This window comes from Petromyzon marinus, unplaced genomic scaffold (assembly GCF_048934315.1).
Source record: "Petromyzon marinus isolate PM22_M1 ecotype Great Lakes invasive population unplaced genomic scaffold, UKy_Petmar_22M1.pri1.0 PM_Scaffold_77, whole genome shotgun sequence".
Taxonomy (NCBI): Eukaryota; Metazoa; Chordata; class Hyperoartia; order Petromyzontiformes; family Petromyzontidae; genus Petromyzon; species Petromyzon marinus.
Window position 1 is genome coordinate 221,917 of NW_027423685.1, and position 136,826 is coordinate 358,742.

At 50.6% G+C, this 136,826-nt stretch overlaps 1 protein-coding gene and 3 long non-coding RNA genes across 8 annotated transcripts; 3 read left to right on the forward strand and 1 right to left on the reverse strand.

Annotated features, from left to right (window-relative positions):
- Positions 1-25,062: 25,062 nt before the first annotated feature.
- LOC116937171 (uncharacterized) lies at positions 25,063-58,168 on the forward strand. 4 transcript variants are annotated; one of them, XR_012940881.1, is made up of 11 exons: positions 25,065-25,233; positions 37,004-37,095; positions 40,139-40,262; positions 41,131-41,287; positions 42,035-42,223; positions 44,868-44,993; positions 48,730-48,832; positions 54,676-54,762; positions 55,209-55,300; positions 56,181-56,399; positions 57,512-58,168. It is a non-coding gene; the product is annotated as an uncharacterized LOC116937171 (long non-coding RNA). The 4 variants fall into 4 exon arrangements; XR_012940879.1 differs by having other exon boundaries at positions 56,184-56,399; XR_012940880.1 differs by having other exon boundaries at positions 56,184-56,399; positions 57,515-58,168.
- Positions 58,169-83,567: 25,399 nt separating this feature from the next.
- On the forward strand, positions 83,568-87,922 carry LOC142923837 (uncharacterized). Its single transcript, XR_012940884.1, has 3 exons — positions 83,568-83,818; positions 86,505-86,638; positions 87,860-87,922. It is a non-coding gene; the product is annotated as an uncharacterized LOC142923837 (long non-coding RNA).
- LOC142923836 (uncharacterized) lies at positions 87,200-90,399 on the reverse strand. The gene is made up of 2 exons (XR_012940883.1): positions 90,313-90,399; positions 87,200-88,045 (listed from the first exon to the last, which is right to left on the reverse strand). It is a non-coding gene; the product is annotated as an uncharacterized LOC142923836 (long non-coding RNA).
- A 164-nt stretch (positions 90,400-90,563) lies between these two features.
- Positions 90,564-118,134, forward strand: LOC116957733 (uncharacterized). Of its 2 annotated transcripts, XM_076064821.1 has the most exons (7): positions 90,564-91,681; positions 103,465-103,560; positions 104,832-105,221; positions 106,539-106,701; positions 107,931-108,017; positions 110,745-110,886; positions 117,678-118,134. In XM_076064821.1, the coding sequence occupies exons 1-7, from the start codon at positions 90,564-90,566 to the stop codon at positions 117,728-117,730; spliced, it is 2,049 nt and encodes a 682-aa protein (XP_075920936.1). In that variant the 3' UTR covers positions 117,731-118,134. The 2 variants fall into 2 exon arrangements, with proteins under 2 accessions (XP_075920936.1, XP_075920935.1); XM_076064820.1 differs by lacking the exon at positions 117,678-118,134 and having other exon boundaries at positions 110,745-111,665.
- The last annotated feature ends 18,692 nt before the right edge of the window (positions 118,135-136,826 follow it).

Here is a 136,826-nt window from a genome sequence, read left to right on the forward strand (position 1 = left end):
TGCATGCGTGCGCACATGGCCAACCCCCATGTCGGTGGGTGAAGTCAGCAGTTTTGTCTGGTTCATGTCGTATTATCGCCAGTTCATCCCCAAGTTCGCAATGATCTCTAAGCCGCTCCATGCGCTCACCGCTAAGGGCCAGAGATTTCGATAGGGGGAGGAGGAGGCCGCGTTTGTCGTGCTGTGCGATGGCTTTGCCAATGCGCCTTCCCTTGGATACCCTGGTTTCTCTATGCCCTTTTATGTTGGATACGGATGCCAGCGACACCGGAATCATCACTGTACTGTCTCAGGTCATGAATGATGTGGAGAGGGTTGTGGCCAACGGGAGCCGTGTGCTGTCCCCCCGCAGAGCAGCGTTATTGCATGATGCGCAGAGAGTTGTTGGCCATAGTGCACTTTGTGCAACAGTACAGGCCGTACCTTTACGGAAAAAAATTGTCATGCGCACGGACCACACGGCTCTTCAATATGCCTTGCTATTTGACCAGCCTTCTGGCCAACTTTCCTACTGGTTAGAAATTTTGCAGGACTACTCCTTCAGTCACCTACAAGAAGGGCGTACATCACTGCAACACGGATGCATTGTCCCGGTTACCAGCGAGGGACCCGTGTGCGTGTTTAATGGGTGCTGGACGATGTAAACCATCGGCTGTGGATTTGCCATACACTGTTTAAGCATTTGTCGATGTTCCACCACCTGGAAAAAATGCTCCCTGTGACAACACGATTGGTCTCAGGCACGCTGAATGGGGACACCTCCAGGTAGAGGACGCCTCCTTGTTAAAATTGTGGCGTCGCGTTGGAACAAGGGGTAGTAAAAAGGTACCAGCGGGAATGTCTCTTATAGCCCTTCATGACGGGCTGCTGATGAGGTGGGATGAGGAGTGTCGTGGTGCCGACTGCTCTGCAGGGTTAAGTTACACGGGCTGTCCACCTTGGGGTGCATAAAACCTTGCTGACATTGAAGCGTGACTTCTTTTGGCCCGGGATGTTGGATGACGTATACCACATGTGCAGGGGTTGTGCTGATTGCACACCCCACAAGCCCCCACTGAGGCAGGCACAGCCGCCGTTACAATCCATCGTGGTGTCTCGTGTTAACGAGCTGGTTTCCCTCAACATCCTCATGCTGTATCCCGCCTCACAGAGGGGAAATAAATTCCTAATTGTCGGGATGAAATACTTGTCCCAGTGGCCGGTGGCGTGGCCTCTTCCAGATCAGTCGGCCGTGTCCATTGCGGACACATTTTGACGCGGGTACATTTTGAACAAGGGGGCCCCGGAACATCTTCTTACAGTCCAGTGGCGAAATTTTTCCTCGAAATTGTTGAAGGAGATGTGCGATTCCCTGGGTACGAAAATAATCCGGACGTCGCTCTCCCCAGACCATCCCAGACGGACGAGATAGTAGAGCGCTTACACAGGATTCTTACGTCCAAGTTGTGCCAACAGGTTAATGAGGCACAGTCAGACTGGGACTTGCACGTTCCGGGCGTCCTAGCTGCATATAGAATGGCCCCTCATGCCTCAAAAGGATTCTCCCCTTTTTACCTCATGTATGGGAGAGAAAGTGACCCTCCCATGGAGGCTCAGTTAGGCATGGACCTGGGCAAAAGGAAGGCGGTTGCGCCCATGCCCATGCAGCTCACAATCAGGTGGCTGACAGAGGCGCTGGAGGCGTCTCGAGGGAATTCGGCTAAACGGCAGGCCGCAAATGAAAAGCTTGTGGGGCAACGGGAGTCTGAGACCTCCATGGCCCACTGTGGACGGGGCATAGCTACATTGTCGCCAGGTGCCACTGGGCACATCCCCCAAATTGCACCGGCCAGGGCCCTGTTGAGGTGATTTAGTTTAGGAGGCCACAGTGCGTACGTATACAAGTCGGTCGCAGGCGCTGGTTTGTGCACCCGTCACAGTTAAAACCCTATATTCCACCCTGTAGTGACAGTTCATCTCCACGTGCTGAGTGCCGGGTGTCTGATATGTCCGATGAGCCATGGCGAGCAGGCTTGGAGGTTACGCCTGTTGTACATTGAGGGAAAAAAGTATTTGATCCCCTGCTGATTTGTACGTTTGCCCACTGACAAAGAACTGATCAGTCTAGAATTGTAATGGTTGGTTTATTTGAAGTGAGAGACAGAATAACAACAAAAAATCCAGAAAAACGCATGTCAAAAATGTTAGAAATTGATTTGCATTTTAATGAGGGAAATAAGTATTTAACCCCTCTGCAAAACATGACTTAGTACTTGGTGGCAAACCCCTTGTTGGCAATCACAGAGGTCAGACGTTTCTTGTAGTTGGCCACCAGGTTTGCACACATCTCAGGAAGGATTTTGTCCCACTCCTCTTTGCAGATCTTCTCCAAGTCATTAAGGTTTCGAGGCTGACGTTTGGCAACTCGAACCTTCAGCTCCATCCACAGATTTCCTATGGGATTAAGGTCTGGAGACTGGCTAGGCCACTCCAGAACCTGCTTTAGCAAATACTTATCAATTGGCTGAGGCTTCAATTAATTCGCAGGCAAGATTCTGTGAATCCACGTAAATATTTCAACACAATATTCTCCCTGCGAGTGTGTAGATTCGTAACGTAGGTTTCTAAACGTTTAGTTTCATCAATGAATTCATTGGTAATAGTTATACAATAAAAAATAAAAATAACGACTATAATACTTCTAAATGACCGTATCCACGTAACTCAATGGGCAGCAATGTTCTTCGTTATCAGCTAATAGTTGACGCACTTATCATTAGTCTTCTTATTATTAGTCCGGATCTGTGTTATGTGTGTTTGTGGTTTGTCTTCTTGATCAATTCTTTGCGTTAAGCAGACGCCGAGGTTGGGCCCTTGTATCATAAATTTGTTTGTTCCCTGCGGAGCGGTGAGGGTGTGAGGGTGGGCGTGTCATACAAACGGCTTCGTTGCTCTCGCTTGCTCTGGGCGTCGGCTTAGCTGCTCGTCCGCTGGCAGCTACAGGCTCTTTACACTGCTGGAGGAGCTGCGTCGGCACGTTGCTTGTCCTTGAAGATGCTCGATCGCGCTCGCCGCTCATCCGCTGGCAGCAGCAGGAGGAGCTGCGTTGCACGCGCTCTCTTCTGCCCCGTGCTTCTGGCGATGAACGATGCGCTCGCAGTTCGTTCGCTAGTGGCAGACACCCTTGCTCAGTCGAGCTGGTTCTCTGCGATGCTGGTTTGGTCGATACTTGGGCTTTCTACCCTTTCTCCCGGATGCTTGCTCGTCGTTGCTCGTTATTCGATCGCTCGGCTGTAGCTGCTTGTGGGAGCTGGCACTCAGGGTAGAATGACTTTGAGCGATACTTCTTCTGTCAGCGCTAAACTCGTACTCAGTGACCCGTCACTACTCGGCAAGTCTCCCCATCCTTGGTTGATTGCAGAGTCCCACCCCGGAGCTTGCCGCTCGCCGCCCTCTTCTGTCGCTCGCTGAACTGTCCCTTGCCGAGCTCAACTCTTTGCGTTGACGTCGTAGACTCGTGGCTTCTGCTGGTGCTACTTGTTGACGATATGCCAGTCACGGGGGCAGGTCCCCGGAGCCTGCCGATCGCAGCTGCTCGTGGGAGCTGACACTCACTCTCAAAACTTGTAAATTGTATTCGCACACCTCTTACACAACTTATCGCAATCCTTGACTTTGCAAGTGACTCACACCATCAGGATAAGTGTAGAATTAAACTTTCAGCGATACTCTGTCGGTCCATGCCGAACTCAGCACCTAACATAATCTCGCCCCTCTTCTCTGCGAGATACAGCATCCATTGCTAATGTCGAGGCCATGCCTCAGAGCCTGCCCATCGCAGTACTCTCTGTCGTTCGCAGCACTCCCCTTGCATGATCTGTGTCCGTGCTTAAATGTGAATTTCTCTCTCCTCACCCCGCGTCTCTTGCGAGAGAGAAAAAAACAGATGCCCTCTGTCACCGTCCTCCCGTGGCAGCCGCCTTGTTGCCCCCCTTTTTGACCTTTGACTGGCTGTTTTCGATCACCATGTTTATGTTTTTGTTTGCATCCCCCCTTCGTGGTGTCTGCTAAATTGAGGGGAGGCACTCCCCCTTCATACGTATTTATTACTATCATGTGTTGTGTCACATTGTTGGAAGACAAAGGCGGCCGGAGAGGCTCTGATTCCATGGAATACATATTATCTGGTCTTGTGTGTTTGTACATGCTCACCCCGAGCCCTCAATACTCTGATAGTGTGCTGTTTTTGAGTTGTACGCCTTTTGGCGTCTTCTGGTCCAACACCAATGGAGACTAGGCTCTAAGAAAAGCTGTCTCGGGTGTGGACCAATCAAATTCAAGGACAGTGCATATTATTATCAGAGTTGTCTTTTTTGTTTGCATTTTGACTGCTTGTGTTGTGGTTATTGCAAACATGATGCCTTGAATAAAGGTGTCAGTTTTTGTGCCAGTTAAAAGGGTAAAACCTATTCCTATGGTCTTGTGTGTTTGACCTATTTTTTTGTATCTCTTATGAGTTACCCCCGGTCAAATATCTCGTGATTATTATTTGGTTCATGTTTAACCAAGATTCGTAATGCCCCTCGTTGTTACCACCGGTATTTCAAGGGTTTTATTAACTTTTGCTCCCTGTCTATATCCAGGGATCCGTGCTTTTATTCTCGAGGTCAGAGATATAGCTTAGTTTGGACTTAAGCTTGCGTGATTGCAGGAACTCATGTACTTTGGTTCTCTTGGTAATGCCACGTAGATAGAAAGATACAATAAGAAATAAAATAAGGAATACTGCAGTCTATAATGTCGACTTATTCTAATAGCCAAGCTTCAACTTTTTCCGTATATATATAAAAATAAAATATCAGTTATAATGTCCATTTGCCCTGTGCTCTGTGTCCGTGCCAGTGATTCTGGATATTTGTTTGTGAGGAGGTCATGACATGTGGTCCTTTGACAATCTGGAGATTTTTCAGATCGTCGTTAACCTCCCTTTGCCCCGGAGTTTATTATTTAATGGCTCTTTATGGCCTCCTCCCTCGAGTTGCTTTTAATGCGATAAGGCAGCTGGGTGTGAGGGGTGGGGTGTGCCTCACCCTTTCATGCCCCATTATAAAACAAAATTGGCAGAATTATTCTTAATATTAATTGTTGGAAAAAGGCCTATATATACAACACGCCTCAGCAGGATTTTATTGTATCACCTGCACGATTTCCAGTGCCTGAAGCCCGCAGACTTACTGGCAGCGCCTTCGGAGGATGGACCGGGGGTGACGGAATGGTTGCCGTCTTCTTCTTCCCGGGAGGGGCCGCACCTATTAGACCATTTACGCATTGTAAATTCTAGTCCCAGCTGGGGGCCCGGCGGCGAGGACCCACTTGAAAAGTGTTTCATTTTGATAACCCGCCCATTTTTCTGTTGTCCAAGTTAGTTCCGACACTGTCTGGCGGGTGGCCACAGACGCGAGTCGGGCGGTGACAACTGGTTGACCTGGGGTCTTTCCCGATGCTTGTGTGCTGCACCATGCCAGTGGTCGTCGGACATTGCTCAATTGCCTGGGGTCCGGTTTCGTTATTGTTGGTTTTCGCCTGAAATTTGTTAATTTTCCATGTTGGCTTGTTTTGTTGTGCGTTGTGAAGCTCCCCGCTATGTAGGTGACTGATCTCAGCCGGCTGTTTTTTTTCACGGGGAGGGGGGGGGGTGATGTAGTGACATAGAATTAGCATTGTACCAGCATAGAGCTGGCTGCTGGCGGGGAAGGGGATCTGCAGCTTACAGCAACCATGATGGCAGCAGGCCAGGTGATACACTTGAGAGGGATCTAGGATAAAAGGTCACGGAAGGGGCACACCAGGAACCCGCTGGTAGGTTCAAGAAAGGAGGCGTGGCCAGGGGCGGAGCCATGCCATGCTGACAGTATAAGAGTGGCCTCTGAATGGCACCTCGGGGCTGTCCTTTGGCGTGGGATCCCCGTTGTGCTGCTGGAGTCTTCATCTTTCTTCTCGTTGTCTCCATCTTCACCATCTCGGGCGTCATCAGTCAGCCAACCTATCAACTGTCCTGATTGGGAAACGTAGTCGACTACAGGTGGATTTGTATTAGTGTTAACCCCGTTGGTGTGTGTTAATAAAAGAGTGCCACCAACTCTTAGTGTCTTCGAGTTAGTCACTACACTATTTCTACCGTCAAGAATCCAAACATCACAATATCCACGACATTGGAGTTTCTGATAAAATATGCCAAAGTTTTGCTTTTAAAATTATTTATGACACATTATCATAACCTGAGCTTACCCCTGTTGTATATATTGGGTCTTGAAAAATTAATTTAAAGAAATAAAAAGGAAATGAAATTGTTTTTTACGTGTTATTATCCAAAATTATACTAATTTATGGCATTATGCAAAGGGCGTTATGCTAATTAGGAATGTATAATTGTATTAAGTTATACAAGTGTATGTGATTATGCTAATGTGTGCAATTATGATGATTAGGCTCTGCCTCGTTGTCTAGGATTGTATCATCAATCGGGATAATACAATTAATTGTATGAAGTTATGCAAGTGTGATGTAAGTATGCTGATTAAGCTCGGCTTCGTTGTATAGTCAATCAGGATAATATAATGATTCTCGCTTTAATTTTACTGATTATGTTTTAGTGTTTATATCAGGTCTCAAAATTCAGATGTCTCCGCAGGATACAGTTCTTATAATTAAGATTATTATGCATAAACTTAGGAAGGCAACACTCAGACTCGTCTGTGTTAAGCAACTTTAATATGTAAAAAAAAACACTCTAATATGCGAACTCTTATGCTAGGAATGTCAACACAGTACTCCTGGAGATGTCCTCCTCATTGATCCATACATTTAACCCTCAATTATAACGTTTGTTAAACTGGGTAACAGTACAATCGGTTAATTCCTCAGAGTAAGGTGAGCATATACGGCGATAGGAAAAAGTCCTTACAAATGAATGTGACACTATTCATACGAACAGTAATAAAGAAACATGTCCCGAAAGCAAAAGTAGACCTAAATTAATTAATTGGTAAGATTATGCAATTAACGAAATGTCTTGGAACAATGGTGTGCGGCAGTGTGCCTGCTTGTCTAGCGAATGCTTATCAATTGGCTAAGGCTTCAATAAATTCGCGGGCAAGATTCTGTGATCAAAATAAATATTTTAACACAATAGTCTCCCTGTGAATGTGTAGATTCATAACATAGATGTTTATAAATGTTTAGTTTCATCAATTAATTCATTGGTACAGATTATGCAATTAACAACAAGAATGACTAAAATACTTATAAACGACCATATCTACGTAACTCAATGGGCAGCAATGCTTTTCACGATCAGCTAATAGTTGACGCACCACCTCAGGATGGCCCTGTTCAAAACACAAGGATAACTTTTAGAGTACTCTTATTAGTCCCGATGTGTGTGAAATGTGTCTGTGGGTGTATTGTCTTCTTGCTCAACTCTTTGCGTTAAGTAGACGCCGAGGTGGCGTTCCTTGTACCGATTATGCCTTGGTTCCCTGCTGGGCGATGAGTTGTGAGTGTGGGCGTGTCATACACACGGCTCTGTCTCTCTCGAGGCAGCAGCTGCAGGCCCCTCCACTGCTGGATGAGCTGAGTCGGCACGATGCTTGTCTTCGAAGGTGCTCGATCACGCTTGCAGCTCGTCCGCTGGCCGCTGACACCCCCGCCCGGTGGCGCTGGTTGCACGTTCTCTCCTGCTTGTGCTCTCTAGTGATGCACGATGCGCTCGCAGCTCGTTCGCTGGTGGCAGACACCCTTGCTCGGTGGCGCTGGTTGCGCGCTCTATCCTGCCCCCCGCTCTCTGGTGATGCACGATTGCTCTTGCATCTCGTTCGCCGGTTGCCGATACTGTGCGATGCTCGCTTGGTCGATGCTTGGCGCTTTCCGCCCTTCCTCGAGGTTTATTGCTTGACGTTGCTCGTCACGCTTTGGTGGGAGCTGGTACTCAATGTAGAATAAAACTTTTTGCGATACTTCGTCTTTCAGCTCTGAACTCACACTCGGTGACACATCGCTACTCAGCAAGCCTCGCCATCCTTGGTCGATTGCGGGGCCCACCCCCGGAGCTTGCCGCAGCAAGACTCAATTTCCGTTGACTTTGTAGACTCGTGGCTTCTGTCGATGCAGCTCCTTATCGATGAGACTGTCACGGGGGCAGATTCCAGGAGCCTGCCACTTGCAAAACTAGGTTGCATGATCTGTGTCTCTCCCCTCTGCGAGTCTCTTGCGGGAAAAAAAACAGATGCCCTCTGTCTCGTTCTCCTCCCGTGGCCGCAGCCGCCTGGTTGCCCCCCCCCCCTCCCCCCTTTGACCTTTGGCTGCTTTCGATCACCATAATTATGTTTTTGGTTTGCATTCCCCCCCCCCCCCTCTGCCTTCGTGGTGTTTGCTATCTCAAGGGGAGGCACCCTCCCTTCATACGTATTTTATTGCTACCTTTTATTGCTACCATGTGTTGTGTCAAATTGTGGGAGACAAAGGCGGTTATCGCGGTCGTGTGTGTTTGACCTATTTTGCCTTGTATCTCGTTTGACTTACCCTAGGTCTAATACCTCATGATTATTATTTGGTTTATGTTTAACCACGATTCGTGATGTATCATAGTTGTTACCACAGGTATTCTGAGGGTTTTATTAACCTTTGTTCTCCATCTGTGTCGCCAGGGATCTGTGCTTTTTATTCTCGAGTTATATTTTGATATCCTGAGGTTGTAGATATAGCTAAGTTCTGACTTAAGCCTTCGTGATTGCCGGAACTCATGTACTTTGGGTCTTTCGGTAAAATCACGCAGATAGAAAGATACAATAAAAAATTCTATATAAGGTGTAAGTAATAATAAAAGCCACTAATATAGACTGCAATCTATAATGTCGATGTATTATTGTGGCTAAGTTTCGAACTTTTACCGTCCGTACCAGTGAGTCTGGAGATTTGTTTGTGAACTGTCCAAAACGTTCATGGAGGTCGTTTAATATGACATTCTGGAGAGTTCCCAGATCGTCGTTAACCTCCCTTTACCCCGGAGTTTATTATTTAATGGCTCTTTATGACCGCCTCCCTCCAATTGCTTTAATGTGGCAAGGCAGCTGGGTGTGAGGGGTGGGGTGTGCCTCACCCTTTCATGCCCCATGCTTACCCCGATAAATTATTATTTCTAAAAATATTGGCAGAATTATATTTTTTTAATTTAAAGCTTTCGTGAATGCAGGGATTCATATTATTGGTTCTTTCGGTAAAGTCACGTAGAAGGGAAACAATAAAATAATAAAAACATAAAACAATAAAATTCTCACGACGCTTCGACTGCAACACAAGCAATCATCATCAAGTGTGAAAACCACAGCAAGAACATTTGAAAAAAGTGGCGGTTTTTTAATGTTAGCACCATGGAGAGCGATTTGGCAGTTATTCAGATGGACGAGTCCATCTATATTCGGAAAAGAGGGGGGGGGGAGACGAAAATAATAGATGTGGTCTGAAAGCCACCGTAAGCGTGAACAATCAATTAAGACCCGAAATGGTTTATCAAATCCTTCCAATGATTGCTAAGCCAGAATCCATCTTCTTGGTTGAAATTGTCTCTGTGTTTGTATATGTGGATAGCCTCATGAACGAATCTCTCATGATAGCCAGATGGCTTGCAGAGAACCTCTGTCATACAAACCAACAAAATCATTTCTGATTCAACCGCATCAATTGATCAAACCAAACAGTTCTCGTTGAAACCTTCTGCTGCCAGGCCACCAAGATTATACGGCTTACCAAAAATATATAAAGTACATACACCCCTTCATCCCATCGTCTCTACTATCAACTCCCCCACCTACAAACTGGCTCGTTTTCTGTCTGAAATCCTGCAGCCTTTCACTGGAAAAACCACCTCTGCGGTACAAAATTATACTCACCTGGTATCGACAATCACAGGTATTTCCCTGTCCCCAGACGACCTGCTTGTCAGTTTTGATGTAGTTTCCTTATTTACCAAAGTTCCTGTACCTGACACCATCGCAATCATTGAAGACTTGGTTCATCAAGGACTAAACACTGAGGTACCCCCCCTGGTGAGACACTGCTTAACCAATACATACTTCACTTGGAATGGAACTTTCTACAAACAAACTAAGGGCAACCCAATGGGCTCCCCCCTATCTCCGGTTGTTGCCAACATTGTCATGGAGAAATTTGAGACTGACGCCATCCAGACTGCCACTCTATGCCCAACCTTATAGAAGAGGTACGTGGATGACACTTTTGACATCTGGCCACATGGCCGGCCTGCTCTGGACCAATTCCTCGACCACATGAATTCCATACACCCAGCCATCAGATTTACCATGGAAGTCGAAAAAGATGGCAAGCTACCTTTTTTGGATGTCCTAATAAAAAAGAGACCTGATGGTTCAATGAGCCACTGTCTACAGGAACGCTACCCATATGGATGCTTACCTGAAACCGGATTCCCACCACCATCCATCCCAGAAGAATTTCCTCATCAAGACTCTGCACCATAGAGCCCAATGCATTTCCGACCAGGAACAAATAGCCAGTGAACTCAAGCAGGTACACCAAGCTCTTAAGGCTAATGGTTATTCCGACTATACAATCCGCAAAGCTATCACTCCAACCATGAAGAAGGACCCTTTTGAGGAGCCATTAAAAACCATCACTTTACCCTACATTGCGGGGATCACAAAAAAGATCTCCAGAATCTTGAATAAACAGGTCCGATTCAACACATTACATGCAATCCGTGATCTGGTTCCGTCTGTAAAAGATGTGATTCCGGACATACAGTACCCTGGTGTCTACAAACTAAGTTGCCTCTGTGGTAGTAGTTACATTGGGGAAACCAAACGACATATCTCGGACCACATCCATGAACACAAAGCAGACCTAAACCACGGTAGGACCAACACCTCCGCCGTGGCAGATCACTGTTATAATTCAGTAGGCTCACATGACATTGACTTCTCCAAGACAGAGGTTCTCTGCGAGCCATCTGGCTACCATGAGAGATTCGTTCATGAGGCTATCTCCACATATACAAACACAGACAATTATAACCGAGAAGATGGATTCTGGCTTAGCAATCATTAAAAGGATTTGATAAACCATTTCGGGTCTTAATTGATTGTTCACGCTTACGGTGGCTTTCAGACCGCATCACTTATTTTCGTCCCCCCCTCCTCTTTTCCGAACATAGATGGACGCGTCCATCTGAATAACTGCCAAATCGCTCTCCGTGGTGCTAACGTTAAAAAAACAGCACTTTTTTCAAATTTTCTTGCTGTGGTTTTCATACCTGATGATGATTGCTTGTGTTTCAGTCGAAACGTCGTGATAATTTAATTGTTTTATATTTTTATTATTTTATTGTTTCCCTTCTACGTGACTTTACCGAAAGAACCATGAATAAGAATTATTATTAAGATACATTTTGTAAAAAGGCCCGTATATTCAACACCTCTCAAAGCCCTCTAAAATAGACCCCAAAACCATCCTTGAATCACATCTCTCAAGCTCACTGCTTAAAGCTGATGATGAGCAGGCTTACAACTGCTGAGATGGATTTTAGTTTAATCAACACTCGTGAGCGCCACACACTGCAGCATGCTCGGGGTTGACGTGGGCCGCCTGCAGGCCCCGGATCGCGCGCTGCATTCTGCAAGCAGCGCTGGGATGGGACTACTGGGAAGGGTCACCCTTGAGGTCCGTCTCAGACACCAGGTGTGTACCCAAGAGTTCTATGTCTCGAGTGTGTTGTGCCATGAGTGTATCGCAGGTACTGACCTGGAAATGTTGGGGCTCAACGTGCAGCCTCCCCAGCGATGTGCCACCGTGGAAGGCAGCGGGGAGCGGATTCCGTTCTTGGGACAGGAACCGGAGCGCCCCTGCTTCGAGCCCATGGCCGCTATCCTGGCGTCAGCCGTCACCATCGGTCCGCTCGCCGAGATGCTGGTGCCAGTGGCAACACCCTCCACTGACCCCGCACACCGACCATCGGGTGGTACGGAGTTGTGGGGTCAGCCACGCTGGTAAACGCAGATGGGGGGCCGACTGTTTATGCGGGTATTTTACCCCCACAGTACCTCGGCAATGTTACAATGACGCACCACGGTAGCCACCATACACCCCCTGCACGCACGCCACTCTAATGATTTGGTGTTTGCCCTCTGGGCAAACACCACGGCGTACCACCCCCAGGTAAACGGTATGGTGGAGCGTATGAACCAGACCTTAGCTGGGAAGCTCAAATGCTGGTGGCCGCAACTCAGCAGGACTGGGACGAACACCTCCCCTATGCCCTGTTCGCCTACGCCACCACAGTACACACGTTTACGGGACAGACCCTGTTCCTAATGATGTGTGGCCGTGAGTCTCGTCTACCTGCAGATCTGCTGTTCGGCGTTCCCCCACTGCAACGGGATGAGGGGAGCCGCCCCGTGGAGCACCTGATGGAGACTCTGCGAGGGGCCCGGGGCCGGGCCTACCCACAAGGAGAGGCCGCGCATCGGCACCAAGAGCAGGGCGCCCGACCCCTTATGGAGCCCCCCTTCTACTCGGCGGGCTCTAAGGTGTGGCTATACACCCCTCGTGTCGGGGCTGGACAGCTGGGGAAACTGACCACCTACTGGCGCGGACCCTGGACCGTGGGGCGGCAGATCTCCCCCTGGACGGTGCTGATTCAGGGCGGAGAGAGGGGCCGAGAGATGGTGGTCAACGTCCGCCAATTAAAACTATGGAGGGCAGCCCCAGCGAGGGAGAACCCCGCAGTTTGGGTACCCCGAAATCCCGGGGTCCCAACACCCCCCATGCTCGGCCCCGAGGGGTCACGGCCCAGGCCGGGGGGGGCGGGGACGATGGCACCTAAACCCTGCTGCCTCTGAGTTTGTTCCCCAGCCCGCAGGTGCCGAGGGACGAGAGGAGCCATTGGAATGGAGGAAGAGACCGCCGCTAAAAGCCCAAAAGACGGAGCCACCGCCCCCGAGGCCAGCCACGAGGGCCGGGCGAGTCCCGCGGACCCCGCGGCGCTACCTCGTGGGGGCAACCCAGGCGAGATGCTCCAGTCAACCCGGGACGGAGACAGGCACCTCGGCGGGCTATTTGGTGCCATAGCAGCGAAGCCGCTCTGTCGGAGCCATGCCTGCAACGCCACCACGGGAGAGCGTGCAGGCCGAAGCTGCTTCTCCCTCACCACCCCCAAAATGAGCACAGACAACACACACACCCCCCACGTAGGACCTCGTGGGGAAGTTACCTGGCCTCCAGGTTTTCACCCAGGGGCCTTCTTCGTAGGGACATCCCCCACGGTTTCCTGGGCCAGGGAATTGGTCGACTTCCCCCAGGTTGAATTACACCACAGAGCCGTGAATTGACGTGCAATTGCATGCTCACGACAAGGCTACTCAGTCACCGCGGTTAGGTCCACACGAGTACCAGGGGAAGCATCCGATTGGCCGGAAAAGTAAGCTTGCACGCCGTGGCCAATGGCAACGGCCCAACGGCGGCCCCTGTTGATGGGTAGAGAGGGAAGCGGACGTCTGTGAAGGCACCGAGGTGGGCGCACCAATGGCGGTGGGGTATCGCGGGTTAGCCGGGCAGACCTTTGATGTAGAGAGGGATAAAATGGGAGAGGAGAGCGATGATGGGGGTTCGCGTTCTCCTCAAATGAGCGATCGGAGCAGTCAGCTTGCCGGCCACTGGGTCGTCCGTGGGACGAGTCTCAGCGAAGCCAGGCCCCGCTCCCCGCAAGAACCTCGTGCAGCCTCGTCTCTCCGCGACGGCCCACGCATTGGAGGCGAAGCGTGAGTACGAAAGCGAGAGTGGGGAGTTTCACTCCAAGGGGACAGGGTAGATCAGGTTTAGACCATCGGGAGATAGGTTAAACGTGCCTTGCTGACTCGGACTGACTCGGGTAATAGTAGCCCACAGACACGCCAGGAATAAATCGTCAGTGATCAACAAACCTTGTTGTGTGGTTTCTGCGAGTGTGGAACGGGCACATGGTGGTGTGAGTCCGCTCGTCGTGGTACGGGGATTTGCACGTGGGTAACTCTGTTGAGGCAGCCATTGTGTGCGGGCCCGACCGGGGTTCCTGCGTCGTACCCTGTGTTTGTGCGCGAGTGTGTATTTACCCACGTGTTTGCGCTCGCCCCTGCGCGTAGCTCGTGATTAGCGTGTGTGTGTGGCGAGCGGCAGCGGACTTGTACAGGGTCACGTGAGGTTACTCATCTGCCCTTGTGTTTAACGTGTGCGTCAGGTAGACAGGCGGCGTACACGCAAAATTATCCATACTGCCTTTGTTTAGCGTGTGCCCGCGGTGAGCGACGGTGGACTCGCCTGGGTACACGTGGGATTATCCCTACAGCCCTTTAAACAATCTCCATTGCCCGCCCTCGGTGGCAACGCGTGTGCGAAGGACGTCACTGCCCTCTGACCCCCGGTTCAGCGCGTGTGAGTGGTGCGTGGGGTTGTGTGAACGGATACGTCGCGTTTGAGTGGCTGAGAAGCGACAGATTGATTCCAGGCAGCCATGCGCCAGCCCCGAGCTATGCCCCCCAAACAGAACCTGCGGACCCGAGGGGCTCCGGCGCGAGGAGAGGAGCTGGGGAGCGGCAGCCCTCTCCCCACGAGTGAGCAGTTGGATAGCGGCGACTCTCACATGAGCGAGGAGTCCGGAACCTGCAGCTCTCCCGAGATCAACCCTCCCCCGGAGGGGGAGCCAGGGGCCCACGTCCCTCACAATATCGCGTCCCTCCTGTGTTCTCTACGGCTGTGCCGATCTGATTATAGAGTGCTTTGGGAAGGGTAATTGCCCGAAACGTGTTTTGATGTTGCGTGCCAGTTCCTCGTGAGAGTGGACCGGGCTCTTCTTCTCGTTGAATCGCAGCCACGCGCTCTGCTCGGGAGTCACAAGCGACGCGCGGTTGCGTGTGGCGCCGTCTGCTGCTACTGCAGCAGCTGCAGTAGTCGAGGAGGGCTCTGTCTCAACCGAGAAAACGGTGATATAGAGGATGTGTCACCCATCCTCACACACTCGCACAACACAAACAGCACGCATACCTTCCGCACTCGACATCACGCATGCCTAACGCATCAAGGGTCGGAGGTCAGGGATCACCACGTCACGCACGCGGCACGCTCGGGCGGGGAAGAGAGATCGGGGTGTGAGCACGACGTGCACGAAACGCAATCCGATGAGTGAGTGGTTGACACTCGGATCGGATTGGTGCGGAGAGCGGATCGGGAAAGAGCGAGAAGTGGGAGAAAGGTAATTGGTGGAGAAGAGGTTTAAAAGTGACTGAAAAACGTGGAACTGGGTTGGTTTGATGATGAGTGTTGCTGTAATGTACGAGTGGTGACAACGAAATAAATCAGTTGAAGTACACCAGCCCGAGTCTCCTTTTCAATGTGTCCTCGTCGTCCTCACCATGTCTGGACATGGCAAGACCGGTGGTTAATCTCGAGCCAAGGCAAAGTCCCGTGCAGCACACTCGCACGAATATTTTCATAACCAAACGCTCTCAGCATTGAGCGTTTGGTTACAAAAACATGTTTTCTGTCGGTAGGTTTTCGCAGTGCATAGTTGTGTACCAAAACGATTTCAGAGTTATGGTTTCGAACAACCATGCAGTAAAATCTATTTCATTCGTGGTGGTCTCAACAAAGAGCATATTCTGTACACGATATTTGAATGTTGCGATAATTTTCACCCGAATTATGGGGAAGTGAAATCCAAACAATGGAAAGAGGTTTTACATCTGACACTTGTTATGACCTCGTTATTACATCTTAAAAAATGTGCAGTTTCAAAGATTAACATCTTATTTAGATGATGTATGCTGAATGGTGCCAAAACAACCACTGCACGGTCTCTCGTGGTTTTAATCGAGTATCTTTTTTTGGAAGGGTATTTTCTTGAGAAAGGAGCAGCGCTTAAGGACACCAAAGCAGCTCATAGCCACTTGACTTTGATGCGGCATTCTGCAATGATACAAACCACGAGCGTCGAGTTTGTTATGAACACGGCTCCAGCATCGAGCCCTTTGCAAGCTGACGACCAATCAACACGCTCCCTTAGCATCACGTCACGACTCCACTGACCAATGAGAGCGCGATCTGCGCCAGAGATCTCTGATCTCCAGGTTCGCAGCGCGCTAACCGTTGCACCACCGCTCCCCACACTTTCACAAACAAAGAAAAAAATCCCCAGTGTAGCCTTAACAGAATGTTGGGGCAGGTACTGTTAGCGACTACCTATGAAGAACGGCACGGTACACGAGCGCATAAGTGACCAACACCATCCCCGGTCGCATTTGTCTCCCTATTCGTGATGTTTACACAACGTGTTGATTTCAGGCTGAATTAGCGAGGCCAATAACCGATTCAGACAATCGTCACTTGTCTTTGCCGTGAGCGGGAATCGAACTGATTGGCCGGCTTCGTGGCGAAGTGCGTTAATCACGACACTACCGTTCCCCACATTCACCAGCTCACACAAAGACACAGATCCCGCAGCACCTGCCCCCCAACAGCCCTAACAGATTATTAGGGCAGGTGCTGTGAGCAAGCACCTGTGAAGGCCAGCACGGCTTGGTGAATGGGTTATTGTGTGCTTGAGAACTTGAGAGGGTGGGTGGTTTTGTGAGTTTTGATTGGATTTCTCCGGTATAAATACATATTCTAATTAATTTGTACGTCGGTATCTGAAATAAATATTCGGACAATGGAACATCTATTTACATTCGTATTCACGCGTGTTATACGAAGTGTATTTGTTGGTGTGTGTGTGTGTGCAACTTCTACCAACAGTCTGTTCAGAAGGGTGCGCGAGGCGCGTGTGAGTGGTTCGTGTGCTGGGTTCCTCTCTGATTCGTGTACCAAGGAGCACGTGACTCGCCGTGACGTCACCCAAATCGCCAGTTGCCTCGCAACGAGTTGTCCGACGCGCCGTCACGAGGCCTTAACCGATGTCACGTGGTCCTAACTGCCATATTGAGCAGAGGCGTTGAGCAGAGAGCTGCGTTCTTGCGATGCTCAAGATTTCCAAATAATGACCTCATGACATGGTGAGTGGAGCGAGTGTTGCTGTGTGTGTGTAGATTCCTGTGTGGGGAGTAGGCAGGGCTGTTGTGTCGCTAGAGGAGTAGCACGAATTTATATTCCACGGTGGTTGGTATTTAGTTAAAAAGTCATGGGCCTCCTCTTTGTCTACTCAGACTCAAAACGATTACAGTATCTGATTCAACGTGTTAAAACATCACCTATGTGCAGACCCCCCGTTGAAAACATCAGCATAGGGGAGACAAAGGTGGCCAGGCGTGGTGTGCCGTGCTGCTCTTTAGCACAGCACTGGTCCAAGGCTGCCAGGGGGATCTTCGTCTCTGTAGCTGTATATGAGGAGCATGCTTAGCGGCACGCTTCACGATTTTCTTCCTCCGCCCCCCCCCCCCCCCCCGTTCCCTCCCTTTCGACTCCGGATTCTGAGAAGCCTGCGAAGTCCCCCTCCACAGCCGCTTGGGCCGAAGTGGTCGCGGACTACGAGGCGAACCAAGGTACTGAACATCTTTGAAAACGAGCTCTATAGTTCATCGTATTCCTCCAGTATGAATATAGATTGAGATTCTGATTCTGACCAGAGACAAGGACAGAAACCCCCCGTGTAGCCGTAACAGACTAGGGGCAGGTGCTCATAGCGAGTACCAATCAACACCACCACTCACTTTCCTCAAATAACTTTGACGTGCCCGTCCTTGATCGATAGTAAACAATAATTTAAAACCGACGACGAGTACATCAATGTGCGTGTCTCTTTGGCCTGTGGCCACATCTGCCAGAAGCACTTATGTGTAAATTGGCTTCTTTGGTTTTCCTTCTAAAGAACGTGACGAGTTGCTATCTATTTAACAAGTAATTAAGTCATAAGGATAGTCTCGGTAACGATAAATAAGTAAATCAATGATAAACGAGCGCTAAGTAAACAAGTAAAGTCTTTATTATAGCGATGTGGGTGGGCAACAACAAACACGGGTAGCCATGGCAACTGCTTCCCCGCTCCAACTGTCGCCAACGGTCCAGGCCTCGAGCCCCGCCCGCTGGTGACGTCACTGCCACGGCCTATGTGGCCCCGCCCCCGTCTTCTGCAGGCTCCGCCCCCATCGTAGAACACTACAATTATATATTCTTAGCTCTTTCGGTAAAGTCACGTTGAAGAGAAACAACAAAATAATAAAATATATATAAAACAATAAAAATTCTCACGACGTTTCGACCATAACACAAATGGTCATCAGGTGTGAAAAACCAACGGCAAGAAACATTTGAAAGAAGTGGCGGTTTGCATTTATGTATTTATTTTTAAACGGTGTATTTATTGATAAAAAAAACGTTAGCACCACGGACAGCGATTTGGCTGTTTATTTAGAAGGACGAGTCCATCTATGTTCTGAAAAGAGGAGGGGGGAGACGAAAAATTAATGTATGCTGTCTGAAAGCCACTGTAAGCGTGAAAAATCAATTAAGACCTGAAATGGTTAATCAAATCTTTCCAATGATTGCTAAGCTAGAATCCATCTTCACGGTTGAAATTGTCTCTGTGCTTGTATATGTGGATAGCCTCATGAACGAATCTCTCATGGTAGCCAGATGGCTTACAAAGAACCTCTGTCTTGGAAAAGTCAATGTCATGTGAGCCTACTGAATTATAACAATGATCTGCCACGGCCGAGGTGTTGGTCCTACCGTGTTTAAGGTCTGCTTTGTGTTCACAAATGCGGTCCGAGACATGGCGTTTGGTTTCTCCAATGTAACTACTACCACAGAGGCAACTTAGTTTGTAGACACCAGGGTACTGTATGTCCGGAATCACATCTTTTACAGATGGAACCAGATCACGGATTTTATGTAATGTGTTGTAACGGACCTGGAACGTGTGTTTATTCAAAATTTTGGAGATCTTTTTTGTGATCCCCGCAATGTAGGGTAAAGTGATGGTTTTGAAAGGCTCCTCAAGAGGGTCCTTCTTCATGGTTTGAGTGATAGCTTTGCGGATTGTATAGCCAGAGTAACCATTAGCCTTAAGAGCTTGGTGTACGTGCTTGAGTTCACTGCCTATGTGTTCCTGGTCGGATATGCATTGGGCTCTGTGGTACAGAGTCTTGATGAGAGAATTCTTCTGTGATGGATGGTGGTGGGAATCCGGTTTCAGATAAGCATCCGTATGGGTAGCTTTCCTGTAGACAGAGTGGCTCATTGAACCATCAGGTCTCTTTTTTATTAGGACATCCAAAAAGGTAGCTTGCCATCTTTTTCGACTTCCATGGTAAATCTGATGGCTGGGTGTATGGAATTGATGTGGTCGAAGAATTCGTCTAGAGCAGGCCGGCCATGTGGCCAGATGAGAAAAACCAAACGCCATGTCTCGGACCGCATTCGTGAACATAAAGCAGACCTTAAACACGGTAGGACCAACACCTCGGCCGTAGCAGATCATTGTTATTATTCAGTAGGCTCACATGACATTGACTTCTCCAAGACAGAGGTTCTTTGTAAGCCATCTGGCTACCATGAGAGATTCGTTCATGAGGCTAACCACATATACAAGCACAGAGACAATTTCAACCGAGAAGATGTATTCTGGCTTAGCAATCATTGGAAGAATTTGATAAACCATTTCAGGTCTTAATTGATTGTTCACGCTTATGGTGGCTTTCAGACAGCATTCATTAAATTTTCGTCTCCCACCTCCTCTTTTCAGAACATAGATGGACTAAATTTTGATTTAAAGCTTTCGTGACTGCAGTAATTCATATTCTTAGTTTTTTTCGGTAAAGTCACGTTGAAGAGAAACAACAAAATAACAAAATATATATAAAACAATAAAAAATTCTCACGACGTTTCGACCATAACTCAAACGGTCATCATCAGGTGTGTCGGTTTGCATAAATTTATTTTGAAAACGGCATATTTATTTATTTATATATATAAAAATAACGTTTGCGTCACGCGCAACGATTGGCAGTTTGCCCAGGACTAGTACATCTATTTTTTGAAAAGAGGAGGGGGGAGACGAAATTTGTTTTTATGTATGCTGTCTGAAAGCCACTGTAAGCGTGAACAATCAATCAAGAACTGAAATGATTTATCAAATCTTTCCAATGATTGCTAAGATATAATCCATCTTCTCGGTTGAAATTGTCTCTGTGCTTGTATATGTGGATAGCCTCATGAACGAATCTCTCATGGAAGCCAGATGGCTTACAAAGAACCTCCGTCTTGGAAAAGTCAATGGCATGTGAGCCTACTGAATTAGAACAATGATCTGCTACGGCCGAGGTGTTGGTCCTACTGTGTTTAAGGTCTGCTTTATGTTCACGAATGCGGTCCGAGATATGGCGTTTGGTTTCTCCAATGTAACTACTACCACAGAGGCAACTTAGTTTGTAGACACCAGGGTATTGTATGTCCGGAATCACATCTTTTACAGACGGAACCAGATCACGGATTTTATGTAATGTGTTGAAACGGACCTGGATCTTGTGTTTATTCAAGATTTTGGAGATATTTTTTGTGATCCCAGCAATGTAGGGTAAAGTGATGGTTTTGAAAGGCTCCTCAAGAGGGTTTTTCTTCATGGTTTGAGTGATAGCTTTGCGGATTGTATAGTCGGAGTAACCATTAGCTTGAAAGCACGTACACCAAGCTCTTAGGGCTAATGGTTACTCCGACTATACAATCCGCAAAGCTATCACTCAAACCATGAAGAAGAACCCTCTTGAGGAGCCTTTCAAAACCATCACTTTACCCTACATTGCTGGGATCACAAAAAATATCTCCAAAATCTTGAATAAACACAAGATCCAGGTCCGTTTCAACACATTACATAAAATCCGTGATCTGGTTCCGTCTGTAAAAGATGTGATTCCGGACATACAATACCCTGGTGTCTACAAACTAAGTTGCCTCTGTGGTAGTAGTTACATTGGAGAAACCAAACGCCATATCTCGGACCGCATTCGTGAACATAAAGCAGACCTTAAACACGGTAGGACCAACACCTCGGCCGTAGCAGATCATTGTTCTAATTCAGTAGGCTCACATGCCATTGACTTTTCCAAGACGGAGGTTCTTTGTAAGCCATCTGGCTTCCATGAGAGATTCGTTCATGAGGCTATCCACATATACAAGCACAGAGACAATTTCAACCAAGAAGATGGATTATATCTTAGCAATCATTGGAAAGATTTGATAAATCATTTCAGTTCTTGATTGATTGTTCACGCTTACAGTGGCTTTCAGACAGCATACATAAAAACAAATTTCGTCTCCCCCCTCCTCTTTTCAAAAAAGTAGATGGACTAGTCCTGGGCAAACTGCCAATCGTTGCGCGTGACGCAAACGTTATTTTTTTAAATATATATAAATAAATAAATATGCCGTTTTCAAAATAAATTTATGCAAACCGACACACCTGATGATGACCGTTTGAGTTATGGTCGAAACGTCGTGAGAATTTTTTATTGTTTTATATATATTTTGTTATTTTGTTGTTTCTCTTCAACGTGACTTTACCGAAAAAACTAAGAATATAGATGGACTAGTCCTAAATAAACTGCCAAATCGCTGCCCGTGGTGCTAACGTGTTTTTTAAAATAAATAAATACACCGTTTAAAATAAATACATAAATGCAAACCGCCACTTCTTTCCAATGTTTCTTGCCGTTGGTTTTTCACACCTGATGATGACCATTTGTGTTATGGTCGAAACGTCATGAAATTTTTTATTGTTTTATATATATATTTTATTATTTTATTGTTTCCCTTCAATGTGACTTTACCGAAAGTGCTAAGAATATGAATGACTGCAGTCACGAAAGCTTTAAATCAAAATTTACACTACAATTACTTTGATATAAAATATAATTAGTATATAATTACAATAAAAACATTGATGACATGGCCGTCTAGATGCGTTGCCTAGCCAAGGTCACCCTCGTAATGATGTCTTTGGGTCGTACATATTCCAAGGTCCGTGTGCTCCTCTCACAAGCTTTCCATGCAATTCTGAGGGTGCAGCCGACGTTTAAGTACAATGATCATAGAATGTTGACGTGGATGACTGAATGACGAATGTGAGTGCTTGCATGATGATGATTAAGGGTACGGTCCAGGTACTGCCCAGTGCTGATGACATCCCCCCACTGTGCCCTAGGTCTCACTCATCCCCCAGAATCCTGTGAAGGAGCGGAGTCAACAGAGTACCACCACCTCCTCCACGACGCCTGCCTCCTGACAGCCGAGAATCCCCTGCTGGGATATGAACAGCTGTGCAGCTGCTGTTGCTGCCTGGGCCTGTGCGGGCCTCAGTTATCTCAGGTCGACCCTGCGCCAGTTCCTACAGTTGGGTTCTGGGAGGCGGCGGCTGCCAAGGACATCTGGCTCGAGATGGAAGCAGCCATGAAACCACCTCAACGACGCCGGCGGAAAAGAGCAGCTGGACCCAACAGCAGCAGCCGCTTGGCTCGTCCCACAAAGCGTCCCCGAGCTCCGGTGGGGGTGATGACGCGGGCCCAGAGGACTTGCCCCTCCTTCGTGGCCGAGGAGCAGGGCTACGAAGTGGGAGGCCACCTGAGAGTCAACCTCTCATATTATAATGACTTTTGTGGGAGGCCTTCACTCAGCAAGAAGAGGCGCTGCCACGGGGAGAAGATTTTCGTCTGAAAATCTTCTCCCCGCCTCCCCTCCATCCTGCCTGACCATCTCACCCCCCACCATCACTCTCCAAACCACCCTCCACCATCACCATCCACTCACCCCCCACCTTCACAGTAAGCCCCAACCCCCATCATCACTATTCGGTGTGCCCTCCACCATCACTATCCGCCCAAACCCCACAATCACCATCCAACCAGCCCCGCAACATCACTATCCACCCAACCCCCCACCATCACAATCTGCCCCATCCACCACCATCAACGACCGCCTCATCCCCACTATCCCCCCCCACCACCATTACTATACGCCCATCCCCCCACCATCACGATCTGCCCGACGCACTACAATCACTATTAGCCCCACCCCTTACCAATACAATCCGCCTCACCCTTCCCCATCACGATCCGCCTCACCCCTCACCATCACTATCCGCCCCCCCCCCCCTAACATCACTATTCACCACCCCTCACCATCACTATCCAACCCAGCCACTACCATCACAATCCGCCCGACCCCCTACCATTACTCTCCGCCCCAAACCCCACAATCACCATCCAACAAACGCCGCAACATCACGATCCACCCAACCCCCCACCATCACAATCTGCCCCACCCACCGTCATTACTATACGCCCATCCCACCACCATCACGATCTGCCCCACCCACCACAATCACTATTAGCCCCACCCCTTACCATTCCTATCCGCCTCACCCTTCACCATCACTACCCTCCTCAATCTCCCCCATCACAATCCACCCACCCCTCACCATCACTATCCACCTGAACCTGCACCATCACGATCCCCCACCATCACTATCTTCCCCACCCACAACAATCGCTTTTCGCCACACCCCTTACCATCACTATCCAACCCATCCTCGACAAAGACCAAGAAGACGAATCCAAGATGGCCACCTGAGGCGCGCGTGCGCTCCCGGGGCGTTCCCGGGCCGCGCTCCGAGCAGCGGCTGGCGGGGCCGTTTGTAAGGGGGCCGAGGGAGCCGACAGAAGGAGCCGATGGAGCCGAGGGGGCCGGGCCGACGGGGGCGGGCCGACAGAGCCGGGGGGCGGGGGGGGCCGACGGAGCCGGGGGGGGGCGACGGAGCCGGGGGGGGGGGCGACGGAGCCGGGGGGGGGGCGACGGAGCCGGGGGGGGGGCGACGGAGCTGGGGGGGGGGGCGATGGAGCCAAGGGAGGGCCGACGGAGCTGGGGGAGGGGGGCGTCGGAGCCGGGGGGGGGGGCGACGGAGCCAAGGGAGGGCCGATGGAGCCGGGGGGGGGGGCGACGGAGCCAAGGGAGGGCCGACGGAGCTGGGGGGGGCGACGGAGCCGGGGGGGGGGGCGACGGAGCCGGGGGGGGGGGCCGACGGAGCCAAGGGAGGGCTGATGGAGCCGGGGGGGGGGGGGCGACGGAGCCAAGGGAGGGCCGACGGAGCTGGGGGAGGGGGGCGACGGAGCCGGAGGGGGGGGAGGGGGGCGACGCGCGAGCAGAGGGAGCCGACACTGACTTTCTCACACATCATACACTGACTCACTCACACATCATGCACTGACTCACACTGCCGCTGACTCACTCACACATCATACACTGACTCACTCATCATACACTGACTCGCACATCATACACCGACTCACTCATCATGTGCTGACTAACACATCGTACGCTGACTCACACATCATACACTCACTCAACCTAATACGGACTCCATCATACAGTGACTCGCACATCATACACTCACTCACGCTGCTGCTGACTCACTCACACATCATACACTGGGAGTGTCGTGCTGTCAGCTATGGCTGCAGGTTTTTGTCGTAAATGTTATGTATATCGTTTATTGTTAAATTAAAAATTACAGTTCCTATGATTACTGTTGTTACATTGTTTTTTATAGCTTTATTTTGGTGATTCAAAAACATATGGTTAATCCAAATTGTCTTATAGTTGTTGTTGTTGGCTTGCACCACATTGTGATTTTTGCAGGATGTTTCTGTTGCGCGTCGTCGCTTTGGGATGTTCTGTGTTCATATTTTGTTGGTTGCGGTTGCACCCGACTTAAGAGCCGCATGGCTCACAGGGCTATACCTAAATAAATGAAACTTGAAAACTTGAAACTTGAAACCACGCCCCCCTTGACGTCAAAAGCCATGAGCTCCTCCCCCTCACACCTGAGCTCCTCCCCCCATGCCCCCCCTCGCGACCACGCCCCATGGTCCGCCATTTCCCTCCCCCTCGCTACCCCCCTGCACCCCCTGCCCCTCCTCGTGACCCCCCTTCCCCCCCCCGCCCCTCCACATTCGCAACCCCCCATGCCCCGCTCCCCTCCCCCGCTGCTATTTCCGCTTAGGCCGGGGCCGAGTGGAGGTGGCGCGCGCTGTGGATTGTGGGTGGCGAGCGGCTGCTTTGGATTCCCGCTCACGGCCACCGTCAGTGGCTCGCGAAAGCTTCTGAAGCGGCGGCTCGCTGGGCCTCCTCTACGTCGACTCAGCCTGAAGGCGAGAACCTCGCGCGGTGTGTCCACATCAGCAGTGGCGGCGGCGGCGGGGGGAGACAGAGGAGGCGCCTGGCCCACAGCCGTCACGTTCTGCTGAGTTCACGGCGCTGCTTCAAGCAGAGCTCGGCCCTGCTGCTGCTGCTGTTGAGAGGCACTCCCAGAGGGCCGTGTGGCTGATGGGAATTATAGTTGTGGTTAAATTATAGTTGTGGTTACAGTTGTTGGTCGTGGTTATTGTTGTGTGGTTATTGTGGTGGTTGAGCAGGTGGTGGCACACGAGTTAACCCATAGCACCAGGGTCTAGCCCTCTTGTACCTAGCCAGGCAGAGCAGTCAACCCATGGCACCTGAGTCTGGCCCGTGACCTCTTCCTGCACTTAGCCTGGCACAGCCGTCAAACCTTGGCACCTGAGTTATTGTGGGGACATCACCGCCACGTAGTGGTGAATGGCAACTGTTGATGTGTGTGGGCTTGTGTGTGAGTATGATGGTGAATGCGTGAGTATGATGGTGAGTATCATGGTGAGTGTATCATGGTTAGTTCGTAATACTGAGTGTGAGTTTGACTAATTCTCCTCCCTCTCGCTGTCTCTGCTTTCCCCCCTAACTACCTCGCCTGGTGTACAGGAGGTTGTGGGTTCGACCCCGACCCTGATGCCTGCTGTATATTTGGAGTTTGCGTGTCTCTGTCTCTCCCCGTGGTCGTGTGGACTTTTTATCCGGGTCCTCCGGTTTTTCCCCTCCACATTTAGAAACATTCGTTTAAAGTTTTGACTTAAAACTTTAGTGACTGTGATGATGAGCCACTTCGTAGAGCTATCATTGGTGCCAAGTCGCTTCTGAAGAAGAGATGTTTAGCTCAGTGGACCTTAGTCTAGTTCTCTCTACTTCCCGAGCACAAGAATAAGCAGGAGCAGGGGTAGGAGCATTCTCCACTTAGTGGTGGTGACGACACCACGGCGCTTGTGCCAGGATATGTGCACCACAGATATCCATCACATAGAGACCCATAGAGTCATCACACAGACCTATACACTCACCACGCACACATACCCTCAGACTTGCACAGAGAACCATAGACTCACCACAGAGACACATCAGACAGAGACGCATAGACTCACCCCACAGAGCCGCATAGACTCACCCCACAGAGACCCATAGACTCAGAGAGAGACCCATAGAATCAACACATAGAGACCCATAGAGTCATACAAAAACGCATAGACTCACACAGAGAACCACCGAATCAAACACTCGCACAGAGCCCTATAGACTCATAAAACAGACACAAACTCACCACAGAGACCCACGGACTCTCACAGAGACCCATAGACTCACCACACAGATCCATTGACTCACAGAGAGACCCAAGGGCTCGCGTGTGTGGTTATTTAGTTGAAGGTGGAGGGGGGTTACCAGCCCCTTGCACCCATCCAGAACTCCCTGTTGCCACTGTGGCTGCGAGGCGACGTGAGGTTTACAGCTGGTCAGGTTTGGCGCCCCCCCCCCCCCCCCCAAAATGGCATTTCTCACAACCACCACTGCGTTATCGACCGTCGCCATTCGCCAATAAGTGACAGTGACGTCACCACGGCGCCTGTGCCAGGCCCGGTGCACTTTGAAGCCACGTGAAGTGTCGAAGGCTCGCTGACCGGAGGTCCTGGAACAGACCCAGGTGCCATGGGTTGGCTGACCGAGATGACTGGCAGATGCACCACCTGTTCCCTGTACTGTGCCAAATTGCTGCATATTTATCATCCGGTGTTCCGCTCGTTGTTGTGAGCGTCACTCCTCCGTTGTTGGTGGAGGGCGACTGTCTCCAACTGCCCAGTAGAAGCGTCCTTCACGAGCCTCCCTCGCAGAGGCCGATCCCGACACCGCTGGTACCAGTCGTCGGCAAAGCCCACTCAGCTCCACATCCTCCCGTACCGCATCAGTCCACCTCCACTCCAGCCCATGGCGTGCCCGCCCATCTACTCTCAACCACTTACACCACATTCGTTAACGATTCGCACCCTAATCTGCCACTACGGTTGTGTGCAGGGTGTTGTGATGTCACGTAGTACGACGTTTCTCCTGGTCCCCCCCCCCCCCTCCGTTATAACACGCCGTCTATCTATGGCCTCGTCGCATTGGCCTTAATGGACGAGTGGTGATGGTGAAAGATGATCAGCGGTGGACACTAAATTACCGGGGCCCCATTTAACGTTCAGATGACACGGGGCACGGTACGTGAAGAACCTCTTATCTGTCCTGTAAGCAGACTCTTCTGCGTGGGATATTTAACACCTCTTAATGCACAGACAACAGCCAACTCAGCCTCGCCTGCCGGAGGAGCTCGCTGATGATCGGACAGTGTCCAGATCTCTCAAGGATCTGTGAGCTACTCGCACACAAAGATCCCCCGTGTAGCCTTTAACAGACTGTTGGGGCAAGTGCTTTATAACATCATCAAAGGGGCACTGCAATATGATGCAATCAAAATCACCGATCAGAGATTTTCCTATATATGGTCTTTGTTGATCGTGAATCGAGACTAATTGTATTGATTCCACTCAATCGATCCGGCAGCAAGCTCAAAATGTCCGATTTTATCTGCAATATTCTGCGTTTCACAGATCATACAAAGCAACGGTATTGATGCCCGATTTGTATGAGTGGGTGGGTGGCAGGGTGAGTGGGTGAGTGAGTGTGTGGGTGGCTTTAGTAGTTGAGCAGGTGGGTGAGTCAGATAATGAGGCGCCGCAGTGGCGAGATGTTAACTCCCTCGCCCAGAATACAGGATGTAATAAATTCGATCCCGACCCTGAAGCCTGTATATTTGGAGTTCATCTTTTTCCGTGGTCGCGTCGATTTTTTTGATTCCTTGGGGTTTGTTTTCCACGTAGGCTTTCGCGACCAATATTATCCAGAGGTTTTTTTTTGGGTTAGATCGCGTAAATATATAAATGTGTCGTTAAAACCCACCACCACTCGACACAGCCAACTAGTAAGGGTTGTCACGTAATCAGAACATGCCAATTTATCACTAGTACAACACACCGGTGTGTTGGAGAGTCAAGCCACAACATTTACAATCTGAGTACAACGTTTCACCAGTAATTACAACTAGCTTCATCAGGCGACAGCCAGATTTGTGGAGAAGTTAGTCTGTTTCGTTCCTTATATAGAGGCATAGATGTGGTGACCACACTTTGGCGCTCTTGATGCAAAGTGGGGGGGGGGGAGATTAATGAGTCAACGTACATTATGCATGCGCATTATGCGAACCCTTTGCGCTTGTCCTTCCGGTCCGTTGTGTGCATTAAAATAGCGGGGTTTTCCCTCCGCATTTCAAATCAACATGCGTTTAAAGGATTTGACTGCAATAAATGTTTACGTGATAAGCCACTTCGTCGACCTATTATTTGTAATCAGGTCACTTGATATACCTCTGTGGGCCTTACCTGGTAAAATAAAAAAAATTGTTTAGTTTCAGTTTGTTTAACACGTAGGCTTTCGCGACCAATATTATTTATAATAAAGGTTTTTGGGTTAGATCGCGTTTATTTATAAATGTGTCGTAACCCTCCACCACCCGACACGGCCAATCAGCAAAAAAAGTGTCACGTTGACAAAAGACAAATAATTCACTACTTCAGCCCACCGGTGTGTTGAAGAGTTAATCCACATTTACAGTTTGAGTACGACGTTTCGCTGGTAAATACTTCCAGCATCATCGGGCAATTCGCCAGAATGGTAAAGCCCTCACTTGCTCCCCGTTTTATATAGAGCAGCAGGGTGACGTCATCACTTAACTCATCAGGTGCAGTGATTAGAGGCGGAGGGGGGGGTAATGTAATTATATAATCGATTAGTAATCAGTCATTGGTTATGATTAGTAATGAGTTGTAGATTAGTAATTCTTTAAATCAAAATGTAATGTGTATTATTTAATAATACGCTTCCAGGCCGCACTAAGCCGGTAGCTGTCAGAGCTATTAAAGTTATTCTTGTTCCTCTCAATTTCAATGGATTCTCTAATTAGTCTTTGCCAGTAATAATTAGTTTTACACACCACTGCAACATTGTCAAAATCAATTGAGTGTCCTTGTTGACAAGCATGTTCTGCCACTGCCGACAGTTGTGTTTGAGATAATTTAATATTTCTCTGATGTTCTTTTAGTCTTACGCTGATGTTACGTCCCGTCTGCCCAATGTAGCAGCTGCCACATGAACAATTAATCCGATATACACCTTCTGTTGATAGTTTAGGTAATGCGTCTTTAGTGCAAGATACTAGTTTGAGTTGTGTACTGTACCAAATCTTACTGTAATGTTTTGCTTTTGCAAAACACGGGCTAATTTGTCAGTTACTCCTGAGATATGGAATTTTTATTGTTTTAACAATCTGGTCGCTTTCAGTAGTAGCGTCTTGATAAGAGACGCTCGTACATCGGGCGAAAACAGTGTCACATTAGTAATTCTTTAAATCAAAATGTAATCTACAACTCATTACTAATCATAACCAATGACTGATTACTAATCGATTATATAATTACATTACCCCCCCCCCCTCCGCCTCTAATCACTGCACCTGATGAGTTAAGTGATGACGTCACCCTGCTGCTCTATATAAAACGGGGAGCAAGTGAGGGCTTTACCATTCTGGCGAATTGCCCGATGATGCTGGAAGTATTTACCAGCGAAACGTCGTACTCAAACTGTAAATGTGGATTAACTCTTCAACACACCGGTGGGCTGAAGTAGTGAATTATTTGTCTTTTGTCAACGTGACACTTTTTTTGCTGATTGGCCGTGTCGGGTGGTGGAGGGTTACGACACATTTATAAATAAACGCGATCTAACCCAAAAACCTTTATTATGAATAGTTTCAGTTTATTGGATAGTTGAGTGGGTAGGTGGGATTTTGAGTGCGTGGGTGGGTCAGTTGGAGATTGAGTGGGTGTCAGGGTGAGTGGGTGGGTAAATTGGTGAGTGAGTGAGTGTGTTTGAGATCCAGTGGGTGGGTTTGTGAGTGGGTGGGTGAGTAGGTGGCTGAGTCGGAGAGTGGAGTGCCATGGTGGCGAGATGTTAACTGCCTCGTCTTTTATAAACGAGGTCATGGGTTCAATCCCGACCCTGACGTCTGTATATTTAGAGTGAGTGGTTGTGTAGGTGGGTGCATAGGTAAGTTCTTGAGTGGCTTGGTGTGTTGATGAGTCAGTGGGTTAGTGAGTGGGTTTGTGAGTGGGTGAGTGTGTGGGTGGCTTTAGTAGTTGAGTTGGTGGGCGAGTCAGATAATGAGGCGCCACAGTGGCGAGATGTTAACTCCCTCGCCTGGTATATTGGAGTTCGTAGGTTCCCCCCAACCCTAAAGCCTGTATACATTTGGAGTTTGCATCTTCTCCCCATGGTCGGGTGGAATTGAGTAGTTGTCAGGGTTGAGTGGGTTTGTTGTGAGTGGGTGGGTGAGTGGGTGGCTACGTCAGATAGTGGAGTGCCATTGTGGCGAGATGTTAACTTCCTCGTATTTTATGCAGGAGGTTGTGAGTTCAATCCCGACGCTGACGCCTGGAAATTTGGATAGTGCATGTTGTTCCTGTGGTCGCGTGACATTTAATCAGAGTTCTCCGGGTTGTCCTGCTGCATTTAGACACATGCATTTATAGAATTTAGCTTCTACGTGAAAAGCCACTTCATTGAACTGTTATTTGTGGTCACGTGGCTTCTGAAAAATATCTATTTTGCTGTGGGCCTGACCTAGTAAAATAAAAATAAAAATTTAAAGTTTAGTTTAGTGTGTGGATAATTGGGTGGGTGGGTGAGTGGGCAAGTGCATGGGTGAGTGCCTGGGTGGTTTTATGGGTACTGAGTGGCTGGGTGAGTCAGTGCCTGGATGCATGTGTGGGTTCGAGATTGAGTGGATGGCTTGGTGAGTGGGTGAGTGGCTCGGTGGTTGAGTTAGTGTGTGCTTCAATTCGTGGGTGGTTGAGTGGGTGGGTGTTTAAGTGAGTGGGTGACTGTGGGTTACTGGGTGGGAGAGTCATATAGTGGGGGGGGCACAGTGGCGATATGTTAACTACCTCGCCTCGTATACAGAAGGTTGTGGGTTCGATCCTGACCCTGATGCCTGTATATATCCCTCCACATTTAGAAACATGTATTTAGAGGAGTTGGTTGCTATAAATGTATACATGATAAGCCACTTTTTTGACCTATAATTTGTGGCGATGGTGCTTCTGAAAACAATATTTATAGCTCAGTGGGCCTTACCTGGTAAAATAAACCTGGTTGAGTTAGTGGGTGGTTGAGTTAATGGGTGGTTTAATTATTGGGTGGCTTTATTATTGTTTGGTTGAGTGATGGGTGGGTGGATGATTAGTTATTTGAGTAGTGGGTGATTTGGTGACTCGGTGAGTGACTGAGATAGTGGGAGGTGGTTGGGCGAGTGTGTGGGTTAGAAATTGAGTGGGTGGCAGGGTGAGTAGATGTGTAAGTGGGTGAGTGAGTAGGCGAGTGGCTGGGTAATTAGGCGAGTGGCTCGGTAAATAATTGAGCAGCTGGGCGAGTAGGTGAGTGTATGGGTGAGTGTGGGTGGGTATGTGGTTGGGTGAATGAGTGTGTGGGAAGGAGGTTAGGTGGGTAGTGGGTGGGTTATACATTGAGATACATTGAGTGAGTGCGTTAGTGACTGGGTGAGTGAGTGGGCAGGTGGGTGGGTGAGTGGGTGGGTTAGTGATTGAGTGGCTCGGTGAGTGAGTGCTGGGTCGGTGAGTGGGTGTGTAGGCGAGTGTGGGGTTGTTAGTGGGTGGGTGATTGATGGGGTGGGTGTGTAAGTGAGGAGATGGGTGGGTTGGTGAGTGCATGAGGGAGTAAGTGGGTGGTTGAGCGAGTGCATAAGTGAGTGCATAAGTGAGTGGGTGTGTGTAGATTAGTTTGGTATGAGATTGAGTGGAATGCTGGGTGAGTGGTTGAGAAGATAGGTGGGCAAGTTAATGAGTGAGTGGGTGGGTGAGCGGAGGGGTGAGTGACGGGTTGGGTGAGTGAGTGAATGGGTGAGTGACGGCTGGGTGGGTAATTTAACATGGGAAATTGAGTGGGTAAGTTAGCGTGTAAGTGAGTGGATGGTTGAGTCAGAGAGTGAGGCGCCAAGGTGGTGAGATGTTCACTATTTTGCCTAGTATACAGGAGGTGGTGTATTCGATCCCGACCCTGTCGCCTGTATATTTGGAGTTTGCAAGTTCTCACCCGTGGTCGCCTGGATTTTGTTCTAGATCCTCGGTTTTCCCTCTGCATTTAGAAGCAACATGCGTTTAGAGGATTTGGCTGCAATAAATGTATCTGTGATAAGCCACTCGTTTATCTATCATTTGTAGATAGGTCTATTCTGAAAAGGATCTATATAGCTCAATGGGCCTTGCCTGGTGAAATAAAAAGTACATTTCGGTTTAAAGCTTTCGTGACTGCAAGGATTCATCTTCTTGGTTCTTTCGGTAAAGTCACGTAGAATGGGAATAAAATAATAATAAAATAAGACAATAAAATTCTCACGACGTTTTGGCCACGACACAAGTGGCCTTCAAGTGAAGAGACAGGTCTGTCCGGAAGACAGAGCTTGAATGAACGCTGACATGCAAGGACCGCGTCTATTAAGCTGTGTGGGCGGAGTTAAAATATGAATTTGCATGTTACCAGCATCACCTCCAGAGAGGAGGAGGGAGGGGGCTGGGAACACAGGCAGAGAGGAAACAAGAAAAGGGGCAAGTGCAACAGCCAAGGTGCGCTGTTGTGTCCTGAGTTGCCTTATGACTATGCTGTAAACAGGACTACTATATAATACAATATTATACCTTCCAATCTAAACTACATGGTATAACATCATATCATTAGACAAATTCCACTTTTGAATTATACAATACGTTACTTTACACTACCCTATACTTTAGATTATAAACTATTAGACTTGTGATATTACACCGTCTTATTCTATGAACCCAACTATATACCACACTGATGTATATTCATTATGCAATTACGATGCTATATATTGCCTTATGAGTTATGTTAAACATTAATGTTATACTATTAATTATTATACTACATGTTGTAAACCATACCATTGACCGTGGTGTGAGAAGTATTAAGAGGCAGTGCCAGCGAAAGGGCTGCAGTCTGAAAATCACCATAAAATACAATCAATTAAGAACCGAAATGGTTTAAAACATCTTTCCAATGGTTACTAAGCCAGAATCCATCTTCTCGGTTGAAATTGTCTCTGTGCTTGTATATGTGGATGGCCTCATAAACGAATCTCTCATGGTAGCCGGTTGGCTTGCAAAGAACCTCTGTCTTGGAGAAGTCAATGTCATGTGAGCCCATTGAATTATAACAGTGATCTGCCATGGCAGAGGAGTTCGTCCTACCTTGTTTCAAGTCTGCTTTATGTTCGCGGATGGGGTCCGATATATGTCGTATGGTTTCTCCAATGTAGCTGCTACCACAGAGGCACTTTAGTTTGTAAACGCCCGGGTACTGTATGTCTGGAACCACATCCTTTACAGATGGAACCAGATCACGGATTTTTTGTACTGTGTTGAATCGGACCTGGATCTTGTGTTTATTCAGGATTTTGTAGATATTTTTGTGACCCCCCCAATGTACAGTGAGGGAAAAAAAGTATTTGATCCTCTGCTGATTTTGTACGTTTGCCCACTGACAAAGAAATGATCAGTCTATAATTTTAATGGTCGGTTTATTTGTGGTGAAGGTTGTTTTGAAAACGAGCTATGTAGCTCATTGGGCCTCACCTGGTAAAATAAACATAATTTAGTGTGTAGGTGAGTGAGCGGTGTGGGAGTGAGTGCATACGTGTGTAGGTGAGTGGGCGGTGGGTGAGTGAGATATTGGGTTAGAGATATAGTAGTGGGTGGCTTGCTGAGTGGGTGAGTGGCTCGGTGGTTAAGTTAGTGGGTGGTTGAGGTAGTGGGTGGTTTAATAAATAGGTGATTTATTTTGTGAGTGGTTGAATTGTTGGGTGGTTGACTGATGGGTGGGTGAATAATTCCGTGGTAATGGGTGAGTAGATGAGTGGGCGGGTGGTTGGGTGAGTGGGGGATTAGAAATTGAGTGGATTGCAGGGTAAGTGGATGTGTAAGTGGGGTGGGTAAGTAGGTGAGTGGCTGAGGGAGTGAGCAGCTGGTTGGGCGAGTGTGTGGGTTAGAAATTGAGTGGGTGGCAGGGTCAGTTGATGTGTAAGTACTGGGTGAGAAGGTGAGTGGCTCATTGAGTAAGTGAGTGGATGTGCGAGTAGGTGAGTGGATGGATGAGGGAGTGAGTGGGTGGGTGAATTAGTGGGTGGGTGAGTGGATGTTTGGGTGGGTGGATGAGTGAGTGAGTGTGGGTAGGTGGTTAGTGTGTGGGTTAGAAGTTGAGTGGGTTAGTACCTGAGTGAGTGAGTCGGCGGGTGGGTTGGTGAGTTCGTTGTTGGATGAGTGGGTGAGTATTAGTGGGTAGGTATGTAGGTGAGTGAAGAGATGGGTAGGTGGGTTGGTGGGTGCGTGAGTGAGTAAGTGGGTGCGTGAGTGTATAAATGGGTAGGTGAGTTAGTGGGTATGAGATTGCGTGGGTGGTTGGGTGAGTGGTTGAGAATTAATTTTGATGAGTTAGTGGGTGGGTGAGTCGGTGAGTGAGTGGTTGGGTTAGCGTATGGGTAAGTGAGCAAGTGGTTGGGCGAGTGTGTGGGGTAGTGAGTGATTGAATAATTGGGTGAATGAGGGGCTGGGTGGTTGGCTTGGGTAGTGAGATTGTGGGTGGGTAAGTGAGTGGGTGAATGGGTGTATTGGTCGGTGAGTGTGTGAGTAAGTTAGTCGGCACGTGATTGAGCGGGTGGCTGGCTGAGTGCGGGAGAAGATGGGTGGGTGAGTTAGTGGGTAGGTGAGTTGGTGCGTGGTTGGGTGAGTGAGGGGGTGGTTGGGTGAATGGGGGAGTGACTGGTGGGTGGGTAAGTTAATGTGGGAGGTTGAGTGGGTGAGTTAGTGTGTAATTGGGTGAGTGGGTCAGAGAGAGGGGCGCCACTATGGTGAGATATTAACAACCTCACCGAGTATACAGGAAATCGTGTATTCGATTCTGACCCTGCTGCCTGTATATTATGAGTTTTAATGTTTTGCCTGTGGCCTCGTGGATTTTTCTCCGGGTCCTCCAGATTTATCCCTCCGCATTTAGAGTCAAGATTTGTTTAGAAGATTTGGCTGCAATGAATGTCAGCGTGATCAGCCACTTCGTTCACGTATCATTTGTAACCAGATCACTTCTAAAATGTTTTATATAGCTCTGTAGGGCTTACCTGGTAAATTACAAAATAGTTTAGTTGTAGTTTATTGGATGGGTGATTGGGTAGGTGGGTAGTTCGGTGCGTGGGTGGGTTAGAGGTTGAGTAGGTGGCAGGATGAGTGGGTGGGTGAGTAGATAAGTGGCTGGTGAGCAGGTGGGTGGGTGAGTGCGTGAGTTATAGATTAAGTGGGTGGATGGGTCAGTGTGTGATTTGGGGCGTGAATAGGTGAGTGGGTGGGTTGGTGGAGTGTTGAGTGAAGTGGGTCGTTGAGTTAGTGAGTGGGTGGTATGCAGGGGGTTCGTAGGTAAGTGCTTAAGTTAGTGGCTGGGTGTGTTGATGAGTGAGTGGGTTTCGCGATTGAGTGGGTGCCATGGTGATTGGGTTCATGAGTGCTTTGCTGGGTGTTTGAGTGGGTGGGTGGGAGGCTGAGTCAGAGTGGAGCGCCAGGGTAGCAGAATGTTAACTCCCTCGCCATTTGTATAGGACATCGTGGGTTCGATCCCGATCGTGACGCCTGTATATTTGGAGTTTGCATGTTCTCCCTGTGGTTGCATGGATTTTTCTCTGGGACCTGCGAGTTTTTCATGCATATTTAGAAATATACATTTAGAGGCTTTGGCTGCTATAAATGTCCACGTGATAAGCCACTTCTTTGAGCTATCATTTGTTTGCCACGTCGTTTCCGACAAGGATCTGTATAGCTCAGTGGGCCTTACCTGGTGAATTTAAAATAATTCAATTGTAGTTGAAATATTTAAAGTGAATAGGTGGATGAGTGGGTCGGTGGGTGGCTGGTTTAGTAAGTGAGAGGTTGGATGAGTGGGTGGGTGGTTGAGTTGTTGGTTTAGAGATTCAGTACGTGGCAGGGTGAGTGAGTGGGTGGCTTTACGAGTGGGTGGGTGGATAAGTCAGAGAATGGGGCGCCATGGTGGCTAGGAGATGTTAACTACCTCGCCTGGTATATTGAACTTCGTAGGTTCGATCCCGACCTTGATGCCTGCTGTATATTTGAAGTTTGCATGTTTTCCCCGTGGTCGTGCAGGTTTTTCTCCAGTTTCTCCAGTTTTTCCCTGCACATTTAGAAACATGAGTATTTTGAGCATTTGGCTGCTATAAATTTCCATGTGATAAGCCACTTCGTTAGGCTATCATTTATGGCCAGGTCGGTTCTGAAAAATAGCTCTGGTAAAATAAAAAATGGTTTCATTTAGAGTCTACATAGGATTGACTTCCCAGGAAGTAACACACATTGTATAAACCCCAGAAGAATATTGTTTTGAGTCACCCAAACCAGAATGTAAACTGATGTATTCGTATTTTCAAGCGAGGTTCTCGGCCACAGACCACCTGGACAAATATGATGTAGTTTAGTTTGCATATGAATTATTACTTAGGGTTTGTTGACATGATAAAGTTAATGTTTTCTTTGACAGGTCTATTGTGTTGTACACTGACAGGGGCTCAGGCTTGTTGGGGCAGCATCTGGCTGAAATGCACCTTCACAACAGGAAGATTGGAGAGAGGCTTCACAAGGAAGAGAAAACTATCGGTATTGAATCATGAAAATGTAAAACATGTGGAAAACTAGGCCCACCGATCCAAACCTAGCATCATGTCAACTATGTATTATGTTGACATTCCTTCGCACTGAGAGTAGGCATGCTAATCGGATCTAATGAATATGTGTAAACAAACACACATTTCATACAGCTGTTTATTAATCGTAAAAATCAAGCGATTGAGCTAGTGAATGAGATAGACACATGCTGTCATTATTTCATACATGAACACAACACACCTAATCACATTCATCTCTTTGTTTTAGCCATCTTTGTGATGAAGGGAACTGTATTGTTCATGTGTGTGCAATGTACTTTTCAGAATATGAATTATGTTGGGTAATATGAATTATGGCTATGAAAAGTGTCTGTATTTAAGTCCATCAGGGCAAACTCTTCTGCAAAGGAGACTTAGAGCATTCAACATTGTGTCTCTTTATATTTTTGATAATCGCAATATTTTGATTTAAAGCTTTCGTGACTGCAGGGATTCATATTCTTGGTTCTTTCGGTAAAGTCACGTGGAAGGGAAAATATAAAATAATATAAGTAAAACATTATATAATACAATTTTCACGAAGTTTCAGCCACAACGCAAGCCGACGTCCTCAGATGAAGAAACAGAGCTGTCGGAAAGACAGCGTCTTAATGAACACTGCCCAGTGTTCACTGTCCAGTGTTTCTTCATCTGAGGATGGCTGCTTGCGTTGTGGCCGAAATGTCGTGAGAATTTTATTATATTATGTTTTATTTGTATTATTTCCCTTCTACGTGACTTTGCCGAAAGAACCAAGAATATAATCGCAATATGTTCAGGAGATAAATGTCAAGGTCTGCTAGCCAAAAGAAGGCTTTAGGAGAGAGTTCATGTAGTTTTGCTATTCATTCATTAAAGGGCAATAGAGTAAATGCTAAAATAAATGTTTTCAGCTAATGTTTTATATACACTAGATTTACAAGTCTATAATGTACAGAAAATACCATGGTTGGCCAGACCATCGCTCGGCATTTGCATGTGGCTCCTGGGCAGTTCAAGTGTGGCTCTGCAGAGGCGCTGCTAATTTTTAACTCTTCAATTTAACTTTATATTAAGTGAGAACAATCTGATATCGGAGGCAGGCCATGAGTACTCCCAGGGCACTCAGATTTCTAAACTCAAAATTCCACAGCCAGTCGACACGAGTCAACTTCTGTATGGCTAATCTTTATCTCTTGTGGCTCCCGTGGCCATCTGAAGATTATGGTATGCTGCTGGTAGGGTCAGGAAAGTTGGTCACCCTTGGTATATAACTGTATATGCGTTGATGATTTTGTGCAATGTTCAGCTGCTCCGTCACGACAGGGGTCCCAGTCAGTTTGAGACTGCTAAATTAAGGTTCTCATGTGCTTTACAGATTGATAAAAATTTCAGTCTTGAATTTCTCCCAACAGGTATGGACCCTGGGCAGGAGGATGTAGAGTATGTGGGTTTCATACGGCTATATGCTGTGGTTACATCCCACATGTGATCTCTGCTTTAAAGTCATGAAACTGGTTGTAGCCCATTTAAATTTTAATATACCCATTTAACACGTAGGCTTTCGGCCAATATCATCCGTAATATCGTTTTTTTTTGGGTTAGATCGTTGAAATATAAATGTCGTTAAACCCGCCACCACCGACACAGCCAATTCGTGAGGTTTGTCACATAAACAGAACATTCCAATTCGTGAAGGGCTCACAAGTGACGTCATCACATCCATCCCTCCAAGGAATGAAACAGGAGGATTTCTCTACGAATTTGGCTGTCCACCTAATGATGATAGTTGTAATTACTGGCGAAACGTCACTCAGATTGTAAATGTTGTGGATTTTCTCTCCAACACTTCGGTTTGCTGTACAAGTAGCGGATTGGCATGTTCCATTTACGTGACAACCTTACTAATTGGCTGTTAGGTGGTGGTAGCTTTAACGGTTCATATATTTTTATGCGATCTAACCCAGAAAAACCTATATTATAGATTTAATATACCCTTTTGTTGAAGGACAGCCTGGGTGACCAAAGTTTTATAGGAACGGCAATAATGTTTACTTGATTAAATTAGGTTTATCATGGAGCGGTGAAATCGGCTGTTGTTCAGATGTCAGTCTAATTAGTATTACATCGTAGAAATATGAGAGTCCTTTGTGTAATAGTCTATTATCCACTGATGATGGTAACGTTGGTTTAAGGTTACATTTTAAGAAGAACTAGATTGGCGTACATTTTATCTTGTGTAAGTACACAAATTTATAAAACAATATATTTGATTAAAAAATGCATATATTTTCTTTCATTGCACACAGTTGTACCATTGATAACAGGGCACACAGTAACAACTGACATGACCAGATGTCACTCAAGTTACCTCAGAGATCGATCTTGCATAACCAGTGTTCACATAATCAGTTATGTTTTCGCTAATTACCAATTACACTCAGCCGGGTTTGACAGACTTGTATGAATGTATGTTGAACTTCCTTTCCACCGTACAGAGCCAACCGTGCTAAACGGAGGTGCGGGAATTAAGCGCAGAACCTATCGTTAGGATCAATGCTGTTGTAATTTTTTATGAGGATATCAATTGGTGGCTAAAATGAGATGTTCAAAGACTACAGCATGATAATCGGTACATGACATGAGTGTCGAATTATGTCTTAAGAATTACCCAGCCATTTGTACATGAAATTCAACATTTCTGGGTGACATCTTAAGTCCGTGTTCTTCATTGCAAGGCCCGCGGGCTGGTGGCAGTCCCTGGTGTCCTTTTTACTGCGGCCCCTGACGTGCAGTCCGACAATACACACAAGTGAAAACACCCCATCATGCTGTCAAACCCCCCAATGGTTTCAAATGTGAGGTGGCTCTTTCACTGATAGTCTTATTCGCGAAAGTGGCCCCCCTCCGAAAATGAGTGAATATCACTGTTTTAGGTCAAGGATTGGCCAAATAAAGTAGGTATTATTTGCTTATGTTTTTAAATGTCTGTAATAAAACTATATTTATGCCACCAGCTGAATGAGTGGCAGGAGGACTGGGTGACGTTCGTCTCACGGCAGCGACTGCAGCTTCAGCTGGACATGATAGAGAAGGACTACGGTGAACGGGGAAACCCGCGAGCTCTGGTCTCGGCTTCAGGTTCGTAAGCTGTTTCACTCTTGCCCTTAACCCTTTCCTGTTCCGAGACGACTGCTCATTTCAGGATGGGTCTCATTCACCACCGAATCTCGGAACACGCAAGCGGTTCAGCGGTAATTTTATTTAGAGAGGCATAGCGCTGTTGTTTTTAAAGACATTGTACTCGCCGCAGAGCACCATAGCGACAGGACAGCACTTTATTATAGCTGGTACAAAACTGTGCTACACACCTTCCCGCACGGCCTTGTGGGATCCTCGGTACTAATAAAGTTATTTAATATTTACTTCCTATTACGTTCCGATTACGTTCCGATGACGTACACGAGATTCAGCGGTGAACGGGACCCACCACGCAACTTGCAGTCATCTCAGAGCAGGAAAGAGTTAATACATGCAGCAGTGTAGCTCATCATGTGCACAGCCATATGGGAAACCCATTTGATCGCAGTGGGTTTTTGAGGTGACTTTAAAGGTAAAGTGGTGTTTCACACGCAGGCTTTCGCAACCAATATTATTCATGATAAAGTTTTTTTTGGCTTAGATCGTGTAAGTGTAAATGCGTCGTACACCCACATCCACCCAACACAGCCCATTAGTAATGTTTCTGACATGAACAGAACGTGCCATTTATGTTATTGCTCGGCACTCTGGTGTGTTAGAGAGGAAACGCAGAAAATTTTCAAACGAGTACGACCTTTCGCTGGTGATTACACCCAGCATCATCAAGCAATTGCCAGAAGCGTTCTGGCTTCTGGCAATTGCCTGATTGCAATTGGAGTGGGTGTACGACGCATGTAAATTTATGCGATCTAACTCTAAAACAACGTTATCATGAATAAAGTGGTGTTGTTTTTTGCGTGGTGTGCAGCTTCGGTTGGGGGAATTTTCCGGGACGTAGAGGTGGTTCCGGCACTGCTCCACGGTGACCTATGGACTGGGAACGCTGCAGAGATAAATGAAGGGCCCGTCATCTTTGACCCAGCCTCCTTCTATAGGCACTCGGAGTACGAGCTTGCCATCGCTGGGTAAAAAAAAGCTACAAACCAAAACAATAGCAGCAACTGCCGTTCACTGCCCTGTCTGTGGCATGCAAGGTTCATTCGTATAACCTCAGTGTGGCAAGGGCTGGCTCATTAAATAAATAACAGAGACCAGGTAGAGTTGTGGTTGAGATCTCTACATGCCGAGGTCTCCACCCTCTCTATTTGCTAACTTACAAAGACTCATCCTTCCTTGCTAAGGCTTTTTGGGCAAATCCTGTTAAAGCTGATACGGTGCACAAAACAATAGTGGAACGATAAAACTCGTATTTATCCACGGCGCTCGAGGATGCTTGAATGTTCCAGAAACTCAGTTTGTCGAACAAGGAACCCCTGGTTCAGAGACAAGTTGCCACTGATGTGCTTTACCAGGAATCCAAGCTGAAGATAATTCATTACACGTCAAATGGAATTCAAACCCTCAGAGCTGGGATATGCTTCAGTGAACAAAAACACATTTGACATGTTTACTGAGCAGCCATTGGTGACCAAGTTGAGACCACAGCATTCCTGCCCTCAATTCGCAGGAACGTTTGTTGATAGATGGCTCACTGAATTTTGAACGGAGGACCTCAATGGCATTGGCTCGGTGCTCTGACATTGAAATTAACCTCGAGCCACTCAATTACCTGCATTACGTTGAATTTGTTAAAATGTTGTTCATTGTTATGTTGTTCGTGCTGGAACAGCAGCATTGTAAGATTTTGAATGTTTGGTGTTGTTTGGGTACAGGATGTTCCAGGAGCTTTAGCTGCATGCTTCACTCATCCTACCACGCTCTCATCCCAAAGTCACAAGGCTTCGGCAAGAACCAGAAGCTCTAGCAACTCTTCCACTACCTGAACCACTGGAATCACTTTGGGACAGGATACCGAGGGTCATCCATCTCCACCATGCGCAGTCTCCTCAAGTGAATGAACGGTGCAGGAAATCGTGGGCTATGGTGTATGACTAAAAATTCTTATCGGCCATGATATACATTGTTGAATAAAGGCCTTCCCTAAGCCACCACTCAATCTCACAAAACTAGTCAATTTAAATGCTGTGCAATGTCCTAGGCATTCCACGCGAGTGTGACCGGGGGTCCCTTTGTTCCACATCCTGGCCGTGATCTCCACTCGAAAACTGGGTCAGTTAATGTCCGAATCAGAATTTTTAATTAGGCTGGACGAATCTGATGAGCTATCCAGTCGGGGCGAGTCAGAAAGTTACAACAACAATACAAACAGATAGGAGGGCAAAGTAAAGGAACGAAGCAAATTTTGACTTAACTTTCGTGACTGCAGGTATTCATATTCTTGGTTCTTTCGGTAAAGTCACGTAAACAACAAACAAAAACAATCAAATAAAGACCGCTTGTGTTGCGATTGAAACGTCCTGGGTTTTTTGCTTTTATTATTTTCAATTTATTTTTTATTTGTTTTTTTATTTAATTTGAATTTTATTTCTTGTTTTCTATTTACGTGACTTTACCAAGAATATGAACGCTAAGCAAGTCATGAAATAAAAATATATAAGAGTTCAAATTGCATTAGTGCATTAATTCCTGCCAATTTTTTTTTTATCACCAAATGCTATTTTGGGCAATGCAGCATAACAAAAACAATCCCAGATGTTTGACTAGTACCAGTTACAGTGTATGTTTTTGTTGTTGTTTTGCTATGGGAGTAAACCCATGCAGAGAAAGGGACCAGAATTAGGAAAGCGGAGCCAGGCACTCCTTCAGAAGATGCCATGCACGGGCGTGACCACTGCACCACCCTGACGCCCAAACAAATGTAATTCAAATAATCTACAATACTGGCAAATAAACCCTATTAGTATCAACCGAATGTCTGGACAATCTGACCCCCTCTACACAAGCAACAGCTGAGAGTCAACGCTGTGATGTTGTGCGATTGGTGCAAGCGACCCATCGTTGTGTTTTAATGTTGAGCGGTTAAACTTGCACTGTTGTGGGGTGATGTCAAGGCCGATGGCTGCTTCCAGTGGTGTCAAGATGAGCGTTTTGAAGAGGCTCGCGAAGGATGATACTTGGCAGTTGGGTGCAGTCTCCCTCCATTAACAACAGAGGGCAGAGGAGCGACGCTCACAACAATTGGCTGAGCACTGGGCGGATACAACGCATAAAGTCGGCAGCAAGTTTATCTCGGGGAGTTGACCCGCACACGACAACTGGGTCTGTCCCGCGTGTTCACGCTATAACGCGGTTGCCTTCATTTAGGGAACGCGCACCGCCATAAGGCGACTTGTGAGCGGTCGACGCCGAACTACTTTCTTGAGCTGCGCGGTTGAGCGAGACGGTAACGCGGCAGCGTCCCCTCAAGTTATTTGTAACCCAATTCTGACTGCGCGTGGACATTCATTACGGGGGAAATAGTTTGCTTAGCGCGGCACTTTTCAGGAATGCATCTACTGCGTTAAACGAGGACCCGCCATACAGGTGCTGTGCACACTACTCGGAATCAAAATCCGAAGCGCTATCAAGCTTTCACTCACAGGTGTCCAGTAAGAGGCGGTGGGGGGGGTCACCAAGTGACACGCAGCTTGACCGTGGAGTAGACCGCGAGGACGCCAACGTCGCCTAGGCAACGTCGCCCCCCCCCCTCTGACTCTGCCTGCCTCGCTCTGTGCACGTGAGGTGCCAACCACGTGACGCGGGACACTGCGCGTGTTGCGTCACCGCTCACCGTGGGGGGCCTCTCCGCTACGTCCACATCGTACAGTCGCACATTTATTAATAGTCACACTCTTAATCATGTTTATGGTCATCGTCATTAAAGGTGAGTTTAATAGTAATACTACACAATGCGTGCATTAATATATACGGCATGAATAAAACGCACCTGTAAATATCGTAAGTAAGTTTGACCTGACATTATTGCACAACAATTGCCCAGCCACCGTGGGATGTTTATCCTCCAATGTGTATCTGGCTCTGACCTGACTTATATAAAAGTGCAGCTCTGCAATTGCTTGGTCACACCACCGCTGGTGATTAGACCTTCATGAGAGCGAACTCTTTATGAGTATTTGGTCTACTTTTCCATATAACAATAGGTTTTACCCTTTCTGGCAATACAACAGGTGTCAAGATGTTAAAACACCAAACAGAATCCTTATAAGGAATCCTGTCTGCATTAACCACACGTACTTGTGGTGAACATTCTTTGAAACTGATTAGTCCACACCAGGAAGGTCCCATATTCTACTTTTCCACGTTGACCAGGCGTGTTGGAAGAGCCGACACACCTGGTCAACGACTTGCCGATCAGCTGTGGTGTACCCATTTAGCGACCTCTGGTCTGTGAGTTCAGTTTACTAACCATTAACAGCATGGCAGCTTTCTAATTGGCTTGTGTGACAATTAACCCATGTCATTATCTCTTGCACAGCCTGAAATAAGTTTTGGCGTAAGGGAAGGAAATTATGACTCACCCACCTGCACCTGCCTTGTGCTCCCAGACACCTAAGGACCTTACTACCGCTGTGAGACATTGACGGGCGTAGACCTCTGCATGGCGATGATGTATTCACGTCGTTCCTGCTGTTTCTCTTTTGCTAGGTGATGCAATTGGTGTGCCAACACCTCCAGATGCAGTTCCTGCAGGACATGGGCATTCGGGACATGTTCGTTTTGCCTGTGATGAATGAGTTTGTCCGAACACACAGGGAAGTCAGCCTGTTCGAGGTGCGTTTCCCATGTTTATTTCACTCGATTGGTCGTCTGTTTGCAAGGTCATGCTGTGCCCAGAGGTCACCCACTGAGTTTTTTTACGGTAACATTACCGTCACTTGGGTTTGGTGATCGATTAAACAGGGCAAAAATATTTGTAAGAAGCGTAAACATGGCAACGTGATCATTGTCAGACCACGGAGGACCTTCAGAATGCCGAGTATGATCTTTAAATTGATCCTGGACTCGTTCGGTGGATATTTGAACAATTTGAATATTGGGGCGATATTGTCTTGCTACGGGTCTGAGTGAGAAGTCTCCCAGCGGTTTTTTGAGTCCATAATCGAGATTTTTGGGTTAGAGCACGTAAACATGCACTCAATGATACACTAAATATGCACTATTTATATATACAGTGAGGGAAAAAAGTATTTGATACCCTGCTGATTTTGTACGTTTGCCCACTGACAAAGAAATTATCAGTCTAGAATTTTAATGGTAGGTTTATTTGAACAGTGAGAGACAATAACAACAAAACCCAGAAAAACGCATGTCAAAAATGTTATAAATTGATTTGCATTTTAATGAGGGGAACAAAGTATTTGACCCCTCTGCAAAACATGACTTAGTATTTGGTGGCAAAAACATTTGTTGGTAATCAGAGGTCAGACGTTTCTTGTAGTTGGCCACCAGGTTTGCACACATCTCAGGTGGGATTTTGTCCCACTTCTCTTTGCAGATCTTCTTCAAGTCATTAAGGTTTCGAGGCTGACGTTTGGCAACTCGAACCTTCAGCTCCCTCCACAGATTTTCTATGGGATTAAGGTCTGGAGACTGGCTAGGCCACGCCAGGACCATAATGGGCTTCTTCTTGAGCCACCCCTTTGTTGCCTTGGCCGTGTGTTTTGGGTCATTGTCATGCTGGAATACCCATCCATGACCGACCCATTTTCAATGCCCTGGCTGAGAGAAGGAGGTTCTCACCCAAGATTTGACGGTACATGGCTCTGTCCATCGTCCCTTTGATGCGGTGAAGTTGTCCTGTCCCCTTAGCAGAAAAACACCCCCAAAGCATTATGTTTCCACCTCCATGTTTGACGGTGGGGATGGTGTTCTTGGGGTCATAGGCAGCATTCCTCCTCCAAACACAGCGAGTTGAATCATTCAGATGTTCATTGGCAAACTTCAGACGGGCATGTATATGTGCTTTCTTGAGCAGGGGGGCCTTGCGGGCGTTGCAGGATTTCAGTCCTTCACGGCGTAGTGTGTTACCAATTGTTTTCTTGGTGACTGTGGTCCCAGCTGCCTTGAGCTCATTGACAAGATCCTCTCGTGTAGTTCTGGGCTGATTCCTCACCGTTCTCATGATCATTGCAACTCCGAGGTGAGATCTTGCATGGAGCCCCAGGCCGAGGGAGATTTACAGTTCTTTTGTGTTTCTTCCATTTGTGAATAATCAAACCAACTGTTGTCACCTTCTCACCAAGCTGCTTGGCAATGGTATTGTAGCCCATTCCAGCCTTGTGTAGGTCTACAATCTGGTTCCTGACTTCCTTGGAGAGCTCTTTGGTCTTGGCCATGGTGGAGAGTTTGGAATCTGATTGATTGCTTCTGTGGACAGGTGTCTTTTATACAGGTAACAAGCTGATATTAGGAGCACTCCCTTTAAGAGTGTGCTCCTAATCTCAGCTCGTTACCTGTATAAAAGACACCTGGGAGCCAGAAATCTCTGATTGAGAGGGGGTCAAATATATAACATTTTTGACATGCGTTTTTCTGGATTTTTGTTGTTTGTCTCACTGTTCAAAAAAACCTACCATTAAAATTATAGACTGATCATTTCTTTGTCAGTGGGCAAACGTACAAAATCAGCATGGGATCAAATACTTTTTTCCCCTCAATGTATGCTAAATTCTTCTGTTGATATGTAAATTCTGACTTTAACATAGCCACTTCAGTGACCAGTTACATGCCAATTCGTCACATTAACATTATGCTAATCTCCCAGTTACATGCTAATTTCTGACTTTAACATCATGCTAATCTCTCACATTAACATAGCTACTTCAATGCTAAATCTTTCTGTTGATATGTAAACTCCTTTGTCAAGGCGCTCTGCTCCTCCCACCCAGCTTAAAATACGCTGCCAAACTTAGCAGTGTTCATTGGAGCGCTGTCTTTCCGACAGCTCTGTTTCTTCACCCGAGGACGGCTGCTTGTGTTGTGGCCAAAACGTCGTGATAATTTTATTTTATTATGTTTTATTGTTATTTTACTATTTCCCTTTTACGTGACTTTACCGAAAAAACCAAGAATATGAATCCCTGCAGTCACGAAAGCTTTAAATCGAAATCAACACACGTGGTACGAAACAAGTATCGTATGTTATAAGAATAATATAAACAAGTAATATTCACGGCAATGGCAGTGTTGTTCAGCGTGCCCTGCTGTGGAAGCCAGCCACATGAGTTTGATAACCAGTCATGCCTAGTATCAGTGGAAAGCGAAATCTGAACTGGTTCAATGCTTCACTGATACTGAGCAGTATGGAGTACTAATAAGTTAACCCGATGATACATTATTATTTGGCAATGCTGTTGCTGCGTTGGCAGTGGTGCCCAAGAACAATTAACTAAAAAACTCACATTAGTCAGTAATGTTGTGGCCTCAATAGACACAACATTATATGCAACGTTTCGGGCCATGGTCCGTCTCCCATTTGTACTATGAAAAAGGGCCATTGCCCAAAAGTCTACATTTTTCCATATTTATTTAATTTTAAGGTCATTGTTATTGACGAACGTGTTGAGTTCCCATGATAATTAAGAACAGATTTTGGTAAGAAAGGTCCTGTTACTATGATGAATGTATCCTATAGACAAACATACAAATTCATCACAGGGTTGCCTAAAGCTTGCCAATAGAAAATAATGCCGATTAAGTTGTGGGCACCCGACATTCACTTGCCCTGCGGCCACTCCCTCAATGACACGAGTCGCATCGACTCAGGGTCCCGCGGGTAGTTCCACGACTCGGTGGTCCAGGAGAGTGGCACGAGCGATGCGGGCATCAGCTGGGCGCCACAGGGGCAGCCACGCTTCGAGTCACTCGCACAACTCCCTGTTCAGCACGACGTGAACGCATTGCCAGCCTTCTGATCTATGTGGCTTTTCCGAATGAAGCAAATTGTCACTGATAATTTAGCACATTTGCTATGCTATTTAAAAAAGATATAGCGATTCATTTTATATAGCGTCGTTCATGATAGTTGCATCTCAATTGCTGAGGAGCCAAAGACCAAGCTGGAATATTGCAAGGGAGGTGAGCCTGCGCCAACAATTGCCCTGCATTTCTATATATGTTCAGATGTTGCCAGCCAATTAGTGAGTGTGTATATATGTGGAAGGAAACTGGAGCACACAGATAAGTCACTGCTGAGTGCATTAAATCACCCTTTGTGAAATTTGTTTGTTTTTAAGAGGAGAGCGGAGTCTTAATGCCATGTCCTGAATGCGCCTTCCACAACAAAGTCCTCATTCAGGATCCCAGTCCCACAACATTTCAAGCCTGCCTCTCAGTTCTACTGCTCTTTGCACTGCACATTTAAACCTACTTATTGGGCCTTCTGATATGCCTTCTTTGGTATCATGACATGCCATTTCCTATACCAGCTCATTGTAATCATCGCTCCATCATGCCTCCTTGTCAGTCAGTAAACTTCTAACATTGGTGTCGTGTGTGTCTGTTGCAGGGATACTCTGGGGGGCCCTTTGTTTGCCAGGACTCAAACGGCCGCTGGTTCCTTTCTGGAATCACCAGCTGGGGCGTTGGCTGTGCACGGGCTTACCAGCCAGGTGTCTAGTGCACAGTCGCCAAGTTCATGGACTGGATTCACCAGAACATGCAGTTGTCTCTTACACATTTCTGCATAAGCAGAATACTATAGATCAGGGATATAAATATTATGGGAACTATACATCAAAATAATTAATTAAGGCAATAAATATATATTTTTCAAAAACTGATTTAAAGTTAATGTTAAAAGGTTTATTTAATGAGCTGAATACTATATTTTAACTGCACCATAATGCAAAAAAGATTTCCAAGTGAACACGGATTTTGGGTCAAATCAGAAAAGTATTTTTTTTACATGCGTTGTCAATAGCGTTTTTATCTTTTGGGTTTGCCACACATGTCAACGGGCCTGGCAAAGCAAACATGAGCGTGATGTTGGCATTGGCAGGAGATGAAGACAGCTTGCTATTTTTCAATGTTGCTTAATTCTTTCAAAACTGACACAATGGACAATGAATGCACTGTCTAAATATTTGGCCCAACCTGGTTATACATGATAGCAAAGTGAGTGTTGTCCAAACTATGTATGATACATTTATATTCTTGTTATATTTTGACCTAGGTCATCAACTCGCATCTCCCATACATTAATTGCCATGGATGTTGAGCAGTAGGGGTACTCAGAGGGGGTCTATTGGCCTTCTAGGAGACCACTGCAATGATCGGTGCATGTAGAAGGGATGATGGGTTCCACAGGGAGAACGTCCTTCACAGAGGTTGTCTTAGAGTGTCCATGGCAAGGTTATTGGTGATTATCTTCACCTCCCCCGGTCACAGTCCATGAGTTTGTGAGTTTTGCTTTACTAACGACATGAAAACAAGACTGGTTTGCACAAGGAGCCTGCAAAAAATTTAATTTAGAAAATCTCATGAAATGTGATGCATGGCACTTATCTGAGACGCCCCTTATCTGAGAAGCCCCTGTGCAAATGGCGTGATATCAAAACCATTATAGTGAACTACATGACGTGTGTAAGAAAACTATATAAACATCTATTGGAAACATTTCATGAAAATATGTACAAAAATGAACACGTTAATAGTGTTTCATGGTATTCCAAAAATCTAGGCATATTTGATTGGTTAAGATGGTTTACTCGTTGGGATGATAAATGGCAATGATCCTTCATCATGTAAAAGATTGTAAGCTGCTTTCAAAAATATATATTTTTTGAAGATCGTATTCACATTCTGCAACAGTCTATTTTCGACATCAAACCATAATGTGTCTGTCGACTGCTACTAAGCATGCATCAATTTCCAATTGCAATCGGGTGAACAAACATTGAAATGTGTCACATGTTCGTGTCTGGGTGACTTTTGCTTGAGATTAGGGATCTTGTGAAAAAAGTTATAAGACTTTATATGAAAACCTCCTCCACAGAGGCCGATTTTGACACTGTTGGTACAAGTCATCAGAAAGTCCAATTAGCTCCATCCACATCCTTCTGAACCACATAATTCCATCTCTTCTAGCCTATAACACATCCATTTAGCCCCATCCAGCCAAACAAGCTGTATCATGGGACCTTATCCAGAATCAAAGTGTGAAAAATAATAAAAGGTTTCATCCTTTCTGGCAGTAAAGCAGGAAGTGGTGTTAAAATGTTCAAACAACCAATTAGAAACCTGTTGCAAGGAATCAAGTTACTGCATTAACCACACGGTACCTGTGGTGAATATGCAAACAAACATGCTCTGATAATATTTGCATTGTCTTTGAAACTGATTGGCCTACAGAGACAGCCTTCTTTATGAACTAGTCTCACCACCAGTGTCAGACCAGAGATCGCCAAAAGGCGAACAGTACAAAGGCAATGCCACACGTATCGGAGCATTTATAGCTAACCACTGTGCCCACCGCTCCCCACTCACTCGGTGTGCTAACCGCGGTGCCACCACTCCCCCCTCATACAATGTGCAAACCACTACGCCACCAATCTCCACATTCTCACACAGTGCGCTCACCGCTGCGCCACCGGTCCCCACTCACATCTAGAATATGAATTAAATATCCACAGTCATCGTTTTCTGATTTCCGAAATAATTGTTCCCGAAATAATACGAGTTGCATTTCATTCAACATTGGGAAGGGGTCTGCCCTTCGTTTAAGGCCCTGGCTGCTTACAGAATTGTCCAGACTGTTTTGCCTCAGCAGCTTTCCTCTTTTCTCCCCCTGATGACGATCGCTTGTGTTGTGATCGAAACGTCGTAGTTTTTTTGTTATTTTTTTAAATTATTTTCTTTCAACCTATCTACGTGACTTTACCGAAAGACCCAAAGAATATGATTGCATGGATGTTTATGAGGTCTGTTGCCGAGGGTTTCAAAGTGGAGGCCTCTCTCAGTACATAAGAGTGAGGGGTTGTAGGTTTCGGCTTGGGTCATGGGTACGGGTTATTTTTTTGGCATATTTTAAACAAAAATCGAATTCCAATGTGGATATTGTGATGTTTGGATTATTGACGGTAGAATTAATATTATTGCGAATATTTCTTATATTCTCGTTTTATGGCACTGATTATTGATGTAAAAAATAGGTTCAAATTTAAAAACGGCATGCAAAGAAGGTTACAGTTAATTATGAAACAATTCGCAACTGTTGATGTATGTGTTGTAGTGTATGATTGTCTGCGCGACTCAATTTCTGAGGATCTCACATTTATTTCTATATTATTGTACATTTTACAGTAGTACTATAAAAATAAAATGAAAAAAATGTTAGATTTTCACCACAAACTAGGCTACAATGGTTATGATGTGATAATTAGATTTTCACCACAAACTAGGCTACAATGGTTATGATATTGTGATTAGATTTTCTGCCACCAAATTACAATTAGATTCGTTGCTTCGCATATTCCCTGATATTTTGTTTAGACCGCAAGCATGTATCCATTTAAACTTTTGCTAACTAGCTTGTTTATGTCATCTAGAATATGAATACAATTTTCACCATCGTTTTTTTTTTATTTCTGGGACAATTGTGCCCTAAATAATAGGAGTTGCATTACATTCAGATCCTGGCTGATGACTTAGTTGCCTCCAGTCTGTGATGTCAGTCATGTGGGTGGTACCTTTGACATCATGATGTCTATGACGTCATGCACCACGTGTCATTCATATTGGAAGAGCTGCGTTATTGGTGGCTGTGTTTCTTGCCTCAGCTAAAATAAGCGTGATATTATTTAGCCTCGTGGTTATTAAAGCCTCCACTACTGTTGATGAAACTGAAATTAATCTCAGGAGTTGTCAGCCTGCACATCATTTAACCGGTGAGCCTGAAAGGGGTGGTTTAAGGATTATTTGCGTGTTAATCGGGTTTATTATTGAAGCTTTCAAGGGTGTGGGGGTCTCACTCACTACATGAGCATGAGGGGTTTGGGGGTTTAGCTTAGCTTAAGGTAACGTGTTGTAACAAATACTTTTGAATATACAATTTTAGCATATGTTATCAGAAAATCAAACTGCAATGTCGTGGCTATTATGATTCTTGACGGTAGAATTAATATTGATGTGGATATTTCTGACAGTCGTTTTATGCGACTGATTATTGATGTAAAAATTAGTTTCAAATAGAAACGGCATGCAAAAAAGGTGAACATTAATCATTAAACAATTCCCAATTGTTTATTTGTGTTGCAGTGTATGATCATCTGCTTGACACAATTTATGATTTTCTTTTATTTCTATAATATTGTAAAGGTTACAATCGTTTTTTCATAAGATGCCATTTTAAAAATATAATTTTACATTGTCACCACAAAGTAGACTCAAATATTCATAATATTGTGGTAATTGGATTGTCTGCCATCAAATTAAGACAATTAGATTCGTTACTTGGAATATCGCTTCATATATTGCCGTTTCTAACATTGTTTAGACCGTAACCGTGTAACCATTCAAAACGTTGATAACGAGCCTGTTTAAGTCATCTAGATTACGAATAAAATGTACACAATCATCATTTTCTTATTACTGGGACAATTGTGCCCGAAATAATCTGAGTTACATTATATTTAACATTAGGAAGGGGTCTGCTGTTCAGGTCAGATCCTGGCTGATGACGTAGTTGTCTCCAGTCTGTGATGACAGTCATGTGGGTGGTACCTTTGACATCATGATGTCTATGACGTCATGCACCACGTGTCATTCATATTGGAAGAGTTGTGTTTATTGGTGGCTGTTTCTTGTCTCAGCTAAAATAAGCGTGATATTATTTAGCCTCGTCGTTATTAAAGCCTCCACTATTGTTGATGAAACTGAAATTAATCTCCGCAGTTGTCAGCCTGCACATCATTTAACCGGTGAGCCTGAAAGGGGTGGTTTAAGGATTGTTTGCGTGTTAATGGGGTTTATTATTGAGGCTCTCAAGGGTGTGGGGGTCTCACTCACTACATGGAGCATGAGGGGTTTGGGGGTTTCGCTCAGCTTATGGTAACGTGTTGTAACAAATACGTTTAAATATAATTTTAGCAAATGTTATTATGAAATCAAACTACAATGTCGTGGATAGTGATTTTTGGATTCTTGACGGTAGAATTAAAATTGATGTAGATATTTCTTACATTGTAAAAATTAGTTTCAAATAGAAACGGCATGCAAAAAAGGTGAACATTAATCATTAAACAATTCTTAATTGTTAATTTACGTGTTGCAGTTTATGATCGTCTGCTTGACACAATTTATTATTTTCTCTTTTATTTCTATAATATTGTAAATGTTACAATAGTTTTCATAATAATGCAAATACTCCTGCATTTTGTCTTGTTATTCAACAATTATTTAATTGATGGAAAACATTGTTTGTAAAGCAAAATTATGTAAATGCATTTACAATTAAATAATGTGCAACTGGACGCGATTATTTCGCATTCTAGTTTTTAAAAGATGCACAACCGGTGATAAAAGTAAAGTTAATCTCGTCAGTTGTGAGCCTGGTCTTCACATCTGAAAAGTGAGCCCGATACGGGCGTTTTAAAAATGATCAGGGATTGTTGTTAATGATTAGGGGTGAAAAGTTGTGGTTATGGGCTACAGGCTGAGTTTTAGTGTTTGGGGATAGAGTGAAGGGTTAGAGTTCAGTTATAATTAGAGGTTGGAGTTTGCCATAGGGGCAAGTGTGATACAGTTACGGTTTAGGAGTTAGAGGTACGGTTGTGTGTTAGGGTTTGTGTATTAAGGGTTAGTGTTCGGTATGAGGGGTTAGGGTTGCCTATCAGGTGTTCGGGTTATGCTTGAGTAATAGTATTGTTGTTTGGGCGAGGGATATTGCTCAGGTTATTCGATTGGTTGACCTCTGAATAGATTACCCGTTATGTTCCCGATTTCATCAGGTCTCAGAAGCCAAGCAGGGTCTAGCTTGGGGAGTGATTGGATGTCCTAGCATTGGGTGGCCACCACGTGCTATAGATGGTGTAATAGCCATTGTGAGCATTCCTAGGGCAGTGCAGAAATATATTTTCTTTTGTAGTCTCCCCGACCTTCACCAACCCACACTGACCAGCGTTTTAAAGTATGGTTACATAACCCTCATCATCCATGAGGTATTGAGAGGCCTCTATCAACCAGTGGATTAATACAAATGGGTTCTACATGAACATGGTTAAGTCTGACGATTATGTTCAATGGAATAGTGGATTGGAATAAACATGTGTGAGTGGGTGAGTGAATTAGTGAGTGAGCGGGTGCACAAGTGAGTGAGTTGGAAGTAAGCAAGTAAATGAAGGGGCTTGTAAATCAATATGCACAAGAGTGAATGAACTGGTACTGTGAGTGGGAAATGGTAATAATTGAGAGGATGAGTGATTCGTTGAGTTGATAAATTTGATCCTTGTTCCAGCCCCTCCAGGCCACCACCATCAAACAGACACAACACCGACACCATGGACAGACAACTTAAGTGGACTGATATCTTGGAGCACTGAGAGTAAGTTACATATACCTACATAAAATAGTTTGTTAGAATCAGAATATTTATATATTCTGAAGGATTCTGATGAGTTAAACTTACTTTTCACAAATTACTAGGAAATGCAGAGGAGAACTCCCTAATAATGACATTCAGTAGAACTGTCTTGGTGGGTAAGGGATTAGACACTGATCCAGCATGGCAGAGAACGTTGGTTAAGCTCTGGGTTTCAGCAACCTATAATTAAACTAGGGTCTCAAGTTTATGGAATGAATGATCTCAACATGCTCACAAAAACATGACATGTAAAGTGTTAATGCCATGTGATGAATATTTCTCAATAGCAGGGCCTGTAGTGTGATGAGGTAACTAGAGGGATCTCAGAATGAGTTCTGTGAAATCTCCATGTGCTTCGTTCTCTAATCCATCACTCATCCTTTGAATGAAATGTCTGTGCTCCGTAGCCCGGAAGTCGCAGCTCCAAACGACCACGTGGGGGGACATGGACAGAGTTTACCCTTTCTCGAACCAAAGTGACAACAATGGCGACCAAAAGGTGTGTATGTGGTCGGTGAGGGTCAAAGACACCATCCCTACACGATAGCACACCATGCCACCACACGATCAAACTACAACATGACTACACATCACCAAACCATCTCTCCACACCACCTTTCCCATCATACCACCCCACCATCCAGTCAATAACCCATCATAGAACCTCACCATGTGTCTACAGTCTACACCATCACATGACAAGATCTCTCCATAACATTCCAACACATCACATCTAAATACCACCACATCATCTCCCGACATCACCCCATCTTGCCACCATGTCACGCCATATCCCACTCGTGCATGCACATCAATTGGTCTTTTTTTCAGGCAGTGACGCGACCTCAGTCTGTGAGCTCATTGGAAGGTGCTATTCCAGTTGCCCACGATGAGCGCTGCTGTTAGATTTTTTCCAGATTATGGGCAGCTAGATCCTTACAATGGAACATTATGTGGCACCTATTGCCCGTGATGAATGTTGATAACAATCGCCACTAAAATTATTGCAGTTGATCAAGACCTTAATGGGGTTCATGAGGTCTGTGGGGTCGATAGGTGTCTGTGGGAATATATGAGGGTGTAACATGTATCATTAGTTTGTAGGGTTTAGGTGAATTAGGGGTTAGGGCTACATTAATGCTGTGTTCAAAAGTACTGATTGGTAAAGGTATTTTTTAACATCGGGTGATTGTGTATATGTATGTGTGTGCTCGGCATATTTGGATGAGTCAATATACATGTTTGCGTCCATGCATAAGTGTGCGAGTAGGCATTTGTGTATGGGTGGAAATGCATGTTTGCGTGCGGGTATGATTTTGTGCATGTGTGCATGTCTGAATGTTCTTGTGCTTATCGTTGCGCATATGTATGAATGGAAGCAGCTCAAGTGTAGGCGCCCCAAGAACCAGAGGAGCATTCGGGAGGTGAATAACCTCGGCGAGGTGAAGCCTCGAGGAGGAGAAGCGCATCACCAAATTGAAGCACCACTGCCTCCTGACCACGGCCGCCAGCACCACCGCCAGCACCACTCCTGTGCAGGGCCCAATCACACTGCACATTGGAGAAGATGTCTTTAGAGAAGGAGCCGCCGAGCCAGGGTAAGCAACTCTGCGTGTGTCCTGTGTGTATTTATTATTGTTTACGCAGGATAAGCATCACCGAGTCTCAAGACCTTTTTTCAGCAGGGTCCTGCCAAGTTTTGTTAGTAATTGGGAACAAATTTGCTGTTGTTTGCTATCCCAATTGAGTGATTTGCATTGCTTATGTGGGTTCAGTTATGGGGAGAAAGCTGCAGAGCCCACCCAGAACAGGGGGAGAGAACAAACGCCACAGAGAAAGTGGCCAAAGTTGGGAATCGAACCCAGATCCCTCTAGCTATGAGGCAAATATGTTCCAGCTCTGCCACCCGCACAAACACAGACAATGCAAACCCCACATGTACATTCGGCGATAGAAATGTTCTCCATAATTGGTTTCTGGGTGAGACCACGTAACAATGCGGTAATACATTCACCATGTAACCCTACATCCACTATTGTTGCCAGACTAATGCCCGTTTCCTGGCCAACTGCCAAGTGTATTTTTACTGCACGAGGATAGCTACCATTGGGAGGAGGGGGGAGCCCCCTTTCAAATGCATTGAGACGAGAAATGCAAGATGTGAGTGGCTCATCACGTGTAAAGCGCTCTGAGATGCCATCAAAGTCAAAGGGGGCAACTTAGTCGACCACGAATCACCATAGATATTTTTTCCACAATCGTGCATGCGTGAAGCGGGCCAGCGATAGCGGGTTCATCACTCACTGCCTACAGTTCAGCTCTGGTGTCCTGCCCTGGGTATTACTGCTGCTGCGTAAACCACAAAGACACGCACACCCTCTCCTTCGTAGCAGACGTTAAAGATCTCCCCCGATGTCATTGGAAATGAGTATGCCATTGTGTGCCAGGGATCAATTATAATACACATACAAATGTCACTGCAAGTAATTCGATTGGATTTACACAGCAATGCCAGCCACTCCTGTGAAACTACAGCAGTCTGTGTTAGATTCAGCAGCACCTTTCTTCGTGCTAGCCTTGCATTGAGATAATGACAGCTGCAATGCCAAGCGTACTCACCGATTGTGATGTTGTGTGGTTATTAAATTCGAATTAATCCGCCACAGTCCACCTACAGATTGTAAGGAGACTATTGCGATGTCTGCCATAGCAGGAAGGTTGAACGGTGTCATGCGCGTCTCTTCACGGAGCGGAGCCAGCGCAGCAATCCTCGCAGGCCGTTGAAGAGAGGAGAGAGGTTGTGGAGAAGAAGATGAAAGAGGAAGTGAAGGAGGAGGTGAAAGAGGAAATGGAGAAGGTGGAGAGGGAGTTGGAGAAGACAAATGAGGAGATAGCGGTGGAGGACGAAGAGGACGACAAGGAGATGGAGGAGAAGATGGCTGTGGAGGAGGAAAAGGAGAAGATGGTGGTGGTGGAAGAGATGGTGATGCAGGAGGTCGAAAAGACGGAGAAAGAGAAGACGGAGGAGACAGAGGAGGCGACGGGGAAGGAGACAGAGGAGGAGACAGTGGCAGGAGGCGGTGATAGTGCAGGAACGAAAGGGCCTGGCTCGTGTGGCGAACGCGATCCGTGCGCTCTTCCGCAGCATGATGCTGTTTGGTTGCGGCCGGTCGACCGCACAGTTGGGATGATGGAGGTGCCACTGGGACCGCAGCCGGGGAAGGAAACTGAGCAGCAGATGCCAGGACTGCACTGGACACTGACTGCTGCGAACAGACTAACTCTGTTAAGAGTGAGGATCAATCCAATGCATTATTTAATAATTATCATTGTTGTTTTTATCATAAACTTTATGACATACACCTATGAGGAAACAATGTAACTTTGCATTGCTTGTGAGCGCTGCCTGGGTTGGTTCAATGTGCCTTGGCTTGTGTGCAGTGTCCCGGCTGTGTGTGCGGCGGTACAATGACAACCATGTCATGAGAGAAGTTTCAGGCAATGGCCCTTCTTCAGAACGTGTACAAGCAGTGGTGGGAAAAGATAATCAGGCGATTCGTCTGACACATCCACCCCTTCACTGCCCCACTGCCAAGCTGCTTCCGCTGTCCTGCTGCCCCTCTGCCCACTGCCCCTCTGCTCCGCTGCCCCACTGCTTTGGTGCCACTCTGCCCTAATGCCCCGCTGTTCCATTGCTCCACTTTCCCACTGCCATCACAGCCATCACGAAGCAGCGAGACGTCCATACCACCTCATTAAATATTACTCTGATGTGCACGCAGAGAGAGACCCTCGTTTAGCATTGCATACTGGAGGGGGCTGCTGTGATGCAATGGCTCGTAAACTTCACTGGCAATAGAGAGATTGCTGGTTCCACCTTCTGGCACAGCAGTTGAAACAAATGGTCGAGTATCTGAAGTTCCCCTGCCTCTGTCCGCCAAACAGTACAACTGGGTACACCAAAATCGAGTGGCAAGTTGCGTGTGGTGGGTAAATGTGTGGATACTCCTTCCTCTTCAAAATCATCTGGCGAGTATGGAAGAATAGACCAAAATATCGTTCAAACGCCTTTCTAGAGGTCTCTATTGTGGAATTTCTTCCTGCCAGCAGAGGCATGAGAAAGCAATTGCAGGACCGCTCCACATTACCAATTGCCTTGGCAAAGTATTCCAATAATGCTGCTTACTAAGCAGGCTGCATATGTATTTAACATGTGGAGGGGGGGGGGGTGTTGATTGTCTAGAGATGGTCCAGTGGCTCAGAGGTCAGAGCACTAAAATGGGGTTGAATCCAGGCAGTCACCTACGATTAAAAGCAGGTTCTCAAGTCTGCAAGTCTGGTGAATTAATGGTCTCGGCTCGGTTGCCATTGACTGCACATAATACACCATCACATTACTGCTTGGGTGAGTGGGAAATTGAGTAAGTGGGTGGGTAGGTGGATGAATGAGTGCATTGGTGTGTGGATGTGTGGGTGAGTGGATGGGTAATTGGATGCGTAATTGGATGAGTTGGTGCCTGGGTGAGTGGATGGTTGGTGGTTAAATGGGTGGATGGGTAATTGAATGAGTGGGTCGGTGTGTAGATTGGTGGATGTGTGAATGTGTTCATGAGTAAGTGGGTGGTTGAGTTGGTGAATGATTAGGTGGATGGATGAGTGAGTGGGCGGGTCAGTGAGTTAGTTTGAATGAATGGCTAATTAAATGAATGGGGAGGTGGATACATTATTTGGTGCTTGGGTGGGTCAGTGGGTAATTGAGCGAGTGGGTGAATGAGTATGTGGGTGACTGGATTTTTGAATGAATGATTTGGTGAATGGGTGAGTTCGTGAGTGTGTGTGAGTGATTGGGTGAGTGAGGGTGGGTGAGTGAGGGTGGGTGGGTGGGTGAGTAGGTGGGTGAGCGGGTGAGAGTAGGTTGGTGGGTGGGTGAGGGTGAGTGGGTGATTGAGTGAGTGGATGAGTGGGTGGGTGAGTGTGTCGATATGTGGCGAGTCTGTCCCTGGTGAGTGTCTCTGGTGAGTCTGAGGACCAGACACTGTTCTGACCATTCCGTCCCCTTCGAGCGCCTTGCTGGCCTTCATCGGGGCTCACTACCAACACAAGCTGCCCCAGATATGTATATAAGAATCAAAATCTGAATATGTAATCATACTGGAGGAATCCGATGAGCTATACAGCTTTCAGAGATGTCCAGTAGGGACGGCTTTGTACGTTACAGCAACAAACAATACAAAAAAAACGATCGGAGTGCAAGGTATAGGAAAAGTAAACAAATCCCTAAAAGAATAAACTAAGCAAATTTTTAAAATGTTATCAGGTGAAGTCCAATGAGGTATTAGCTTATTTTTCAGAAGCCAATTGACCACAACTGATAACTCATGTCTGGGGGCAGCTATTGAAGGCCGAATTTCTTTCGCACCGTACATAGGCAACCGTGCTAGTCGGAGGTGCCGGGGAAGGATAACAAAAGTATTAGGTTAGGATCAGGGCTATAGTGTCAGGGCTACAGGATGTAGGGGCACTGCAGGTTCTCCACAAGGCACGTAATGCCCTCTAGTGGACAAACGCATAACTACAGCTGCTGCAGCTCAAGGAACAAGATAACCGAGCTGTACAGCCTCCACATCGCCACTTCTCCATGCACACAATGCGAGTGGTGCTACTCAGCCGCACAAGCTTCTGAGAGTGCATCTCATCATCAACATTAACTCAACACAAGCAGCACCCTGAAACAGGCTTCGTCTTTCAGTGTCTCATCAGCAGTCAGGCTCGCTTGAACTGGTGAACTGCCAGATGTTACCGAGAGGGAACCATTGTTAGACTCGCCTTTTGCCCGTCCAAGGACGGGTGTATTGCAGTAAATCTGAAATTTGCAAACGAAAAAGCAGACCACGACGTGATATTCATTGCATTAATGCGCGTGTCACCGCGCCCTTACAAATTGCACAAACCGATGTTCTGTACTTTTGAGGCATAAGCAATTGGAAAACTACACTATCCAGGAACCTATTTTTTTGTTAGTGATATTAATGAGGGGAGCTGTTTAATGTGGAGTTACGTCACCTGCTCATGATTATTTAGGGAGGAGGGCGCTCCATGTGGAGTGACGTCTCATGCTCATGATTCTTTCGGTAAAGTCACGTAGAATGGAAAAAAAATAATAAAAAAAAAAATAATAAAAATTCCCACGAAGTTTTGGCCACAACACAAGTAGCCTTCCTCAGGTGAAGAAACAGAACTGTCGGGAAGACAGCGCTTCAGTGAACACTGCCAGGCTTGGCAGCGTCTTTTAAGCTGGGTGGGAGAAGGAGAGCGCCTTGACAAAGGAGTTTACATATCAACAGTAGCTGTGTTAATGTGTTAGATTAGTAGTAGATTAGTAGGATGTTAAAGTCAGAAATTAGCATGTAACTGGGGGATTAGCATGATGTTAGTGTGAGGGATTAGCACCACGGAGAGCTACGAGCTTTGTTCAGACGAACGAGTCCATCTATGTTCGGAACGGAGGAGGGGGGAGTTAACGTGTGGGATTAGCATGGATGTTAAAGTCAGAAATTAGCATGCTAATCCCCCAGTTACATGCTAATTTCTGACTTTAACATCCTGCTAATCCAATTTCAGAAATTAGCATGTAACTGGGGGATTAGCATGCTAATCCCCCAGTTACATGCTACTTTCTGACTTTAACATCCTGCTAATCCAACACATTAACAAAGCAACTTTTGATATGTAAACTCCTTTGTCAAGGCGCTCTGCTTCTCCCACCCAGCTTAAAAGACGCTGCCAAGCCTGGCACTGAAGAGCTGTCTTCCCGACAGTTCTGTTTCTTCACCTAAGGAAGGCTACTTGTGATGTGGCCGAAACGTCGTGAGAATGTTTTATTTTTGTTTTTTTTATTTTCATTCTACGTGACTTTACCGAAAGAACCAAGAAGATGAATCTCTGCAGTCACGAAAGCTTTAAATCGAAATGCTCACGATTCTTAATGAGGGAGGGGGGGGGGGGTCCATGTGGAGGACGTAACCTGTTCATGATTATTGAGGGGGGCTGTTCGATGTGGAGTGACGTCACTTGTTCATGATTACGAGTGGGGGGGGGGGGAGTACTCCATCTTGAGTGACGTCACCTGCTCATGATTACGAATGAGGGGTGGGGGTGTGTCCATTTGGAGGACGTCACCTTCTCATGAATATTAATGAGGGGGGCTAGTCGATGTGGAGTGACGTCACGAACGTTAAGGCCATACATTCCTGGGTGATTACAGTAGATATATAACAACCGCCATTCGCCCCTAAGTGGCGGTGACGTCACCACGACGCTTGTGCCAGGCCATGTGCACCTCGAGGCCACGTGCAGTGTCGAACGCCCGCTGGCAGGAGGTCACGGGGCAGACCCAGGTGCCACGGGTCGACTGAGATGACTGGCTGATGCACCACCTGTGCCCCCTACTGTGCCAACCTGCTGTGCCCTAGCCACCCGGCGCTCCGCTCGTTGTTGTGAGCGTCGCTCCTCCGCCCTCCATTGTTGTTGGAGGGCGACTACCTCGAACTGCCCAGTAGCGTCCTTCACGAGCCTCCTCCACAGAGGCCGATTTTGACACCGCTGGTACCAGTCATCGGCAAGTCCACTCAGCTCCACGTCCTCCTGTACCACATCACTCCTCTTCTCTAGCCCGTGCGGCGCCCGTTTAGCCCCCTCGATCCGGCCGAACAAAAACCGTTTCGGCATGCGGTGGCTGGGCATGCGGGCTACACGACCCAGCCATCGCAGCCATGCCTGCCGGAGGAGCTCACCGATGGGACCTTGCCCAGACCTTTCAAGGATTTGTGAGCTCCTCACACAATCCAGTCTGGTTAAACCCAGGATGGATCGTAGGCAGGCCTGTCTAAATGTTTCCAGCCGGCGAAGATGTTCCATTAGGGGGGGGGTCCACGTTTCGCAAGCGTAGAGAAGGGAGGGAATGACCGTGGCCGAGAAGACCCGAAGCTTCGTGTGGCGTGACAGACCAGGTAGCTTCCACACAGCGTTACGCAACCAATGAAAATATATTGCCGCTCGACTGATTCGGAGTGAGACCTCTGCTATTAAACTGGAGCCAGTCATAAGCACACTCCCCAGGTATGGGAAACGCTCTAATCTCTCCACAACTGCCCCATCACCGATTGGGAGTTGTGGGGTTGGAGTGTCCCATGGTACAAAATAACCAGGTAGGTGCTTAGTTTTGGTGGGGTTGATGGTAAGGCCCCATCTCTTAGTGGCACGCTCCAGCCTCAGCAGCAGCATCTCCAACTCCTCTGAATGAGCAGCTATTACCAAATAATCGGCTTACATAACGTGGTTGAGCAATAGGGAGCCATCCCTTGACCGCACCCGGGCATCGATCAGCCTCCCATTATATCTGTACCATATGGAGATTCCCCCGGTACAGCTATTGAAGGCTTCATGAACTACGTGGTCAAAATAGATGTTAAATAATGTGGAAGCAAGAGGACATCCCTGTCGCACCCCAAGGTATACAGGGAATGGCTCGGACTCCTGGCCACGTAGTTTTATCCGGGCTCACCATCATGAAGGTCCTTAATGATCGTGAGCAAAGGGTCAGGTACTCCAAAAGCACGAAGAACAAACCATAGCCCAGGCCTACTGATGGTATCATAGGCCTTGACCAGGTCAATAAAGCAGAGATGTAGGTCTTGCTGGAATTCCCTACATCTCTGCTGTAGCAGACGGACAGAAAATATGGCATCTGTGCAGGACCACCCTTTCCTGAAACCGCATTGGGGCTCCGCAAGACTCTTCTCAGCGTGCCTGGCAAGGCGATGTTGAATAATCCTTGCCAGGACCTCCCGGCACACGTGGTGTATTCCGCAAATATGCCCGACTATGAGGGCAGGCACAAGTCGGCGTGAGTAGGTTAAACGTTGAGTTTTATAAGGGCACCACGGGGTGACCAGCCCCTCCCCACCCAGCCCCTCCCATTTTTGTATGCACGACGGACGGTCACAATGATCCCCTGTGGGCTAGTGTCACCAGGAGGTTCCTACCAGTATTAACGATATACATTTCAGATTATTTATTTATTTGGTATAGCCCTGTGAGCAATTTGCCCCTTGAAATCGGGTGCAACCGCAACAAACAAAAAAAGAAAAAACGAACAAGAAAACATCAAGTGACTGTGCAAACAGAAAATCCAGTAAACAGCAAAATATTCTTGAAAAAGCACTGTACACCAACGCTGTGTGCAAAAATCCCAGTGGGATGCAAGTCAAACAACAAAAAGAAAGCTTAGATTAAGGCCACCAGTCGAACTCCGTACTACAAACATGTCCAAACCAAAAAACTTTTCGAAATAACCAAAAAATAAAGCCATAATTGCAATGTAACAGTGATCATAGGGACTGACCGAATTTTTAACAAGTACATGAATAACATGCAACACCAAACCCTAGAGCCACAGCTGGCTGCATGAGTTACTCCACAACAGAAGCATCAGTCGGAGTATCTATTTTTTTAATGCACCTTTAAGATCAGCACGCTAAATCAAAATACAAATAATACTTTGCAGTAGTCATCTGGAGCGAAACATTTTATTTTACGCTAATGAATAGCAGTGGCAGCTAGGGGTGTACAACTCCTCTAGAGCAGTGTTGAGAGAAGATCTCATTGGTAGCGATTCAAGTTGCAGTTTATTGGCAATAGCATTCCAGACCCTGGGGGCATCAATAGCAAAGGCCCTTCCTCCAGTTTTTGTACGGCAATAGGGAATGTGAAGCTGGTAAATGAGCGAAGACCTGAGGTCAAATTTGTTCTTTGAAACAGAGACGAGATCCAGTAGGTAGTCTGCGGAATTGTGTGAGTACATCGTGAATAAATAAGATCTGTTGCACAAGCCGTCGAACATTAAGAGATGTTAAGTTTGACCCAATGTAGAGATCAGTGGTGAGTCCTATATGGGCAGTGCAATGTAAATCTTAAGGCCGAGTGATAGATGGAATCGAGCTTCAGTACTTGGGGCTGATTTTTACACGATGTCACAGTAATCAAGTAGAGGCAGTATGGTAGCTTTTATCAATGCAAAACGGAACATTGGGGGAGAAGCAGTGCTTGTGTCGATACAGAAAACCAATTTATATTTTCGTCTTTTTACCAATATAATCAATGCGATCTTCAAAATTCAGTTTTGAATCCAGGATGACCAAGATACTTATAGATCTTGACTTGCTCTATTTGATAATTATTTAATGACTGTAATTGGGGAAAAATAACTTCCAGCTTTAGTCCTGGTGAGAAGCATAGCACCTTGGTTTTGGAGGTATTCAGGACTAGTTTAAGAGCAACTAGCTGATGTATTTTGTTGAAATCACCCTGTAGCTTAGCAATCACGTCATCCGGAGCGGCCAGCAGTAATTAGTATCTTGTAATTTGCAAAAAGATTTACCCTGGGAATGATCCAGGTCAATGCCCAAGTCATTGACAGTTTGGGTGCGAGAAGAGGTAATTTTGTAACCATTTTACTGCGTTTTCAGAAAAACAGAGGCAACTTAGTTTACTTAGCAGGGTGTTGTGGTCTACTGTATCAAAAGCTTTGGACAGGTCAAGAAAATCAGGCACATTACTGCTTAGTATCAAGGCTACTGTAAATGTGATTCAGAGAGTATAATGGAGCAGACGTGGTGCTGTATTTTTTTCAGAACCCAGATTGTTTTAGATGTAGTAGATTGTTGGTGGACAAGGAACTGCTAATTTGGTAGTTCAATAATTTTTCAAAAATGTTCATGAACGGGGACAAAATTGAGATAGGTCGGTAGTTATTTGGATCATCTTTAGGGCCCTCTTTGTGAAGTGGACGGACATAGGAATGTTTCCATTCTAGAACAACTGATGCTTATATGATGGACAGGTTGAAAATATGGGCTATAGGTTTGTATATTAGGTGACCAACAGTTAGTAGAGCAAAGATGGGAATACTATCTGCTCCGGTAGAGGAAGACCCTTTGAGGTAGGACAGTTGTTTCAGAACAATACTTTCGTGGATTTGCTGGAAACTAAAGTCGTTTAATGTTTGGACAGGGGTGTATGAATTTGCATGAGCAGGGGTGACTCCCAATACATTATCAACAAGATTACCAGCTTCAGAAAAATGAAGGTTAAAATTGTCAACTATTTTTTTGGGATCTGAAAAATGTTCCCCATTTCCGTTAAGCTCAACGGGCGGATTATCTGTATTGGATGTCTTTTCGATACATTTGATTGTTTCCCAGAAAATCCTGGCATTTCCATGTGATTCCAGGAGGAAAAAATAGGCATTTGTTTGACGCATCTATTCCTTAAAATCCTGTATTCTAGCCAGTCATTGACCAAAGTACTTTTCTGAGCACATGTCCAAGCATTGTCCCTAGTTTTCATGAGCTTTTTAATCAAAGGATCAAACCATGGTGGGTGGTTGCCTTTAGTTTTAAATCTAAGCAACGGAGCATGTTTGTTAAGAATTTGGAGAAACGTGTACCTGAAGGTCTCCTAAGCCGTAGTTAGGTTGGGGATATCACAGATCTTGTCAATATTCGAGTGAAGCACATCATTAGTAAATGCCCGAGTGCTGAAGTGTCCGAGTGCTTCGGGTCTGGCTGATGATCTCACCCCAAAAATGGAGTGATCACCAAGGTCTTTACCCAGAACACCAGTCAGTGTGAAATTGTGAGGGGCATTTGTCAATAGGACGTCAGGCAGAGATGACTGTACCAGATTTTTTAGGTTGGGTCTTGTGGGGACATTTATTAATTGAAACAGGTTAAATTCATCTGCAAAATTTGTGGCCACGGCCAGCGGGTTTAGCAAATTCCAATTTAGATCACCAATTAAAACTATTTCACCTTTAGGGAGGCCTCCAAAAAGCTCTGCAGACGCAGCTTCAACATCCTTCCCACTAGGCGGTCTATATCAGGACACTACCAATATATGTTATTTGGGAGAGTTAATCTGAGAGCCAGCCCTTCAAAGCAACATTTTTTAAACAAGGAGTGAGCTGGTGAACATGCAATAGTATTACGATACTATAACATGTACGACCAAAGTTGCAGCCATAGCTGGCAGCATGACACTCCCAGTGTATGATGTGTGCGAGTCAGTGGTAGTGTGAGTGAGTGTATGATGTCTGAGTCAGTGTATGATGAGTGAATGGGTCTGTGGTTGTGTGAGTGATTGATGTGCGAGTGAGTCAGTGTAAGATGAGCGAGTTTATCACGGCATTCTTCTCGCCACCACGGCCTCCATGACGTGGCGAGTGAGCACTCGAGTCAAGAAGTGCCGAAAATAAATGTCACTCTTGGTAGGTAAGAGGCCAATGTTCAGTATAACCCTCCACCAACCGACAGAGGCAATCACTTCAAGTCGTCACTTGGGAAAACATGCCAATTGATTTGGCACTTCAGCAATAGCCGAAATATTAAAAAGCGAGTAAAATTTCCAATTTTATATTCGACGTTTCACTGCAGATACCATTGTCGGCGTTAACAGAACAATAAAATTCACGACGTTTCGACTGCAACACAACAATCATCAGGTGTGAAAACCACGTGACTTTACCGAAAGAACCAAGAATATAGCAATACAACTGTTAAACTTTTTTTTGGTAAACTGTATTCAAGCGACACCCTTTATTGCCTCCATACGCAATAATATAATCGTGATTGAGCGAACCAGTGAGTGAGTGTTGTTGAGACCTGTAGTGTGGTGGTTGAACACAGCTTAACATGTTAATACAGGTTTTAGGATTAGATCCCATAAGTATAGATGCGTCACAACCCTCCACCACCCGACAGCCAATAAGGTATGTCACGTAAACAACGTGCCAAATAGTTAATTAAAATACAATATTGCCAACAGCCTACTGTAGCCAGCACATATGAAGGCTGGTACGATACACAATGGGGTGTGTGGCCAGCACCATGCTTGGCCGCCTTTGTCTCCCCAGTGGCGTTGTTTACACATTGTAATTGATACTCATTAGAGGTTAAGTTAATCTAGGGGAGGCCCAGGACCGGCTCAGATAATTGTCACTGGTGTTGGACAATCGAACCCTGGTCGCCATGTTGATTACAGTGTGCTAACCGCTGCGCCACCGCTCCCCACACTAGGTCTGATGCCCTATAAAAATTTGCCCACGAACTGCTCTATTTGAAGGGGTTAGAAGAACCTCACTCCCAGTGATTTCATGGTCGAGCCGTTTCCACAGCTCAAGGGTATGAGCATCTGTGCACCCGGGGGAACCCTAACAGTTTCACACACCATGGCCTGAACCACAGTGTTAGCGATACACCATCCAGTAGGGGACTCCAAAAATCTCAACCGATGCCCCGACGGTAACTCCACACAACCCTGGTCAATTAAAATCCAGAGGGGCATCCTCTTCCAAAAATCCTTTCACAATAAACAAGGCACCGCTAACGAACTTGAAACCAACACCAGGCCCGTCCTTTGAATATCGCCAATCCGTATAGATGCCTTGATTTAGCCCACAATGCCTAAACTCCCACCATTAGCGGCAACACACAGATTCTCTACCAGACCCAGGCAACACACATCTATGGCAGAGTCCTAAAAATAAACTCTGAACCCATGGTGGCGGATGCCCCCGTATATGAGCATTCGCACCTCAACAGCCTCCACAAAGCCACATACCTGACACTGACTGCAATGGGATGCATGAGGTGGCTGTGTCGGCCAGGTGTGTGAAGTATTGCAACTTGCCTTTGGACCCAGAGGAGCGGAGGCTGCCCCAAATCAGCACGGCAGCCCCTGGAGATGTGTCCCGGTAGGCCACAACTGAAAGAGGTAATGGGGGGGGCCGGCCCCCCCCCCCCCCGCCCGCCCGCCGCTTGTCCCATCGTCGTCCCACTCCGAATGTCCTCCGCAGGCTCCAACCACCTGACGCGCAGACCCAAGGAGGCTGAACGCCTGGTTGCCCTTTTCTCCCGGAAATCCAGCCCCTGCCGTCACCCCAGCACGTCGTCGCAGGTTATAGTGGGCCTGGATGCAATGGGCTACCTGAATCGAGGACAGGTCATCCTCCTCTGTGGCCGGCAAACAAACGTTAATTTCCCGAGCCAGCGTCAACATTTTCTCAAGCACCAGAGAATCCAGTCCTGTCCGCTCCATCTTTGGGTACACATCCTTGGCCAGCGACAGCAGTGCGCTGCAGAAAGCGCGGGGTGTCTCCGTCTCCCCCCCCCCCCCCCCCCAACTCTGTATTACGAATGTCTGCCGCGCGTTGGACGGTAGATCAAAAATTGCCGCCAACTGGAAGTACGCTTGACGCAGCTTCGTTCTGTCCACCTCCGGAATGTGTAAAAAAACGCCGCCAAGGCTGTCATCCAGTGCGGTGGGAAGAATAAGTAGCGCCTCCGCATCGGACCACCCTGCGAGCTCGCATGGTGGAGAACCGCCGCTGGAAGGCCGCCCAATCACCCCCCGCAGCCGAAAATTAATTGAGAAGCGGCAGCCGCTGCGCGAGGGAAGGTGCCCCCGGATGAGCTGTCGGCGGCAGGTTAAAGGGACCCAATTCCTGCCCTCGGTCGGCAGTGATGGCGGAGTCGCCCGCTCGCCACCCCTGAGCCACAGCCCCTTCCTTCGGCTGTTTCCTGCCCAGCTGCCCCCCAGGGTTGACACTGTGGAAAGCAGCCCCACGATGCGCTTGCTGATTGCCCGCAGCCCCCCTTCAGCCGGCGGCAGTGCAGAGCCGTCGCCCTTTGCTCGCTGCCCCGCCGGGATCACCACTCCGGGGCTCCCCACAAGGGGTCCCGGTTGCTAGCCCTGCCCGGCAATTCTCCTTGCCCGAGGGTATGCGGGTGAGAGCCTTCCTCTTCATGTGTTTCAGCATAGTCTATTTCCCCCTCAAGGATTCGAAGAAAGAAATTTCATAACAATCCTAAAATATAAAAAAAAAAATTCGTTAACACGCCTGACACCAAATGTTGTGTTCTAGTTCACAGACACTAATAGGATGTACTCTCTCTCTTTTATTCCGACCTTCAGAGCCTTAGGGGATAACCACACACCGGGTCGGGACAACATGCTGCCAAACCCACAGCTTGAAAAGGGTGAAGATCACAATTACAACAGCACGACGAATTCTATTCCAGATCGCAGCTGCCCCGACTGTGAGTTGGAGCTCGCCTTATATCCTGAAAAGCGTGGCCAGGCTCCACCCTCGGCCCTGCACCCCTCTGGATCCTTCAGATGGCTTCATGCTTTGCCCACAGCTGCAACTGGTAGAACGGGCTGATAGTCCTAATGCCATTGTCTACCAATCTCCCAGCGGCACGCGCTCCAGTGACTCATTCCACGTCACCACACAAGTGTGTGAGCATTAGCTAATAATTAAGTCAGTATCCATCGAGCAGTGGATTAAACATATCCGATGATGAAGAATTTAAACTGAAAGCATACACTTATATTTTATTAACGAAGAGCGTACAGACATTAAATGGCTCAATCGTGGCATGATGCCTCAATCTTCCACCTATCTAAATATGGCGACATAATTGACGTGAATAATTTCACACATTAAACTCATATTGCACACGTGTATATATTCTGCGCGAAGATGACTGAACAAAATATAATATATAATGCCAACCAACCGAATAAATGTTCCGTGTAGTTAACTGGTTCACAGTGGGTGTCCATTAAATGTGTAGTGACATATAATGGGTCACTACGGCACCTAGTGCCATCTACCGACAGAGAGAAGAATAGTGGGTATAGTAGCCCTCTGCCAGCAGAGTATATGTCATGGTAGACGTCTCTGGGGCTGGCAGAGTAGAGGGCAGTTGAGGATGTAGCAGCCCGATTGGCCGCACGGGCACGTGATGGCATGTAGGCCAAAGGTGACAGAGGGGACACGTGTTGTAGGACCCAGTACCTTCTAGTGAGTTCCAGAAGGGGGCGTGGCCGAGGGCAGAGCCAGGCAGGGGACACGTGGAAGACGATCCAGAACCTTCTAGTAGGTTCTGGAGGGAATCGTGTCCGAGGGCGGAGCGGGGCCATGCTGAGCGGTATGAAAGGGGGGTCCCGGGGCTGCATCAGGGCTGTTTGCTGCAATAGAACCCGCCTTGCTACGTCTTCTCTTCGGTCTTCATGCTCAGCAACTTGGGTCAGGCAGTGTGCCGACTGACCTGACGCGTTTGTGTCGTTACCCCATTGTGGTCATAGAATACATGTGTTGCCTCCTGAATCAGTGTGTCTTTGAAGTGAGCCCACTACACGTGCACTGTACTTAAATACATACGAAAAATACTTAGAAATTATAACTAAGCTCGTCTGAATTATACGTGAGGCTAACAAGATAAATACATTGTAAATTGAGAACGCCGCAATAAAATAAATACGTAATACTATCAAACTTAGTCACGTATTATTGATGTAATAGACTTGGAGTGAGTTCAACTGAGTCGCAGACATAGACTTGGAGGCAACACATGTATTTAACTCCAACACACGGGATAACTACCCTTTAACAGAATAACAACCTATGGTGGTGACCACCAGGCTAACTACACTAATTACAACGTAACGAGCTACTACGGACCGGGACCACAGCTCGGGTCCAGGTCCACGTATTGGAGACTCATTGAACTGAGAACGGAGAACGTAGAACGTAGACAAAGGTTTATTCATGGATGAACAACAACGCCGGTCCCTCTGGGGACCCAGATTATATTCTCTGCGACGTGGCTGGCTCTGCACTTGGCCATGACCACCTTCCAAAATCCTCGGGAAGGATCTGGATTCTAACCACGTGACCACACCTAGCCACCACTTGGGCCCCTTTGTAGACTTAACTGGTCACGTGTCCTCTCGGGTCAACCAGAGTGCCATGCCCTCTAGTAACCTCATTCCTATGGTCAGCACTCCCACACCCTGTCCTGTAGGGTTGGCACTGCACGCCAAGCATGGTGCCATCTAGCGCTATCCATCAGCGCTCACCGGGCCCCTCTAAGGCCAGTACTAGACCCACACTTTTGTGGTTTCCGTGATGTGGCTACACCACACACCATGCCTCTCTAGGGCCGGCACTGCACAGTGACTTCCCGCGATGTCACTACATAACCCCCCCCCCCCCCCCCCTTTGTAGCACTCAACAGTCCCGGCTGTCAACTCCCCCTTCAACAAAAGAACAACCCCTTAGTGTTCCGCAACAAACAAATACCCCAACCCATCTATACAACATATACACTATATACAGAATATACAGTAACTAATGGGGGAAGAGGATGGAAGTACATAACAACAATAGGCAAAAAAAGTAAGAGAGAAAAGGGAAAAAAGAGAGAGAAAAAAACAAAACGCAGTAACACATGAAACCTTGGACCCCCTCCAGCACCAGCATCTCCCACACTCACCGTGTAACAACATCCACAAGCATAATGAAGGCCAGGTTCAGCCAATAACCAATACAACTGCCGAGCGGCTGATGTCAAATTTTTGGAGCAGATGACACTTCTTCGGCTTAAATTTGAGGTTCGCCACACACATTTTAATAATGACAGCACGTAACTGTTCCAGATGTTCTTCAAACGTACAGCTAAAAACGAAAACATCATCGAGACATATCAGGCACGATACCCACTGCAGGCCAGCTAGAACCAGTTCTATCAATCGCTGGAACATAGCCAGCGTGGAATGAAGACCCATCGGAAGCCGATTAATTTCAAATAAGACTTGTGGTGTATGAAAGGCTGTCTTGGGCTTAGAGGACTCATCTAGTGGCAACTCCCAAAATCAGGATAGGAAGTCAAGAGTCGAAAAATAATGTGCTCCTGCGAGAGCATCCAGGGAATCGTCCATCCAAGGAAGAGGGTATGTGTCAACCACAGATATCTTATTAAGCTTCCGGAAGTCAACACAGAAGTGCAAACTACAATCCTGCTTTTTAACAAGGACAATCAGGACTCCCCACGGGCTGGTGGACAGCGAGATAATATTGGCGGCCAACATTTCCTCAACTGCCAGCCGTACGTGTTCTTTTTCCATAGGGCTCAGCCGATAGGGGTTCTGCCGGATGGGAGTGGCGTCGCCCGTATCGATGTGGTGACTCAAAAGCGTAGTGCGGCTGATGTCAAATTTGCCCTTGCTAAATACATCGGAGAATTCACGCAAAAGCGCCCTCAACTCCCACCTCTGGGACTCAGAAAAATCAGAATTTTCGGAACAAAATGTATCCATCAGAAACCTGTTGCGGCTTCGTATTTAAAACGGCCCCCTTACCGCTATCGATGTTTCCCTCATGAAGCGCGGGTGATGTGTGGGCTAGCACGGTGCCCTCCTGAATGACAGACGTGTCCAACCCTGCATTCAGGACTTGAATGAACGGTTCCTGGTCATTGGATAACCAGAGTCTGGGCGCCTACCAACCTCAACTTCCGAATGGCTTTGTTTGAGGGTCCTAGGAGAATTCCTCCCGCAGTCGCCTCCAGGTCTAGCGGCTTGCGCAATCATAAAGGAACGAACATTTTCACACCGGGGGGAATCTTTACGGTCTTACTCGCAAGCGCTTGTACAGTAGTGTGGCCATGCCCATTCGAGTGGGAGAAAGCGAAAAGGCCATTTGACGGCCCGATGGCAACTCAAGGCAACCATGATCGATCAAAATTATTAGGGGCATCTTCCCCAATATGTCAGTCTTGAGCAAGCAAAGCACGGCCAAGGACGTTGATACATGAACTGGTCCCGTCATTTTCTGGGTTGGAATCATTCTCAGGTGGTGCAATATATTTGGGAGGGTCAACATTGTAATCAAGTGCACCCTGTTAGGAAGAGACAATGGGATATGATTCCACACTACCAGGGAAGTTTGGATCTATTGGGGTAGATGGGAGAAGTTCACCTTAAAAAGCTCACTCAGCCGACTCGGAATAATGACTCCGAGATATTTAATCCTCTCAAGGCACCATTTGAAGGGGCAGAATTTAATTGGGAGGCCTTGAGAGTCTGGGAGATGGTAATTAGTTATGATTTGTTTACATTTAGCTTATATCCTGCCATTTCTCCATATTCCTTAATCTCCTTCAGGAGGGCCGGGATTGAGGTTACAGGCTCGGTGATATTATATTGTCTGCATAGAGATGTATTTGATTTACTCAATCCCCACAGGACAGCACTTTGATCTCTATGCTTTTTCTAATCTTCTCAGCCAGGGCTTCTATGGATAGCACGCTCAGGAGGGAGAATTCCATGCGTGAGTGTGAACCTTCTTGAAATGATTCCGTTGGTGGAGACCGTTGTGCAGGGGTGGCGAATACAATATATGGCACCAATTGACGAATCGGGTCAGTATCCCTATTTCTTCCATGGTACTGAACAGGAACTTCTATTTTGTATTTTGTGGTGTGTTGTATATATAGGCCTTTTTTCCAAATATTGATATTAAGAATAATTCTGCCAATATTTGTTTTTTTAATAATAATAGATCGGGGTGTCGCTTGGGGCAAAAAGGGGGCGACACAAACATCCTCCCCTCAAACAGCAGCTGCCTCCAACAAGCTACACCAGGCAAGGAAGTAGCCATAAAATGTAATAAATAAATAAAAACCGGTGCAAAAGGGGGAGAGGGGGGGTTGCTAATGAGATTCTGGGGAAATCTCTACACGGCTTCAAAGACCGCCACAAAGCACGTACAAACAATAGGCGCCACAATTCTTCCCGGGCGGCGAGAACCGAACGGACAACTTTTTTGTAGTTTATTTTAGTTAACGGTAAAGTTCGAAACTTCGCGACAAGAATAAGTCTACATCATAGACTACCAACACACTCACCAAGATTACGAACCAGACAAAGGTTGAGAATAGTGGCTTTTATTTATTACTTACCTTCTTATAATCTTATTCACCATATATATTGTTTTTTTATTGTATCTTTCTATCTATGTGACTTTACCTAAAGAACCAAGGAATATGAGTTCTGGCAATCACGAAAGCTTAACTCAAAACTTAGTTATATCTCCAACCTCAGGATATTAAAATATAACTCGAGAATAAGAAGCACAGATCCCTGGTGACATGGACAAAGAACAAAGCTTAATTAAACCATAAGAATACCTGAGGTAACAACTATGGTAGATCACAAATCTTGGTTAAACATAAACCAATTAATAATTATAAAGTATTAGACCGAGGGTCATCCAGAAGAAATACAATGCGAAACAGGTCAATCACACACGACCAAGACAATATGTATTCCATAGAATCAGAGCCTCCCATCCACCTTTGTCTTCCAGAAGGACGTGGTAGCAATAAATCACATATGCAGGGAGGGCGCCTCCCCTTGAGATATCAAACACCACGAAGTATTCTAAACCAAGCGTACTGTAAACACTGCTCAAAATATACCTTGAGTCACTTAAAGAGTCAACACCGCAAAAAGGGATACACACTAAGATAAGGGGTGGAAAATAATGTTTCTTTTTCTCTCAACTCACAACCCACAAGAGTGAACAGAAAACATGGTAACGGGAGGTCACACTTCAAGAGACGGCGCCCCTCTTTTTGAGAGACAAGAAAATGTAACATCTCCAACGGCGAGGGAAGAGGGGGGAGAACGCAACCGGGCAAAAGGAACCCCTCCCTCCTTCCAGATTAATCATTGCAGAAGTTGGAAAACTAGAAAAACACACTTAGGGACAATTGAAAGCATCTGTTTCCACAGTTGGCGAGATGGCTTGAGGAGGGGGACAGGAACCAGGCCTTGATGAGACTTAACAGATTGCTTAATAAATCAGAACACACACACACAACGTACACCGGACAAACAACTGCTCCCACAAGCTGAGAGTGAAATCAAAGGAATTCCGGTCATTTGTGAGAAGGCAAGCCAAGGGTAGAGAATTTTAGATATAAGCAGGGACACAACACACACAATTCAGTTCTGCAAGTGGCAGGCTTCGGGAATCTTCCCCCGATAGGGAGCTGCATCGACAGAAGCCACGAGTCTACGAAGTCAACGGAAATTGAGTCTTGCTGCGGCAAGCTCAGGGGGTGGGCCCCGCAATCGACACAGGATGGCGAGGCTTGCAGAGTAGCGATGTGTCACCGATTACGAGTTCGGCGCTGACAGACAAAGTATCGCTGAAAGTTTTATTCTACATTGAATGCCAGCTCCCACAACGAAGCCGAGCTTAATCAGCATACTTACATCACACTTGCATAACTTCATACAATTCAGTGTATTATCCCGATTGATAATACAACCCTATACAACGAGGCAGGGCCTAATTATCATAATTGCATACATTAGCATACTTACATACACTTGCATAACTTAACACAATTACACCTTCCTAATTAGCATAAAGTTATTTGCATAATTACATACGTTGTTGGATAATTACACGTTTTTTATTTTCATTTTTTCGTTATAATTTTTATATTTCAAGACCCAAAATATACAACAGGTGACATCAACCGCATTGACGAGGGTCCTTATGTTATCTGCGGAGTCTCTCCCCCTGATGACTATATATGCTGAAGTTACTTTTAAATTTCCATACGATTTTTGTTTACATATATAATCATTGACAGCTCTCGTTTAATCTATTGCTGGATGAATGTCTTTCCATGGCTTGTCGATCGTGGGGTTTGTTTAACCGTACATGATCACCCTCGTCAGTGCGGGTTGATAAATTTGTATGTATGTGTGTTACGTAATAAACCGTGCTAATCGGAGGTGGGGATGACTGATTTAAGGGAACACCACCCTGTTTATATACCAGGTTTTATTTGATCAAAACATTCATCATCTAAAAGGTAATAAAGTATTTGGCTGCCATCAATTTTCGTGATAAGCCACTTCGTTGAGCTATATGGCCAGGTCGCTTCTGAAAGGGAACAATACGGCTGAGTGGACCTTGCATGGTAAAATAAACATAGTTGTCTAGAAACATTGGCGTTCAACTCACAGCTTTTAAGTTGGTGCTTGCGGTGTTTTAAATTAAATATCAAAAGCAGCCTGGCTGGGCACTGGAATAAGTGTCCCGAATAGTTTGAGGACCATTTGTGATATTTTAAGAATTTTTAATTATTATGAATTTAATCAATATTTTAATGTTGCTTGTTGTTTTACTGTGAGTCTTAAATGTTAATGTCAATGTTACATCACGAAATCTTGGTCTGTGCGGCTTTTCAGTTTCCTGGGTGTTATGTGGGCTAGGTTTTTTTTCTTTCCAATCCTGGCCAGCTGGCTCAAAACAGTGATGTTGGCCGTAACCAAAATAGTTCTGAGATTATCGGGTTCATAGAGCAGCGCTGTTCTACACCCACCTCTACAAATCTGTAAATTATCTTTCAAATTGTATCAATCTTGATTTGAAATTGTATCATTTCGATGTTTTCTGCAATCATGTATTTTTTTACGTCGTGGTCCTAAAATACTGAAATGTAATATTTTACAGATTGTGCTTTGTTGTTTGTTTTTGGCAATACAGAGATACAAATGTGATTAAAAGTAATGTGCTAATACATTAATACGTAAATATATCGGGCCCTGGTCTACAGAATACCTATTACTGTTTACGGTGATTTGGTCCAGTTATAATGAATGCGTGCTATCTGAAGCAGTTTAATGCCAGATTGATCATAGCCAAGACAACCAAGTAATTGATCTCTATTTTATTTATAGTGTGCTTTAACCTGGTAAGGCAGGTTTGCGTTTAGAATATCACATAGCTCAAAATCATAACGTTTTAATTTCCAGATTGGGAGTAGTTTCATTTTTCTACGGTTGATCAAACGAGAACCCCTTAGATGAGATTTCGAGTCACACAAACTGCCAACTATGTTAAGAGGCCACCTTTATGTGTGTTCCGCAGTACACAGCTTCATGTGAAGCAACAGCAATGGTAGTATGTCCGACATCCTTCCATGTGTAATGAGCGACTTCTGCGACACGTCGTTTAGAGGGTACTCTTCTTTATTTCACACATGGGCACAACACAGGCCAACGTTATCTTCTCTTCTCCCGAGTACACACGTAGATATTAACGCCTCACAGACGACACACACGGGTGATCTCCCGGCGGGTCCCGCCCGTCCACTCCCGGCCTCGCCGCTGACTGATGGCGTGCTGGTGAGGGCGGTGGAGCTCCGCGTGGCCGGATGACGGAGAGAGATGACGGCGAGCAGCGACGCAGTCCGGACCCAAGACTCCACACACCAACCACGAGTCCGCCTCCGCTTATATTACTGCAGGCGCGGCTAATCTCCGCCCCCGGCCACGCTCTCTCGTGTAACTTTCTAGCCGGCTCTCGGAGTTTCTCGGTCAGCCCCACCCTTCACCTTTGGCCCAAATACCTCTCTCTTTTGGAATTGGATAATGTTTATAGTGGTGCCTGTACCCGTGCTTCCCTTTACTAACCAGTAGATGGCACTATCTGATTACACATGTAATTAGAGAAGATGCAACACGTGTTACCTTCACACATCAGCCGATGACCTTTATACGGTCTTTCCTGGCGAATAAACTGATGGCAGCGAAGCAAATGGACCACCCCTGAAGGACACGGCAGCCTTCCGATTAGTCCATCGCCGTGAATCGTGCAGCTCAACGTGGACGGATTGTGAAGCATCAAATGCGACTATCTTGTGAATGTTTTGAGGACAGAAGACATCATGTCCTGGCGCTGCATGATGGTGCACTTGAGAAGTCAAGGCTCCTGCTGGAAGATTCGTGGATACTGCCTTGTGACAGTGAGCCACAAACCCCGAAACGCTGACTGGCATTCTTTGTTACAGAAGACATCAGAGACACCATTCAAGTGCTGGACATCCCCGCTTTCCTGAACTATCACCATCAAGATCAGCGAACTGGCTGTCGTGAACTCGTATCAATCACGACCCACAGAATGGTCACAGCCAACGGTACCAACAGTGAATGAACACCTCAATACCACACTCAAAATATTTTTGTATTGTTAAATGCTATACAGAGCGTTTACTCATTTTAAGTTAATACATAGTTTACTGCATATCAGAATGCACATTTTGTTGTATTTAAGACAGTTACATTAGATACCAAGGGCAAAGATAAAACTTGCTTGAAATGTTCAGGAACCGAAAGCATTAGCCAATCCCATATCATAGGTTTGGTCCGTACACTCCTTGAGAGCATCTCTAATGCTTTTGAAATGATCATGAAGCCCAGGCGATCATCACTAAGTGCATTGCGCTCATTCTAATCCTGCGGTCGGGGCCGTGCCGGGACTCAGCCGCGATTGAACGTGGAGGTCACGTAAAGAGCGAAATACCATGCTCAGAGAAATTGTTCAAGAAAGGGACGGGCAAGAAGGCGTGACAAGGGGATGTGGGATTTTAAACCATTAAATAAACTTTTCTTCATTTTTACAGATAAAGATCACTCAGCTATATATATTTTTTTCAGAAGCGACCTGGCAGCAAATGATAGCCCCATGAAGTGGCTTATCATTTTGAAATTTATAGCAGCCAAATACTCTAAACGCACATTTAGAAATGTGTAGGGAAACCCCATCTACCTGACCAAGAGGAGAGAGACATGTAAACTCCAAATATACAGGCATCCGAGTCGGAATCGAACCTACGAACTCCTGCATACAAGGCGAGGGAGATAACATTTCGCCTCTGCAAATTGGTGGAAAATGTTAAAGGATGCCACCAATGCATTATTTGGGCTAAAATGCAAAGAATACATTGGCAGGAAGAGAGAGGAGAGGAAGAGAGAGTTTATAAACAGGTGTGAGACAGGCTGGGGGCTCAGGGTGAAGAAAAGGGTGGATGTCATTAATGAGTGTTGATGCCCTGCCCAACGCGCGGTCGTGTTCGTGTTGAAGGGAACAATACAAATTCCGTGATCAAGACGATTTTTGTGGATTTCCTTTCACGATTGAAATTAGATTTGAAGCCAGAAATCCCTCACTCAGTGCTTTATGTAAAGACTATTAATCGTAAACACTTTTTGCTTTATAATGTAACTAGCAGCCCGCGCGTCCTGTCGACGTCACCCTTCCTCCAGTCAGCCAACCAGCAAAAAAATTGTCTTCATATTATCGTGTATTGGTGGATGGTTGGTGGATGGTTGGGGGATGGGGGGGAGGTGTGATGACGTCACCACGTACAAACCCTGCTCAATGCCGTGGGATGATTTTAAACTACTGACTGCAACTCTCATCCACTTATATGGCCAAAACGTCAGCTATTGTCTGTTTCATTTTAAGGAAGCGTTATTGACCAATCCGATTGGTTTGTTGTTGTTTGTGCTTGCGCACCACTACCAACATAGTAATACTAAAGACACTGATGAAACAATACGAATCGGTTTTACCCTTTCTGGCAAAAAACAACAGGCGGTGTGCATTAACCACACGTACTTGTGGCAAAACATGCTAAGAAACTTGCTTTGATAATATATGCATTGTCTTTAAAACTGATTTGCCTACAGCAGAGATCCTTCTTTATGGCATTGTTTCACCATTGTTAGACCAGAGAACGCCAAAAGGTCAACGCATTTGGGGGAAATTCTTTCATTTTCCCCTGCCACAGAAAGTAACATTTGTAAAATAATCAAAACCACTTTAAAGCTTTCGTGACTGCAATGATTCATCTTCTTTGGTTCTTTCGGTAAAGTCACGTAGAATGATAATAAAATAATAAATTGATAAAATAAAATAACACAATAATATTCTCACGACGTTTCGGCCACAACACAAGCGGTAGGACAGTCTCGCCCCCTTCACCTGATGAAGGCCGCTTGTGTTGTGGCCGAAACGTCGTGAGAATATTATTGTGTTATTTTATTTTATCAATTTATTATTTTATTATCATTCTACGTGACTTTACCGAAAGAACCAAAGAAGATGAATCAAAACCACGTTGGTTTTTTGTATTCCTATACAACAGAAATTTTGAAAAAATAATTCGAGAAGTAAACTTAATGGGTCCGTTTAACACGTAGGCTTTCGTGACCTATATTATTCATAATAAACATAATAAACGTGTTTGGGTGAGATCGCGTTATTTATAAATGTGTCGTAACCCTCCACCACCCGACACGGCCAAACAGTAGAAAATGTGTCACGTTCACAGAAGACAAATAGTTCTCTTCTTTAGCCCACCGGTGTGGAAGAGTGATTCAACATCATTTACAATTTTTGAGTACGACGTTTCGCTGGTAATTACATCCAGCATCATCGGGCAATTTGCCAGAATAGTGAAGCCCTCCACTCCCGGTCTTAAATAGAGCAGCACGTTGACGTCGTCATATAACCTAATCTGGTGCAGTGATTTGAGGCGGAGAGGGGGAGGGTATTGTAATTATATAATAGATTGGTAATCATTCAATTGTTATTAATTAGTATTTCATTCCCCTATAAGGAATTGGAATTGTAATCTATTTTTTTTAACAATACGCTTCCAGGCCGCACTAAGCCTGTAGCTGTCATAGCGATTAAAGTATTTATCTCAATTTCAATGGATTCTCTAATTAGTTTTGGCCAGTAATAATTAGTTTTACACAACACTTCAACGTTATCAAAATCAATTGAGTGTCCTTGTTGACAAGCATGTTCTGCCACTGCCGAAAGTTGTGTTTGAGATAATTTTACATTTATTTGATGTTCTTTTATGTGGCAGATGCTATATTGGTCAGACTGGATGTAACATCAGAGTAAGATGGTTACGACACATTTATAAATTATGCGATCTAACCCAAGAACGTTTATTAATGGGTCCGATTGTTTCGTAGAGTCATTAGCGACTAGGCTAAAACTCTCGAGTCCTTACACTTCAGAACTCAGCTTCATCACAAGTGGCTCTTTCGATTCGAACCCAGGATCTGAGCGGTGCAACACCTTGACCTCTGCTCAACCCGACCACCTCGAGTTCAAACATATTCAACATGAAAGCTATATTTGGTCGTGCTATCAATGATGACCATGGCGACACAATAAACTTCCTGATCTCTCGGTCGTTTTTGGATGTGGGGATTCACTGAGCTCACAGCGTCATCGTGACAGGTAACATGCATTACACGGAAGTGTCAAAGTGCCATCAGACTATTTTAGGAAACTGCTGGTGTTTTGATGTTAGTGATGTATATATGTTGTTTACTTCTTGATTTGTTTGCTTATTGATTTGTAACACTTGCTGCGTGTTTGTCTGCTGGCCGAGTCACCGTTGGTAACGAGCTGTAGAGTTCAATGTGTTATTGACTTGGCTAATCAACTTCTTATTCTATTTCTGAACCCCGCCCCCCCACATAGATTCCCGACCACGGCGAACATCAAACGGCAAGAGGATTCAGAACTAATTCCCCCACCCTCCCGCCGCCCCTCCTCCCACCCCTCTAAAGATAGAGGTCCCCCGTGTAGCCTAAATAGACCTGTTGGGGTAATTGCTGTTAGAGAATAGCACCTGAGAAGTCTTGCACGGCACACGAGGAGGTGGGTAGCTATCACAATGCCCGGCCGCATTTCTCTCTCGTGGCGATGTTTGCTACACACGACACCAGGTAGTCATTTGAGGCCCAGAACCGGTTCTGGTGATCGTCACTGGTGCTGGCCGTGAGCAGGAATTGAACTCGGGTGGCCGGGTTCGTAGCACAACGGGCTAACCGCTGTACCGCCGCTCCCCACCCTTTCAAACATATACCCCGTATAGCCTGAACAAACTGGTGGGGCAGGGGATGTTAGCGAGCACCTATGAAGGCCAGAACAGCACACGAGAGGGTGGGTGAGCAGCACCACACCCAGCCTCCTTTGTCTCCCTAGTGGCGATGTTTTTACGCACCGCACCAGATACTCATGTGAGGCTAAGTCGACCTAGGGGAGGCCAAGGACCGGTTCAGATAGGCGTCGCCGATGTTGGCCGTGAGCGGGGAATCGAACTCGGGTATTCGGGTTCGTAGCGAAATGCGCCAACCACTGCGCCACCCATCCCCACCCCTCCACCCTACTCGTCGCGAACACTGACCCAGCATGGTGGTCAAGTATTGTCGAAACAGCTCCCACAACCAACGTGGCGTCGGGATTCCAACATCTATTGGTAACGATGCTGGTGGGTGATGTTGATGAATGATGCTAATGTTCATCATGATTATGATGATGGTGGCAATGGTGGTAATGCATTTAATGATGGCGATGGCGCTGTTGTTGATGTTTGATGACTCAATGTTAATGATGATGACGTGATTGATGTTGTTCATGGCAAACAATGATGATGACGGAATTACGCTGCTTTGAACATTAACTCACGAAATCGCGACTGTGAACGTTAAGCCGCAGAGAATATCAGCTTCCTCATTGTAATTGTATGCCCCGTGGCTCAGCAAGTCTCTGCCTCCCTCAGCTATGTCATTGACCACTTGCAAATTAGGGTGTCAAACTGAACCCGGGGTCATCGCTCCCTTTCGATATATATAATCAGTGGTGCTACCACGCTATCTGAGACTAGTACCCCGCTCCCTAGAGGACTCAGTGCTGATGCCTCTGTAGAAGTATGTAGACAGTTGAAATATCTGCATTCAGTGTCAGATGTTTTCTTTCCTCACCACTGGAGTCTAATCTTGCCAATTTTATAATAATCATTATCGCTAGTTCGTGTGACAATTATAATACACGTTGTAAGAGTGTAGCGTATTAACGCAATCGCATCTCAAAGATAAAACTATTGGGCTGATTGTCTCAACGACTCTCAGTTGAGCTCTACAGATGAGTTATGTCCATTAATCACGCCACAGCTCATCGCAGACAGGTAGGGGTTTGATGATTATTGAAGGGAGACCCGAGAGGGAGACTCTACCACCACCGGCATTTAAGCTCCCAAACGCGTAGACGGGCGATGACGAAGCCTCAAGCATCACCGAAGTCCTTAAAGCCACCAGAGAAAGGAGAGGCGGGAGCTGTTGAATGGAAATGCGAGTGCCCGTGTGCGGACGAACGCAGGGACGTGCAGAGGAAAGCACAATCAGAAGAAGTGGAGCCCCAAACCCAATGCGAGAAGTAAGTTAACGTTTCACCACCACCACAATCACCACAACCAAAAACCAGCACCATAACAACCACCACTACCAACAACACAGTACCAACAACACTACCACCATAACCACCGCAAAAGAAACAGATCCACCTCATAGCTTTAACAGACTGTTGGCCCAAGTGCTGTTATCGAGCACCTATTAAGGTTGGAATGGCACACTCGGGAGTGGGTGGCCAGCTCCACGCTCGGCCGCTTTTATCTCCTTTGTGGCGATTTTTACAAAAATGTACTCATTTGAGGTTGAGTCGACCTAGGGGAGGCCTAGGACTGATACAGATAATCGTCTGTACGAGTGGTAGTTAGCGTGCTAGCGTGCTAACTACCACACTACCACTCCCTACACCACAACCACCCCCACAACCACCACAACCACAACCGCCATCAATTATTGTGAGCATCAGCCATGATCCATCCACTGCTGGATGAACACCGCCTCAAGTCGGTGTCATCTCTCACGGTGCTTTGTGGAATGTTCTCGCCCGTCGGCGAGAACATTTCATTGCTCCGCCTCTCAGACAGATGTACTCCCGGACGCGTTCCTTCCTTTGCTTCGTCAGTCCGCGAGGATTTTTTTGACCGTCGGCCACCATCAACGATTCGCGACGATGCATTCCCAAAAAACGCGTACCACTAACGCACGCTTCGACGTGTCAGAAAGTAACGCAGGGTAACTCGCGCTGTGAAATGTGTGACTTGAACTCGTGCATGCGTTCTCTGATCCGCGTGCTCGATGTTTTTTTGTTTTGGTCTCTCGATGCAATTCCAATCGCGCATCTCTCCATTCATGCACACGTGACTCAGAACCGTATTCATATCCTGTATATGTAATTGGATTAGACATATATATATACATATATGTATACATGGAAATATGTTTTCGCACCTCCAATGAGCACGGTTGGATCTGTACGGTGCGAAAGAAGGTCAACATACATATATACTTATTTATGTGTCTTAGTATTTAGCGCCTTATATATTTAAGTCCCGAAATCACGGGCTTGCAATTTTACGTTATTTTCGTCGGCGTTTTTGACAATGACGCGAGAATATTTCTACGACCGATTATTGGCCGACACGTGAACCATACCGCCAGGTACGTTAAGCGAAGAATACTAAATCAGCTGATTAAAACCAAGTAAACAAATATAAACTATTTTATTTTACCAAGTAATGCCCACTGTGCTGTAAAGCTATTTTCACATGCGACCTGGCTACAAATGATTGCTCAAACAAATGGCTCATCATGTGGGAATTTATAGCAGCCAAATACTCTAAACGCGTGATTTTTCTTCCAAATGTGGAGGGAAAACTCGGAGGACCCGCAAAAAAATCCATGCGGCCATGGGGAGACAGCGAGAGAGGACATGCAAACTCCAAATATACAATAGGCGCAATAGGCGTCAGGGTCGGGATCGAATACACGACCTCCTACATACCAGGCGAGGGAGATAACATCTCGCCACCGTGGTGTTGCTGGTGGCAGCGCCTCCCTTCACCACGGGGAGTCCTATGGGCCCCCGCTAGGGTTGTATGCGGCCCACTCTTCGAGACGGGCCTAAATGACGTATTGAATGGGTGGGGGTACCCACACTTTAACCCACCACATGCGATCAGTCGATCGACTTGAACTGCTGGTTGGACAGAGGCCAGCTGCCGCAACGGGAGAATCGCAAACACTGCAGCATCCCTCGATTATGTTCATTGTCTGCGTGCGTCGATTAGCCTCGGATGAGGGGCGAGATTCAAATGAAACGGCAATGGCCAAACACGCAAATAACATTTTGGCGAATTCCGTATCACCCCCAATTGGTGGCATTGGAGACACTGGTAAGTTTTCGTCAAAACATATAATGGAGTTACTGCGTGCGTGAGACAAATCATGGTCAGCCAACTGTCCTGTGAACCTGGTTACCTCAGCAGCACCAGCAAACAGGTGGGTGATTCGATCGTAGGCGACGAACTAAAATGTATATTTAAAAACAATTACGTAATAAAACCGACCCTCTTATGTTTAGCTTTAATAGCCAACCAGTTTCTGGCAAAGCGAAGCAATGCCCCAGAATGCGTCGCTCAAGCTGCTTGAGTCATCGTCGTCTGGGATCAATGTTGCAGAGGTTGCCATCGCTCCAGCCTCGGCGACAGGAGATGTCAATTTCCTCTCAGGCATGGGTGAGCATCGGTCACAAAGTGGCATCTTCCCCAGTCCACGCTGACCAGAATGGTCACGCATGGTCTTCCTCTCCTTGCCTCTTCGTGCAATGCCCAGCGTCCACCGATCCAGTCTCCTTTGCGCAATTATAAGAGGGTTGTTTTTTGCCCTCCTCTCCATTTGCTTCGTCAACGTCTTCTTCCTATTGGCAACGAATATCGTCGATTAAAGCTCTGAAGTTATTCGACTGAATCTAGCAAAGTGTAGACTGTTGCGACCACTTATCGTGCTTCGTAATCGATTTTCGGTTCAGATCGTATGTGTAAAATGTCGTGTCGCAAAGCTTCCTCCACCTAACGCAACCAATTAAAAAAGTTGTTACGTGAACAAAAGATCTAATGCATTACTGCAGCTTCAGCAACAGCAGCAGCTGATTTCGGAGAGCAATTTCGCAACACAACATTCACTGTGACTCGACCGAACGTCTCTTTCCACCGTAGATCCTGGGACAGGTTCAACATTCGCCCAGACATCGATGAGGAGGAGTCCTCAACTCGGGGTCTTCGGGTTCTCAGGTTTATCCTCCTGACACTGCTCTTCCGTCGCCGTGTTCGGAACGGCGGTGCTCAGCAAGGTGAGGAGAAAGGAGGAACTCCCTCACCTCTCTCCCCAGCCTCACCTCATTGCTGCACGATCACGCGATTCGTTTCCCACACCTACGATTAGCACGGTTGGCTACTTACAGTGGGAAAGAAGCTCAAGATACATACACACATGCCCTCGATATGAAAAAAACTAAAACAAATTTTTATTTTACTAGGAAAAGCCCACTGAGTTGCATAGAATAAAAATGTCATGAGCGACCTGGCCACAAATGATAGCTCAACTTAGTGATGTATCATCATCACTTGGAAATGTATAGCAGTTAAATACTCTGAACGCGTGATGTTGATTCTAAATGTGGAGAGGAAAATTGGGGGATCCAGCGAAAAATCCACACGACCACGGGGAGAGAGAGACCATGCAGACTCTAAATATAAAATAGGCATCGTCAGGGACGGGATCGAACCCACGGGCTCCTGTGTACCAGACGAGCGAGATAACATCTCGTCACCTCAACCCTCACATCGTGTTCATGTAGTCGGCATCTCAGTTGCTATTATTCTTAGTCTCATCGACGACAACCTGTGGGACGTCTCGGTCTGTGGGTTTTATTGTATTCTGTAAGAATATTTATTTTTTTGTCATGCCATGAAATACTTTACACTGCCCTCACCATAACCGCTGACACAGCAATGCCTTTCAGATGTTGCGGATACACACAGGCACACCCGTGTACATATACGAGATATATCTCACTTAAGCCATACTTAATTAATGAGGTTGTCACTGAACAAATGTGCAGCCAATCAATGTGTGTTACTGCTTCAGCAGCAGCAGGAGCATTGATTTATTGATTGACGTTGAGCACCATTGGTGTGGTTGTTGTTGTTGTTGTTCGAGAGTGATCCACACACATTCACCAACTGGGTATGGACGCCTCGCTGGGAGTTACAGCCAGCATCATCAGGCAGTTGCCAGAAATCTGAGGAGGGTTAACTGCACATGTATAGTGAGCAGTGTGCCACAAGCAAGATTCACGTTATAGCTAGAAGTCTGTCACATACTAGACTCGCGTTATAGCAGGCGCAGTGTGCGTTTAATGAAAAACCTTCCATAAAATATAAATTGCGTGAAAGCAGAAGACGCGGAGAGTGAATGCCGCACGCTCAACGAGGATTCCCTATATAGATAGGATGCGCAGAGTATCGTGACGCTTTTTTCTGTCTCGCGTGCGCAATGTGGTGGAATGCAGCTGAGCCTGGTGTACTTGGCCGAGATGAAGAGGGTCGCCAGACAGGCCGGCGAGCTCGACCAGAACCAGTTCTATTCCTGGGTCCTCGCCTTCGTTCTCGTCCTCCCCAACATCTTCAGCTCCATCCGCTGCGGCCTCCGGCTCGCCTTCAAGAACTCCGATGTCTCCAATCGGAAGATGATCGCTCTGGTAAGATTCAGAGAGACAAAGACGGACAGAGGTCAAGGCAAAGGTGCAGTCTTGAAGTTGCTCTGTCAACGCGTGCTCCCTACTTGTCCACGCTGCAAGCCCATGTCTAATCTAAGCTATATTTCTATAGAGCGCCTTCTCCCAATGCACTCTATGATGTAGCTTGCATAACATTTACAGAATGGAATGATCTAGTGTACACGGGCATGTTACAAGGATTGAGGAATGAGTGAGAGTGATAGAGGCATACTTAGGGGTAACGGAAGAGCTATAAAAAGAAGAAAGAGACGGAGTTGAGGGGCGAGGGGAGGGAAGAGAAAGCGAATGGGTCACCACGATGGCGAGATGTTATATTCCTATCCTAGTATACAGGTCGTGATTTCGATCCGGACTCTGACGCCTGTTTATTTGGAGTGTGCATATTCTCCCTGGGTGGAGTATTTGGCTGCTATAAATGTCCACGTGATAAGCCACTTCGTTGAGCTATCGTTTATGGCTTCTGAAAAAGAAGCTAATAGCTCAGTGGACTTTACCTGCTAAAGTAATTTTTTTTGTAAATTCTGTTTATAAGTGATTTGCTTATCTTTCCCATACTTTACACTTCCGTGTTTTTTGTATTGTTTGTTGTTGTAACGATCTGACCCACCTCGAATAGACATCTAAGAAAAAGAGTTGTATAGCTGATCGCATTCCTCAAGTATAAATGTAAATGATTCTGCTAGACCCCCCCCCCCCGCTCCCCCTTGGTTCTGGGTGGACAGAGCGAGGAGACGTCACAAACTCGCCCGTTTATTTCAGCTGCCGCACTGGGAGATAGACCCGGCGGCCTAAGGAATTGCACGTCGACTGTGCTGACCATTACCTCGCAGCAGCAACACCGCGTCTATGTCGCTAACAAAAATGAAACAATGAATATCATTCACGGAGTCATTTGACAATCCATTGCTGGACATACAAAATGTGGAAAGAGTATGTTGGGGATGCTGCAGCTGCGTTGGCAGTGGTGCCCAAGGCCAATTAACAACAATAACAGCATACTCTTTGGTTCTATTCGGTAAAGTCACGTAGGTAAAAAAATAAAACAACAAAAATCACGACGTTTCGACCACAACACAAGTGGCCTTCATCAGGTGAAGGGGACCGTACTGTCACGAGGACAGCGTTGGAGTGAAGACATTCCAGCCCAGGTCACGTCCTTTTAAGCTGTGTGGGAGGACAGAAAACGCTTTGACAAAGGAATTCGCATAAAATGACCCTAAAGTGCAATAGGACCGGCAAGGAGGGGGGAGAGGGGGAGGGGAGTATGAAGAGGAATGACTGTAACGTAAAGGATCAGCACGGAGGGGGGAGGGGGAGGGGAGTTTACAAATGTGGTTTGAAGTGAAATAAGCTGCAATGAAAGTTCGGTATATCACTACTTGGATAAATATACTACCATTGAAATTAGTTAAATGTCTGGTATGATTTAGTACCCCGGGGTTTACAAATTGAGCTGCACTTGTGGTGATTGCTATATCGGGGAGACGAAACGACATGTCTCTGACCGAATTCGCGAGCACAAATCAGATTTCAAACACGGCAGAACGAATTCTTCTGCCGTAGCTGACCACTGTTACAACGCTGAGGGTGATCACGATATAATTTTCTCCGATACCAAGGTCCTTTGTAAAGCCACGGGTTTTCATCAGAGATTTATCCACGAGGCAATTCAGATTTACAAACACAGAAACAATTTCAGCCGAGAAGATGGTTTCAAATTAAGCAATCATTGGAAAGATGTTCTAAATCATACCAAACATTAAACTAAATTCAATGGTACAGTATATTTATCCAAGTAGTGATATACCGAACTTTAATTCCAGCTTATTTCACTTCACACCACATTTGTAAACCCCCCTCCCCCCCCCCCCCCCCCGTGCTGGTCCTCTACATTACGGTCATTCCCCTTCACACTCCCCTCCCCCTCTCCCCCCCTCCTTGCCGGTCATATTGCACTTTACGGTAATTTTATGCTAATTCCTTTGCCAAAGCGTTTTGTGTCCTCCCACACAGCTTAAAAGGACGCGACCTGGGCTGGACTGTCTTCACTCCAACGCTGTCCTCGTGACAGTACGGTCCCCTTCACCTGATGAAGGCCACTTGTGTTGTGGCCGAAACGTCGTGATTTTTGTTTTTATTTTTTACCTACGTGACTTTACCGAATAGAACCGAAGAGTATGGATCCTTGCAGTCACGAAAGCTTCAAATCTAGAAACAATAACAACCTTAATAACAAACTCTGCGGGGCCTTGATGTAGGCATTCCTTTTAAGGAGGTCTTGTTGTTGTCGTTAATCCACGTTGGGCCATGTCCATCAGTGGGGGTTGATTTTTTCCCAAGCCTCACCAACGTTGGCCAGCGCAGTTGTCACCTGTTTTGTACAAAGACGACAATTAGGCCTTTAAAAAACAAACCACGATAGCGCCGGCGTTTGTTTGGCGTGTGTTTCACCATTCCAACAATCCTCAATCTCTCTATGTCTCAGTGTCCTTGCGTTTGTTTGGGCATCACCCAGAACTGCCTGCTGGAAGGCTTCATTGGCCTCGGAGCGGCGCTCATGGCCATCGTCGTCCTCCCGGCGGAGTCGGCGAACCTTTTCAGCAGCATCCTCCTCCTCAACGGTGTCACCCTGGTGCCGAGCGCGCTGCAGTTCGCCGGCAGGTGGACGGGACGCAGGAAGCCGCCCCGGACGTCCAAGCTTCTGAGTCTGGCCTCCCTCTGCTGCTGTCTCGTCGCCTTAGCACTGTCGGTCGCCAAGGCGGCGTTGGTGGCGCCCGACAATGGCTCCACGGAGGCAAGAAGGTTCGCGCACCTGGCGCTGCTGCTGCTGAGCCTGCTGCTCGTGTCCCTGTCGTGGTGGGAGAACTTCCTGCCCGCTGGTTGGCTCCGGGAATTCCGCAACGCCATCGGGGAATCGCGGAACCTCGCCGAGTTCTACGGCTCGCTCGTGCGCACGCTCATCATCGTGGCGGTCGTGCTGCTGGACGCGGGCGTCGAGGACGAGTGGAGGAGCTTCAGCGCCATCGCCGGCATCGCGGAACACCGCGAGAGCATTGCGCTCGCCCTGGCTCTGCTGGGCGTGCAGGTGGGCGCCTCCATCCTCTGCAAGTGGCTCGCGAACGCCGCCTGCAAGATCCGCCAGCAGGGGAGCTGCTTCGCCGCGCCGCTCTGCCTCGCCACGCCCGCTGCCCTGGCAGTCGTCTTTGCCCTCCACCTCGCGCTCGACACCTCGGGCGACTCTCGCTACGACTGCGAGTCGGTCCGACGGTGGAACGGCTCCGAGCGGACGATGCCCGCAACCGCCTCACTCTTCTACGACCGCACGGCCGCCGCCGTCTGCTCGTTCGTAGGCGCCGGCGAGGACTCCGCAGTGGACGCCGTGGCCACGTTCGGCGCCGGGGCTCTGTGGTTGGCGGCGCTGCTGCTGGCGGCGGCGCCCGCGTTGCGCCCAGATGACGCGACGCGCATGGAGCGCACACGCGAGCTCTTCGTACGCCGCACCCCGCAGCCTGCGTGTCTCATTGCGGGGCTGCTGCTCAACCGGCGGCAGCAGCAGCAGGAGGAGGAGGAGGTGGTGGTGCTGGAGGAGAGGAGGTCCGTATGTTGGTGTTGGTGCGATGTATTGGACTTGCGTGTGTGACTATGAGCGTGTGTGACTATGAGTAATTTGTGACTAGGTATTAGGTGTGTGTGTGACTAGGGGTCTCTGTGAGTAGGTGTGTGTGTGTGACTAGGTTGGTTCATGTAGCCCGCATGCCCAGCTACCGTATGTTGAAACGGCTTTTGTTCGGCCGGGTCGAGGGGGCTAGGCGGGCGCGGCACGGGCTAGAGAAGAGATGGAGTGATGTGGTACAGGGAGACGTGGAGCTGAGTGGACTTGCCGATGACTGGTACCAGCGGTGTCAAGATCGGCCTCTGTGGAGGAGGCTCGTGAAGGATGCTACTGGGCAGTTGGAGGCAGTCGCCCTCCAACAACAACGGAGGGTGGAGGAGCGACGCTCACAACAACGAGCCGAGCGCCGTGTGGCTAAAGCACAGCAGGTTGGCACAGGTGGTGCATCAGCCAGTCATCTCAGTCAGTCGACCCGTAGCACCTGGGTTTGCCCCGTGACCTCCTGCCAGTGGGCGTTCGACACTTCACGTGGCCTCAAGGTGCACATGGCCTGGCACAAGCGTCGTGGTGACGTCACCGCCACTTAGTGGCGAATGGCGGTTGTGTGACTAGGTGTCTCTGTGAGTAGGTGTGTGTGTGACTAGGTGTCTTTGTGAGTAGGTGTGTGTGTGTGACTAGGTGTCTCTGTGAGTAGGTGTGTGTGTGTGTGACTAGGTGTCTCTGTGAGTAGGTGTGTGTGTGTGTGACTAGGTGTCTCTGTGAGTAGGTGTGTGTGTGTGTGACTAGGTGTCTCTGTGAGTAGGTGTGTGTGTGACTAGGTGTCTCTGTGAGTAGGTGTGTGTGTGTGACTAGGTGTCTCTGTGAGTAGGTGTGTGTGTGTGTGTGACCAGGTGTCTCTGTGAGTAGTGTTGTATATGTGGGTGTGTGAAAATTGATGAAAAATAATTAAAACCAAATGAAATTCGAAATTTGCATAATTAATCCGAAATTATGCTAATTCGTGTAATTATGCGTGTAACTATGCTAATTAGAGAGGTAATCGTATTCATTTATACGAGAGGGTGTGGTTGTGTTAATGATAGCCTTCATGATAATCAGGCCCCGCCTCGTTGACGAGGTGGGGTTATCAATCAGGATAACGCAATCAATCGTGTGCAGTTACGCTAGTGTCAATTCGGCCTCGTTGTCTAACTTCGTATTATTGATCAGCATAATACAATGATTCTCGCTTTAACACTCCCTGAGTGTTCATATTTTAGGTCCCAAGTTCATATCATTCGCTTTATTAACGTTTAATGAGTGTGGATTGGTGTGTTTATAGTTTAGGTTCCCGAGTTCATATCTCGTCGCAGGATACAGATTTATGCAAAAATTCCAGGAAAGAATCACACGACCACTTCTGTATTAATCAATTTATTTTCTAATTAAACCTTAACTATAATATGTATGTGACTCTCAATCTCGGAACTTCAACACGGTATCCACACGGTATCAAGACAGTATCATCAACGACTGTACGATTTCACTTTGATAACACATGGACCCCGCATAAAGCGATTGCTGTTAGTGAGAGAGAGAGTTAGCACATGCCAACGCTATGCTACACAAAAGCTTATACATTATAATATGAACGATCATTATGCTTGAAATGGTCAGCACATTATCACAGGCGATTGATTAACATGCAACGGTATTCATATAAAAAGACAATCAAACAGTTATTATTTCCAAAGGCATAAATGTAACAACAGATCCACCGGACAGACTATAAGATTACCGAAATGGCTTAGTGTGAGGGTATGCGGCGGAACGGGTTATCTCACGGGAGATTAATTAATTAATTCGTGAATAAGATTGTATGATCAGAAAATCGGTTTAGCACGATTCCTCCCCGGGAGCGTAGCTTCGTGGCAAAGGTTCCAAGGGTTAATTCGCATTGATGGATCGGTTGGTAACTTATGCGATTAGAAGTACAGTCCAAAACAAAATATTAAAGAGGGAAATTATGAATATACTTATAAATGTCAGACTGTTATCACACAATCGATGCTTCCACAGCCAGATGGTTCACGGACTTGAGTGTTCGCCTCTGGTTAAGGACCCGTGTATGTTTGAGTGATATGAATTGTTTTGAATAGTCAGTGTTTGGAATTAATTCTTTGCGTTGCCATACGCTGAAGTTGGCATCGCTTGGAGGAGAAGTAGCCTCGCTCCCTTTAGAGCGGTGAGGTGTGTGGGAGTGCATCATACGAATCGCCGCCCTCCTCCACGCAGCAGCCAGCCTCTGTCCACGGGGGAGAGTTGCTTGATCGCTCTCAGTGCTGCTCAGTGGACACCTCTCTCCACTGCTGGATGAGCTGCGCGATCACGCTCGTGCTGGTTCGCTGACAGCAGTTTCTCTCCGCTGTTGGATGAGCTGCATCGGCACGCTCCCTCTCTCTGGGTGGAGAACTCGAACGTGCTCGTTGCTGGTTTGCTGAAAGCAGGTTTTTCTCCACTGCTGGATGACTCAAGTCGCACGTGCTCTTGCTCTGGTTTGCAGAAGCTCTTGCTTGGTGCGTCGGTCGCTCTGCAGCTGGACTCAATGTAGAATAATCTTTCAGCAATACTCTGTCTTTCAGCTCTTGGAAATCACACTAGGTGACGCCTCACTACCCTGCGAGTCTTGCCAACGTCAGTGGGTAGCGACGGGGCCACTTTGGCTTCTGCTCGCCGCCCCCTGCTCTGCAGCTCGCCGGCTGGCGACCTGTTGCTCTCGTTCCCGATTGGAACTGCTCCTGAGCCGACCCACTGGTCGAACTCCCCGCGTTCCGACCTCCTCCGAGTCGAACTCCCCGAGTTCCGACCCCCCTGGTCGAACTCCCCGAGTTCCGACCCCTCCGAGTCGAACTGTCTCCCGAGAGTCGACCCACTCCTGTCGAACTCTGGTGTTTCAATGCTCAGGATCCTCTTTTTATGCCCAAAAATCCCTTCACTCGGATCCTGCCCACAAGGCGGGGTTTCTTTCGATTTTTGCTGTGTCAGGATTTGTCCGTATGTATCTGCGTCCGTGTGTGTGTCCGTACGTGTCAGTGTGTGTCCTTGTGCATCACTCACGGTATATTCCGTTGTCATACTCCTACCATAAAACCCACAAGTAAAACAATCAAATGTTATAAATTGTCTCGAAGGCGCCTCTCTGTCTGGGTGCACAACCTGGAGGGAGGGGCGATATTCCCTCCGACTTTCACCGACGCACAAAGAAATGGTTAAAAAGTTTTAAGTTAACATTTCATCAGAGTTCCATAGTTATGATTCTGTATTAATCCAAGGTCTGAGTCAGCTTCTCGTTGTGGTGTTTGACTCGTGTTTCCCCAAGCGTATACACACTCCTACCCCGCGCTGCAGGGATACAAAGACGGCCGGGATTTCCCTTTCTCTCCGACCCTGGGTTTAACATCGCCCTTTGCTTATGTTGCAGTTTTGCTGTGCGCTTGCATTTCTTTTCCTCTCTAATCTTACTTTAACCCTGCTTATTATTTGTGTATGGGTGGAGGCTAGAGCATTTATGTTGACTTAGGAAAACCTGATTGTTATAGGCTTCGGGTCAAGTCGTATAGAAATGATTAAAATATGGAAATACATTTAATGTTAAACCAATAGACGGTTGATGGTTACATTGATGTAGCTATTGGCAGGGTTCAATTGAAGTTGGTGTGAAGATCCATAACTTTAGCCTACCCTGTCGTTGAATTCCGATTTTAAGTTACTTTAATAGTAATTTAGAACCAATCATCTTTTTGACTGAACTATATCTAGGCTAACGCAAACTCCCAGTGACCCTGGCTTGGTGTGTTTACGTCAGCCCCTGGCAATCCGCTGTGCTCTGCTCTCTATCTGCTCCCTCTGACCCTGGGAGGGCTCTTAATGTCAAAATCGTGTTAGTGGGTCATGGTAAAGATAACCTCCACATGCCATGCGGAGGCCTGGTTTGGTGTTTTTATTCATTATTATTATAAAAAAAACCAATAGAAACATGTATCTATATGTATCTGAAAATTACCTGTTAACATTAAGATGGAAAAGGGGCCTAGATACAACATTCCGCCCTTTTAAAAATGATCGGTGGTCAATTGGCCACGGGTCATTTTTAAAACAAAGAATCTATGCACTTTTCCATCATGAATCATCAATATTACTCAAGTAATTTTTCCTTACAACGCGCGCACGTCACAACTTATGATTGCATTTGAAATAAGAAAAGAAATACTAAAAGGAAGGTAAAACAAGGGGACATTGTTTTACTGGCTACATGTTATAGGAGATGTCGTTATTCCATGTACACACGTTCAATACTGTCCGCAATCGGAATACATTTTCGGGTTTGACCAGTGGGAAATTCAACAAAAATGCCAGCTGTCTGGTCTGGGAGTCCCCATGTATGGGTGTGGCTGTACCCATTTTAAAGGCAATTTGTACCTGTGTTGTACTGATTGTTTCCAGGGATGCTGATGGTAGCACATTTTTTTTTTTAGTGTTGGAGTTACCAGATATGAAGGAATTTGTCCTTGGAGAAGATCACTGATGCTGCCGCTGGTGCAATGCAACAGGTCTTTGGATCAACCATTGAATTGGCTGTCGAGTATTCTCTTCTTCGTACAGATCTCGGATTGGGAAACCCAATTCTTGGATTGTTAAGTTAACCATGGCGGAGTGCAGGTTAACGAGAACCACGGTGTCTCTCTGTCTTTCTCATGTTACCTCTCTGCCACCTTTGTACCAAGTCATTGATAACCTGACTGACTCTTTTAGTCACGAGTGTATCATATCTCTCATGGCCAGGTATCTTAGAGTTACCTATGACCCTTCCATGCAACATCATCATATCATCGTCCCGGCTCATCGTCGTGATGGCTTTGGCCTAATGAACATGGCTCACTGGTTCGTAGCGGTAATTTATTTTATCACTCCCTTTCCATGTGAGATTGTGTGACGTGAAGTTATGCTGTGCGTAACCAGGATCAACATACACCACGAGTTTCCGTGCTCGACTGTTGGGGTCATTTGCATTCTCCGCAGCCCTGTGCACATCTGCTGCCTCTGGGAGTCGATTTGACTCTGGGCCACGATTCCCTTCTGCGCTACGATTCCGTGCCACGATTCGATTCTTGGTCACGATTCGATTCCGTGCTTTTGAGTGTGCTGTGTTTCAACACAATTCCCGATCCGTCACGGATATTCTTCTCCTCCACTTCAACACTCTGATCTCCATCCCTCCTTAGTGTGCCCGAGCACAATTTAACATCCAAAGGCTGATGTCTGCATTCATCTGCCTCTTCCACAGTACACTCACGCACTTCCGCGACACAAGGGGTGGCATTTATATTTACCAGACAATCAGGTTTTCCTTTCCCTCCCTGCGATTGGTTATCATCTCCTGTAGGATCACACTTTAATGCAGTTATGTTTCCCTGCTCGATAGGTGTGTCAATTACGGGAGCAACACTTGCGCTCTCCACCACATTATCAGAACTGGTACCCGACGCAGTTATTTTTTTCCAATCATTGGGACCCTCCTGGTTTACCTTGTCAACAGCAGCCTGCTTAATTTTTTTAACGGGTCCATGATTTCCCTGCAGCTCCACGGACACTGCTCTTACTGAAAGCTCCCTCTCAACCAATGTGATTGATTCATCACGTGCCCGTGTCATTTTTTGTGTCTCAGCCAAGCTCACGCCTGTCTCCCTATTCCTCATGCCTCTGCTCTCTCCTGGTAAAACTGGTGGGGGAATCGATCGGAAGTGGGCTGATTGTGTTTGATCCCTCGTGTGTCGTGGCATTGGGACCCGGCATGATTCTGCTCTTGGTCTACACACACCGCGATTCTCGCAAATATGCGTCCCTGCACGCTGCGATCGCTCCCAGCCTGCGGGCCATTGCCTCGCTGGTGGTGCTGTGTTTCTGCTCACGTGATTTTTATTTCCCTCTGAAACGCTGGTTACATCATCCCTCTCCCTGGGTGTCGTAGAACTATTGTCTTTAGCTCTGTACAGCCAAGCTCTGTGCGCCTTATCCTCTATATGGTGTAAGGAGGCTGTTTCTGGATTCAAAACCATTCCCACAATTTCTGTAATCTCTGGACTCAAAGACCCAAAAAACATAACTTTGAACCTTTTGCCACCTTCGTGATACTGATCCACATCACCCGCGTAGTACGCTCTTTTAAACCGTAGGAGGTAATCTCGCGGATCCTCGTCTGCGCACTGGGTCATAGATTTTGCAGCATTAAATCCCTCAGACCATGTTAAATATTCTCCAAACTTCCGGCTCACTGCCAGGCTCAGCTTTTTGAAATCGTTCCGAACCTTGTATGAAAGCGACTTTACCCATGGTATAGACTGCTCGTGCAAGTTTCGTCTCAGTAAACTGGCTTTCTCATTCGTTTTCCTCAAACCCCTGATCACTGCTTCTGCTTCTACCGTTGCGATGTGAGCGTGTATGTCTCTGTTCCTATCGTGTGGATCAAAGTAGGGAATTCTGACGAGAGCCTTGTCCATCAATTTCAGAGTTTTACTACTGAATGAGTATTCGGACAGTTGATCATCGTCAGAGGCGTCTGTTCCTGAGGAGTGCTCACTCGAGCTGTCACCATCACGGTGGCGCTGCTTAACATAACTTTTGTAGTGCCTCTTGCACCTGTAACGTGAGTCAACTTTGCTCGGTGATTCCTGCTTATCCCATGGCTCATGCTTGTGTGATGTGCGTCTTTCTGGAAAGTAATCTCTGCCATAGGTTCCACGTCGGTCGTGCTTGCGTGGAATGCGTCTACCAAATGAGCTGTCTCTGTCATGTCGCTCGTCTTGCCCCAGCTCCGCCCTTTTTTGCTCGATCAGTACAGAATATCCTGCTGACTTAGTGTTAATATTTTTTTCCTCTCTACCCTCGAAGTTGTCAGTCCTATGTTTTCCTGTTTTCATCCGTATCTCTCCCTCCCCTCTCTCGAGTCGCGAGGGGGAATCTCTGTCAAAACCACTTTGATTGGTAGCCACACCTCCTGTGTGACCTGTCTCTGGTTTACGTCCGCGTGGCTCGGAGTGTGGTAAACTGTTACTCCCATATGTGTTATGTGTATCAACATCTGGGGGTTTCGCTGGTGCATTCTGCGCCGACTCTTTTTCTCTCACGAGGGTGTGCAGACGCTCTACCTCCTCTATTAGGGACAGTTTCTCCTTTCTTTCCCTTTCAAATTTTACCTCATTCCATAATCTTTTTCTGTCTGTCTGTGTGAGGAGATATGAGTCTAACCTTACTATTTCTGCAATTTTTACATCACGTTCGGCTTTGTTACATGTCATCACGTCCTTAAGTAGTTTCCTCCTATGTGCCTTAACATCTTCTATATGTCTCCCCTCCCATATGTCTCTCTGCTCTGTCTGCTCTCTAGCAGTCCGTCCAGTACATTTTAACACAAATTCACGATATTGTTTTTCCATAGATTCTATCTCCTCCTAGGAGGTCCCCTCTATATCGGTGTTATGCGTTGGGGTGTCAAACTCAGAATGTTGCGGGTCATGCCGTTCTCTATTATGTAGTGTAGTTAATAGACTTAAGAGTGTATCTTAATTCTAACATCTCATGTGCGGCGTGAGTTACTCTGGAATTCCACTTCAGAGCACATATAAAAACATTTGTATCACAGGATATTGGTTCAACTCGAGCAAATAATCTTACCCCCACTGTCTTTGTTATCCACTGCTACTCTGGTATTTTCCTTCAGAGTGCGTTTTTTTGTTTGTTTTACCCGTTTACAGTCGCATGGCAATGTTAGTTCACAATACCTTGATTAATGCAACAGTGATTCGTTCCTTAATTTAAGCATAAACTGTCTGCGAGAGATCCCGGACGAGCCCCCAATTTGTTGTATATGTGGGTGTGTGAAAATTGATGAAAAATAATTAAAACTAAATGAAATTCGAAATTTGCATAATTAATCCGAAATTATGCTAATTCGTGTAATTATGCGTGTAACTATGCTAATTAGAGAGGTAATCGTATTCATTTATACGAGAGGGTGTGGTTGTGTTAATGATAGCCTTCATGATAATCAGGCCCCGCCTCATTGACGAGGTGGGGTTATCAATCAGGATAACGCAATCAATCGTGTGCAGTTACGCTAGTGTCAATTCGGCCTCGTTGTCTAACTTCGTATTATTGATCAGCATAATACAATGATTCTCGCTTTAACACTCCCTGAGTGTTCATATTTTAGGTCCCAAGTTCATATCATTCGCTTTATTAACGTTTAATGAGTGTGGATTGGTGTGTTTATAGTTTAGGTTCCCGAGTTCATATCTCGTCGCAGGATACAGATTTATGCAAAAATTCCAGGAAAGAATCACACGACCACTTCTGTATTAATCAATTTATTTTCTAATTAAACCTTAACTATAATATGTATGTGACTCTCAATCTCGGAACTTCAACACGGTATCCACACGGTATCAAGACAGTATCATCAACGACTGTACGATTTCACTTTGATAACACATGGACCCCGCATAAAGCGATTGCTGTTAGTGAGAGAGAGAGTCAGCACATGCCAACGCTATGCTACACAAAAGCTTATACATTATAATATGAACGATCATTATGCTTGAAATGGTCAGCACATTATCACAGGCGATTGATTAACATGCAACGGTATTCATATAAAAAGACAATCAAACAGTTATTATTTCCAAAGGCATAAATGTAACAACAGATCCACCGGACAGACTATAAGATTACCGAAATGGCTTAGTGTGAGGGTATGCGGTGGAACGGGTTATCTCACGGGAGATTAATTAATTAATTCGTGAATAAGATTGTATGATCAGAAAATCGGTTTAGCACGATTCCTCCCCGGGAGCATAGCTTCGTGGCGAAGGTTCCAAGGGTTAATTCGCATTGATGGATCGGTTGGTAACTTATGCGATTAGAAGTACAGTCCAAAACAAAATATTAAAGAGGGAAATTATGAATATACTTATAAATGTCAGACTGTTATCACACGATCGATGCTTCCACAGCCAGATGGTTCACGGACTTGAGTGTTTGCCTCTGGTTAAGGACCCGTGTATGTTTGAGTGATATGAATTGTTTTGAATAGTCAGTGTTTGGAATTAATTCTTTGCGTTGCCATACGCTGAAGTTGGCATCGCTTGGAGGAGAAGTAGCCTCGCTCCCTTTAGAGCGGTGAGGTGTGTGGGAGTGCATCATACGAATCGCCGCCCTCCTCCACGCAGCAGCCAGCCTCTGTCCACGGGGGAGAGTTGCTTGATCGCTCTCAGTGCTGCTCAGTGGACACCTCTCTCCACTGCTGGATGAGCTGCGCGATCACGCTCGTGCTGGTTCGCTGACAGCAGTTTCTCTCCGCTGTTGGATGAGCTGCATCGGCACGCTCCCTCTCTCTGGGTGGAGAACTCGAACGTGCTCGTTGCTGGTTTGCTGAAAGCAGGTTTTTCTCCACTGCTGGATGACTCAAGTCGCACGTGCTCTTGCTCTGGTTTGCAGAAGCTCTTGCTTAGTGCGTCGGTCGCTCTCAGCTGGACTCAATGTAGAATAATCTTTCAGCAATACTCTGTCTTTCAGCTCTTGGAAATCACACTAGGTGACGCCTCACTACCCTGCGAGTCTTGCCAACGTCAGTGGGTAGCGACGGGGCCACTTTGGCTTCTGCTCGCCGCCCCCTGCTCTACAGCTCGCCGGCTGGCGACCTGTTGCTCTCGTTCCCGATTGGAACTGCTCCTGAGCCGACCCACTGGTCGAACTCCCCGCGTTCCGACCTCCTCCGAGTCGAACTCCCCGAGTTCCGACCCCCCTGGTCGAACTCCCCGAGTTCCGACCCCTCTGAGTCGAACTGTCTCCCGAGAGTCGACCCACTCCTGTCGAACTCTGGTGTTTCAATGCTCAGGATCCTCTTTTTATGCCCAAAAATCCCTTCACTCGGATCCTGCCCACAAGGCGGGGTTTCTTTCGATTTTTGCTGTGTCAGGATTTGTCCGTATGTATCTGCGTCCGTGTGTGTGTCCGTACGTGTCAGTGTGTGTCCTTGTGCATCACCCACGGTATATTCCGTTGTCATACTCCTACCATAAAACCCACAAGTAAAACATTCAAATGTTATAAATTGTCTCGAAGGCGCCTCTCTGTCTGGGTGCACAACCTGGAGGGAGGGGCGATATTCCCTCCGACTTTCACCGACGCACAAAGAAATGGTTAAAAAGTTTTAAGTTAACATTTCATCAGAGTTCCATAGTTATGATTCTGTATTAATCCAAGGTCTGAGTCAGCTTCTCGTTGTGGTGTTTGACTCGTGTTTCCCCAAGCGTATACACACTCCTACCCCGCGCTGCAGGGATACAAAGACGGCCGGGATTTCCCTTTCTCTCCGACCCTGGGTTTAACATCGCCCTTTGCTTATGTTGCAGTTTTGCTGTGCGCTTGCATTTCTTTTCATCTCTACTCTTACTTTAACCCTGCTTATTATTTGCGTATGGGTGGAGGCTAGAGCATTTATGTTGACTTAGGAAAACCTGATTGTTATAGGCTTCGGGTCAAGTCGTAGAGAAATTATTAAAATATGGAAATACATTTAATGTTAAACCAATAGACGGTTGATGGTTACATTGATGTAGCTATTGGCAGGGTTCAATTGAAGTTGGTGTGAAGATCCATAACTTTAGCCTACCCTGTCGTTGAATTCCGATTTTAAGTTACTTTAATAGTAATGTAGAACCAATCAGCTTTTTGACTAAACTATATCTAGGCTAGCGCAAACTCCCAGTGACCCTGGCTTGGTGTGTTTACGTCAGCCCCTGGCAATCCGCTGTGCTCTGCTCTCTATCTGCTCCCTCTGACCCTGGGAGGGCTCTTAATGTCAAAATCGTGTTAGTGGGTCATGGTAAAGATAACCTCCACATGCCATGCGGAGGCCTGGTTTGGTGTTTTTATTCATTATTATAAAAAAAAAACCCAATAGAAACATGTATCTATATGTATCGGAAAATTACTTTTTAACATTAAGATGGAAAAGGGGCCTAGATACAACAGTAGGAGTGTGTATGTGACTAGGTGTCTCTGTGAGTAGGTGTGTGTGAATAGGTCATGGCCTCCCCTTGCTAAAATTAGTAACTGGTGTGGTGTGTAAACATCACCACTGGGGAGGCGGCCGGGCGTGGTGTTGGCCACCCACCCGCTTGTGTGCAGTGCCGGCCTTCATAGGTGCTCGCTATCAGCACGTCCCCCAACAGTTTGTTCAGGCTACACAGGGGAACTCTTTTTGTTTGCTGTATTTATGTGACGAGGTGTAAGTGTCATTAGATGTCTGTGTGACAAGGTGTGTGTCTGTGTGACTAGGTGTGTGTCTGTGTGACTGGCCATAAACTCCCTCAAGTCCCGTTTCCCGCTTCATCGGTGCTAGTCGCTAACAGCCCTTGCCCCAACAGTCTCTCAAGGCTCTATGGGCGATCTTTGTTTTTAGTTTGTGTTAGTCTGATCGATGCCTTTGTCTATGTTTCGTGTTTTGAGTGTCGGAGGTTAAGTATGAGCAGTGTAATCAAAGCAGGATTTTTTTTCTTTCTGAATTTATTTCATAATGATGACGATTTGTGACGTTTGCCCTTCTATTCTACAGACTGAAATATGTCCATCCCACAATATGCCCAATGCATAAAACAGAGAACCGCGCTCTGCGATTCCCTCTCTCAATCTGAACATGATTTCATCTTCTCGTTGTATCCTCTAGCAACCACAAGCAAGAGAGGGTGAAGATCTACTTGTGCGCAACCATGTGGCACGAGACCAAGGAGGAGATGACGAAGATCATCTCGTCCATCCTGAGGTGGTATATTCCCTATCGCCCAATTCCATCAAACGGCCGGATCCCAAGGGCCAGTGGGGGTCCCTCGCGAATATGGAGATGGGGTGTGGTCACGGCCCCGCGCACTTTCAAATGCCCTTCTGCGGCCGTCTGGAACACTCTTCCTTCCGATATTAGGAAACAACTGGAGCTATTTACTTTTAAATAATATTGACAACTAATTTCTTCAGAATTTATTTTTTGTGTTTAGATTGTTGTCCTTCTCCTGCACATTCGATTATCTTGGTTGGGTATGTATGGTGTGAAAGAAGTCCACCACACATACGTACATTCATTTCTGCAGGGCACCACACCAGTCAGGCTACCACGCTACCGCGTCCCTCCCTTCAGCTCAACGAGATTTGAGGATATTAATCTAAACTGCACGTTTAAAGTGTCCTGAAAAAAATATATCGTGATATATGCAGCAATGCATATGCCGGTGAAAAAATGTTAAACAAAATAGAACCACATTACTGTGGCTCTTATTTGGACAATCTACAGCAATGCCATATTACCATGTCGCATATACGACCGTCATATTTCGACCTTGGACATTTAACCGCTTACACGCAGTGCAGTATTTGTGGGCGGTGTATTTTCAATTTTCTTTGGATGCTCGTAAATATGACATCTTCACATGGAGCAGCGCGTTACTAACCTCGAGAACATTTGCCCTCCTTCGAACGTCGCAACTAATCAGCTGATTGTGTTTAACGCGGACCGGTCTTTGTATGTGACCATTGAACGATGTTTGTGAATTGTGTAAGCTGTAAACTTCTCTTGAGTTAACACGTCTGGGCTCCCGCAACAAAAATTATTATGATGCATGCTAATATTGAGAGCGTCGACAGGTGAGAGCCTGGGCAGGTGAGAGCCTCAACCAGGTGAGATCCTGGACAGATGAGAGCCTGGATGGGTTAGAGTCTGCTTCTTGGTTGCTCCTGCGTGTGCACCAGTGGGAGATACAGAGAGAGCTCCAGACGGCTGCTGACTGGTACAGCTACAGAGAAACGCACTCATCCAGAAGCCGGTGCCGGCGATGGGTAGAGATCGTTGTGAGTTGAACTCAGTAGGATGCGGTGGAAGTTTGCTGTGATCAGTGGGATGAGAAAGGTGTAGGAAACGTTTCGGCGGGAGACCTTGGGAGAGCGCTCGATTGCAGAGGAGAGCGATGCTGTACCATGACCTTGACTCGATGGGGAGCGTGTGGCGGGATAACAATAACGACCCTTCCCCCTTGCCGCTGCCAGGCTGGACAGGAGTGAGCCAAAGGATCTCAACGTCGGTTCCCGCGGCGGAGGGAAGAAGAAGAATGAGAAAAAGGAGGAGATGGAGAAGAATGAGAATAAGAAGGAGGAAGAAGAGGGGAAGGAGGGGCAGGATGGGAAGGAGGAGGAGAAGGAGAAAAATAAAGAAGAGAAGAAGAAAGAGAATGAGGAAAAGAAGCAGAAGGAGGAAAAGGAGGAAAAGAAGTGGGAGAAGGAGAATAATCATGAGGAGGAGGGGAAGACGGTGAAGCGGGAACCGTACGACTTCTCGGCTCACATCTACTTCGACGACGCCTTCGAGAGGAAGGAAGATCGCATGGTGGTCAACCAGTTCGTGACCAGCCTCACGGACGTCATCGCTGAAGTGTGCCGGTCAGTGCACCGGATGTTATTCTGTGGTAGCGATGAGCTGGGTGGGTGGGTGGAGGGAGGGAGGGATGGATGGATAGAGGCACGGGCCTTGTAATAACAAAGCACGGGACGACACGGGGTGGTTAAGCTCAGCTCGTGGTGCGAGAGACCACGGGAAGGATGGCAACAGGTTGCGCCGATGCCTTCGTTCAGAAGTGAATAGATCATGGTGAACGATGACGATGATTGGTGATGGTCACGCAGATGAACGTCGTGAGTGCGGATCGCAGGGCTAGCAATGCCTTCCTTGCGTCACCATCACCGTTGTTGAGTGCAAATCCGAAGGTGCACAAACTGACAATTGGCCGGCAAACAGAGACACTATGGTGGGCGGTGTGATAGATGGACGTTCACGCGCGTGTTGAATTGAGCAGAAACCTCATCTGTTGAACTATTTTTTGCACCATACGTAGCCAACCTTGCTGTAGAGCGGACTAGGCGCTTAACATAATTTACACAAACGGTGCAGCACTGGGGAGATAAAAGCAGGCGGGTGTGGTGCTGGTCACCCACCCCCTTGTGTGTCGGGCCGGCCTTCATGGGTGCTACTGGCTAACAGCCCTTGCCCCAACACTCTGTTGAAGGCTATACGGGGGGATCTTTGTCTTTTGTTCGTGCGTTGGTAAGAATTTGGGCAACGAGACGACTCAGTCTGGGCGACCGAGGCCCTCGCCGTGGGTGGAGCAATCGAGCAGCGAAGTTCGTGTGAACAGTAACAATGGTTGTAGAAGTAGTAGCGATAGAAGTGAGATACGGAGGCGACTGACTGGCAGAGAGCGAGCAAACGACTGGGAAATAATCTTTGAGTGCTGGATCATCAGTCACCCACGACTGCTGCTGCTTTACTCAATTCCGAATCAGAATATGTATTTATACTGCATGAGGAATTCGATGAGCTAAAAGCTCTATTTCACAGATGTCCAGCAGGGGCGGGTCAGACCGTTACCTCAACAAACAACACGATAGGAGTGCAAAGTATAGGACAAGTTAGCAGATCACAAATAAAACGAAACTATTCTTTTTTTTTACCAGGTAAGACCCACTGAGGTATAATCTTTTTTTAGAAGCGCACTGGACGCAAATGATAGCGTAACGAAGTGGCTTATCATGTGGAAATTTATAGCAGCAAAATAATCAAAATTATAAAAAAATATTCGAGTGCAGCAGTGAGGTGGCAACTGGGGACTTCATCCCAGATATGACAGCAGTAGCAGCAATGGAACATAGTAATTGGAGCACGTCTTCTCTTTCGCTTGTGCTGCTGCTGCTGATGTGAAGGTATTTTGATAAAAACTCGAAGATTCCACAAGAGGCGCCCTCAATGGAGAGGACTCAGACGCCGTACGGAGCGCGACTCTCCTACAAACTCCCGCACGGCAACTCGCTGTGCGTGCACCTCAAAGACAAGGAGATGATCCGCCACCGCAAGCGCTGGCCCCAGGTATTTGTTGCATCCCTGGGCTTCAGATCTTCTGCCCCAAATCTCATTGGGCCACAAACCCTACAACCGCATCCACACTTAGAGCATAGTAGCAACAGCAACAGCTGATGTGCTTATACATGACGATGACGATTATGCACAATTGGAAAAGTAAATATCTCGGTCAGTGTCCGGCGACGATACGTATGTTTGTTGAACTTCTATCGCACTGTACCTCACCAACCATGCTAATTGGTGGTACAGAGAAAGATAAAAATAAATAAACACAAAAAGCAGTTCTAAATAAATTAGTATCCAATCTAGAGTTAAAAGTGCACAGCTTCGGTGCATTCCTGATATCGACAGTGGTCACCACCTGGAACAGAGCGACTGAACACACAACGACTCAACACCCGATTCACAACACAAATGAAGGGAGAGGCATCATCACAGCAGCGATGATTCGCCACTCCGCTACTCCTGACGCAATCATCTGGATCGTCAACCACCTCGATGTAAATTTACAGCTCGCTCTACGAGTCGACATCAGCATCAGCCGTAAGAAGCAGATGGCAATAGCTCACATCTATTGAAGCCATCTGTATGCTACCTCGAGAGTCATGCTCTCATATTGAAATTAAATCACGTGATGATTAATAATTCGTTTCACGTGCGAATCAGTGCACACCATAGAGACGAAGATACCACGTATAGGCTCAGCAGGCTTTTTGGGGCAAGTGCTGTAAACGAGTTGCACACAGCAGTGTTGTCCGTGACCGAGTGTTCCCCGACTCGATTGATTTGGTGTTCCGTGGTGTTACCCGTTGAGTGCTATGATGATGATGACTGCACCAGGGTTGTTATCGATGTATCACAGCAATCTCACGCCGATACTCATTTGCGTGTTGTTCTATTGCCTTCTATCCACGACTGGGGGGGGGGGGGGGGGGGAAGGTTGGTGGCGCTGTTGAGTTGCACTTGAGCAGCACGCGCTGTCATGGCCATTGGGTCGAGAATAATAACGGAGCGGCAGCCAAAGAATGGAACTCATTGCGGAGAGGTGACCACTGGGGAGATGGAGCGATGGAATCAGTCGGTAATAGAGGTTCTGGGTGGATAACGACTCAGGATCTCATGAAACATCGCGACGACTTGGGTAGGTCTTAATCCAGTAGTGGATCAATCACGGCGGCTGCTGCTGCTGCTGATGGTGATTGTTGTTATTAAACCCCTTGACGTGTTCTGTACAGGTGATGTACTTGTACTACCTCCTTGGCTGGAAGATCTACCACAAGATCCACACAGTTAAGAAAGATGAACAAGAGGAATGGGTAGAGGTAAGGATTTTGTAAACTGCAAAGACAACGACGCCTCATATATCCATTAACAGACTGTTGAGGCAAGTACTGTTAGCGAGCACTTGTTAAGGGTGGGATGGCATGCGAGCGGGTCGTGTGTCCAACACCACGCCCATCCGCCTTTTTCTCGCCAGTGCTAATGTTTACTCATTTAAGGCCAAGCCGACATAGGGGAGGCCACTTTCAACTTAGCAGTATAAATGGGTAGGCCCTGCACATTCCGTGGATGGGCAGTTCTACATGCGGTGGGGTAGAGTGTGAGTATTCGCACTCTACCCCACCGCACGCGAACCACACGCAAGCTGCCCATCCAGGGAACGTGCAGGGCCTACCCAATTATACTTCTCCCAAGACGTGGGAGCAGTGTGGAAGTGTAGGCCAAATACACCCTGCTAGGGTGCCGCCATGGCGAGATTTTAACTACCTCGCTTGGTATGCAGGAGGCACTGCGTTCGATCCCGACCCTGATGCCTGCCTATTTTAAGTTTACGTGTCTCTCTCCCCTTGGCCGCATGGATATATCTCTGGGTCCTCCGGTTTTTCCCTCCACATTTAGAATCAACATCACGCATTTCGTGTATTTGGCTGCTATAAATATCCAAGTGATAATCCACTTTGTTGAGCTATTATTTGTGATAGCCAGGTCGCTTCTGAAAAGAGCTAATTGCTCAGTGGGTCTTGCCTAGTAAATTTAAATTGTTTCGTTTGTTAGAGGGTCTCTCTCTCTCAGGCCCTTTCCCTCTGGGTCGAGGCCCAGTCATAGCGTGCACTATGCGTGTCTCTGCACGCAGAGTCGGCACATTTAGAAGTTAATCTTTGGTTGCCTTTCTGGCACAATCTGTCACTCAACGCGCCATCATCACGTTGATACTCAAAATAGTGTAGTGGGTTCCACGGAGGCACACACTTGAACTCGGAGGCAACACGTTTATTCTTACACCCCAACAGGGTAACTACATAAACATACAGCAGGTTAACTAGACGACAACGGGTAACTAGACCACAACGGGGTAACTACATAACCGGGTCAGTAAGTAACACACTGCCTGACCCACGATGCCGAGCATAAAGACCGACGACCGAGGATCGAAGAGGCGTAGCACCGACACGTTCCATTCCAACAGACAGCCTGGATCGGCTCTCGGGACCTCCCTTTTATGCCCCTGAGCGTGGCCTGGCTCCGCCCTCGGCCACGCACCCTTCTGGATATTACCAGAAGGTTCTAGGCCTAATATCACGTGTCCCTCTCGCCACCTTTTGGCCCCCCTCATTATCCTGTCCTGGTCACGTGCCCTCTCGGGTTCACCTAGACTGTCACGTCCTCAACTGCCCTCTCTCTGATAGTCACCAGAAACATGCCCCGTAGGGCGCCCTTCCATGCCAAACATACTCTGGTGCCAGAGAGAGGCTCTAACACGCACAGTTCCCCTATTCTGTCAGTAACTGGTGCTAAACGCCGTAGTGACCCAATATAGGTCACTACAATAGCAATATAACTTTCTATACAAAAAGAAACAAATATATACACTTATTACAGTTGTTTAAAATAGAAGTGTAAAATAGGTTTGCGGCTGAAATTTAGTTGTATTTATGTTTAACTTCTTTCACACCATACGTAGCCAACCGTGCTAATCGGAGGTGTGGGGGCAGGACAACAAACCAAACACAAAAAGCAGTTCTAGAGAATGTAGTTTCCAATCTAATTGATTATTTAAAAGTGCAAACCTCCAGTTGCTTCCTAATATCGGAAGGAAGAGCGTTCCAGACAACCGTAGAAGCGCATCTGAAAGCGCGAGATGCAGTGCCCATCTTTGTTCGATGGCTCGCCCAAAGCCGCTGCTGCGAGGATGACCGGAGTTAGTTGTTGGTGTACGCAAGCGAAAAGAGCCGCGTTGTTGCTGTTGAGTTGTCACTTAATGAAGTGACGATGGAGTCGAGTGTGCGCACCGCTTCAGGGAGGTTGTTTCCAGAGGTTGTAGCGCTGCAGATAGAAACGATCTCTCCACCCGCGTGGTTGTTATTACGAATCCACTGGAGCTATGCACTTTTAAATAATCTATTTGAACACTCATTTCTGTGAAATGCAGTTTGTGTTTAGTTTGTATCCTTTCCTGATGAACATGGTTGGCTACATACGATGCGAAAGAAGTTATACATACATACAATACATACAGCTAAGGCCGTAGTCATGGAGTCAACATTGGGGGGGGGGACTAAGTCTTCCAGGGGGTCTCCCCCAGAAAAAATTCTTAATTTGAATACTGGTTTCCTGCCATTTCCTGCCTAAAATATATAAAAAATATTCACTAACACATAGGACTTTTTTTTACAATAATGTCTAATAGTGTATTGTATTCCAATGCTCTGTTTTTTCTTATTTACCTTTTCTTGTTTCATTGTATGTAATGGCAGAGATCAGGGATTAATAAAGTACAACCATAACTACAATCATATAAACAGAAATTTGTTTTATAGCAATACATTGGGGGGGACATTTTGAGCATATTTGAATATTGGGGGAGACATCCTCCTTGCATACAGCATGCATACGTTGTGTGTTTGGTTGTTAGAGGTTGGAGAAGGAGCGTTGGGGTTGAGGAGCTAAGTGAGCGGGTTGCTTTGCTTGCTCTGTACGAGGTCACGGCTGTAATGCCACCGCTGTTGCTGATCTGTCTCCATGCCACTACTCCCCGTTCACCGCCGCAGAGGAAGAAGCGCAACACCTACGTGCTGGCCTTGGACGGAGACACGGACTTCTACCCCTCGGCGCTCTCCATGCTGGTCGACCGACTCACGAGGGACTCCACCGTTGGCGCCGCCTACGGGAGAATTCACCCGACGGGCGTGGGTGCGCAGACAGCTGTGGTGTGTGTGGTGGTGCAGGGTGTGTGTGTGGTGCAGGATGTGTGTGTGTGGTGCAGGATGTGTGTGTGTGGTGCAGGATGTGTGTGTGTGGTGCAGGATGCTTGTGTGGTGCAGGATGTCTGTAGTGCAGGATGCTTGTGTGGTGCAGGATGTGTGTGGTGCAGGATGTGTGTAGTGCAGGATGCTTGTGTGGTGCAGGATGTGTGTAGTGCAGGATGTGTGTGTGATGTAGGATGCGCGTGTGTGTGGTGCAGAGTGGTGGTGCAGTGGTTAGTGCACTGCGCTATGAACCTGGCGACCCAAGTTCGATTCTCGCTCAAGGTCAACACCAGTGACGATTATCTGAACCCGTACAGCGGCTCCCCTAGGTCAACTCAGCCTCAAATTATAACCTGGTACGATGTTTAAATGTCGCCGCTGGGGAGACAAAGGCGGCCGGGCATGGTGCTGGCCACCCACCCCCTCGGTGTGCCGTGCTGGCCTTCATAGGCGCTTCTTGTGAACAGCACTTGTTCCAACAGTCTATTAAGGCTACACAGGGGATCTTTGTCTTTGGTGCGGGATGTCACCAGATATCAGCAGCGCCGAGCCTGGACAGCGCTTGAGAATGGGTGCGTGTGGATGGCAGATGTGTACAGCGTGATTTTACTGGTAGGAAACGTAGTGCACTGGAAGCCCAACCGGGATTAATTCACAGGAGGCAGGGGATTAATTGTGCATGTCTGTGGATGTCTGTCCACGTGGGAGGGGTGCGGCTGGGTGGAGAAGGGATGGTAGGGAGGGGCTGGGTGGGGAGGGTGGGGAGGGGCTGGGTGAGGAGGGTGGGGCTGGGTGGGGGTGGGAGGGGTGGGGCTGGGTGGGGTGGGGCTGGGTGGGGAGGGGCTGGTCACCCCGTGATGCCCTTATATGGACTGGAAGCCCAACCGGGATTAATTCTCACAGGAGGCAGGGGATTAAGTGTGTATGTCTGTGGATGTCTGTCCACGTGGGAGGGGTGGGGCTGGGTGGAGAGGGGAGGGTAGGGTGGAGCTGGGTGGAGAGGGGAGGGTAGGGAGGGGCTGGGTGGGGAGGGGCTGGGTGGGGAGGGGAGGGTGGGGCTGGGTGGTGGGAGGGGTGGGGCTGGGTGGGGAGGGGCTGGTCACCCCGTGGTGCCCTTATAAAACTCAAGGTTTAACCTACTCACGCCGGCTTGTGCCCGCCCTCACAGTCGGGCATATTTGCGGAATACACCACGCTGCCGTTGACCCTGGCCATTGACCGAGCAACCCAACGTTCCTACCAGCTCCCTCCACAGGAATGTGTTAATTGTTTACAAGTTATGGAAACCCGCGACAGTGATTAACGTTTGGATCGGATCTGATTTTGTTGATTTCGCATTCTGGGTGGGGAAATCAACGCCCCGCCCAGCCCCACTTCCTGGTCGTGCCACACAATTTAACTGTGCGAACCACATGCCCGCCCCGCACGTTTTATTGCTCGGCTTTTTATTGCTCGGCGTATTAACTTCAGGACCTTGAACGCCTTCGCCTCTGTTAAAGTCCTGCAGTAAAATGGCACTCAACCCAATCAGATTACGCACAACCGTTGCAGGTCGGAATTAAGCATTCAACAATTAATTCCCATCAGGTTATCGTTGAAGTAATTGGAAAACATGTAAATTGCAGTGGCCTAGGGTGTCCCTGATGCAATCCTCACGCAAGATTCACCCTCAGTGCACACGCTGTTTCAGCAGACTAACAGAACGCCAGTTTAACACGTAGGCTTTTGCAAGCAATATTATTCATATTAAAGGTTTTTGTGTTAGTTCGCATAAGTATAAATGTTTAGTAACCCTCTACCTCCCTACACAGCCAGTCAGGTTTGTCACTTAAACAAAATGCGCCAATTAATGACTACTTCAGCCCACCCGTGTATTGGAGAGTAAATCTACATTTACAATTCGAGTACGATTTGCGAAATCGCCCGATGATGCTGAATGCAATTACCAGCAAAACCTCGTACTCAAATTGTAAATGTGTTGTCTCTCTCTGCTTGTGTCTGTCTTTGTGTCTCCGTGTTTGTGTCTTGTCTCTTTCTCAAATTTTACACTTAACTTCTAATTTAGCAATCTTTGGAAGAACGTAATCAACCAGGCTATGCGTTAATTGTGTGTTGACCGACTCTCTGTGTTGCATTGCATTACTTTCCCAAATTTTACTAAGTTTTTTTATTCAGTTTATTTTCTCTGTGTCTCCATGTTCTTTTTAGTATTTCCTGCAGTCACGAAAGCTCCAAAGCTCTCATTGACATGCTAATTTATCTACCCCCCCCTCTCTCTCTGCCCCCCTCTCTCTATTTAAGTCCTCGACACAGAGGCCATGTTTCTCTGTGTGCCTATGTGTGTGTCTCTCTCTGCTGATGTGTCTGTATATGTGTCTCCGTGTCCGTGTTTTGTCTCTCAAATTTAGCAATCTTTGGAAGAGCGTAATCAACCAGGTAGGGTTGATTACGTTGTATTGCATTATATTTCTAAGTTGACCAGGTTTGTTTTTTCTCATTCATTCGTACCTGATGATGATTGCTTGTGTTGCAATCGAAACGTCGTATTCTATTATTTAATTTATTTTGTTTCTACGTGACTTTACCGAAAGAACCAAAAAGTAATTCCTTCAGTCACGAAAGCTCCAAATCAAGCTTACTGGCTGTGTCAGATGGAGGAGGGTTATGACACATTTATACTTACGTGATCTAACCCAAAAACCTTTAATGTGAATCACAGAACGCCGTTGCTACCACAACTACTCGGGATGTTTAAATAAAGTTAAATAAACACACACGTAAGCACGGTGGAAGGATTGTAATTAAATCAACACGCATCCACCACAGCAATACTGAGTGGACATGGAGCAGGATTAGTATATCATGAAGTGGTCTGAGAAAGACCACTACCACCGCTAGTAATGGAAGTTTAACTTTACATAACTCAAATGAAATACCAAAATACTGCAAAGACTTCGGAGTAAATTACGCAAATCCTATAGAATTATTAAGTGAAAATAAAATCAATATCATTATTATCAGCCGTGATCCATACACTGCGGGATGAAGGCCTCCCCCCAAGTCGTCGCCATCTCTCACGACTCGCCGATGTAATAATCCAACATATCGCCAACCTTGGTAATCGTCTAACCTTCCTGACCAGCTGGCTCGCAAACAATAAATAAATAGATGGCCATGAAATCTGCCAGGAGAAGATAGCAGTGGGCATGAGCTGGCACGTGCCATGCTGAGCTGAGGCAGACCACAGGCTGACTAACACCAATTCTAGATTTAAAGCTTTCGTGACTGCAAGGATCCATACTCTTTGGTTCTATTGGGTAAAGTCACGTAGGTAAAAAAAATAAATAACAAAAATCACGACGTTTCGACCACAACACAAGTGGCCTTCATCAGGTGAAGGGACCAACCTGTCTGGAGGACAGCGTTGGAGTGAAAAAAGTCAAGAGCAGGTCGCCTCCTTTAAGCTGTGAGTGGGTAAACAGAAAAAACGCCTTGACAAAGGAATTAGCATAAAAATGTAAAGCTGTGCAAGCTCGCAAATAGCATCAAAAATACATTAGCACCACCGTGAGAGTTTGGCATGCCACTAATTGAATGAATATACTGTACCATTAAAAATAAATTTAACGTTTGGTTCGATTTAGAACATCTTTCCAATGGTTGCTTAATTTGAAGCCATCTTCTCGGTTGAAATTGTGTCTGTGTTTGTAGATCTGGATTGCCTCGTGAACAAATCTCTGATAAAAATCCGTGGGTTTGCAAAGAACCTTGGTATCGGAGAAAATTATATCGTGATCACCCACAGTGTTGTAACAATGATCAGCTACGGCAGAATAATTCGTTTTGCCGTGTTTCAAATCTGATTTGTGCTCGCGAATTCGGTCAGAGACATGTCGCTTTGTCTCCCCGATATAGCAATCACCGCAGGTACAACTCAATTTGTAAACCCCGGGGTACTGTAAGTCAGGAATGACATCCTTCGCGGATGGGATCAGATCACGGTCTCTTTGTTCACCAAGGTCCCAGTACCTAATACCATTGAAATAATTGAAAATTTGGTCCAACATGGACTAGACCCCGACACACCTGCACTGGTTAGGCACTGCCTCAAAAATACCTACTTTACTTGGAATGGCTCCTTCTACAAACAAAATGAGGGTACCCCCATGGGATCCCCCTTGTCACCAGTGATAGCCAATATTTTCATGGAGAAATTTGAATCAGACGCCATCCAGACTTCCACCCTCAGACCTTCCCTGTGGAAGAGATATGTGGATGACACTTTCGTCATTTGGCCACATGGCCTCCCAGCTCTGAACCTTTTCATCGCCACATCAATTCCAGACATCCCGCCATCAAATTCACCATGGACGTGGAGAAAGATGGCAAGCTACCATTCTTAGATGTTCTGTTTGAGAGGAGACCTGATGGCTCATTGGGGCATTCTGTCTACAGGAAACCCACCCACACAGATTCCTACTTGAAACCTGATTCCCACCACCACCCAGCCCAAAAGAATTATCTCATCAAAACTTTATACCATAGGGCTCATTGCATTTCGGACCAACACCACCTGACCAGTGAATTAAAACATGTACACCTGGCCCTCAAAAGGAATGGATACTCTGACCGTACCATCCGCCAAGCTGTTTCTCCCTCCATACAGAAACAACCACTTGATACTCCGGTAAAAACCATCACACTACCATATATAGCAGGCGTTACTAAAAACATTTCCAAAATTCTAAACAAACACAAGATCCAGGTCCGGTTCAATACAGTACACAAAATTCGTGATCTGATCCCATCCGTGAAGGATGTCATTCCTGACTTACAGTACCCCGGGGTTTACAAATCGAGTTGTACCTGCGGTGATTGCTATATCGGGGAGACAAAGCGACATGTCTCTGACTGAATTCGCGAGCACAAATCAGATTTGAAACACGGGAAAACGAATTCTTCTGCCGTAGCTGATCATTGTTACAATGCTTTGGGTGATCACGATATAATTTTCTCCGATACCAAGGCTCTTTGCAAACCCACGGGTTTTTATCAGAGATTTGTTCACGAGGCAATCTAAATCTACAAACACAGACACAATTTCAACCGAGAATATGGCTTCAAATTAAGAAACCATTGGAAAGATGTTCTAAATCGAACCAAACGTTAAAGGAATTTTTAATGGTACAGTATATTCATTCAATTAGTGGCATCCCAAACTCTCACGGTGGTGCTAATGTATCTTTGATTCTATTTGCGAGCTTGCACAGCTTTACATTTTATGCTAATTCCTTTGTCAAGGCGTATTTTCTGTTTACCCACTCACAGCTTAGAGGCGACCTGCGCTTGACTTTTTTCACTCCAACGCTGTCCTCCGGACAGGTTGGTCCCTTCACCTGATGAAGACCACTTGTGTTGTGGTCAAAACGTCGTGATTTTTGTTATTTTATTTTTTTACCTACGTGACTTTACCCAATAGAACCACAGAGTATGACTAACACCAAACAGTGTTGTATATGTGGGTTATGAAAATTTGATGAAAATAATGAAAATTAAATGAAATTTTAAATTAGCATAATTTATCCAAAATTACATGAATTTGTGTAATTATGCGTATAAATTATGCTAATTCGAGATATAATCGTACTAATTTATGCGAGTGGGTGTGGTTATGATACTGCAGGTCGTTATGATAATCGGGCCCCGCCTCGGTGACGAAGGTTGGTTATCAATTGAGATGAGACAATTAATCGCATGCGGTTATGCAGGTGTTGTGAGCGTGAATGAGAGAGTCAACTTGGCTTCGTTGTTTAACTCCGTATTAGCAATAAGGATACGATTATTCTCGCTTTGACATTTATTGATTATGTGTGTTAGTGTGCTTATGATAGGTCCACCAAGGTTCAGATCTCAATCGCAGAACAATTCTTATGCGGAATTTCAGAAATAATCACGCACAACCCTTCTGCTTTAATCAATTTTATTCTCTAGCTAAACTTTAATTTTGGATAATATGAGAATGCTCAATCTCGGAATTTCAACACAGCATTAACACGGTAACCATCACGATTGCGTTTCACTTTCATTCATTCCCCCCCGCATAGCGCGAGCAGTTGGTGAGAGAGAGATGCTAAGAACATGCATATGCTATCCTAACAAAAACCTTAACCTTATAATATGCAAATTCGTATTTGAAAATTGCCCACACAGTACCACATCCCTTCATAGACCTTCAAGTCAATTCTTATCACGTTGTTTCACTTTGGGTATTGGCAATTAATTTTTATGCAATGTAACACGAACATATGAGAAATATGAATAAAGTCCTTAAAATTATGCAACGATATTCATACGAAAAACAATAAAACAAGTATTATTCCTACAGGCACAAATGTGCGTTAATGGATTCGTTGGCAAGATTATGCCATTGAAAAGAAAAAGGTACGACTCTTTTGCTTCTAAATGACCTTATCCACGTAACTCAATGGCAGCAGTGTTTTTCATTATCAATTGATTTTTAATGCACCGCCTTGGAGTGGCAACCCTTCTTGATTATCCCGATATGCGTATCGTGTGTCTTCTTTATCACTGGTTCAATTCTTTGCGTAAAGCAGACGCCGAGGTTGGCATCTCTTATGTCAAAAATGTGTTTGTTCCCTGCGGAGCAGTGGGGGTGTGAGGGTGAGCGTGTGGGGGAGGGGGCATATGAACACGGTACACAGTTTCTGTCCACAGCTGGCTGGAAGAGTCGGCACGACGCTCGCCGTCGTCGCGCCGATGGGTGTTGAGTGTGGGCCCGCTGCTCTCTCCTGGTGCTGCTCGAACGCTCTCAGCGCTGGTGGCGCACGGTGGCGTGAAGTGGCGTTGGTGGCGTGAACAGTGGCGCGCTGTAGCGCTGGCTGGCGCTGGTGGCGCGCTCTGAAGTGGCGCGCAGTGGTGGCGCTGGTGGCCCGAACAGTGGCGCGCAGTGGCGCTGACACTCTTGCTGGTCAGGCTCTTTCCGCTGCTGGATAAGCCAAGTCGCACGCGCTCTCTCTGTTGAGATGCCCGAGCGCTCTCAGCTGATTCGTTGGCAGCCGGGTTCTTCACTGCTGGATGACTGAGCTGCACGCTCTTGCTTGGCAGCGCTGGCTGCGCTGCAGCTAGAAGCTGGCACTTGATGTAGGAATAAAGTTTTGAGTGATACTTCGTCCCTTCGGCTCTGAAATCACTTTCGTTGATACATCGCGACTCGGCGATCCTCGCTACTCAGCGAGGCTCGCACTTCTTGGAGCCAGCCGTTCGCTGTGACTGCTCGTGTCTTGTCGAACTTCTTGAACTGTTGATCTGTCTTGACTGAACTTTTGAAAAAATGGTTGGACCGTTATATTAAAAAAAAATTCTCCGCTCTGCGCAGTGAAAGGGGGGGGGGCGTGGCCTGTGTGTGTGTGTGTACGTGCGTGTGTGTGGCATTCCACAAGCCATCTGCGTTATACGATCCTGGGGGGCGGAGGGGACGACCCTCTTTGTAACAACAAGCCATTCCTCACTAGGGTGTTAAATTCTTTTCTCGTGCTGCGGGGAGAGACAAAGACGACCGGGATCTCTTTCTCTCTCCAACCCTTGAGTGAGAGAAAACAGATACCCCTTTTTCACCGTCCTTCCGTGGCAGTCTGGAGATTTCGCAGATAACCTCTGCCCTCTCTTGGAGTTTATTATTCTATACATTTATGTCCTTTTTACGATTTCCATCTGTGTTTGCGTGCTTTTGGGTTTGTGTGTTTTATGCATTATTTTTCTTTATTATTAAAAAAATATATATATCGGCAGATATTGTTAATATCAATTTTGGAAAAAGCTCATATCCAACAATATTTACGACAAAATCAAACTACATGGCACGCACTAATATCTAATCTCGATGCTTTAACGCACAATTCAAATGTCCTTCGTTTATTAAGTGGTCAAGCTAGGCGGGACCGGCTAGGACACAAACCCCACTTTTCACCCAGGAAACCGGAGAGCACAGATTTAGCCACTCCTTGACTCATTCTTATAACAAAAATCACATCTATTTATGAATGCACATTTTTTAATAAATAACAAATACACAATTAAAACAGGAGAATAATTCAAAGAGCATGTATTTTTTTACTTGACCCCACCCATCCCTCTGCTCCCTGCCCTCCCGCTTTCCCACCGTGGCCTCCCGGGTCGCTCTTCCCGGCTTGCTTCTCTTCCTCACCTCCTGCCCTCTCTCCCTCCTTTCGTCTCCCCAGCATTCCCTTCCCTACCCTCTAGCCGTCCACTCCCTCTCCACCCCCAAATGTTTCCGACCTTCCCCCTCCAATGCCCACCTGCCTATTCCCTCTCCCTCCTCCTGTACTTCCCCACCCCTCCTCTTGACTCGCCCCCCGGCCCCCCTCTCTCTCCCCCGGCCCCCTCTCTCTCCCCCCGTCCCTCCCTCTCTCTCCCCCCGGCCCCCCTCTCTCTCCCACCGGCCCCCCTCTCTCCCCCCCGGCCCCCCTCTATCTCCCCCCGGCCCCCTCTCTCTGCCCCCGGCCCCCCTCTCTCTGCCCCAGGCCCCCTCTCTCTGCCCCCGGCCCCCCTCTCTTTCCCCCCGGCCCCCCTCTCTCTGCCCCCGACCCCCCTCTCTCTCCCCCCGGCCCCCCTCTCTCTCCCCCGGCCCCCCTCTCTCTCCCCCCGCCACCCTCTCTCTCCCGCCAGCCCCCCTCTCTCTCCCCCCGGCCCCCCTCTCTCTCCCGCCAAACCCCCTTTCTCTCCCCCCGGCCCCCTCTCTCTCTCCCCCAGGCCCCCCTCTCTCTCCCCCCGGCCCCCCCTCTCTCTCCCCCCGGCCCGCCTCTCTCTCCCCCCGGCCCCCTTCTCTCTGCCCCCGGCCCCCCTCTCTCTCCCCCCGGCCCCCTCTCCTCCCCCCGGCCCCCCACTCTCTCCCGCTGGCCCCCCTCTCTCTCCCACCGGCCTCCCTCTCTCTCCCCCCGGCCCCCCTCTCTCTCTCCCCCGGCCCCGCTCTCTCTCCCCCGGCCCCCTCTCTCTCCCCCCGGCCGCCCTCTCTCTCCCCACTGCCCCCCTCTCTTTGCCACGGCCCCCCTCTCTCTCCTCCCGGCCCCCCTCTCTCTCCCCCCGGCCCCCCTCTCTCTCCCCACGGCCCCCCTCTCTCTCCCCACGGCCCCCCTCTCTCTTCCCCACGGCCCCCCTCTCTCTGCCCCCGCCCCCTCTCTCTGCCCCCGGCACCCCTCTCTCTGCCCCCGGCCCCCCTCTCTCTGCCCCGGCCCCCCTCTCTCTGCCCCCCGGCCCCCCTCTCTCTCCCCCCGGCCCCGGCCCCCTCTCTCTGCCCCCGGCCCCCCTCTCTCTCCCCCCGGCCCCCCTCTCTCTCCCCCCGTCCTCCCTCTCTCTCCCCCCCGGCCCCCCTCTCTCTCCCACCGGCCCCCCTCTCTCCCCCCCGGCCCCCCTCTATCTCCCCCGGCCCCCCTCTCTCTGCCCCCGGCCCCCCTCTCTCTGCCCCAGGCCGCCCTCTCTCTGCCCCCGGCCCCCCTCTCTCTCCCCCGGCCCCCCTCTCTCTGCCCCCGACCCCCTCTCTCTCCCCCCGGCCCCCCTCTCTCTCCCCCCGGCCCCCCTCTCTCTCTCCCCCGGCCACCCTCTCTCTCCCGCCAGCCCCCTCTCTCTCCCCCCGGCCCCCCTCTCTCTCCCGCCAAACCCCCTCTCTCTCCCCCGGCCCCCCTCTCTCTCCCCCAGGCCCCCTCTCTCTCCCCCCGGCCCCCCTCTCTCTCCCCCCGGCCCGCCTCTCTCTCCCCCGGCCCCTCTCTCTCCCCCCGGCCCCCTTCTCTCTGCCCCCGGCCCCCCTCTCTCTCCCCCCGGCCCCCCTCTCTCTCCCCCCGGCCCCCCACTCTCTCCCGCTGGCCCCCCTCTCTCTCCCACCGGCCTCCCTCTATCTCCCCCCGGCCCCCCTCTCTCTCCCCCCGGCCCCGCTCTCTCTCCCCCCGGCCCCCCTCTCTCTCCACCCGGCCGCCCACCTCTCTCCCCACTGCCCCCCTCTCTTTGCCACGGCCCCCCTCTCTCTCCTCCCGGCCCCCCTCTCTCTCCCCCCGGCCCCCCTCTCTCTCCCCACGGCCCCCCTCTCTCTCCCCACGGCCCCCCTCTCTCCCCCACGGCCCCCCTCTCTCTCCCCACGGCCCCCCTCTCTCTCTCCACGGCCCCCTTCTCTCTCCCCACGGCCCCCTCTCTCTCCCACCGGCCCCCCTCTGTCTCGCCCCGGCCCCCCTCTCTCTCCCCCCGGCCCCCCTCTCTATCCCCCCGGCCCCCCTCTCTCTCCCCCCAGCCCCCCTCTCTCTACCCCCGGCTGCCCTCTCTCTCCCCCCGGCCCCCCTCTCTCTGCCCCCGGCCCACCTCTCTATCCCCCCGGCCACCCTCTCTCTCCCCCCAGCCCCCCTCTCTCTGCCCCCGACCCCCCTCTCTCTCCCGCCGGCCCCCCTCTCTCTTCACACGGCCCCCCTCTCTCTCCACACGGCCCCTTTCTCTCTCCCCACCGCCCCCCTCTCTCTCCCCACGGCCCCCCTCTCTCTCCCCACGGCCCCCCTCTCTCTCCCCCCGGCCCCCCTCTCTCTCCCCCCGGCCCCCCCTCTCTCTTCCCCCGGCCCCCCTCTCTCTCTCCCCCCGGCCCCCCTCTCTCTTCCCCCGGCCCCCCTCTCTCTGCCCCCGCCCCCCTCTCTCTGCCCCCGGCACCCCCTCTCTCTGCCCCCGGCCCCCCTCTCTCTGCCCCCGGCCCCCCTCTCTCTGCCCCCGGCCCCCCTCTCTCTCCCCCCGGCCCCCCTCTCTCTGCCCCCGGCCCCCTCTCTCTCCCCCCGGCCCCCCTCTCTCTCCCCCCGTCCTCCCTCTCTCTCCCCCCGGCCCCCCTCTCTCTCCCACCGGCCCCCCTCTCTCCCCCCGGCCCCCCTCTATCTCCCCCCGGCCCCCCTCTCTCTGCCCCCGGCCCCCCTCTCTCTGCCCCAGGCCCCCCTCTCTCTGCCCCCCGGCCCCCCTCTCTCTCCCCCCGGCCCCCCTCTCTCTTCCCCCGACCCCCCTCTCTCTCCCCCCGGCCCCCCTCTCTCTCCCCCCGGCCCCCCTCTCTCTCCCCCCGGCCCCCCTCTCTCTCCCGCCAGCCCCCCTCTCTCTCCCCCGGCCCCCCTCTCTCTCCCGCCAAACCCCCTCTCTCTCCCCCCGGCCCCCCTCTCTCTCCCCCAGGCCCCCCTCTCTCTCCCCCCGGCCCCCTCTCTCTCCCCCGGCCCGCCTCTCTCTCCCCCCGGCCCCCTTCTCTCTGCCCCCGGCCCCCCTCTCTCTCTCCCCGGCCCCCCTCTCTCTCCCCCCGGCCCCCCACTCTCTCCTCTGGCCCCCCTCTCTCTCCCACCGGCCTCCCTCTCTCTCCCCCCGGCCCCCCTCTCTCTCCCCCCGGCCCCGCTCTCTCTCCCCCCGGCCCCCCTCTCTCTCCCCCCGGCCGCCCTCTCTCTCCCCACTGCCCCCCTCTCTTTGCCACGGCCCCCCTCTCTCTCCTCCCGGCCCCCCTCTCTCTCCCCCCGGCCCCCCTCTCTCTCCCCACGGCCCCCCTCTCTCTCCCCACGCCCCCCTCTCTCTCCCCACGGCCCCCCTCTCTCTCCCCACGGCCCCCTCTCTCTCTCCACGGCCCCCTTCTCTCTCCCCACGGCCCCCTCTCTCTCCCACCGGCCCCCCTCTGTCTCGCCCGGCCCCCCTCTCTCTCCCCCCGGCCCCCCTCTCTATCCCCCCGGCCCCCCTCTCTCTCCCCCAGCCCCCCTCTCTCTCCCCCCGGCTGCCCTCTCTCTCCCCCCGGCCCCCCTCTCTCTGCCCCCGGCCCACCTCTCTATCCCCCCGGCCACCCTCTCTCTCCCCCCAGCCCCCCTCTCTCTGCCCCCGACCCCCCTCTCTCTCCCCCCGGCCCCCCTCTCTCTTCACACGGCCCCCCTCTCTCTCCACACGGCCCCTTTCTCTCTCCCCACCGCCACCCTCTCTCTCCCCACGGCCCCCCTCTCTCTCCCCACGGCCCCCCTCTCTCTCCCCTCGGCCCCCTCCTTTCCCGCGGCCCCCCTCTCTCTCCCCCCGCCCCCCTCTTTCTCCCCACGGCCCCCCTCTCTCTCCCGCCGGCCCCCCTCTCTCTCCCCCCGGCTCCCCTCTCTCTCCCCACGGCCCCCTCTCTCTCCCCACGGCCCCCTCTCTCTCCCCCCGGCCCCCCTCTCTCTCCCCCCGGCAACCCTCTCTCTCCCCCGGCCCCCCTCTCTCTGCCCCCGGCCCCCTTCTCTGTGCCCCCGGCCCCCCTCTCTCTGCCCTCGGCCCCCCTCTCTCTGCCCCTGGCCCCCCTTTCTCTGCCCCCGGCCCTCCTCTCTCTCCCCACGGCCACCCTCTCTCTCCCCACGGCCCCCCTCTCTCTCCCCCCGGCCCCCCTCTCTCTCCCCCCGGCCCCCCTCTCACTCCCCCGGCCCCCCTCTCTCTCCCCCCGGCCCCCCTCTCTCTCCCCCCGGCCTCCCTCTCTCTTCCCCCGGCCCCCTCTCTCTCCCCCGGCCCCCCTCTCTCTTCCCCCGGCCCCCCTCTCTCTGCCCCCGCCCCCCTCTCTCTGCCCCCGGCACCCCTCTCTCTGCCCCCGGCCCCCCTCTCTCTGCCCCCGGCCCCCCTCTCTCTGCCCCCCGGCCCCCCTCTCTCTCCCCCCGGCCCCCCCTCTCTCTGCCCCCGGCCCCCCTCTCTCTCCCCCCGGCCCCCTCTCTCCCCCCGTCCTCCTCTCTCTCCCCCCGGCCCCCCTCTCTCTCCCACCGGCCCCCCTCTCTCCCCCCCGGCCCCGCTCTATCTCCCCCCGGCCCCCCTCTCTCTGCCCCCGGCCCCCCTCTCTCTGCCCCCAGGCCCCCCTCTCTCTGCCCCCGGCCCCCCTCTCTCTCCCCCCGGCCCCCCTCTCTCTGCCCCCGACCCCCTCTCTCTCCCCCCGGCCCCCCTCTCTCTCCCCCCGGCCCCCCTCTCTCTCCCCCCGGCCACCCTCTCTCTCCCGCCAGCCCCCCTCTCTCTCCCCCCGGCCCCCCTCTCTCTCCCGCCAAACCCCCTCTCTCTCCCCCCGGCCCCCTCTCTCTCCCCCAGGCCCCCCTCTCTCTCCCCCCGGCCCCCCTCTCTCTCCCCCCGGCCCGCCTCTCTCTCCCCCCGGCCCCCCTTCTCTCTGCCCCCGGCCCCCCTCTCTCTCCCCCCGGCCCCCCTCTCTCTCCCCCCGGCCCCCCACTCTCTCCCGCTGGCCCCCCTCTCTCTCCCACCGGCCTCCCTCTCTCTCCCCCCGGCCCCCCTCTCTCTCCCCCCGGCCCCGCTCTCTCTCCCCCCGGCCCCCCTCTCTCTCCCCCCGGCCGCCCTCTCTCTCCCCACTGCCCCCCTCTCTTTGCCACGGCCCCCCTCTCTCTCCTCCCGGCCCCCCTGTCTCTCCCCCCGGCCCCCCTCTCTCTCCCCACGGCCCCCCTCTCTCTCCCCACGGCCCCCCTCTCTCTCCCCACGGCCCCCCTCTCTCTGCCCCCGCCCCCCTCTCTCTGCCCCCAGCACCCCTCTCTCTGCCCCCGGCCCCCCTCTCTCTGCCCCCGGCCCCCCTCTCTCTGCCCCCCGGCCCCCCTCTCTCTCCCCCCGGCCCCCCTCTCTCTGCCCCCGGCCCCCCTCTCTCTCCCCCCGGCCCCCCTCTCTCTCCCCCCGTCCTCCCTCTCTCTCCCCCCGGCCCCCCTCTCTCTCCCACCGGCCCCCCTCTCTCCCCCCCGGCCCCCCTCTATCTCCCCCCGGCCCCCCTCTCTCTGCCCCCGGCCCCCCTCTCTCTGCCCAGGCCCCCCTCTCTCTGCCCCCGGCCCCCCTCTCTCTCCCCCCGGCCCCCCTCTCTCTGCCCCCGACCCCCCTCTCTCCCCCCGGCCCCCCTCTCTCTCCCCCCGGCCCCCCTCTCTCTCCCCCCGGCCACCCTCTCTCTCCCGCCAGCCCCCCTCTCTCTCCCCCCGGCCCCCCTCTCTCTCCCGCCAAACCCCCTCTCTCTCCCCCCGGCCCCCCTCTCTATCCCCCAGGCCCCCCTCTCTCTCCCCCCGGCCCCCCTCTCTCTCCCCCGGCCCGCCCTCTCTCTCCCCCCGGCCCCCTTCTCTCTGCCCCCGGCCCCCCTCTCTCTACCCCCGGCCCCCCTCTCTCTCCCCCCGGCCCCCCACTCTCTCCGCTGGCCCCCCTCTCTCTCCCACCGGCCTCCCTCTCTCTCCCCCGGCCCCCCTCTCTCTCCCCCCGGCCCCGCTCTCTCTCCCCCCGGCCCCCCTCTCTCTCCCCCCGGCCGCCCTCTCTCTCCCCACTGCCCCCCTCTCTTTGCCACGCCCCCTCTCTCTCCTCCCGGCCCCCCTCTCTCTCCCCCGGCCCCCCTCTCTCTCCCCACGGCCCCCCTCTCTCTCCCCACGGCCCCCCTCTCTCTCCCCACGGCCCCCCTCTCTCTCCCCACGGCCCCCCTCTCTCTCTCCACGGCCCCTTCTCTCTCCCCACGGCCCCATCTCTCTCCCACCGGCCCCCCTCTGTCTCGCCCCGGCCCCCCTCTCTCTCCCCCCGGCCCCCCTCTCTATCCCCCCCGGCCCCCCTCTCTCTCCCCCCCAGCCCCCCCTCTCTCTACCCCCGGCTGCCCTCTCTCTCCCCCCGGCCCCCTCTCTCTGCCCCCGGCCCACCTCTCTATCCCCCCGGCCACCCTCTCTCTCCCCCCAGCCCCCCTCTCTCTGCCCCCGACCCCCCTCTCTCTCCCCCCGGCCCCCCTCTCTCTTCACACGGCCCCCTCTCTCTCCACACGGCCCCTTTCTCTCTCCCACCGCCCCCCTCTCTCTCCCCACGGCCCCCCTCTCTCTCCCCACGGCGCCCCTTCTCTCTCCCCCGGCCCCCCTCTCTCTCCCCCCGGCCCCCCTCTCTCTCCCCCGGCCCCCTCTCTCTCCCCCGGCCCCCCTCTCCTTCCCCCGGCCCCCCTCTCTCTGCCCCCGCCCCCCTCTCTCTGCCCCCCGGCACCCCTCTCTCTGCCCCCGGCCCCCCTCTCTCTGCCTCCGGCCCCCCTCTCTCTGCCCCCCGGCCCCCCTCTCTCTCCCCCCGGCCCCCCTCTCTCTGCCCCCGGCCCTCCTCTCTCTCACCCGGCCCCCCTCTCTCTCCCCCCGTCCTCCCTCTCTCTCCCCCCGGCCCCCCTCTCTCTCCCACCGGCCCCCCCTCTCTCCCCCCCGGCCCCCCTCTATCTCCCCCCGGCCCCCCTCTCTCTGCCCCCGGCCCCCCTCTCTCTGCCCCAGGCCCCCCTCTCTCTGCCCCCGGCCCCCCTCTCTCTCCCCCCGGCCCCCCTCTCTCTTCCCCCGACCCCCCTCTCTCTCCCCCCGGCCCCCCTCTCTCTCCCCCCGGCCCCTCTCTCTCTCCCCCGGCCCCCCTCTCTCTCCCGCCAGCCCCCCTCTCTCTCCCCCCGGCCCCCCTCTCTCTCCCGCCAAACCCCCTCTCTCTCCCCCGGCCCCCCTCTCTCTCCCCCAGGCCCCCCTCTCTCTCCCCCCGGCCCCCTCTCTCTCCCCCCGGCCCGCCTCTCTCTCCCCCCGGCCCCCTTCTCTCTGCCCCCGGCCCCCCTCTCTCTCTCCCCGGCCCCCCTCTCTCTCCCCCCGGCCCCCCACTCTCTCCCTCTGGCCCCCCTCTCTCTCCCACCGGCCTCCCTCTCTCTCCCCCCGGCCCCCCTCTCTCTCCCCCCGGCCCCGCTCTCTCTCCCCCCGGCCCCCCTCTCTCTCCCCCCGGCCGCCCTCTCTCTCCCCACTGCCCCCCTCTCTTTGCCACGGCCCCCCTCTCTCTCCTCCCGGCCCCCCTCTCTCTCCCCCCGGCCGCCCTCTCTCTCCCCACGGCCCCCCTCTCTCTCCCCACGGCCCCCCTCTCTCTCCCCACGGCCCCCTCTCTCTCCCCACGGCCCCCCTCTCTCTCTCCACGACCCCCTTCTCTCTCCCCACGGCCCCCTCTCTCTCCCACCGGCCCCCCTCTGTCTCGCCCCGGCCCCCCCTCTCTCTCCCCCCGGCCCTCCTCTCTATCCCCCGGCCCCCTCTCTCTCCCCCCAGCCCCCCTCTCTCTCCCCCCGGCTGCCCTCTCTCTCCCCCCGGCCCCCCTCTCTCTGCCCCCGGCCCACCTCTCTATCCCCCCGGCCACCCTCTCTCTCCCCCCAGCCCCCCTCTCTCTGCCCCCGACCCCCCTCTCTCTCCCCCGGCCCCCCTCTCTCTTCACACGGCCCCCCTCTCTCTCCACACGGCCCCTTTCTCTCTCCCCCACCGCCCCCCTCTCTCTCCCCCCGGCCCCCCTCTCTCTCCACCCGGCCCCCCTCTCTCTCCCCCCCGGCCACCCTCTCTCTCCCGCCAGCCCCCCTCTCTCTCCCCCCGGCCCCCCTCTCTCTCCCGCCAAACCCCCTCTCTCTCCCCCCGGCCCCCCTCTCTATCCCCCAGGCCCCCCTCTCTCTCCCCCCGGCCCCCCTCTCTCTCCCCCCGGCCCGCCTCTCTCTCCCCCGGCCCCCTTCTCTCTGCCCCCGGCCCCCCTCTCTCTACCCCCGGCCCCCCTCTCTCTCCCCCCGGCCCCCCACTCTCTCCCGCTGGCCCCCCTCTCTCTCCCCACCGGCCTCCCTCTCTCTCCCCCCGGCCCCCCTCTCTCTCCCCCCGGCCCCGCTCTCTCTCCCCCCGGCCCCCCTCTCTCTCCCCCCGGCCGCCCTCTCTCTCCCCACTGCCCCCCTCTCTTTGCCACGGCCCCCCTCTCTCTCCTCCGGCCCCCCTCTCTCTCCCCCCGGCCCCCCTCTCTCTCCCCACGGCCCCCCTCTCTCTCCCCACGGCCCCCCTCTCTCTCCCCACGGCCCCCCTCTCTCTCCCCACGGCCCCCCTCTCTCTCTCCACGGCCCCCTTCTCTCTCCCCACGCCCCATCTCTCTCCCACCGGCCCCCCTCTGTCTCGCCCCGGCCCCCCTCTCTTCCCCCCGGCCCCCCTCTCTATCCCCCCGGCCCCCCTCTCTCTCCCCCCAGCCCCCCTCTCTCTACCCCCGGCTGCCCTCTCTCTCCCCCCGGCCCCCCTCTCTCTGCCCCCGGCCCACCTCTCTATCCCCCCGGCCACCCTCTCTCTCCCCCCAGCCCCCCTCTCTCTGCCCCCGACCCCCCTCTCTCTCCCCCCGGCCCCCCTCTCTCTTCACACGGCCCCTCCCTCTCTCTCCACACGGCCCCTTTCTCTCTCCCCACCGCCCCCCTCTCTCTCCCCACGGCCCCCCTCTCTCTCCCCACGGCGCCCCTCTCTCTCCCCCCGGCCCCCCTCTCTCTCCCCCGGCCCCCCTCTCTCTTCCCCCGGCCCCCCTCTCTCTCCCCCCGGCCCCCCCTCTCTCTTCCCCCGGCCCCCCTCTCTCTGCCCCCGCCCCCCTCTCTCTGCCCCCGGCACCCCTCTCTCTGCCCCCGGCCCCCCTCTCTCTGCCTCCGGCCCCCCCTCTCTCTGCCCCCCGGCCCCCCTCTCTCTCCCCCCGGCCCCCCTCTCTCTGCCCCCGGCCCTCCTCTCTCTCACCCGGCCCCCCTCTCTCTCCCCCGTCCTCCCTCTCTCTCCCCCCGGCCCCCTCCTCTCCCACCGGCCCCCCTCTCTCCCCCCCGGCCCCCCTCTATCTCCCCCCGGCCCCCCTCTCTCTGCCCCCGGCCCCCCTCTCTCTGCCCCAGGCCCCCCTCTCTCTGCCCCCGGCCCCCCTCTCTCTCCCCCCGGCCCCCCTCTCTCTTCCCCCGACCCCCCCTCTCTCTCCCCCCGGCCCCCCTCTCTCTCCCCCCGGCCCCTCTCTCTCTCCCCCCGGCCCCCCTCTCTCTCCCGCCAGCCCCCCTCTCTCTCCCCCCGGCCCCCCTCTCTCTCCCGCCAAACCCCCTCTCTCTCCCCCCGGCCCCCCCTCTCTCTCCCCAGGCCCCCCTCTCTCTCCCCCCGGCCCCCCTCTCTCTCCCCCGGCCCGCCTCTCTCTCCCCCCGGCCCCCTTCTCTCTGCCCCCGGCCCCCCTCTCTCTCCCCGGCCCCCCTCTCTCTCCCCCCGGCCCCCCACTCTCTCCCTCTGGCCCCCCTCTCTCTCCCACCGGCCTCCCTCTCTCTCCCCCCGGCCCCCCTCTCTCTCCCCCCGGCCCCGCTCTCTCTCCCCCCGGCCCCCCTCTCTCTCCCCCCGGCCGCCTCTCTCTCCCCACTGCCCCCTCTCTCTTTGCCACGGCCCCCCTCTCTCTCCTCCCGGCCCCCCTCTCTCTCCCCCCGGCCGCCCTCTCTCTCCCCACGGCCCCCTCTCTCTCCCCACGGCCCCCCTCTCTCTCCCCACGGCCCCCCTCTCTCTCCCCACGGCCCCCCTCTCTCTCTCCACGACCCCCTTCTCTCTCCCCACGGCCCCCTCTCTCTCCCACCGGCCCCCTCTGTCTCGCCCCGGCCCCCCTCTCTCTCCCCCCGGCCCTCCTCTCTATCCCCCCGGCCCCCCTCTCTCTCCCCCCAGCCCCCCTCTCTCTCCCCCCGGCTGCCCTCTCTCTCCCCCCGGCCCCCCTCTCTCTGCCCCCGGCCCACCTCTCTATCCCCCCGGCCACCCTCTCTCTCCCCCCAGCCCCCCTCTCTCTGCCCCCGACCCCCCTCTCTCTCCCCCGGCCCCCCTCTCTCTTCACACGGCCCCCCTCTCTCTCCACACGGCCCCTTTCTCTCTCCCCACCGCCCCCCTCTCTCTCCCCACGGCCCCCCTCTCTCTCCCCACGGCCCCCCTCTCTCTCCCCTCGGCCCCCCTCTCTTTCCCCGCGGCCCCCCTCTCTCTCCCCCCGCCCCCCTCTTTCTCCCCACGGCCCCCCTCTCTCTCCCGCCGGCCCCCCTCTCTCTCCCCCCGGCTCCCCTCTCTCTCCCCACGGCCACCCTCTCTCTCCCCACGGCCCCCCTCTCTCTCCCCCCGGCCCCCCTCTCTCTCCCCCCGGCAACCCTCTCTCTCCCCCGGCCCCCCTCTCTCTGCCCCCGGCCCCCTTCTCTGTGCCCCCGGCCCCCCTCTCTCTGCCCTCGGCCCCCCTCTCTCTGCCCCTGGCCCCCCTCTCTCTGCCCCCGGCCCTCCTCTCTCTCCCCACGGCCACCCTCTCTCTCCCCACGGCCCCCCTCTCTCTCCCCCCGGCCCCCTCTCTCTCCCCCGGCCCCCCTCTCACTCCCCCCGGCCCCCCTCTCTCTCACCCCGGCCCCCCTCTCTCTCCCCCCGCCCCCCTCTCTCTTCCCCCGGCCCCCCTCTCTCTCCCCCCGGCCCCCCTCTCTCTTCCCCCCGGGCCCCCCTCTCTCTGCCCCCGCCCCCCTCTCTCTGCCCCCGGCACCCCTCTCTCTGCCCCCGGCCCCCCTCTCTCTGCCCCCGGCCCCCCTCTCTCTGCTCTCCGGCCCCCCTCTCTCTCCCCCCGGCCCCCCTCTCTCTGCCCCCGGCCCCCCTCTCTCTCCCCCGGCCCCCCTCTCTCTCCCCCCGTCCTCCCTCTCTCTCCCCCCGGCTCCCCTCTCTCTCCCACCGGCCCCCTCTCTCCCCCCGGCCCCCCTCTATCTCCCCCGGCCCCCCTCTCTCTGCCCCCGGCCCCCCTCTCTCTGCTCCAGGCCCCCCTCTCTCTGCCCCCGGCCCCCCTCTCTCTCCCCCCGGCCCCCCTCTCTCTGCCCCCGACCCCCCTCTCTCTCCCCCCGGCCCCCTTCTCTCTCCCCCCGGCCCCCCTCTCTCTCCCCCCGGCCCCCCTCTCTCTCCCGCCAGCCCCCCTCTTTCTCCCCCCGGCCCCCCTCTCTCTCTCCGCCAAACCCCCTCTCTCTCCCCCAGGCCCCCCTCTCTCTCCCCCCGGCCCCCCTCTCTCTCCCCCCGGCCGCCTCTCTCTCCCCCCGGCCCCCTTCTCTCTGCCCCCGGCCCCCCTCTCTCTCACCCCGGCCCCCCTCTCTCTCCCCCCGGCCCCCCACTCTCTCCCGCTGGCCCCCCTCTCTCTCCCACCGGCCCCCTCTCTCTCCCCCCGGCCCCCTCTCTCTCCCCCCGGCCCCGCTCTCTCTCCCCCGGCCCCCCTCTCTCTCCCCCCGGCCGCCCTCTCTCTCCCCACTGCCCCCCTCTCTTTGCCACGGCCCCCCTCTCTCTCCTCCCGGCCCCCCTCTCTCTCCCCCCGGCCCCCCTCTCTCTCCCCACGGCCCCCCCTCTCTCTCCCCACGGCCCCCCTCTCTCTCCCCATGGCCCCCCTCTCTCTCCCCACGGCCCCCCTCTCTCTCCACGGCCACCTTCTCTCTCCCCACGGCCCCCTCTCTCTCCCACCGGCCCCCCTCTGTCTCGCCCCGGCCCCCATCTCTCTCCCCCCGCCCCCCTCTCTATCCCCCCGGCCCCCCTCTCTCTCCCCCCAGCCCCCCTCTCTCTCCCCCCGGCTGCCCTCTCTCTCCCCCCGGCCCCCCTCTCTCTGCCCCCGGCCCACCTCTCTATCCCCCCGGCCACCCTCTCTCTCCCCCCGGCCCCCCTCTCTCTGCCCCCCGGCCCCCTCTCTCTCCCCCGGCCCCCCTCTCTCTTCACACGGCCCCCCTCTCTCTCCACACGGCCCCTTTTCTCTCCCCACCGCCCCCTCTCTCTCCCCTCGGCCCCCTCTCTTTCCCCGCGGCCCCCCTCTCTCTCCCCCCGCCCCCCTCTTTCTCCCCACGGCCCCCCTCTCTCTCCCGCCGGCCCCCCCTCTCTCTCCCCCCGGCTCCCCTCTCTCTCCCCACGGCCCCCCTCTCTCTCCCCACGGCCCCCCTCTCTCTCCCCCCGGCCCCCCTCTCTCTCCCCCCGGCAACCCTCTCTCTCCCTCGGCCCCCCTCTCTCTGCCCCCGGCCCCCCTCTCTGTGCCCCCGGCCCCCCTCTCTCTGCCCTCGGCCCCCTCTCTCTGCCCCTGGCCCCCCTCTCTCTGCCCCCGGCCCTCCTCTCTCTCCCCAAGGCCACCCTCTCTCTCCCCACGGCCCCCCTCTCTCTCCCCACGGCCCCCCTCTCTCTGCCCCCGGCCCTCCTCTCTCTCTCCACGGCCCACTTCTCTCTCCCCACGGCACCCCACTCTCTCCCACCGGGCCCCCTCTCTCTTGCCCTGGCCCCCCTCTCTCTCTCCCTCCCCCCCTCTCTCTCCCCCCGTCCCCCCTCTCTCTGCCCCCGGCCCCCCTCTCTCTGACCGCGGCCCCCCTCTGTCTCCCCCTGGCCCCCCTCTCTCTGCCCCCGGCCCCCCTCTCTCTGCCCCCGGCCCCCTCTCTCTCCCCACGGCCCCCCTCTCTGTCTCTCCACGGCCCACTTCTCTCTCCCCACGGCCCCCCTCTCTCTCCACCGGGCCCCCTCTCTCTCGCCCTGGCCCCCTCTCTCTCCCCCTGCCCCCCTCTATCTGCCCCCGTCCCACCTCTCTCTGCCCCCGGCCCCCCTCTCTCTGACCCCGGCCCCCCTCCCTCTCCCCTGGCCCCCCTCTCTCTGCCCCCTGCCCCCCTCTCTCTGCCCCAGGCCCCCCTCTCTCTGCCCCCGGCCCTCCTCTCTCTCCCCCCGGCCCCCTCTCTCTCCCCCCGTCCCCCCTCTCTCTCCCCCCGGCCCCCCTCTCTCTCCCCCCGTCCCCCCTCTCTCTCCCGCCGGCCCCCTCTCTCTCCCGCCGGCCCCCTTCTCTCTCCCCCCGGCCCCCCTCTCTCTCCCCCCGGCCCCCCTATCTCTGCCCCCGGGCCCCCTCTAACTGCCCCCGTCCCCCTTCTCTCTCCCCACGGCCCCCTCTCTCTGCCCCCGGCCCTCCTCTCTCTCTCCACGGCCCACTTCTCTCTCCCCACGGCACCCCACTCTCTCCCACCGGGCCCCCTCTCTCTTGCCCTGGCCCCCCTCTCTCTCTCCCTCCCCCCCCTCTCTCTCCCCCCGTCCCCCCTCTCTCTGCCCCCGGCCCCCCTCTCTCTGACTGCGGCCCCCCTCTGTCTCCCCCTGGCCCCCCTCTCTCTGCCCCCGGCCCCCCTCTCTCTGCCCCCGGCCCCCCTCTCTCTCCCCACGGCCCCCCTCTCTGTCTCTCCACGGCCCACTTCTCTCTCCCCACGGCCCCCTCTCTCTCCCACCGGGCCCCCTCTCTCTCGCCCTGGCCCCCCTCTCTCTCCCCCCCGGCCCCCCTCTCTCTGCCCCCGGCCCCCCTCTCTCTCCCCCCGGCCCCCCTCTCTCTTCACACGGCCCCCCTCTCTCTCCACACGGCCCCTTTCTCTCTCCCCACCGCCCCCCTCTCTCTCCCCTCGGCCCCCCTCTCTTTCCCCGCGGCCCCCCTCTCTCTCCCCCCGCCCCCCTCTTTCTCCCCACGGCCCCCCTCTCTCTCCCGCCGGCCCCCCTCTCTCTCCCCCCGGCTCCCCTCTCTCTCCCCACGGCCCCCCTCTCTCTCCCCACGGCCCCCCTCTCTCTCCCCCCGGCCCCCCTCTCTCTCCCCCCGGCAACCCTCTCTCTCCCTCGGCCCCCCTCTCTCTGCCCCCGGCCCCCCTCTCTGTGCCCCCGGCCCCCTCTCTCTGCCCTCGGCCCCCTCTCTCTGCCCCTGGCCCCCCTCTCTCTGCCCCCGGCCCTCCTCTCTCTCCCCAAGGCCACCCTCTCTCTCCCCACGGCCCCCCTCTCTCTCCCCACGGCCCCCCTCTCTCTGCCCCCGGCCCTCCTCTCTCTCTCCACGGCCCACTTCTCTCTCCCCACGGCACCCCACTCTCTCCCACCGGGCCCCCTCTCTCTTGCCCCTGGCCCCTCCTCTCTCTCTCCCTCCCCCCTCTCTCTCCCCCCGTCCCCCCTCTCTCTGCCCCCGGCCCCCCTCTCTCTGACCGCGGCCCCCCTCTGTCTCCCCCTGGCCCCCCTCTCTCTGCCCCCGGCCCCCCTCTCTCTGCCCCCGGCCCCCTCTCTCTCCCCACGGCCCCCCTCTCTGTCTCTCCACGGCCCACTTCTCTCTCCCCACGGCCCCCCTCTCTCTCCCACCGGGCCCCCTCTCTCTCGCCCTGGCCCCCCTCTCTCTCCCCCTGCCCCCCTCTATCTGCCCCCGTCCCACCTCTCTCTGCCCCCGGCCCCCCTCTCTCTGACCCCGGCCCCCCTCCCTCTCCCCCTGGCCCCCCTCTCTCTGCCCCTGCCCCCCTCTCTCTGCCCCAGGCCCCCCTCTCTCTGCCCCGGCCCTCCTCTCTCTCCCCCCGGCCCCCCTCTCTCTCCCCCCGTCCCCCCTCTCTCTCCCCCGGCCCCCCTCTCTCTCCCCCGTCCCCCCTCTCTCTCCCGCCGGCCCCCCTCTCTCTCCCGCCGGCCCCCTTCTCTCTCCCCCCGGCCCCCTCTCTCTCCCCCCGGCCCCCTATCTCTGCCCCCGGGCCCCCTCTAACTGCCCCCGTCCCCCTTCTCTCTCCCCACGGCCCCCCTCTCTCTGCCCCCGGCCCTCCTCTCTCTCTCCACGGCCCACTTCTCTCTCCCCACGGCACCCCACTCTCTCCCACCGGGCCCCCTCTCTCTTGCCCTGGCCCCCCTCTCTCTCTCCCTCCCTCCCCCCCTCTCTCTCCCCCCGTCCCCCCTCTCTCTGCCCCCGGCCCCCCTCTCTCTGACTGCGGCCCCCCTCTGTCTCCCCTGGCCCCCCTCTCTCTGCCCCCGGCCCCCCTCTCTCTGCCCCCGGCCCCCTCTCTCTCCCCACGGCCCCCCTCTCTGTCTCTCCACGGCCCACTTCTCTCTCCCCACGGCCCCCCTCTCTCTCCCACCGGGCCCCCTCTCTCTCGCCCTGGCCCCCCTCTCTCTCCCCCTGCCCCCCTCTATCTGCCCCCGTCCCACCTCTCTCTGCCCCCGGCCCCCCTCTCTCTGACCCCGGCCCCCCTCCCTCTCCCCCTGGCCCCCCTCTCTCTGCCCCTGCCCCCCTCTCTCTGCCCCAGGCCCCCCTCTCTCTGCCCCCGGCCCTCCTCTCTCTCCCCCCGGCCCCCCTCTCTCTCCCCCCGTCCCCCCTCTCTCTCCCGCCGGCCCCCCTCTCTCTCCCGCCGGCCCCCTTCTCTCTCCCCCCGGCCCCCCTCTCTCTCCCCCCGGCCCCCCTATCTCTGCCCCCGGGCCCCCTCTAACTGCCCCCGTCCCCCTTCTCTCTGACCTCGGCCCCCCTCTCTCTGCCCCCGGCAGAGAGAGGGGGTCCGGGGCGGTCCCGGGCGGTCTGGGGCGGTCCCGGGCGGTCCGGGCGGTTCCGGGCGGTCCGGGGCGGTCCCGGGCGCTCCCGGGCGGTCCCGGGCGCTCCCGGGCGGTCCCGGGCGGTCCCGGGCGGTCCAGGGCGGTCCCGGGCGGTCCTGGGCGGTCCGGGGCGGTCCCGGCCGGTCCGGGGCGGTCCAGGGCGGTCCAGGGCGGTCCCGGGTGGGCCCAGGCGGTCCAGGGCGGTCCCGGGCGGTCCCGGGCGGTCCCCGGCGGTCCGGGGCGGTCCCGGGCGGTCCGGGGCAGTCCCGGGCGGTCCGGGCCGGTCCCGGGCGGTCCGGGGCGGTCCCGGGCGGTCCCGGGCGGTCCCGGGCAGTTCTGGGCGGTCCCGGGCGATCCCGGGCGGTCCCGGGCGGTCCTGGGTGGTCCCGGGCGGTCCGGGGCGGTCCCGGGCGGTCCCGGGCGGTCCAGGGCAGTCCCGGGCGGTCCAGGGCGGTCCCGGGCGGTTCGGGGCGGTCCAGGGCGGTCTGGGGCGGTCCCGGGCGGTCCGGGGCGGTCTCGGGCAGTCCGGGGCGGTCCCGGGCGCTCCCGCCCGGTCCCGGGCGGTCCCGGGCGGTCCTGGGTGGTCCCGGGCGGTCCAGGGTGGTCCCGGGCGGTCCCCGGGCGGTCCGGGGCGGTCCCGGGCGGTCCGGGGCGGTCCCGGGCGGTCCGGGGCGGTCCCGGGCGGTCCGGGCCGGTCCTGGGCGGCCCGGGGCGGTCCCGGGCGGTCCGGGGCGGTCCCGGGCGGTCCCGGGCGGTCCCGGCGGTCCCGGGTGGTCCCGGGCGGTTCCGGGCGCTCCGGGCGGTCCCGGGCGGTCCGCGGGCGGTCCGGGGCGGTCCCGGGCGGTCCCGGGCGGTCCCGGCGGTCCGTGGCGGTCCCGGGCGGTCCGGGGCGGTCCCGGGCGGTCCGGGCCAGTCCCGGGCGGTCCGGGGCGGTCCCGGGCGGTCCGGGCCAGTCCCGGGCGGTCCGGGGCGGTCCGGGGCGGTCCCGGGCGGTCCCGGGCAGTCCCGGGCAGTTCTGGGCGGTCCCGGGCGATCCCGGGCGGTCCCGGGCGGTCCTGGGTGGTCCCGGGCGGTCCGGGGCGGTCCCGGGCGGTCCCGGGCGGTCCCGGGCGGTCCAGGGCAGTCCCGGGCGGTCCAGGGCGGTCCCGGGCGGTTCGGGGCGGTCCAGGGCGGTCTGGGGCGGTCCCGGGCGGTCCGGGGCGGTCTCGGGCAGTCCGGGGCGGTCCCGGGCGCTCCCGCCCGGTCCCGGGCGGTCCCGGGCGGTCCTGGGTGGTCCCGGGCGGTCCAGGGTGGTCCCGGGCGGTCCCGGGCGGTCCGGGGCGGTCCCGGGCGGTCCGGGGCGGTCCCGGGCGGTCCGGGGCGGTCCCGGCGGTCCGGGCCGGTCCCGGGCGGCCCGGGGCGGTCCCGGGCGGTCCCGGGCGGTCCCGGGCGGTCCCGGGCGGTCCCGGGCGGTCCCGGGTGGTCCCGGGCGGTTCCGGGCGCTCCCGGGCGGTCCCGGGCGGTCCCGGGCGGTCCGGGGCGGTCCCGGGCGGTCCCGGGCGGTCCCGGGCGGTCCCCGGCGGTCCGGGGCGGTCCCGGGCGGTCCGGGGCGGTCCCGGGCGGTCCGGGCCAGTCCCGGGCGGTCCGAGGCGGTCCCGGGCGGTCCCGGGCGGTCCCGGGCGGTCCCGGGTGGTCCCGGGCGGTTCCGGGCAGTCCGGGGCGGTCCTGGGCGGTCCCCGGGCGGTCCCGGGCGGTCTGGGGGCGGTCCCGGGCGGTCCGGGGCGGTCGCGGGTGGTTT

Coding starts and splice junctions, on each gene's coding strand:
- LOC116957733 (XM_076064820.1), top strand. CDS start 90,564: ATGTCTCAGTGTCCTTGCGTTTGTTTGGGCATCACCCAGAACTGCCTG. Junction 105,222..106,538: donor GTCATCGCTGAAGTGTGCCG/GTCAGTGCACCG, acceptor GCTGATGTGAAG/GTATTTTGATAAAAACTCGA. Junction 106,702..107,930: donor ACCGCAAGCGCTGGCCCCAG/GTATTTGTTGCA, acceptor TGTTCTGTACAG/GTGATGTACTTGTACTACCT.